The sequence below is a fragment of the Toxotes jaculatrix genome, chromosome 17 (assembly GCF_017976425.1).
Source record: "Toxotes jaculatrix isolate fToxJac2 chromosome 17, fToxJac2.pri, whole genome shotgun sequence".
Classification (NCBI taxonomy): Eukaryota; Metazoa; Chordata; class Actinopteri; family Toxotidae; genus Toxotes; species Toxotes jaculatrix.
The window spans coordinates 18,830,390-18,950,340 of NC_054410.1; the positions used below are offsets into that span (position 1 = coordinate 18,830,390).

The 119,951-nt window shown below is 40.5% G+C and overlaps 11 protein-coding genes and 1 pseudogene across 19 annotated transcripts; 4 read left to right on the forward strand and 8 right to left on the reverse strand.

The window, feature by feature from the left end:
- Nucleotides 1-14,340: 14,340 nt before the first annotated feature.
- On the reverse strand, nt 14,341-23,898 carry nrde2 (NRDE-2, necessary for RNA interference, domain containing). The gene is made up of 19 exons (XM_041061387.1): nt 23,818-23,898; nt 23,107-23,191; nt 22,494-22,697; nt 22,222-22,359; nt 21,770-22,038; nt 21,393-21,619; nt 20,600-20,824; nt 20,280-20,469; nt 19,859-19,992; nt 19,599-19,719; nt 19,256-19,428; nt 18,853-19,024; nt 18,514-18,734; nt 17,885-18,380; nt 17,188-17,594; nt 16,886-17,025; nt 16,498-16,639; nt 15,978-16,049; nt 14,341-15,820 (listed from the first exon to the last, which is right to left on the reverse strand). Exons 1-19 carry the CDS (start codon nt 23,891-23,893, stop codon nt 15,695-15,697), a joined length of 3,618 nt encoding a protein of 1,205 aa, XP_040917321.1. The 5' UTR covers nt 23,894-23,898; the 3' UTR covers nt 14,341-15,694.
- A 1,391-nt stretch (nt 23,899-25,289) lies between these two features.
- LOC121197000 (tubulin beta-4B chain) lies at nt 25,290-29,135 on the forward strand. The gene is made up of 7 exons (XM_041060300.1): nt 25,290-25,417; nt 25,629-25,737; nt 26,541-26,651; nt 26,905-27,149; nt 27,243-27,565; nt 27,674-28,018; nt 28,155-29,135. The coding sequence occupies exons 1-7, from the start codon at nt 25,361-25,363 to the stop codon at nt 28,300-28,302; spliced, it is 1,338 nt and encodes a 445-aa protein (XP_040916234.1). The 5' UTR covers nt 25,290-25,360; the 3' UTR covers nt 28,303-29,135.
- A 1,461-nt stretch (nt 29,136-30,596) lies between these two features.
- LOC121197634 lies at nt 30,597-31,234 on the reverse strand (annotated as a pseudogene).
- A 1,826-nt stretch (nt 31,235-33,060) lies between these two features.
- Nucleotides 33,061-52,312, reverse strand: si:ch211-266o15.1 (zinc finger MYM-type protein 4). Of its 5 annotated transcripts, none has more exons than XM_041060297.1 (29): nt 52,228-52,311; nt 50,009-50,594; nt 48,712-48,761; nt 48,452-48,622; nt 48,092-48,155; nt 47,655-47,851; nt 47,256-47,377; nt 46,679-46,913; nt 46,318-46,530; nt 46,008-46,158; nt 45,742-45,857; nt 45,262-45,624; nt 44,954-45,104; nt 44,557-44,732; nt 44,207-44,384; nt 44,000-44,113; nt 43,848-43,891; nt 43,457-43,595; nt 38,281-38,426; nt 38,047-38,164; nt 37,718-37,966; nt 37,483-37,559; nt 36,994-37,123; nt 36,716-36,873; nt 36,502-36,616; nt 36,120-36,377; nt 35,905-36,016; nt 35,747-35,815; nt 33,061-35,218 (listed from the first exon to the last, which is right to left on the reverse strand). In XM_041060297.1, exons 1-29 carry the CDS (start codon nt 52,264-52,266, stop codon nt 35,071-35,073), a joined length of 4,689 nt encoding a protein of 1,562 aa, XP_040916231.1. In that variant the 5' UTR covers nt 52,267-52,311; the 3' UTR covers nt 33,061-35,070. The 5 variants fall into 5 exon arrangements, with proteins under 5 accessions (XP_040916231.1, XP_040916230.1, XP_040916229.1 ...); XM_041060296.1 differs by having other exon boundaries at nt 46,318-46,533; XM_041060295.1 differs by having other exon boundaries at nt 36,502-36,873; nt 44,237-44,384; nt 46,318-46,533; nt 52,228-52,312.
- On the forward strand, nt 52,279-57,622 carry adprs (ADP-ribosylserine hydrolase). Of its 3 annotated transcripts, none has more exons than XM_041060304.1 (7): nt 52,279-52,417; nt 53,960-54,188; nt 54,774-54,870; nt 54,986-55,193; nt 56,147-56,334; nt 56,465-56,565; nt 56,769-57,622. In XM_041060304.1, exons 2-7 carry the CDS (start codon nt 54,002-54,004, stop codon nt 57,158-57,160), a joined length of 1,173 nt encoding a protein of 390 aa, XP_040916238.1. In that variant the 5' UTR covers nt 52,279-52,417; nt 53,960-54,001; the 3' UTR covers nt 57,161-57,622. The 3 variants fall into 3 exon arrangements, with proteins under 3 accessions (XP_040916238.1, XP_040916235.1, XP_040916237.1); XM_041060301.1 differs by having other exon boundaries at nt 52,308-52,417; nt 53,938-54,188; XM_041060303.1 differs by having other exon boundaries at nt 52,320-52,417; nt 53,955-54,188.
- A 63-nt stretch (nt 57,623-57,685) lies between these two features.
- LOC121196999 (b(0,+)-type amino acid transporter 1-like) lies at nt 57,686-62,520 on the reverse strand. Its single transcript, XM_041060299.1, has 6 exons — nt 61,601-62,520; nt 59,665-59,798; nt 59,296-59,425; nt 59,089-59,213; nt 58,900-58,987; nt 57,686-58,807 (listed from the first exon to the last, which is right to left on the reverse strand). The coding sequence occupies exons 1-6, from the start codon at nt 62,297-62,299 to the stop codon at nt 58,577-58,579; spliced, it is 1,407 nt and encodes a 468-aa protein (XP_040916233.1). The 5' UTR covers nt 62,300-62,520; the 3' UTR covers nt 57,686-58,576.
- LOC121197002 (b(0,+)-type amino acid transporter 1-like) lies at nt 60,191-61,433 on the reverse strand. The gene has a single exon (XM_041060305.1). The coding sequence runs from the start codon at nt 61,068-61,070 to the stop codon at nt 60,342-60,344; it is 729 nt and encodes a 242-aa protein (XP_040916239.1). The 5' UTR covers nt 61,071-61,433; the 3' UTR covers nt 60,191-60,341.
- A 2,068-nt stretch (nt 62,521-64,588) lies between the features above and the next one.
- utp25 (UTP25 small subunit processor component) lies at nt 64,589-70,912 on the reverse strand. Of its 2 annotated transcripts, XR_005896213.1 has the most exons (13): nt 70,778-70,912; nt 70,395-70,434; nt 70,058-70,247; nt 69,724-69,975; nt 69,451-69,539; nt 68,943-69,353; nt 67,983-68,199; nt 67,680-67,882; nt 67,282-67,464; nt 67,020-67,129; nt 66,514-66,759; nt 65,508-65,881; nt 64,589-64,987 (listed from the first exon to the last, which is right to left on the reverse strand). XR_005896213.1 is itself a non-coding variant. In XM_041060298.1 (12 exons), the coding sequence occupies exons 1-12, from the start codon at nt 70,876-70,878 to the stop codon at nt 65,626-65,628; spliced, it is 2,298 nt and encodes a 765-aa protein (XP_040916232.1). In that variant the 5' UTR covers nt 70,879-70,912; the 3' UTR covers nt 65,111-65,625. The 2 variants fall into 2 exon arrangements, 1 of the variants encoding a protein (XP_040916232.1); XM_041060298.1 differs by lacking the exon at nt 64,589-64,987 and having other exon boundaries at nt 65,111-65,881.
- A 4,082-nt stretch (nt 70,913-74,994) lies between these two features.
- On the forward strand, nt 74,995-77,087 carry LOC121197463 (transmembrane protein 151B-like). Its single transcript, XM_041061076.1, has 2 exons — nt 74,995-75,075; nt 75,678-77,087. Exons 1-2 carry the CDS (start codon nt 74,995-74,997, stop codon nt 77,085-77,087), a joined length of 1,491 nt encoding a protein of 496 aa, XP_040917010.1.
- A 3,456-nt stretch (nt 77,088-80,543) lies between these two features.
- mtres1 (mitochondrial transcription rescue factor 1) lies at nt 80,544-82,984 on the forward strand. Its single transcript, XM_041061300.1, has 4 exons — nt 80,544-80,607; nt 81,510-81,960; nt 82,111-82,183; nt 82,299-82,984. The coding sequence occupies exons 2-4, from the start codon at nt 81,530-81,532 to the stop codon at nt 82,479-82,481; spliced, it is 687 nt and encodes a 228-aa protein (XP_040917234.1). The 5' UTR covers nt 80,544-80,607; nt 81,510-81,529; the 3' UTR covers nt 82,482-82,984.
- A 140-nt stretch (nt 82,985-83,124) lies between these two features.
- On the reverse strand, nt 83,125-87,752 carry bend3 (BEN domain containing 3). 2 transcript variants are annotated; one of them, XM_041061298.1, is made up of 4 exons: nt 87,617-87,752; nt 86,482-86,536; nt 86,040-86,188; nt 83,126-85,896 (listed from the first exon to the last, which is right to left on the reverse strand). In XM_041061298.1, the coding sequence occupies exons 2-4, from the start codon at nt 86,531-86,533 to the stop codon at nt 83,665-83,667; spliced, it is 2,433 nt and encodes an 810-aa protein (XP_040917232.1). In that variant the 5' UTR covers nt 86,534-86,536; nt 87,617-87,752; the 3' UTR covers nt 83,126-83,664. The 2 variants fall into 2 exon arrangements, with proteins under 2 accessions (XP_040917233.1, XP_040917232.1); XM_041061299.1 differs by lacking the exon at nt 86,482-86,536 and having other exon boundaries at nt 83,125-85,896.
- Nucleotides 87,753-93,968: 6,216 nt separating this feature from the next.
- On the reverse strand, nt 93,969-118,555 carry pdss2 (prenyl (decaprenyl) diphosphate synthase, subunit 2). Its single transcript, XM_041061490.1, has 8 exons — nt 118,056-118,555; nt 112,324-112,458; nt 106,843-107,041; nt 101,721-101,795; nt 99,612-99,785; nt 97,388-97,519; nt 96,623-96,658; nt 93,969-94,397 (listed from the first exon to the last, which is right to left on the reverse strand). Exons 1-8 carry the CDS (start codon nt 118,301-118,303, stop codon nt 94,242-94,244), a joined length of 1,155 nt encoding a protein of 384 aa, XP_040917424.1. The 5' UTR covers nt 118,304-118,555; the 3' UTR covers nt 93,969-94,241.
- Between the last annotated feature and the right edge of the window lie 1,396 nt (nt 118,556-119,951).

Below are 119,951 nucleotides of genomic sequence, written 5' to 3' on the forward strand. Positions count from 1 at the left end.
CGTTTTTTATGACATTCTGAGGCCAAAAAAAATTTGGACTTTTTTTGCCCGAAAAAAACGCCATACTATACTATGACGTTTTTTATGACATTTTGAGGCCAAAAAAAATCTTGACTTTTTTTGCCCGAAAAAAAACGCCATACTATACTATGACGTTTTTTATGACATTTTGAGGCCAAAAAAAATTTGGACTTTTTTTGCCCGAAAAAAACGCCATACTATACTATGACGTTTTTTATGACATTTTGAGGCCAAAAAAATGTTGACTTATTTTTCCCGAAAAAAACGCCATACTATACTATGACGTTTTTTATGACATTTTGAGGCCAAAAAAAAAAGTTGACTTTTTTTGCCCGAAAAAAACGGCATACTATACTATGACGTTTTTTATGACATTCTGAGGCCAAAAAAAATTTGGACATTTTTTGCCCGAAAAAAACGCCATACTATACTATGACGTTTTTTATGACATTTTGAGGTAAAAAAAAATGTTGACTTTTTTTGCCCGAAAAAAACGCCATACTATACTATGACGTTTTTTATGACATTTTGAGGCCAAAAAAAAAAGTTTAATTTTTTTGCCCGAAAAAAACGCCATACTATACTATGACGTTTTTTATGACATTTTGAGGCCAAAAAAAATCTTGACTTTTTTTGCCCGAAAAAAAAACGCCATACTATACTATGACGTTTTTTATGACATTTTGAGGCCAAAAAAAATCTTGACTTTTTTTGCCCGAAAAAAAACGCCATACTATACTATGACGTTTTTTATGACATTTTGAGGCCAAAAAAAATTTGGACTTTTTTTGCCCGAAAAAAACGCCATACTATACTATGACGTTTTTTATGACATTTTGAGGCCAAAAAAATGTTGACTTATTTTTCCCGAAAAAAACGCCATACTATACTATGACGTTTTTTATGACATTTTGAGGCCAAAAAAAAAAGTTGAATTTTTTTGCCCGAAAAAAACGGCATACTATACTATGACGTTTTTTATGACATTCTGAGGCCAAAAAAAATTTGGACATTTTTTGCCCGAAAAAAAACGCCATACTATACTATGACGTTTTTTATGACATTTTGAGGTAAAAAAAAATGTTGACTTTTTTTGCCCGAAAAAAACGCCATACTATACTATGACGTTTTTTATGACATTTTGAGGCCAAAAAAAAAAGTTTAATTTTTTTGCCCGAAAAAAACGCCATACTATACTATGACGTTTTTTATGACATTTTGAGGCCAAAAAAAATCTTGACTTTTTTTGCCCGAAAAAAAAAACGCCATACTATACTATGACGTTTTTTATGACATTTTGAGGCCAAAAAAAAAAGTTGAATTTTTTTGCCCGAAAAAAACGCCATACTATACTATGACGTTTTTTATGACATTCTGAGGCCAAAAAAAATGTTGACTTTTTTTGCCCGAAAAAAACGCCATACTATACTATGACGTTTTTTATGACATTTTGAGGTAAAAAAAAATGTTGACTTTTTTTGCCCGAAAAAAACGCCATACTATACTATGACGTTTTTTATGACATTTTGAGGCCAAAAAAAAAAGTTTAATTTTTTTGCCCGAAAAAAACGCCATACTATACTATGACGTTTTTTATGACATTTTGAGGCCAAAAAAAATCTTGACTTTTTTTGCCCGAAAAAAAACGCCATACTATACTATGACGTTTTTTATGACATTTTGAGGCCAAAAAAAATGTTGACTTTTTTTGCCCGAAAAAAACGGCATACTATACTATGACGTTTTTTATGACATTTTGAGGTAAAAAAAAATGTTGACTTTTTTTGCCCGAAAAAAACGCCATACTATACTATGACGTTTTTTATGACATTTTGAGGCCAAAAAAAATCTTGACTTTTTTTGCCCGAAAAAAAACGCCATACTATACTATGACGTTTTTTATGACATTTTGAGGCCAAAAAAAATTTGGACTTTTTTTGCCCGAAAAAAACGCCATACTATACTATGACGTTTTTTATGACATTTTGAGGCCAAAAAAAATGTTGACTTTTTTTGCCCGAAAAAAACGGCATACTATACTATGACGTTTTTTATGACATTTTGAGGTAAAAAAAATGTTGACTTTTTTTGCCCGAAAAAAACGCCATACTATACTATGACGTTTTTTATGACATTTTGAGGCCAAAAAAAATCTTTACTTTTTTTGGCCGATTTTGACGCCATACTATACTATGACGTTTTTTATGACATTTTGAGGCCAAAAAAAAAAGTTGATTTTTTTTGCCCGAAAAAAACGCCATACTATACTATGACGTTTTTTATGACATTCTGAGGCCAAAAAAAATTTGGACTTTTTTTGCCCGAAAAAAACGCCATACTATACTATGACGTTTTTTATGACATTTTGAGGCCAAAAAAAATCTTGACTTTTTTTGCCCGAAAAAAAACGCCATACTATACTATGACGTTTTTTATGACATTTTGAGGCCAAAAAAAATTTGGACTTTTTTTGCCCGAAAAAAACGGCATACTATACTATGACGTTTTTTATGACATTTTGAGGTAAAAAAAAATGTTGACTTTTTTTGCCCGAAAAAAACGCCATACTATACTATGACGTTTTTTATGACATTTTGAGGCCAAAAAAAATCTTTACTTTTTTTGGCCGATTTTGACGCCATACTATACTATGACGTTTTTTATGACATTTTGAGGCCAAAAAAAAAAGTTGATTTTTTTTGCCCGAAAAAAACGCCATACTATACTATGACGTTTTTTATGACATTCTGAGGCCAAAAAAAATTTGGACTTTTTTTGCCCGAAAAAAACGCCATACTATACTATGACGTTTTTTATGACATTTTGAGGCCAAAAAAAATCTTGACTTTTTTTGCCCGAAAAAAAACGCCATACTATACTATGACGTTTTTTATGACATTTTGAGGCCAAAAAAAATTTGGACTTTTTTTGCCCGAAAAAAACGCCATACTATACTATGACGTTTTTTATGACATTTTGAGGCCAAAAAAATGTTGACTTTTTTTGCCCGAAAAAAACGCCATACTATACTATGACGTTTTTTATGACATTTTGAGGCCAAAAAAAAAAGTTGAATTTTTTTGCCCGAAAAAAACGGCATACTATACTATGACGTTTTTTATGACATTCTGAGGCCAAAAAAAATTTGGACATTTTTTGCCCGAAAAAAACGCCATACTATACTATGACGTTTTTTATGACATTTTGAGGTAAAAAAAAATGTTGACTTTTTTTGCCCGAAAAAAACGCCATACTATACTATGACGTTTTTTATGACATTTTGAGGCCAAAAAAAAAAGTTTAATTTTTTTGCCCGAAAAAAACGCCATACTATACTATGACGTTTTTTATGACATTTTGAGGCCAAAAAAAATCTTGACTTTTTTTGCCCGAAAAAAAAACGCCATACTATACTATGACGTTTTTTATGACATTTTGAGGCCAAAAAAAAAAGTTGAATTTTTTTGCCCGAAAAAAACGCCATACTATACTATGACGTTTTTTATGACATTCTGAGGCCAAAAAAAATGTTGACTTTTTTTGCCCGAAAAAAAGGCCATACTATACTATGACGTTTTTTATGACATTTTGAGGTAAAAAAAAATGTTGACTTTTTTTGCCCGAAAAAAACGCCATACTATACTATGACGTTTTTTATGACATTTTGAGGCCAAAAAAAAAAGTTTAATTTTTTTGCCCGAAAAAAACGCCATACTATACTATGACGTTTTTTATGACATTTTGAGGCCAAAAAAAATCTTGACTTTTTTTGCCCGAAAAAAAAACGCCATACTATACTATGACGTTTTTTATGACATTTTGAGGCCAAAAAAAAAAGTTGAATTTTTTTGCCCGAAAAAAACGCCATACTATACTATGACGTTTTTTATGACATTCTGAGGCCAAAAAAAATGTTGACTTTTTTTGCCCGAAAAAAAGGCCATACTATACTATGACGTTTTTTATGACATTTTGAGGTAAAAAAAAATGTTGACTTTTTTTGCCCGAAAAAAACGCCATACTATACTATGACGTTTTTTATGACATTTTGAGGCCAAAAAAAATCTTGACTTTTTTTGGCCGATTTTGACGCCATACTATACTATGACATTTTTTATGACTTTTTGAGGTCATACTAAAGTATGACTTTTTTTGCCCGAAAAAAACGCCATACTATACTATGACGTTTTTTATGACATTTTGAGGTCAAAAAAAGTGTTTTTTTTTTGCCCGAAAAAAACGCCATACTATACTATGACGTTTTTTATGACATTTTGAGGCCAAAAAAAAAAGTTGAATTTTTTTGCCCGAAAAAAACGGCATACTATACTATGACGTTTTTTAAGACATTCTGAGGCCAAAAAAAATTTGGACTTTTTTTGCCCGAAAAAAACGCCATACTATACTATGACGTTTTTTATGACATTTTGAGGCCAAAAAAAATTTGGACATTTTTTGCCCAAAAAAAACGCCATACTATACTATGACGTTTTTTATGACATTTTGAGGCCAAAAAAAATCTTGACTTTTTTTGGCCGATTTTGACGCCATACTATACTATGACATTTTTTATGACTTTTTGAGGTCATACTAAAGTATGACTTTTTTTGCCCGAAAAAAACGCCATACTATACTATGACGTTTTTTATGACATTTTGAGGTCAAAAAAAATGTTGACCTTTTTTGCCCGAAAAAAACGGCATACTACACTATGATGTTTTTTATGACATTTTGAGGCCAAAAAAAATTTGGACATTTTTTGCCCGAAAAAAACGCCATACTATACTATGACGTTTTTTATGACATTCTGAGGCCAAAAAAAATTTGGACTTTTTTTGCCCGAAAAAAACGCCATACTATACTATGACGTTTTTTATGACATTCTGAGGCCAAAAAAAATTTGGACATTTTTTTGCCCGAAAAAAACGCCATACTACACTATGACGTTTTTTATGACATTTTGAGGCCAAAAAAAATTTGGACATTTTTTGCCCAAAAAAAAACGCCATACTATACTATGACGTTTTTTATGACATTTTGAGGCCAAAAAAAATCTTTACTTTTTTTGGCCGATTTTGATGCCATACTATACTATGACGTTTTTTATGACATTTTGAGGTAAAAAAAAATTTGACTTTTTTTGCCCGAAAAAAACGCCATACTACACTATGATGTTTTTTATGACATTTTGAGGCCAAAAAAAATTTGGACATTTTTTGCCCGAAAAAAACGCCATACTATACTATGACGTTTTTTATGACATTCTGAGGCCAAAAAAAATTTGGACTTTTTTTGCCCGAAAAAAACGCCATACTATACTATGACGTTTTTTATGACATTCTGAGGCCAAAAAAAATTTGGACATTTTTTTGCCCGAAAAAAACGCCATACTACACTATGACGTTTTTTATGACATTTTGAGGCCAAAAAAAAAAGTTGATTTTTTTTACCCGAAAAAAACGCCATACTATACTATGACGTTTTTTATGACATTCTGAGGCCAAAAAAAATTTGGACTTTTTTTGCCCGAAAAAAACGCCATACTATACTATGACGTTTTTTATGACATTTTGAGGCCAAAAAAAAAAGTTGATTTTTTTTGCCCGAAAAAAACGCCATACTATACTATGACGTTTTTTATGACATTCTGAGGCCAAAAAAAATTTGGACATTTTTTGCCCGAAAAAAACGCCATACTATACTATGACGTTTTTTATGACATTTTGAGGCCAAAAAAAAAAGTTGAATTTTTTTGCCCCAAAAAAACGGCATACTATACTATGACGTTTTTTATGACATTCTGAGGCCAAAAAAAATGTGGACATTTTTTGCCCGAAAAAAACGCCATACTATACTATGACGTTTTTTATGACATTTTGAGGCCAAAAAAAAAAGTAGATTTTTTTGCCCGAAAAAAACGCCATACTATACTATGACGTTTTTTATGACATTTTGAGGCCAAAAAAAATCTTGACTTTTTTTGGCCGATTTTGACGCCATACTATACTATGACGTTTTTTATGACATTTTGAGGCCAAAAAAAATTTGGACTTTTTTTGCCCGAAAAAAACGCCATACTATACTATGACGTTTTTTATGACATTTTGAGGTAAAAAAAAATGTTGACTTTTTTTGCCCGAAAAAAACGCCATACTATACTATGACGTTTTTTATGACATTTTGAGGTCAAAAAAAATCTTGACTTTTTTTGGCCGATTTTGACGCCATACTATACTATGACGTTTTTTATGACATTTTGAGGCCAAAAAAAATTTGGACTTTTTTTGCCCGAAAAAAACGCCATACTATACTATGACGTTTTTTATGACATTCTGTCGTTTTTTATGACATTTTGAGGCCAAAAAAAATTTGGACTTTTTTTGCCCGAAAAAAACGCCATACTATACTATGACGTTTTTTATGACATTTTGAGGCCAAAAAAAATCTTGACTTTTTTTGCCCGAAAAAAAACGCCATACTATACTATGACGTTTTTTATGACATTTTGAGGCCAAAAAAAATTTGGACTTTTTTTGCCCAAAAAAAAACGCCATACTATACTATGACGTTTTTTATGACATTTTGAGGCCAAAAAAAATTTGGACTTTTTTTGGCCGAAAAAAACGCCATACTATACTATGACGTTTTTTATGACATTTTGAGGCCAAAAAAAATTTGGACTTTTTTTGGATGAAAAAAACGCCATACTATACTATGATGTTTTTTGTGACATTTTGAGGCCAAAAAAAATTTGGACTTTTTTTGGACGAAAAAAACGCCATACTATACTATGACGTTTTTTATGACATTTTGAGGCAAAAAAAATCTTGACTTTTTTTGCCCAAAAAAAACGCCATACTATACTATGACGTTTTTTATGACATTTTGAGGCCAAAAAAAATTTGGACTTTTTTTGCCCGAAAAAAACGCCATACTATACTATGACGTTTTTTATGACATTCTGTCGTTTTTTATGACATTTTGAGGCCAAAAAAAATTTGGACTTTTTTTGCCCGAAAAAAACGCCATACTATACTATGACGTTTTTTATGACATTTTGAGGCCAAAAAAAATCTTGACTTTTTTTGCCCGAAAAAAAACGCCATACTATACTATGACGTTTTTTATGACATTTTGAGGCCAAAAAAAATTTGGACTTTTTTTGCCCGAAAAAAACGCCATACTATACTATGACATTTTGAGGCCAAAAAAAATTTGGACATTTTTTGCCCGAAAAAAACGGCATACTATACTATGATGTTTTTTATGACATTTTGAGGTCAAAAAAAATCTTGACCTTTTTATCCCGAAAAAAAAAACGCCATACTATACTATGACGTTTTTTATGACATTTTGAGGCCAAAAAAAATTTGGACTTTTTTTGCCCGAAAAAAACGCCATACTATACTATGACGTTTTTTATGACATTTTGAGGCCAAAAAAAATTTGGACTTTTTTTGCCCGAAAAAAACGCCATACTATACTATGACGTTTTTTATGACATTTTGAGGTCAAAAAAAATCTTGACTTTTTTTGCCCGAAAAAAAGGCCATACTATACTATGACGTTTTTTATGACATTCTGAGGCCAAAAAAAAAAGTTTAATTTTTTTGCCCGAAAAAAACGGCATACTATACTATGACGTTTTTTATGACATTTTGAGGCCAAAAAAAATGTTGACATTTTTTGCCCGAAAAAAACACCATACTATACTATGACGTTTTTTATGACATTTTGAGGTAAAAAAAAATGTTGACTTTTTTTGCCCGAAAAAAACGCCATAATATACTATGACGTTTTTTATGACATTTTGAGGTAAAAAAAAATGTTGACTTTTTTTGCCCGAAAAAAACGGCATACTATACTATGACGTTTTTTATGACATTTTGAGGCCGAAAAAAAAGTGTTGACTTTTTTTGCCCGAAAAAAACGCCATACTATACTATGACGTTTTTTATGACATTTTGAGGCCAAAAAAAATGTTGACTTTTTTTGGATGAAAAAAACGCCATACTATACTATGACGTTTTTTATGACATTTTGAGGCCAAAAAAAATTTGGACTTTTTTTGCCCGAAAAAAACGCCATACTATACTATGACGTTTTTTATGACATTTTGAGGCAAAAAAAAAAAGTTGAATTTTTTTGCCCGAAAAAAACGCCATACTATACTATGACGTTTTTTATGACATTCTGAGGCCAAAAAAAAAATTTGGACTTTTTTTGCCCGAAAAAAACGCCATACTATACTATGACGTTTTTTATGACATTTTGAGGTCAAAAAAAATTTGGACTTTTTTTGCCCGAAAAAAACGCCATACTATACTATGACGTTTTTTATGACATTTTGAGGCCAAAAAAAATGTGGACATTTTTTGCCCGAAAAAAACGGCATACTATACTATGACGTTTTTTATGACATTTTGAGGCCAAAAAAAATGTTGACTTTTTTTGGCCGATTTTGACGCCATACTATACTATGACGTTTTTTATGACATTTTGAGGCCAAAAAAAAAAGTTGAATTTTTTTGCCCGAAAAAGACGGCATACTATACTATGACGTTTTTTATGACATTCTGAGGCCAAAAAAAATTTGGACTTTTTTTGCCTGAAAAAAACGCCATACTATACTATGACGTTTTTTATGACATTTTGAGGCCAAAAAAAATTTGGACATTTTTTGCCAGAAAAAAACGGCATACTATACTATGACGTTTTTTATGACATTCTGAGGCCAAAAAAAATGTGGACTTTTTTTGCCCGAAAAAAACGCCATACTATACTATGACGTTTTTTATGACATTTTCAGGCCAAAAAAAAAAGTTGAATTTTTTTGCCCGAAAAAAACGCCATACTATACTATGACGTTTTTTATGACATTTTAAGGCCAAAAAAAATTTGGACTTTTTTTGCCCGAAAAAAACGCCATACTATACTATGACGTTTTTTATGACATTTTGAGGCCAAAAAAAATTTGGCCTTTTTTTGCCCGAAAAAAACGCCATACTATACTATGACGTTTTTTATGACATTTTGAGGTAAAAAAAATCTTGACTTTTTTTGCCCGAAAAAAACGCCATACTATACTATGACGTTTTTTATGACATTTTGAGGTCAAAAAAAATCTTGACTTTTTTTGGCCGATTTTGACGCCATACTATACTATGACGTTTTTTATGACATTTTGAGGCCAAAAAAAATTTGGACTTTTTTTGCCCGAAAAAAACGCCATACTATACTATGACGTTTTTTATGACATTCTGTCGTTTTTTATGACATTTTCAGGCCAAAAAAAATTTGGACTTTTTTTGCCCGAAAAAAACGCCATACTATACTATGACGTTTTTTATGACATTTTGAGGCCAAAAAAAATCTTGACTTTTTTTGCCCGAAAAAAAACGCCATACTATACTATGACGTTTTTTATGACATTTTGAGGCCAAAAAAAATTTGGACTTTTTTTGCCCGAAAAAAACGCCATACTATACTATGACATTTTGAGGCCAAAAAAAATTTGGACATTTTTTGCCCGAAAAAAAACGGCATACTATACTATGATGTTTTTTATGACATTTTGAGGTCAAAAAAAATCTTGACCTTTTTATCCCGAAAAAAAACGCCATACTATACTATGACGTTTTTTATGACATTTTGAGGCCAAAAAAAATTTTGACTTTTTTTGCCCGAAAAAAACGCCATACTATACTATGACGTTTTTTATGACATTTTGAGGCCAAAAAAAATTTGGACTTTTTTTGCCCGAAAAAAACGCCATACTATACTATGACGTTTTTTATGACATTTTGAGGTAAAAAAAAATGTTGACTTTTTTTGCCCGAAAAAAACGCCATACTATACTATGACGTTTTTTATGACATTTTGAGGTCAAAAAAAATCTTGACTTTTTTTGGCCGATTTTGACGCCATACTATACTATGACGTTTTTTATGACATTTTGAGGCCAAAAAAAATTTGGACTTTTTTTGCCCGAAAAAAACGCCATACTATACTATGACGTTTTTTATGACATTCTGTCGTTTTTTATGACATTTTGAGGCCAAAAAAAATTTGGACTTTTTTTGCCCGAAAAAAACGCCATACTATACTATGACGTTTTTTATGACATTTTGAGGCCAAAAAAAATCTTGACTTTTTTTGCCCGAAAAAAAACGCCATACTATACTATGACGTTTTTTATGACATTTTGAGGCCAAAAAAAATTTGGACTTTTTTTGCCCGAAAAAAACGCCATACTATACTATGACATTTTGAGGCCAAAAAAAATTTGGCCTTTTTTTGCCCGAAAAAAACGCCATACTATACTATGACGTTTTTTATGACATTTTGAGGTAAAAAAAAATGTTGACTTTTTTTGCCCGAAAAAAACGCCATACTATACTATGACGTTTTTTATGACATTTTGAGGTCAAAAAAAATCTTGACTTTTTTTGGCCGATTTTGACGCCATACTATACTATGACGTTTTTTATGACATTTTGAGGCCAAAAAAAATTTGGACTTTTTTTGCCCGAAAAAAACGCCATACTATACTATGACGTTTTTTATGACATTCTGTCGTTTTTTATGACATTTTGAGGCCAAAAAAAATTTGGACTTTTTTTGCCCGAAAAAAACGCCATACTATACTATGACGTTTTTTATGACATTTTGAGGCCAAAAAAAATCTTGACTTTTTTTGCCCGAAAAAAAACGCCATACTATACTATGACGTTTTTTATGACATTTTGAGGCCAAAAAAAATTTGGACTTTTTTTGCCCGAAAAAAACGCCATACTATACTATGACATTTTGAGGCCAAAAAAAATTTGGACATTTTTTGCCCGAAAAAAAACGGCATACTATACTATGATGTTTTTTATGACATTTTGAGGTCAAAAAAAATCTTGACCTTTTTATCCCGAAAAAAAAACGCCATACTATACTATGACGTTTTTTATGACATTTTGAGGCCAAAAAAAATGTTGACTTTTTTTGCCCGAAAAAAACGCCATACTATACTATGACGTTTTTTATGACATTTTGAGGCCAAAAAAAATTTGGACTTTTTTTGCCCGAAAAAAACGCCATACTATACTATGACGTTTTTTATGACATTTTGAGGTAAAAAAAAATGTTGACTTTTTTTGCCCGAAAAAAACGCCATACTATACTATGACGTTTTTTATGACATTTTGAGGTCAAAAAAAATCTTGACTTTTTTTGGCCGATTTTGACGCCATACTATACTATGACGTTTTTTATGACATTTTGAGGCCAAAAAAAATTTGGACTTTTTTTGCCCGAAAAAAACGCCATACTATACTATGACGTTTTTTATGACATTCTGTCGTTTTTTATGACATTTTGAGGCCAAAAAAAATTTGGACTTTTTTTGCCCGAAAAAAAACGCCATACTATACTATGACGTTTTTTATGACATTTTGAGGCCAAAAAAAATCTTGACTTTTTTTGCCCGAAAAAAAAACGCCATACTATACTATGACGTTTTTTATGACATTTTGAGGCCAAAAAAAATTTGGACTTTTTTTGCCCGAAAAAAACGCCATACTATACTATGACATTTTGAGGCCAAAAAAAATTTGGACATTTTTTGCCCGAAAAAAAACGGCATACTATACTATGATGTTTTTTATGACATTTTGAGGTAAAAAAAAATCTTGACCTTTTTATCCCGAAAAAAAACGCCATACTATACTATGACGTTTTTTATGACATTTTGAGGCCAAAAAAAATTTTGACTTTTTTTGCCCGAAAAAAACGCCATACTATACTATGACGTTTTTTATGACATTTTGAGGCCAAAAAAAATTTGGACTTTTTTTGCCCGAAAAAAACGCCATACTATACTATGACGTTTTTTATGACATTTTGAGGTCAAAAAAAATCTTGACTTTTTTTGCTCGAAAAAAACGCCATACTATACTATGACGTTTTTTATGACATTTTGAGGCCAAAAAAAATTTGGACTTTTTTTGCCCGAAAAAAACGCCATACTATACTATGACGTTTTTTATGACATTTTGAGGCCAAAAAAAATGTGGACTTTTTTTGCCCAAAAAAAACGCCATACTATACTATGACGTTTTTTATGACATTTTGAGGCAAAAAAAATGTTGACTTTTTTTCACCAAAAAAAACGCCATACTATACTATGACGTTTTTTATGACATTTTGAGGCCAAAAAAAATTTGGACTTTTTTTGGCCGAAAAAAACGCCATACTATACTATGACGTTTTTTATGACATTTTGAGGCCAAAAAAAATTTGGACTTTTTTTGGATGAAAAAAACGCCATACTATACTATGATGTTTTTTGTGACATTTTGAGGCCAAAAAAAATTTGGACTTTTTTTGGACGAAAAAAACGCCATACTATACTATGACGTTTTTTATGACATTTTGAGGCAAAAAAAATCTTGACTTTTTTTGCCCAAAAAAAACGCCATACTATACTATGACGTTTTTTATGACATTTTGAGGCCAAAAAAAATTTGGACTTTTTTTGCCCGAAAAAAACGCCATACTATACTATGACGTTTTTTATGACATTCTGTCGTTTTTTATGACATTTTGAGGCCAAAAAAAATTTGGACTTTTTTTGCCCGAAAAAAAACGCCATACTATACTATGACGTTTTTTATGACATTTTGAGGCCAAAAAAAATCTTGACTTTTTTTGCCCGAAAAAAAACGCCATACTATACTATGACGTTTTTTATGACATTTTGAGGCCAAAAAAAATTTGGACTTTTTTTGCCCGAAAAAAACGCCATACTATACTATGACATTTTGAGGCCAAAAAAAATTTGGACATTTTTTGCCCGAAAAAAACGGCATACTATACTATGATGTTTTTTATGACATTTTGAGGTCAAAAAAAATCTTGACCTTTTTATCCCGAAAAAAAAAACGCCATACTATACTATGACGTTTTTTATGACATTTTGAGGCCAAAAAAAATTTGGACTTTTTTTGCCCGAAAAAAACGCCATACTATACTATGACGTTTTTTATGACATTTTGAGGCCAAAAAAAATTTGGACTTTTTTTGCCCGAAAAAAACGCCATACTATACTATGACGTTTTTTATGACATTTTGAGGTCAAAAAAAATCTTGACTTTTTTTGCCCGAAAAAAACGCCATACTATACTATGACGTTTTTTATGACATTTTGAGGCCAAAAAAAAATTTGGACTTTTTTTGCCCGAAAAAAACGCCATACTATACTATGACGTTTTTTATGACATTTTGAGGCCAAAAAAAATGTGGACTTTTTTTGCCCAAAAAAAACGCCATACTATACTATGACGTTTTTTATGACATTTTGAGGCAAAAAAAATGTTGACTGTTTTTCACCAAAAAAAACGCCATACTATACTATGACGTTTTTTATGACATTTTGAGGCCAAAAAAAATTTGGACTTTTTTTGGCCGAAAAAAACGCCATACTATACTATGACGTTTTTTATGACATTTTGAGGCCAAAAAAAATTTGGACTTTTTTTGGATGAAAAAAACGCCATACTATACTATGATGTTTTTTGTGACATTTTGAGGCCAAAAAAAATTTGGACTTTTTTTGGACGAAAAAAACGCCATACTATACTATGACGTTTTTTATGACATTTTGAGGCAAAAAAAATCTTGACTTTTTTTGCCCAAAAAAAACGCCATACTATACTATGACGTTTTTTATGACATTTTGAGGCCAAAAAAAATGTTGACTTTTTTTGGCCGAAAAAAACGCCATACTATACTATGACGTTTTTTATGACTTTTTGAAGTCATACTAAAGTATGACTTTTTTTGGCCGATTTTGATGCCATACTATACTATGACATTTTTTATGACTTTTTGAGGTCATCCTAAAGTATGACTTTTTTTGGCCGATTTTGATGCCATACTATACTATGACATTTTTTATGACTTTTTTTGGCCGATTTTGATGTCATACTATACTATGACGTTTTTTGGCACTGTCTGAGGTCAGACTAAAGTGTGACTTTTTTTGGCCGATTTTGATGCCTTACTATACAATGATTTTTTTTCCATATTTTTTGGCCATACTAATGTATAACTTTTTTTGGCCAATTTTGAAACCTTACTATACTATGACATTTTTATGACATTTTGAGGCCATACTATTTACTATCAACAAAAATGTAAAAATATGTACAAAATGAATTACTAATGTATTTTTTATGTATATATGTTTATTATATAAATATACCTTCATTTAGTCCACATAAAAAATAAATTATAAAAAATACAAAAACAATTATTTACAATTCAACTTTTAAAATTATTAAACTTTCAGCTTTTTTCTTTTAAACAAATTTTAAACAATTCACAGGTGCCTGTGCAGTTTGTTTGTGGAAATTCTACATGGAAATTCGACTCTACACTCTGCCTTTGTATTATCAATATAATTGAAATGGTTCCAGATTTTGCTTCTTTTCCTGGTTTCACTCATTTTCTTAACTATACCTTTCTAATGCATCAATGTTCTTTTCTTGTAGCCCCTGGCTCTCTATCTTTCTGCCCCTCCTGCTCTCCTGTTCATGTGCTACTGCTGCTGCGAGTGTAACTACTGCCCCTCCCCCCTCTACTCAGTGCAAACACAGGCCACAAACACATTTTGATCAATCACGCTTGAGGAAAAAAGAGAAGATGAAAAAAAAAAAAACGGCTCCCAATCAGGAGCCGGCTCCTGTCGTTCACTTCAAAGAGCCGGCTCTAAGAGCCGTTTCATTCGTGACCAACACATCACTACTGTGCAGTGTGTGTGTATGTGTGTTGTGGGTAATAAGATGTATGGAGGAGGCAGGTAAAAACTTGCAGGTGTTTCACAGGTGTGTTTTCAAATACAGCCCCGAGCCTCAGAGGGTGTATACGAGTAAAAAAAACAAGCAAAAATATGGAAACCGTGGATATACAGGACAATAAAATGAGGCAGGACTCTTTGAGAAGTAATTCTTCGAAACAATAGGATTAAAAAACGTTTCAAAAAAAAAATTTCAGCTCTTACAGATCTTACAAATAGCACCAAGTGGAAAGAGACAACTTTATAAACTTGATCATTTGTTGAGATTGATCATTCATTATCACCAGGAGACTCTTAAAGCCAGGTGTGCCCAAAGTTATAGCTTTTAAATAAACTGCATTTGAACACTCACACTTTAAATTTGATTGTTGGATTTGATCATGATCACCACTCTGTTATATACCAAAGCTGCATCATTTAATTTGTGTTGAAACAAACCCTAAATCTCAGTGTACATGCAGTTTAAATTTATATGCATAAACAAATCTACAGCACACACACCAAATAACTGAGAATCGTATTTATTGATAATGTCAGGTAATAAAACAGTTCTATTTGCTGAGAAAATAAAGCATTTTCTGACATTATGTACAAAGGATGGCTCCTTGTCCATCTTCAGATGAGATCACTACAACTTCACGGTTCAGTACAGCAGCTTTCCGTATAGGCATCTGAGTTTGCATGTGTGTCTGCTATTCTTGCCATCAAGTGTGCCAATATACGGGTTAGCATGTTGCCAGTAAAGCAAACTCAACGCAAGCTCTTGAATGAAGTGTGTGTGTGTGTGTGTGTGTGTGTGTGTGTGTGTGTGTGTGTGTGTGTGTGTGTTCAGTCTTCCAGCAGTATATCCAGTTCCTCTAAAGGCAGTCTGAGTCTGAGTTCTTTCTCCGTCATCAGATCTGCAAACTCCTGCAGACGCTCAGGGAACAGCTGTACCCCATCCATGTACAAACCCTGATCACACACACACGTTTGCATAAATGCAAATTTACATTTATACACACCCACACAGACAAAGAGAAAGAGAAGTTTTTTGTACAAACAATTCAAAAATGAAGTAGAAAGGGATCAGCTGCTCATACAAAATATCACCTTTCTGTCTGTGTCTCACCTTGGCCCAGGGAATATTCTGTAGGGCCTTGTAAAAGATCCCTGTGGCTTTATCCACCTTCCCTTCTGACACCTACAAAAACACACAACATACATACAAGAAAGACATAAGACTTTACTGATGGTCAATATTTGTGCATCCAAATGTGCAAATTACACAAAGTAAGTCTGTATAGGCTGGCCTTACTGTGTGTGTTAGTTCTTATACTTCTATCTCCAAGTCAATATTTGGAAAATGAGGAAAAAATAGGTCACACACTAAGGTCAGAGATTAACAAGCTGAATGACACAGAGAACAAAATGGGATCATAAGGGAACAGCACGTGTTATATGATTTCTGAAAGTATTCTAAAAACATAAAATAATAATAATTTCTTTTGTCTTATTTAAGTGGATAACTGACAGAGATGATTGGGCCTGTACTCATTTTCACTTTGTATCACTGGTCTGTGATGAAAAAAGAGTTCAAGTCAGTGGAGCGTCAGTGTGTGTAAGTTTGTGCATGGTGTTTGCCATCTTACCAGGAAGTGCATGTACATTCTCCAAAGTAAAGGACAGTGAGCACCCATCTCTGTTGCTATAGCGCGTTCAAACAGTCCACGGATACGGTTGCTGAGGCCATTCTCTGGTAGGATGGGCAAGGAGCTGTCATGGCAACAAGACCTACAGAGACAACATTTTGTTTTCACAAGTGACTCAAATACTTTGTTTTTATACTTAATGGTGGGTTATGTGTTTTTGAAAGAAAATATTTGGGAAAATGTTCTTTGCTTATCATCCAAAGAGAAAGAAAGATAAAACCATGATCACAGCATCTTGACTGCATTTTTAAAATCATTTATTCCCATGACATGAGTAACATGAGTGCAGGAAAACCCCACAGCTACCCATCATCCTTTCTGTTTTTACCTCTGAGCAGCGTCCACCAGCTGCTTCCTTTGTTGTTCAGCAACAATGGCAAAGAGGCGTGGCACCACACTGCTGCTGTCCCTGGTTACAGAGTGGAAAAACCGACGCGCCCTGCCAGCACTATGGTAACGGTTCTCCAGCTGAAAACAGATCACATGAGGGTCATCACACCAAAAACAAACAGGAGCAGATGAGAAAAACACATCTAGAGAAGAAGCAAGAAGCTACTACCGAAGCTCTTTCTGAATGGCCTGATGAATAAAAAATGAGCTTTGGTAATTTATAAGCAGACCGCAGCTTACCTGTACATATATGCTCCAGAGAGGGGTGCTGCTGGGCCAGGATGAAAGGGCAGAGGTCAGCATTTGTCTCAGTGTTGCCAGTGGAAACACACTGATGCTGTTGTGGTACCTCAGCAAGGCTGCCTGCTGCACTGCTAATACTTGACACTCAGAAGATAACTTATTAACATAGTGCCTGCTGGAATCAGCTGCAGAGTTTCTAGCATCAATGCTGGTGAGGTTGGCTTCTGCATTACTGTTAAACTGCTTGTCAAGTGTTAGTGTGCAATGCAGCTCCTCCATCCTTTCTCTGGCCTGGCTGTAGACAGCGTTAGCTGCTTGGATGCCCACTGTGAGGTACTGGAACAGAGCGTAGCAGCCTACCAGACCACTCAGCCTCAGCTTCTCTCCCAGCAGGTCATCTTGACCTGGTGGTGGAATAATGAGATTAGAAATTAATCAAATTAAGAAATATTAATTCCACTAATATAGTATAGTTTGATTATAAATGACTTGTTGAAGGACAATGCCAGTGTTACTCTATGTTTCAGAGCACTCGTAAATAACGTACTTCACATTACTACCAGCCATTTCCCGCAGCCTTCCACAGTGTTTTGGGTAACTGACATAAAATAAAGCCAATAAAATGCTGCACTACATGCAAGGATAATATTTACAAAACTGTCCTACTTGACAAATAGTTCTTGAGGAAGTGAACCTTTTCTGTTGGTCTGAAGGTTGTTGGGGACTTGGTCCAGTGCTGACAAGCTGGCTGTCAGAGCCTGTTCATAAGACTTCCTGGCTTTCAGGATAGATACTGGAGAGAAGGACTGGGAGGATGAAGAAGACGACGTGGTGCTTCCTTCTGCTACTCTGGTTAGTATCAACACAGCCGGGGAGGTGGTTACATCAGTTAGTCCCCCTCCTTGGGCCCCTGCTCCATCCTCCACCTCCAGCTGGGACCACAGGTGGCACAACTCACAGAGGGTGGGGCTGCTCAATCCTTTGGATCCCCCTATCGCTGTGGCTGTGGAGAAGACTTTGCGAGCTTCATCCAGGTTGCCCAGCATCCACTCCAGGTGGGCGTATTCCCGCCACAGCACCAATGACGAGCGGTTGTCGGGTTCTTTGAGCAGCCGCTTGGCAACCCGCTTGCTGCTCTTGCCTTGAGAACGGAGACGCTTTTTGTTGCCACTGCGCAAACAGCGCAAGACCTGGCACATACACAAATACAAATAAATAAATTAGTGCAAAGGTCAGACACTTTTCTGACCTGAAAACAAGTTGATCTAAAACCTTTTCTTTCAATTTTATTAGAAATTTAGAGTCAGAGAAATCGATTTTCACCTTGAGTTTCTCGTACTGCATCCAGCTGAGTGACAGAACGGCTCGATGGTGGGGAAGGAGGTTGGGCAAGACCATATTGAACACATTGGTGACAAACTTCTCGCCCTGCTTTCCGAGCCCTACCCGCTTCCTGGTTCCTTGAAGAGTGGTCATATGACCTACAGAGGTAACCCAGGGGTCCAGTTGGTCGTGGGAGGTCAGAGGACGCCGGAGATCATTACCTAGGATGTGACATGGCACCAGATTTGTCACGACCTCCATCTCAGTGATATGCTTCAAACTGATTGTTATATTTTAAAAAACAGTCTGTATTATTCTTACAAATGGTGTCATTTTTACCCTGAGTGAGAAAAGAAAGGTTCTCCAGCAGCAGGCTGGGCTGACAGGGGGCAGGAGAGAGTACAGAGTCGACAGGCAGCCCCAGGAATGACAGGAAATGGAGAAGGAGACGAAGCTGGAGCTCTGGTGAGGACAGGCAAATTAGGGATGGTCCGATTTCATCAAATAACACCTAGAATTGGAAAGAGAGAGAGAGAGACAAACAGGTCAAAGAAACTGGACACACTTAACAAATGAGGCTTAAATTTAACAAATGCCAAACATGCTAGACATGGACAGAGATGCTTTAAATCACCACAGGTGTGAAGTGTATCTCTAACGGCAGTGAGACTATTGGATCGTACAAAAGCTTTCCATCCATCCTTCTGTCTGTCTGTGTGTCTGAGTGTCCAGCGGTATGTACCTGTCTGTCTGGATCCTCACAGTCCTCTTCTGATTGGCCCTTTGCCTTGTCAGGCCTCCAGGGCAACCAGTGAGCTGTTTCACGAGATGACTCCACATCCAGCCAGATTGTCCCTCTGGGCTGACTCCGATCCTTCACCTCCTCCTCGTCCTCTTCCTCCTCCTCTTCGTCATCTGTGAACACACACACACAAACACGACACTCTAGTTGTTTTCATGGTTCAGATCCCTTTAGGGATTATTTACACCAACTCTCAGTAAAATCTGCATTAAAGCCAAGCTTACTTTGCAGTTAAGGACCTCTGTGTGTGTGTGTGTGTGTGTGTGTGTATTTTGCATTTTACCTGCATTGGGTTGTAGCCATCCCCCACGCTCTTGTTGGAGCATCCAGGCTTTCCAACCTCTGGCCCCCAACTCCCCAACACGTGCCTCCCCACTGTCCCAAAACGGCTCAAAGAATTCCACCTGCAAAAACACACACACACACATTAAGGGAAAATTTACTCATTTTAGGAAATAAACATATTCCTTTTTTGGAGCTAGATGAGAAGATCTATGTGACTTTTATATCCGTCTGTTTAAAGTTTGATGCAAACAAACAAACCTGCTGCTTGGTGGACAGATGTCGGACACTGTCAGGTTTGTAGAAAGTAAAATCAATCATGGCCTGAAACAGAGAAATCGCCTTCTCTGAGTGACCAGACTGACGCAGAAAATGACACTGTTGGGTGAAGATATCTGGACAGAAACAGACAAAATGACAGCAACATTATATACGCACTGAGCACATGATGCCTCGTATTGTAAAACAAATGAGAATATGACGTATCGAAAGGACAAATGTCAAGTGTGTATGTGTACATATGTAGGCAGAGTTTTTCCTTGTTATGACAGAAGCAGGGAAAAAACTGGACCGACTTGTAAACTCTACTCAGGAAAGCTCAGTATGTAACTGTTATCTATTAATCAGCCCTGTCAGAGACGAGAAACCTAAACAAGTAAAGGCTAAAGAAAATCTCTGTTACCTAGCATGTCCTCCTCAATCCCTGGCAGGGCCGGATGAGAGACCATGCTTCCGTCCCGCACAGAGCTGAGTGTGCTTAGACACTTCCCATAGGCAGAGTTGACCTTTGACACAGTGAAGTTGCTAAAGTAGCTCTGCATGAAGAGCAGGTACTCCCTCAACAAGGGAGCACTGTTTGGGTGGAGGAACACCTGAGGTACAACGGATAAAATACGAGTTAGCATCGTTAGAATGACAACAAGTTTTCATCTACAGAAATACTCATGGTTTACACACAAGAGCACTGAGTCAGATGGAAACACATAAGGACTGTAGACTGACCAGTTTCTTCCATTCTTTAGCCAGAACTGACGGTTCCCAGAGTTCTTGGCAGATCCTGAGCCTCTCCAGCTGCAGAGCTATGCAGCTGGGGTTGGTGTCCACAGCACGCTCCGCGATACTCAGCTTTTTCTCCAAGACTGCTCGGTAGGTAGATTTACGACGCTCAGCTGAATCGCTGCCCTGTTGCTCCTCTTCACCTCCAAACTCTGTTGAACTCAGCTCATCCTAGAGAGGAAGAGAGGAGATGAGAAAATGTAGAAGCAATGTATTTAAGTAATGCTGCATAGAAATAACCTGAGAAATAACTTTGTTGTTGAAAAGCAATAAACAGAGATCAGAAGAACTATTAGTTCACTGATTATTAAAGACTGAATAACAACAAAGCCAGTGGCTTCAACATTGATTATGCAGAAGAGTGCACTGTTAAAGAGAATCTGAAAACTTTCATGTGATTTCACACCCGCCATGTATGACAGTCTCCAATTCTACAGTATAAACATAAGTTAGTCTGCAGTAAAATTTCATCTTAACTTTGACTGTCTATAAATAACATTCTGCTGCTGTATACGTTCATTACAGTAGCACACCAAATGTGCATAAAAGGCACTATTTGTTCCTGTTTGAGAAAAAGTTGTTATAAACCAACTGTTTTAGGAAATGACTGATTAAATGACGATATACTGTATATCCCTGAGCTATTTTTAGGTTTAGGTCTTCAGTAGAAGTTAATGGTCTCATGGCTGGGTGTCACAGATAGGGTGACAACTTGTGACAAAAAGTAGAGTCTTCATACCTGGTATCGTATGAATTTTATCCACAGCTGTGTGTCTGCTGGCTGTTCTCTGAGCTGCCTGTTAAACTCCTCAGTCCTCCTGGTCATAAGCATGGCGCTCTGTCCTGTCTGTATGTCCTGCTTCTGCTGCTCTGTCTGGCCCGGCTGTCCCTTCCCCTGCACCCAGAGGGCCGTGGAGGAGTCATACACACCGAGCGGATTTACTGATGATGTCTGCTCTCTGTTACCTGGATAGACACAATGAGGGTTTGAAGTTAATTAGTATTTGTATTAAGTCTTAATATAAAATTGCGGTGTTGTGGTCAGCTGACAAATTCCATTGTATAATGAACGGCCATTATATTGATTCTCAAAATCAAGTCTGCTAAATCTCTTACCTGTCTCTCCTCCTTTGTTCTCCCCCTCATCATCCCCCAGAGGGAGGAAGGAGGTGGAGCTGATGACATCACTACAATCAGGACTCCTTAGTAATGTAGGAACAGCGGACTCTGACCTCAGCAGCTGGCGACTAAGTGTAGAGAAGTATCTGTCTGCTGCTTTCTTCTTGTCCCCACCTTTCTGTTTCTTATTTGACTCTGACTCCTCCCAGCTGACTCCCTGTCTGCGAGAGTCCAGACCCAACGATGAGCTGCCTTTCCTCTTATACCTGGAACAAACATGGTTTCAAAACTGTAATTCCAGTTCATTTTTCTTGAGAAGAGCCCTTCCCATTCTGAACAGTGGTGTATTAATCAGCACCGAGACCGAAGCAAATTTTAAAAATCCTAGGACACAGATGTCACAGCACTATACACATGGCATAGAGTGTATGTTTTTGTGTGTGCATTACCTTGCTACATCTCCTCTGTACAGGGACTTATATGTCCAGTTGGCTGGGTCTGGTTTACAGTCCACACAGAATGGATGCTCTGTTGGCGACTGGAGATCATCCAACCAGGAGAAACGACTTGCTAATGGAGCCTGTGATCTGCAAAGATGGATGCACACAAAATCCGACCAAACACACACCAACCATAAATACACATCAGGTGTAAGCCTGTGCTATGGTGTACAAACTTAAGAGTGTAAGCATCTGTGATGTGAACGTGTGTGTGTCTATACCTATCTTCCTCTTGTTCCCTTTTGAGATCACTGGGGTAGATGGTTTCAGAGTCAGAGCCACTGCTATCTGAACACCTCCCACTCTTCTTTTTGTGTTTTTTCTTCTTTTTCTTCTTCTTTTCACTCTTCCTTTTCTTCTTTTTGATTGGCACATTGTCCTCTTCTTCTTTCTCCTCCTCTGCAGAGCTCACCTCTCTGCCTACTCTTGAGGATTATAAGGTTAATTCAGCATGAACAGGTGTTAGAACACATCAAAACCTTACACCTGCGTCATGCAGAAATGAAATAAGATTCATTTTACTACTTTCCAACACAGTATCTTGAGCACTTGTTGCTAAAAAAAAGTGACAGAATCATGAGCTTTATTTAGCAAATTTCTTCAGTTATAGATTTATCCATGGTGAAGAAAAACATGCAAATAAGAGCAATAAGAACATAGAAACAAGAAAAGGCACATGAAGAAATAATAGCAATGGCTTTTATATGAAAAACAGTTTTAAGAACAAATTTAAAAGACACAATAAACTACAATGTTGTGTACTTGACCACACAAGGTAAAATTCTCAGTATTGCGTCTGCAAATAGAAACTAGCTTTTTCTTTTTGATCTTTACCTTGACTCCTTCTCCCCTAAAAAACGACTGTGAAGAGAGAGGGCATCCTTGGTCTGAAAACTCTTATTGGTCAGCCAGTCTAATTCTAAAAGGACAGAGTGGACAAAGAAAAGAGTGTTACAAAGTAATCAGGAGGGCTGAGGGGTCATGACGGTAATTATCATCACAGTCTAAAGTAGCCACAAGCCAAGCTCAGATAAATCAGATGGTACAGACATGATAGTTCTGCTGCATGTGGAGGGGTCAGAGTCAGGCCTCTGCAAAGACTTGCCTGCACTGCACCAGAGGAACAAACCTAAATAATATTAGGATCAGGTCTTCATGAAGCTGAATAGCAAGATTTCTCTATGTTCCACGTAAAGGTCGTACTCCAAACATGATCAAAACCAGAATGAGACTCAAAGACACGATTGTAGCATAAATGTAAACACACTTCTTGACTAACTGCAAGAAAGATGACACTAACATCAGATACGAGGCAAACAAATAGTCAGACTCAATGGCTTTCTGAAGAAACCGTGTAGCTGAGGGTAAAATTTCTGTTCAGAAAGTCAGCTAACGCTAAAGTCTTCAAACCCAGGCAGACGTGGAGACAGCTAATGCAAGCTAGCATGTGGTTCAACAGCTTTATCTTCTCTATGTAGCGACAAAACAGTATTAAGGCGAAAAACAGTTAATATTGAAACGTGTGCTACACGAAGTCGTGATCACCTTTAGACGAATCTTCAACTTTATCACTCGCCGTTTCTCCAAACGCTGGAAACAGAGCCATGACGGTTTGTCGCATGTAAATAGTCGCAGGGACGTGACGTCACTGCACAGCCGGCTTATTAAAATAAAACGGCCACTTTAGTCAGATTTTACTAATCATCATCAGCAGTAAGCACAATTCAAATCTGTCTGTTACAGATGTCATGATGTATTTCAAACGTAAGTCTCCAAAGATAATGTTATTTGAAATGTTTTGATCTCGATGGGTACATTTTCATTCACATGCCAGTGTTAATGTCTCCCTAAAAACTTTGCATATTTGTTAAACCAAAAACAGTGTCTACAAAATTAAGTGTAATATAGTTTGTGACTAATTTAATGGATGAATTTGGAAACTATGGAGATTTTTTTTATACCTGAGTATAACAAGAAATTCGCAAAACGCAATTCCAGTTCCCCCAAGAGGAGTTGCTCAACAGGCTTTGCTGCAATGGTACTGTGTCACCTCTGAGGCCACTCTGTTTGGAGATGTTAAATACTAAGCAGTATGTAGGACTGCAGAATAAATCTTCTTACAGTTTGAATTAGTTTAGGATCTCTGACTATCTAGTAAGTTCTGGCTTCAGTCTAAAGGTATTATGCTACGCCCAGTGAACCCAGACCATTGTCAGTTAAAGCCCGAATATTTGTGGAGGACAAACACTTTGAATTTCTTTTAAGAGCACCTGAACAGACCGAAGGATTAACTGAAAAACTACTAGGAAAATCCCTCGACTGCATGAGGTGACGCCTTTGTGCGTCAGGTGACTTGAGTCTTTTATAACGCTCTCTAGCTCCCTCTTGTGGCACAGGACGCTACATCAATAATTAATTCATTCTTCCATGGGCTGCAGGATTAGTTAAAACAGCTTACATGTCACAGTGAGACAAGTAAGCTGAAATCACAAGAAACTGTGGGGAAAGTAAAGTTATAAGTGTCTTTGGCTAAGTTATAAGAGTCTGTTCGGAATACGTGTTTAATGCGAGAAAGTGTTGGGGATATTGTTACCACGATAATTACCTATCACTTCAGTGTTAGAGTTAAGATAGAATATCTGCTATTACCTTTCTTATTTAGAGCAACAGGGTGGCTCATATATCAGAGACCAATGCCTAAGTGAAAATCATTGCAGGATTTCTTGTTGTTGGGTTTCCACTGTAACACAAACGTTGCAGACGCACACGCGTGCACGTGCACGAGAGCAGAAAGTGTTTGGGGTTTTGTCTCTGCAGAAACGCAAGCTGTGTATTACATTCTATTTTGTGTTACCAAGACAACGGAGCTCCCAGAGCACTATCCAATCAGAACTCAAAACCAAGTTTTCCGGACCAATCGGATGCCCGGTGATTTTTGACTGACGTTTAGTTGCTCCAATTGCGTTCATCGGTCGTCTGTAGTTGGCAAAGCTCCTGCCTTCTCAGGTTAGTCCGTTGCTGGAGTGCAAGAGCGGTGACAACTCTGTTAGTTTCAGTCGTTGTTCAGAAGTTTTAAATTTCGACCACTATGAGGGAGATCGTACACCTGCAGGCAGGCCAGTGTGGAAACCAAATCGGAGCAAAGGTTCGAGAAAACGTCGCTCTCTCGTTTGAAAGTGACTCACTTAAAAGGAGCTTGAATGTTAAATTTGGTTTGGGCGGGCTGCTAAATTAGCTTACTTAGCGACAGAGCTAATGATAGCCTGAGTGTCCACACCACAGTTAGTCGCTAGGATAAGTCATGCTAGCTAATCAGCTAATTTAATCGTTGTCCTTTGTTCTTTCTTTGATTCTAGTTCTGGGAGGTGATAAGTGACGAACATGGCATCGACCCCTCCGGGACGTACCATGGGGACAGCGACCTGCAGCTGGAGCGAATCAACGTGTATTACAACGAAGCAACAGGTTAACTTCACTTTGTTGCAGAGTTAGATTATCTAATTTCTAAGGGGAGCCAAGGTAATTCAATACCACACAGCAGGGCTGTTAGTACCGCAGCCCTCCAGCAGGAGGTCCTTGTTCCGCTAGAAGCCACTAGAAATAAGTCTTGAATCCAGTGGGTCCTTCTTGACTCACCTTCCTAGTTACTGTCGCCCCGTTTCTATGATACAACAGATCAACAAACCTCCAACTAAGGAAATTATCTAATTATGACAACTTTAACTTTAACTTATCATGCTATTTTAAGACCCTATGTAAACAACTTATCTTAAGACTTTAACTGTTTTTTTTTTTTTATCAGCGAATATATAACAGATGAAGGTATAAGGAATTATAATAAAAAATATATAAACAGGTTTCTGACCCATAGTCAAATTGGAAATGGTTCATAAACCACTTGAGTAATGGATTTTTGATCTTTATTAGTTTGTTACTCTACTTGTATCTGCTTTTAACACACTTTGCTGTCTTGATTTACTATTCAGATTTTATAAGTGATTTATAATTGATGTAAAACTGGAAATATAATGTTAAAACAGCTTAACCCCAGCTCAGATCAGACTTTTAGTTCATTCAATTTGTTATTTCACTGACTGTAAAATCACTGTTAGTCTAATTTTTTTCTGGCTTTGTTTGGTCAGCATTTCAAAAGGAAAAGTATTTAATGAATATTAACATAATGATAGAGAAAAGCAAGCAGCTCTTTGCTGAAGTAATTGTTTCTGTCTCCTGTAATCTCCTGCTTGAGCCTGTGCTTTCATCCCCAGGTGGCAAGTATGTCCCTCGTGCAGTGCTGGTGGACTTGGAGCCAGGAACCATGGACTCTGTGAGGTCCGGTCCATTTGGCCAGGTCTTTAGACCAGACAACTTCGTCTTTGGTGAGAATTAAAGTGAAAAAAAAATCATCTGGATTTTAATTTTGAATTTTGTGATTAGGTACTTACTTTAAAACTGGAAATGAGTAGTTTGGAGTAGTAAAGAAACCAGTCATATTCAATGTATACACTACTCATTGCAAGTAAATTGTGTTTTACTTCGCAAATATGATTAAGTCGGATTTTAAATAGAATAGGATCAGGAAGGTTTTGATACCAGAGATCTGATTCAGGTCTGTATTTGCATGCAACACAGGCCAGAGTGGAGCAGGCAATAACTGGGCTAAAGGTCATTACACTGAGGGAGCTGAGCTGGTGGACTCAGTCCTGGATGTGGTGAGGAAGGAGGCAGAGAGCTGCGACTGCCTCCAGGGCTTCCAGCTCACACACTCCCTGGGGGGAGGCACTGGCTCTGGCATGGGCACTCTACTCATCAGCAAAATCCGGGAGGAGTATCCAGACCGCATCATGAACACTTTCAGCGTGGTGCCCTCACCCAAGGTACACATAATCCATTAAAGTGGTTTAAAATGAAATGTTTGACCCTCCACCTGTTTCCTCTTTGCTTTAATGCTGTTTCCCTTCATTCTCCAGGTGTCAGACACAGTGGTGGAGCCATACAACGCCACCCTGTCTGTCCACCAGCTGGTCGAGAACACGGATGAGACCTACTGCATTGATAATGAGGCCCTGTATGACATCTGCTTCCGCACGCTGAAACTCACCACGCCCACCTACGGCGACCTCAACCACCTTGTCTCAGCCACCATGAGCGGGGTGACCACCTGTCTTCGCTTCCCCGGCCAGCTCAATGCTGATCTGAGGAAACTGGCTGTCAACATGGTGCCCTTCCCCAGGCTGCACTTCTTCATGCCAGGCTTTGCCCCCCTGACCAGCAGGGGCAGCCAGCAGTACAGGTAGAGAGGCAGGAGCCTGCGTTTGTGTTTAGAGTCAGTATAAGACCTGCAAGTTATATTTGAATGTGTTCAAAATAGTTTGTAATTGAGTTATCTGTCTTTTTCTAGGGCATTGACAGTTCCTGAGCTCACCCAGCAGATGTTCGATGCCAAGAACATGATGGCTGCTTGCGACCCACGCCACGGGCGCTACCTTACAGTCGCCGCCATCTTCCGAGGTCGCATGTCCATGAAGGAGGTGGACGAGCAGATGCTTAATGTTCAGAACAAGAACAGCAGCTACTTTGTGGAATGGATCCCCAACAATGTCAAGACCGCTGTCTGTGACATTCCTCCCCGTGGCCTCAAGATGGCCGCCACTTTCATTGGCAACAGCACGGCCATTCAGGAGCTGTTCAAACGCATCTCGGAGCAGTTCACCGCCATGTTCCGCCGCAAGGCCTTCCTCCACTGGTGAGTGAGAGAAGACTGATATCACAACAGTTGGGAGAAGTTTGTGTATTTCTGCTGGCTTGATCTTATCCTTACCTAAAATGATGCCTGTGAAAATGGCTGTGAATAAATATTTACTTTACTTTCCTTGTTTCAGGTACACGGGCGAGGGCATGGACGAAATGGAGTTCACAGAGGCTGAGAGCAACATGAACGACCTGGTGTCCGAGTACCAGCAGTACCAGGACGCCACCGCTGAGGAAGAGGGCGAGTTTGAGGAGGAGGGCGAAGAGGACATGGCCTAGAAACCTACCATGACCTTTTTTCTTACTATGCAAGAGTTTAGGGCTGGGCAATATGGCTCCAAATCACTGTTGATTATTGATCATTGGTTTAAAATCAGTCACTTGAAAAGTGAAAGTTGTTAAATGATAACATTCAAATATTGTCCAGCCTTAATAGGAGAGCAAAGGATTTCACCAGCCTTGGTTTTTAAATGTTGTCTGTTCTGTTGTCATTTTTCTCACTGTGTTCAGTCCTTTCCTTTTTTTCCCCGTATTTCTTCATTCCTGTTTTTATTCTGAATGTTTTCAACCTCCACTTTCTTCTCTGTTTAGAGGGTATCACAGAAATGTTTCTCAGCCATGAGTGGCAAACATGCAACTCTCAGCATCAGTCATCATATATTCACATGGAAAATCAAAAACTTGGGACATAATGTTAAAATTGAAAGGAGCTGCTGTAAAATCAAACAGTGAACGGTTAATGTTCAGGATCAGTCTGACTCCTGCTATCACAGCTCTGTCCATTCATAGCAGTCTCCTACTGAATGTTTTGTCCACTCAGCAGTGAAGCGGCCTAAACGATCACCCTCTGTTAAATTCTTTATTTTTCAAGCTGCAGGTTTAAAATATATTTCTGATGAAAGATAAAGTAACACTGGCCAGTTCAAGGCACATTTAGCTGAATCTGACTCTTAAATCGTTTCATTTATTGAAAATACACTAAAAGACTGAAAGGTATAAATAGTGTCAGGTATTGGCCACTGTCACTGTGCTTGGTTTGCAATGTAACTGACAAAGTTTTAGATGGATTTTAATAAAGATTTTTTGGAATTGGTGCTAATTGGTGTGGATTACTGCTGCTTTTGTCTGCTTCATGACCGAGTTTAGCATTCCCATTACAGATGTGTCAGTTATTTATCATGTATTCATAATGTTTTATCAGCTGTAATTTCTGTGTTTTATGAACTGTTACTTTAAGGTGTAGATCAATAAGGGGATTTTCATTTTGATGCCAGTCAGCAGGTTGTAGAGGATACAGCAGGTCAGTCTAAGTGAAAAATAAAATACAGAAAAATGTCAGTGGACTTCAGTGACAGTGCTGCTTAAAAAAATGATGAACATTCATCATGCAATCAAGAGTCCCTGTCCAATCACTGCTGTTTGACTCATTCAGTCACAGTCAACAAAAATTGGTTCATGGTATGGATGGGTAAACACAGCAGTGGCAGACTCTTGCAAGACTCACATAGAAAACTGGTTATTTTAATGTTAAACTACTGCCAACAGATTCCAAAAGCCCAAATAAGCCCAAGGTGTGGCGACTATTCTTATAAATATTGAGAGAGATACACAATGATAATATCCATATCATATCTCTTTATGTAAAATCAGATGTGGAGGCCTGTTGTGTGAAGTTTTTTTCTCCCTCACAGCAAAGGAAGTTATGTGGTAGAACAGGCAGCAGATCTGATAACGTCCAACATCCTTAACCACCAACTCTGACTTCATCAGACTAACTTTCCTTTAATCCTTATCTTCCTTTAACCAAACAAGCTCACTATGTCTGTTCACATTATTTTTTTATGTTAAGTGTTTAGTGTTAGCACGACATTTACAGTATGTTTAAAGAAAGTGGCATCCAAATCTTTGAAAATCATTGGTCCACATATTACATATTACCTGTGCTGACATAGTCATCACGTAGTCAGTTCACTGTTAACTGCAACAGAAGGAAAAGAATCATGAGTATTTGAATGGCAGATAACAGACTGATCTCATTATGATATAAAACTTTCTGTTCCTATTCCCTTTGTTCTCATACAGGCAGAAATGATAAAGGAAAGATACGTACCTTTTATACTTGATTTGTGGGAATTTGCTTTATCGTGTCACCTGAATGTGGACACTGCTCGGAGCTTAAATTTGTTTTCTGTTTCCTGCAGGTTAGTGAATGGAGAGAACATCATCTGATCACATCAGTGAACTGATACTGAACCACTGGAAACCTATACAAGGGAGAAATAAGTCAGAAAAATCTTACTACCACTACTACTATGATCAAAACTATAAATTATCGTTCTTTTTGACAGGTTTATCCTCAGCCCTCATGAAGAGTTTATAGTTCATGATTTTTAACTTAAGCTTTCTTTTGTAAACAAGGATACATTTTTCTTTTTCATTTTTGAAAGACATATTTCTGGTCAAAGAAAAAAAAAATATGATAAAACATCCAAAGGTAAAGCCAAACATTTAAATACATTTACTGATAATACTCAGTCACGAACAAAAGCACATATGATCATCATTTAACACTTTTATAAAAACTCTGAATGCACATTGGTACAACAGCAACATGTAGTTTCTGAGTGTTCGGGTTTGTCCTTTGTGCTGTTGTGTGTCTCTGTGCTGCTGCTGCCCTCTGTGTGAGAACAGAAGCTCCTCCAGGCTCCTCTTGATCGTCTGCTCTCTCTCAGCCTCCTCAGCACATGGAGCTTCGGCTGCCTGGATGTGGAGCCTCCCGTCTGGATCCAGGTAGCAGGTGACGTCTCCAGGGTTCAGGCCCTCAGGCAGATCAAACTCCCTTGTGAACTCCTGGCGTCTGTAAAAGCAGCAGTCTTTCTCGTCCTCCTGCTTCTTCTCTGTCTTCCCGCTGACTCTCAGTTTCCTGCCCTCCTGTCTGACAGACAGCTCCTCTGGGGAAAAGCCTTGAGTGTCCAGGGTCAGGCCAAAGTGCTCTCCCGCTTTGTGGGGCTGGTGGGAGACTGGCTGTTTGGAAATGCTCCGTCTCTTCCAGGATCTTGTGTTGAAGTTTGTCCATCAGGTCCAGACTGCTGCACAGCTCCTGTAGGTTTCTCTGCAGTGGATCCTGCTGGTAGAGCAGAGGTTTGACCTCTGGCCACAGACTGTGTAGACGCCAGCGGAGGTCAGACAGGAGTCCTTGAGCACACAGCATCTTCAGTGTGTGTGTTTAGTGTTGAGTCCTCTTGTTGAGAGGTGAAATAAAGTGTGTGTTCTCTTCTGTGTTGGTTGTGTTGCTTTCTGTTTGAGCAGTGGGACCGTCCCAGCTTTTGTTTTCTAACTGGAGAAGCACCAGTGTCTCCAGGAACTTTCCTGCCATCACCACAACTCTCCACTGAGAGGAGCTGTTTCTCAGGTTGTCATTAGTTCACTGTGAGACTCGGGTTCATGCTTCATTTAACCAAACCTACAGTTTAAATTAAGTTTACAGATAAATATGAGACATTTTTCATGTGATTTGTTCTGGCCAAATCCATCATCTGTTTTGTTTGTTTTTTTTAATTGCTGAAATTTACTTTGATTTGTGGACTCCTGATAGCTCTGATAGCCTTTATCCAACCAAGGACAGTAAAATCAGTATTTAATCCACAGTCATCGACGGCAACCTACAAAATGATCATTCCTATTCAGTCAATTTTAGAAAATTCACACACACACAGCAGAGAAAAGACACAAAAAGGACTTTAACAAAAAGAGACTCAAAAATATTAAACTTTACACATTTTATAAATCAATGTTTCAAAACTGCACAAACTTCAGTTACTCTCTCAACATCACATTTCATTTCCATCATGCTTTGAACATAAATCCTCTGCCTTGCAACCAAGGAAAAGAAGGAATAAGAGGAAGTTTGAATACTTAATGGCAATACAGCATTTTGTGCATGTCCATAAAACATCAGACTGTCTTTGGGTATCGTCTTACTGAACAATCTTTTAACGACAGGCGTCTCAGACAGCAGCGATGATATTCAGACAGTGATATTTGTTTTGCACCAGCAGCAGTGATGGTGTGTTACAGTGTGTTGTTCAAAGAAATTCACCAACATTTCCACAACCTTTTGTCTGGGTAATGCTAATGGCTTAGCATCAGTCAGGACTGTGAACGCTTGAATGTTAGCATGGAGCACTGGAGAGATGTCAGGCTGGTGGGATTTGTAGTGTTTAGAACTCATTTACACTGAAACATTGATTTTATATCGAATGTGAACATGAGGTAAAAGTAAAGGCACATTCGCCTCCATGGCAAAATATACAACATGACAAATGAATATTTATTATCACAAAAACAACAGAACAAATGATGATATATTTTGTGAAATCTCAGTAACGTACTGAACGTCTTAGATATTTCATTTTCTGGCCAACCAGCAGAATTCTGACATTTTAGGATTTTTGTTTAAAAAAAAAAAAATCCAGGATACAAATATTCTATGAAATGGCAATCATCAATGTATCATGGATATTATAGTACGTATAGGCATAAATGTTCAGTATATCTACACCACGTTCCAAATTATTATGCAAATGATATTTTTCTATGATTTTTCTAAATAGTCGATGCAAATGACAGTCAGCATAATTTAGGACCCCTTACTTGATAGCAGCTTCACAATTCTTGCATCCATTGAACTTGTGAGTTTTTGGGGAGTTTCTGCTTGAATTTCTTTGCAGGATGTCAGAATAGTCTCCCAGAACTGCTGTTTGGATGTGAACTGCCTCCCACCCTCATAGATATTTTGCTTAAGGATGCTCCAAAGGTTCTTAATAGGGTTGAGGTCAGGGGAGGATGGGGGCCACACCATGAGTTTCTCTCCTTTTATGCCCATAGCAGCCAATGATGCAGAGGTATTCCTTGCAGCATGAGATGGTGCATTGTCATGCATGAAGATGATTTTGTTACAGAAAGCACGGTTCTTCTTTTTGTACCATGGAATAAAGTGGTCAGTCAGAAACACCTTCAGGGACCCTAAAGGGGCCGACCAGCTCTCTCCCCATGATTCCGGCCCAAAACATGACTCCGCCACCTCTTTGCTGATGTGGCAGCCTTGTTGGGACATGCTGGCCATCCACCAACCATCCACTACTCCATCCATCTGGACCATCCAGGGTTGCACGGCACTCATCAGTGAACAAGACTGTTTGAAAATTAGTCTTCTTGTCCTGCACTGCACGAACCCGTGTGTGCTCTGAATCAGCCACAAATCTCTTAACATTACCATGATCACGCTTAAGTTTTCATGAAATATCCAAGGTTTTCATACCTTGTCCAAGACATTCAACTACTTCACGCTTTTCAGCAGCAGAGAGATCCTTTTTCTTTCCCATATTGCTTGAAAACGTTGGTCTGCTTAATAATGTGGAACATCCTTCTTCAGTAGTTTTTCCTTTAATTGGGCTCACCTGGCAAACTAATTATCACAGGTGTCTGAGATTGAGCTCTGTGATCCAAAGAGCCCTGAGACATAATACCATCCAAGAGTTTAATTGAAAAACAAAAAAAAATAATCTTTATGACACTTAAATACAATTTGCATAATAATTTGGAACGCAGTATAGACATGTTTGTGTTAGCAAAGTGTCTCACAATGTTTTTGGGTTTATCTCACAATGTTTTGTCTATGTAGTGAGTCACCAGGCCTGCTTGTGTACCAAAGCAGGCCTGGTACACAAGCTTTCTTTAAGAAGTTGCTTTCTTTAAGGTCTACAGAAAAACAAAACCGATAGCCACTGCTCACACAGTGGTAAACATGTTAGGCACATCGTCATAATACGTTTTAATACAGATCATTAGTTAGGAAACCTCATGGGTTTGGGTTAGGAAAAGTACTTTGCCAGTACTTTGAGTTGTCTGCTGCTTTTTCAAATCTCCAGACTCAGTTTCCTTGAATTAGGGAACAAATGCAAATGGAAAACTAAAAGCAAAACAAAAAGAGGGAATAATGTCCCACAGGAGAAAACAATGGCACTGTTATGAAGACAGAGACATAAAAGGGAATGAAGGAGGACATACATACAGGTGTATATGTACATTACTGCCAGAGGGAATGAGTGGATTGGAGGAAACGCTGCAGAGAAAAAAAGAACCTACAGAGTGAAAGACGGCTGGAGGAAGGAAATAAGGCCACATAGGATGAAAAATATAAAAGGGGGGCGACATAATAACAGATAACTAATTGAAAATGAAACAAAAGATGAGAGGCACTGAGAGTCTCATTTCAAAAAGGGTTACACTGATAAGATATCGAGTTGACGATAGATTAGATTACATATCGGCTTTTAATCAAATGTCAGATGTCAGCCAGTCAATGCCATCCACCTCTAATGTGATTCATCTGATGCTGATTTTTCACATTACCTATTTAATCTTTCATTTATTAATACTACCATGGATGTCTGTGAGAAGTGCTTCAGCTATAATAGAGACATTTTTACTAGGTTTTATGCAGCAACGCATGAATATGTCACAGGACTGAAAAACAAAACCTGCTCAAAGTGTCACTCTTTTAGGATTCTGTGTTTTTTTCATCCTTATAAACTTGATACTAGTAAAAACTCTCCATGTAAGTGAGTGTTGATGCAGAAAGGGGTAACAACAGCCCTGGTTACTGATAGTAGATCAGCCCACAACATGTGATAACAACATGCGTTAATAGGGTACTCATTAACACTCCCTTTTCCATGTTCGACAGTATCAGATGTTTGTAAACTCATTGTGCATGTATGTGAGGAGGAGATGGCCACTGAGGTAACTAAATACAATCATCCCACAGCCCCAGTTCTTTAAAACTGTCTGTCTTTGTGACAGAGTATCATCTCATCATACCTCTGTTTGCTCTGTCAGGATCCATACACCGACTCCCCGTTTTCACAGACCTGTCCGCCTCAGTCTGGAATGACTGATGGGTGCATGTGCAATCTGAATTCACGGTGAAGTGAAGAGAGCGATTCTGATGAAGAGAGGATCGTGGGTAGGCAGACAGGCTTTGTATCACTGCAAGCTGTTATCATCAGTGGTGGCCGAGGACTGGTGCTGGGCTGCTTCCTGTTCCTGCTGAACCTCTCTGACAGCCAGGATGCGTGTGAGCATGCTCTGAAGAGTGGTTCCCTCTAACGGCTGAGAGGTGTACCAGTGTGAACTGTTAATGTCAGAAATGTGAACAGAAAGAGTCAGAAACATCAACACTTCCTCTACTTTACAGAGCCAGAATAAAGAGATGCATGTGTGCAAACTATTTGAATATTCATAAGTTTATTACCACTATGTCATGTTTCCTCTTCTGAGAAGGTTGAGGTGGTGAACAGGCTCAACTACAGTATCACTGGTGAATCTTTCTTTCTGTTGTAACCTTACCAGCACCATTTATATGGACAAACAGTGGGAATCTAAGGCATCATGCATGTAGTTACATGAGAAGATACTGATATTGAACATCAGCTACGGCCTTTTTACTCAGAGCCAAATAAATAAACATAAATAAATTCCTGTTCCTGCTTACAACATTTGATATGTACTAAACTTACAGATTAGTTCACTCCACAGACACACTGTCTCTAACTCACTTTGTTTCTTAAAGGTTTCAAAGTAAAGCCCTGGTGATAAGTGACACACTTAAGAAGGAACAAGCAGACATCAGTGGGTTTCTTTAATGTTAGAGGACACTGACCTGTGTGTGTGCACATTCTGTTCAGGCTGGAGGTAAAACACATCCGTTCTCTTCTTCACTGACTCTGGGCTGTTGGAGAGCAAGAGGACAGAGAAGATGTTTGTTTAGTCTTCTTCACTGGAGTAATGGTGTCAGTCTGCCAGTAACCCGTGTCTCACCATCTAGAGAGGTAGAACTCATAGAGTCTGACAGGACAGTGAAGAGGGTTGGTGACATTTGCTTGCATCTCCATGTCTCCGTCTTTCTCCGCCTGCCTTTTTCTGGGTCGCTCTGGAGACAACAGCACATACCAAAACTCAGTTAGTCAGTATTTCCAAACATCTGCTTCTGATTCAAGAAATAGCGTGGAGCGGTTTCATCGCATGCCACCCACCTGTGTCTTCCCGGCCGGTCGTGGCAGAGCTGCTTCTCTGGTACTGGAGGTAGTGGACTTTGCCGGCTCGGCTGCAGGCTTTGGAGCGTCGAGTGAAGTTGACAAAGGAGAGACTTTGGTGTTGCGCCAGGGTCGTGAAGCGGAATTTTTTGGTGCAGAAGAAGAGCAGCGTGTTGAGCAACACTATGGGTGAGTAGGCGCCCAGCTGCTTACACTCCCACAGGTAGGACTCTTCAACACGAGAGGAAACAACGCTGCCTGCAGGGGGAAAGAGGAAGCAGGGGAAAATACTGTATCTGGCTCTTCAGCTGTTAACTGCTTAATGTAAACACACAGGAAAACCGCCTATCATAACGGGTGGAGACTGTGTGAATGATCATACCATTAGGTAGTAATTTAGGCTTCCAGAGTCGCAGCATCCCTGTGATCTCACTTGCAAACTGACTGTAGAGCTCGTCAGTAAAGATGTTCTCTATGCGGCCCTTCATGAAGAGATACTGTCCAAAGAGAGGGACACAGAAGAGGATGAGTGGGTCACAAAGAGAAACACAGTCACAAAAAATCAAGATGGAAACCAGTGACACGTTTGTGTGGACCTGTTGTATCCCCAGACAGAGGTAGAAGATGCTGTCCGGGCTGTAGGTTTCTCCATTGGGCCGTCTCACTTCTCTGATGAAGCGAGACAGAGCAAAGCTCAGCTCAGCAGAGTCACATTGAAGGATGTCTTCTTTAATATCCACGAGATTAGCTACAGCTGGAGAGAATGTAAAATACAGCTACTATAGAATAAAACGGTTTACAGTAGAACCAATCAGTAGATGAAAAGACATCGACAGAATATAAAACTAAAATAGTAAAGAGAACTGAGGCTCACATTCTCGTGGCTGTTTGTTGCGTTGTTGGACCCAGCTCTTCCAGGCTTTAACCCCATACAGGTGGTTCAGTTTGGAGGGGGGCGGAGTCACCACTGCACTGCGGTCCAGTGAAGCAGTCCGCCTTCGACCCTGCATAAACAGGAATGCAATGAGTGATGATGACTGAAAGGACTGAAATGTTGACCGAGAGCAGCAAACTGCACTTTCTGGGAAATACTGGGCGTATTTGTAAACTTTTTGTTTCCATGAATATGTGTAACATTGAAGACTGTTATAAAATCTGAGGTACAAGCTGGTACTCTCTGTTAAAAAGGTTTCTGGAACACAGTAACTTCCACTGTCAGCAGCCAGCGGTTCCTACAGCAGTTGAATGCACCACATCGCAACAGCAGGAGTCAGAATCACAGAGCAGCCTGCATGAAAACTTGTCTGTCTGCAAATCAGAAGGTCTTTAAAATCAAAAACTGATCAGATTAATCTGAGTTTACCCGTTTCCGGCCGGAGAAACTTTCTCTGGGTCTCTTTACCCCTCGCTGTGGAGCAGATGACTTCTGACCCAATGATTCTGAAGAAACACACAAAACACCTTTGATTGACAGCTGCGGAGAAAACATTCCATCTATGCTTGGTCTTTATCCGTGTTATCAGTGTTTTTGGGTGATTTTTTTGGGGGGCTTTCAAGTTAGCAACTAAAGTATCATTTTACATTTTATGACATCTCACCACATGGGAAGTCAGTCTCCAAGTCCATCAATGGAGAGGAGGGAGGCTGATCCTCGGCACTGGTGGTAGGTGGGTCGTTTGTCGTCGTGCTCCCTGGCTGAGCATCAAGTTGGGGATCAGCAGACTCTGTGCTCCCCTCTAAACTTGTAGTAAAAGGCAGGTTGGCTTGTTTTTGAGTATCCTCATCTTCACGGATTATGGGAGCGACCACTTGTGGCTTAATGTCTCCACTATCAGAAGTACTCTGGTCTGAGGCAGACACACACAGAATGTCAGAGGCTTTACAGAACTTAAATCAGGACAAAAATCCACCTCTCCCAAACCCTCACCTGCACTGGAAACAGGCCCATCATTCTGTTTTTCTTCCTTCACAGCCGAAGGCTCTGATTGGACAGCTGCATCTCTCGTGTCCTTCTTCTGTGGTGGTACTACCATGGGTACAGGAACCTGGAAAAAAATGGGAGGAAAGACTTCACTTTTCATTTGCTGCTGCAATGATTTAATACAAGGTCTTTGAATCATTCAAATTTCACAGAACGTGAATGTAATGTTATGGGACGTACAGGCATGGGCATAGCCAATGGAACAGGAGTGTGCTGGGAGTACATGTTCATAGGCACTGGAATGAAGACCGGTATTGGGACTGGTACCATCACCACCTTCACATTCTCCTCTCCTGCTGAGGACGTAGAGACGGACAGAGACAGAGCTGGAAGAGGGAGAGAAATGAGAAGAGGAGAGAATAAGAGGAAGAAGAAAGAAGAGAGACCAGGCTGCCCAGGTTATTTTGATACAAATTATTATACAAAATTAAGGAAACATTTACCATGGACCCCTAAGCTCTTTATTAACATCTCATCATGAATGAAGTTAAAATTACACAACACGATTATTTGGGAGAAATTGGAAGAACCAGCTGCAGATTTCCATATTTATACTAATAACTGTATTTTAAAGAATGAACATATGCAGCTGGAATCATCGCCTGAGGTTAACATCTTTATTTTTCTTTCACAACATAAAGATTTCTTCCATTTCCAACATTAAACTGATCTCATCACCTGCTGCTGACTTTCTAAACACCACGACACATCCACCAGTGGGTTAATAACTCATCACAGACCTGGACAGGGTCTGCTGACATGTACAGTTTACATATGAGGGGTTGGTGTTAGATCCACAGGCTTGGGAGCAGATTCTAGGGGAAGTAAAGTCTTTGTCCCTGTTGATATATTTCCCCCTTACCTTAACCGGAACCTAACCTCCACCCAAACCGCTTTGAGACTGTGAACCATTTTCAAGGCAGCTGCTTCACAGTGCATCAGAGAACATTGCTCCCCCATCACTGGTCCCTCCTTTCTGCCTCATCGTGTAGTTTCCTTTTATGAAATGAGTCATTTGTTTAAAATACACTTGGTAACTGTAAAACCCAATTCATATGAAGGCTCCTGTTACATCTTAAAATAACAGAAGCCTTCAGAGACATGGAGAAGTTTATGGTTAATATTTTTGGGTCAGTAAATAAAACACTTGCTAATTTAGAACAGACTGAAAGTTTGACAGTGTCAGTACATGTTAGCAGTTTTACATCAACAATCCTCATTGACTTGTTTCTTACCTTTAAACAACACTGACATATGAACCTTACACTCATTACTATCTACTGATTCTGTGCTTGGGTACAATTTCAGAAATAATTTGTCCCATTTACAGTTTTTTTCCTCAAAGTAAATTTATTAAGATATTTTTTTTCCATTTAAGAAAACAAAAACAATGTGTTGACAATTTAAAAACAAACAAAAAACAGAAACAACAATCTGACATGTCAGTTCAACCATATCTGATAAAACAATGTAAAAAAAAAAAAGAAACATGCAATTACAGAAGTAACAAAAAAATACAACAGACAATAGGTTGTAAAAAAAAAAAAAAAAAAAAAAAAAAACAACAACGGAAAAAAAGTAAAAATCAAAGATGTAATGCAGGGCTGGAATCAACTCATGTTCAACTCAAATGTCAACCAAGCCAGAGGTGACTTGTTCTGTCAGCAGATGGATGAACTGAAGCCAGCCTTGGTTCACATGACTGCATCAATAGTGAGGTACAACAGGGAATTTAACCAGAAACTTTCATACTTCACACATTCACATTAAAACTGAAAATATAGTGTAACAGGGCAAATAAGTCGACTGAACATCCGTTTTTTTTTTTTCACTCAAACATTTCAAGTGATTGCAGATTAGAGCCATTTATATAGGACAGTGACTGTGTGTGGGGCACCAGGCCAAGACTGACGGACTGGCCAGGAACTTTTTTTTTTTTTTTTTTTTTTAAACCAGATTTATTGGTTTATCTGAACCTACACATCTCTTTCTCGTAGTTTATCAGGCCATCCACTGGTAATTATGGCAGTAACACTGCACTGGAACTAGGATTTCCCTCAAAAAAAAACCCTGCAGACATCATGTTCGTTCCAAACTACTTTAAACACCTTAGTATTTTCCACATTATGTCATGTCAATCAAATATAATCAAATTCATCTGTGTAAAATTCAAATAATCAAACACATTAGTTTCAATATGATGTTTTTTTTTCATCAAACTGCTGCTGTACTGGCGATACCATGTCAACCTATTTTACTCAGTAATAATAAGGCTTTCTCTTGCCATTGGAGCTGCTATTGTTGTGGGCATTTGCTCATTCCGCCACATTGATCTAATCATTTGTTTTTTTAATGACAGCTTACATTATGATGAACCTGGAACTAATTGGATTTTTTAAAACACATTAGCTTCCTGGCATTTGCTATTTGTTTAGGAGCCATTTCCTAAAAATATTAGAAACTATTTTTCTAAATTGTGTTTGGTTTTTTTTTTTTAACCAATTATGGACCATAAAAACTGTTTATATGCTAAGTTTGGTGAAACAAATTCTGTGGGTTATATCTGGGTGAGCAGCTAGGCACACCTGACCTTAATAAACCAGGTCCCAGACTATCTGACAGGCGTTGTTATGCAGTGAAAATAGACAATGAATAACTTGCCTGTAACCTGAAGCAATATCACATCATTGGACATGTGGCATTGCAGAATATACCTGTGTTTGCCTTTAAAGCCAATTTCCTGAGCCAATTTCCACAACCTAAACAAATCACTTGGACGTTAGATTCATGAGTTTTAGGACACTTGACAAATGTACCTCAGTTGGAATCAGCTTTAATGGCATTTTCATGTATTTTGACACAATTTAATCAATGAGGTAAAACTTAGCTTTCCTTATATATTACAGTACTGTCTGTAGGTCAGTGAAACACGAGGAAGTATTTCAATCTTGTCTCGGCTGTAAAGCCACCAGTCTGTCCATCCCCATACAAAATAAATACCCTTAATGGGAAGAGCTTACAAGAGTTTATGGTTTGCAGAATGCATCATAAATACTGCTATAAAACGCCCCTTTAGGTGTATAATTTCACGGCACTACCAGTTTGCAAATACACATTCATGTAACGACTGTAAACAAATGGTTATTCTGCCTTTGCTGTCATTTAAGTTTTGGGTTAAACTTAAGCAGACAACGACAAAAAAAGCAAAGTTAAGGTCACTAAAGTAGTGTAGGTGTGAACATAACCAGTAAACCCTGTAGCTTGTTTATCTTTGTCCAGAGTGAGGGCAGAGGACAACTTCTCGTCAGCAGATCAGGAGGCTGTGGAGAGAAAAACTCGGGTGACACACTCGACCCTCTTAAGAAGTCAGTTGAATTTACTTGAAAAAAGCACATCAACTTCGACAGATCATGTCAATAGATAACTGTTGTTCTGACTGAAATATCATTAACATAGTTGCAGTTATCTCAGTTTACACACTGTACACAAAGGAAAGTTTTAATACTGTTACCAGCTGTGGTATAAACAACAACTTTTTTTTTTTTTTTTTTTACTATTTGATTCTGAACTTTTAGAGGATAACTGAGCTTTCGGTGTCACTCAGAAGGCTCACCTTGTGCTTCCAGTTCAGGAGCTGTTTTGTAGATCAGTCTGGTGTGGTAGAGTTCAAAACATGGCACAGGACAGAGGCTGGGCTCTCCTGAACACGTCTTACAGTAATACGAAGTTTTTCTTCTCGCTGTGCCGCTCATCTGCTCACAGTCCTTCATTTCAGAGTGCTCCTCCTCTTTTCTCCCCCCATCCTTCTCATCTGGTACGTTTTCTTCGGTTTCCTTCTCTGGCTCCTCCACCTTCTGCTTCTTCCTCTCCTCCTCTTCTTCTTCTTCCTCCTCCGCCCTCTTCCTCTTGTGTTGTGAGCAGACCTTGCAGTCAGAGTCAATCTCCCTCTTGCCCAGGAAATGCCGTCCGGTTAGGCGCGCCGGCACGCCTTTACACGGCTGAGTATCTCCCTGAGGTTTCGGTGACGGTGACGGTGCTGGAGATGTGGATGCTTCAGTGGATGGTTGCGAGGGGCTATCTAGCAGAGCTGGTGCAATTATTGAAACAGCTAGTTGTGAGCAACAAATAACTGAATGAACCAAAAAAAATGAACGAATGAAATAGATGCTGTGTTGCGTTGTGACACTCTACATATAAATCCTTTTAAAGGTTTTTTAATATTGTCTTAATGCCTTTAAATGATGGTCTTCAGTAAAGCACTTTGTTAGCTTGTTGTTAGCCTTACAAAAGGACACACCAGCCTGGAGGAGAACGGCCACTTTGATCAGAGCTACTAAAACCAGGTATTATATTATTATTGTCAATATTTGTTGTGGGAAATAGTGATGACTGATGCATAACTCATGCTAATTATTCTGCAGTGAAATAGCAATTTCAGTTTCTTAAACCATTTTTTCATGATTAAAATGTAGGTGTTTCCTTCAGAATTATATTTTTGTCTTGACAGAAAAGCCTGATATTTGTTTACTAATTATAAGATCAATATTAGCCCAGTATGTCACATAATATCAAAGTTCATGCAAGCTCAGTATTATATTCCACAATGAAGAGAAGGAGATTTTTTTTTCGAGAGATTTTTCCACACATAAAGCAGAACTGAAGAGTCAGCAGAGTTGATATCGTGTTAATGGTTGTGGTAGAAAAAGCAGACAGTTTTAAAATACTTAATACTAAAAAGGATGTTTCAAGTGTTTTTATGAAAAGTGTTCAGTAAGTTCACCTGGTTTACAGGATTTACATACAGTGGCTTCAGAAAGTACTCAGAGCCTCTGCTGTGACACTTCAAATTATGGCCAGCTGCATCCTGTTTGCTTCAATTATCCTCGAGATTTGTCTAGGACCTGACTGGAGTCCACCTGTGGCAAATTAAATTGACTGAACATAGTTCAGAAAACCACACACCTGTGTATATAAGGTCCCACAATTCCCACTGTATGTCAGGATAAAAACTAAGCCATGAAATCCACGGAGATAGTTAGACCTCTGTGATAAAATTGTGTTGAGACTTAGATCAGAACAAGGGTATGAAACCATTCCTGAAGCTAAATGAGTGCTAAAGACACTCAGTCCACACAGACATCTAATCTGACAGAGCTTTTGACAGAGGATTTGTTTAAAACTAAACTACAATACCATCACATGTGCAGAAACTGAAGGGGTTTGAACATCCTGTAGTGTATATTACTGTCAGGATGCTGCTGGACAGTGTGAAGCTCAGCTTGTGTAAGTGCTGAGCAGATGTGTGTGAACGAGGTGCAATGAAGCTTAACAACCAGGTGAAGTTGTGTGAAGTTACCTGCTGATTCAGTGGAAGGTGTGGGCAGCTGGCACATGCTTTCTTGGTCCATAGTGAAGGGTCGACACAGAACCGACTTGTTCTTCATTTGCCGTCGACGGGACACAGGCACACGCATGGCATCAGTCTGAGTACTGGCCTGGACACAGACATTAAAAATAAAGCAACAAAAATAAACAAAGAAGATTTCATCTGATTCTTAACCATAAATACTGTTTGGTGCAGAGGACAGTTTATTTCTGACCACGTCTCTAATTAGGTGATCAGAAAAATACTCATATTGTCTTGTCCACAGTTAAACATAATTGAGTCAAGATCTAGAGTTATATGTACACTCTAACATGAAACACACACACACACACACACACACACACACACACAGAGTACATACATGGTCAAGGTTCTTGCCATCAACGTTGGAGGTTGGAAGTGCTCCTGCAAAAGAGAAGGAAAAATAGAACAGCTCTGCATTAAACCCCTCTGTGAGAAATCAGAGATGCACTAAAATAAAACACTGACCCAGAACTATGTGTATGTACTAACCAGTCAGAGCAGTATCTGCTGACACACTGGGCTGAGTGGCAGAGCCACTGGCCAGTGAGACGACATCAGCTATGACAGGATTCATCTTTGAGGAGTGGTGGGGCTGGGCTGGAGCTAGAAGAAGAGAGACAGGAATGATAACTTTAACATCGATGGTTGACACAAACGCGGCTCGGCGTCATTTAACACTAATGCGACACAATTTACCATATGGTGTCTGTGGCGCTGTTCCAGTACCGTTACTGCTGGTGTGTGGGCTTGTTTCAAAATGCTGGTAGCAGTACTGTAGAAGGCAGGGCAGGTTGCAGAAGTTACGGACTGAGCCCAAACACTGCAGCTTCTCCGTCATGTAGCCCTGTTTCCTACAACTGTCACATCTCCCCATCTGGACAGGAGAAGGGAAGAAAAGACAAGGTGGACACAGAGAAGACGGAGGAAGAAATTATAGATAAACAAAGAAACACAACCACAATGAACACATACAGTGGGAGCTCAGATGCTCCTTTTGGTTCAGTGTCATACAATGTACAGTGTACTGCGACATTCCAAGTCCTTACTCCATAGTAGAGTACAGTGTACTGGGACATGCAGTGGGGTCTACAGAACTCCTCAATCCTGCCTCCATAGTGGCTGTGCAGCATCTTTTGGCCGATGCCAGAGCAGTATGTGCAGGGACGCCAGGGATGATCCTTGTTACGAGAGGTCAAGTCATGTTTGAAGAGCAGCTTACAGCCTGGGACACAGGACGGGTGGGATATACTATTATTTAAATTACGGTGCTATAAACATACATTTCAGCCCAAATAATCCATAATTTAATCATTTAGAACTATGTTGATTATCAAAAGGTCGGAGCTGCTGACTAACTCATTTTATACTTTAATATACAACTCTCAGGCTGCAACTCTTGACCACTGAGTCACTGAGAAATACCTGAACATAATATATACTCACTTTCACTGCAGAAGACCAGGTCCTGTTGGTTGTAGCTGATGATGTCAAATGCGACCTTCTCCTGTTTACAGGACTCACACAGCGCCAGGATATTTTTCTGGGTTTTATACAGTTCACAGCAGATCTTACTGCAGAACATAGAAATACGGCCCTGCAGGAAAAACATGATCATTAGTATTATAACCTCCACAGTTAGTTGATGAGTGTTACACTCAGGTCACCCTTGGCAGCTATAAAGAGGTTAGAGTTAAGTATGTGTATATACTGTGTGTCTCTATATTCACATACTTGTGATCTGTGCTCCTTACTTGCTGACTGAATAGCAGCGGCTTGGTGCTGAACTGTTTGCTGCACTGGTGACAGGTCAGTTTGGAGGCGTCACTGAGCCCACCCTCTGTTGGTTTCAGGGGTTGACCAGTGGGAGCTCTGGCCTGGACTTGCCCTGGGACAGAGGGAGAGGACATGGCTGGGTAGGGAGGCACCAGTGGGGGCACTGAGGTATGACTGGGATGATGGCCCGGGTAGGGGACTGAAGACGAGTTCTCCTGAGGGATGGGAGGGACTGAGCTGGCTCCGGCAGAGGGCCCTGGTTTGGGTGCATCTCTGATGGAGGGGTCCCTGAGAGAGGAGGTTCCATTGGTCAGGTCTGGCTGAGAGGGGTGACCGGACTTCTATAAAGACATGGAGGAAAAATAACAGCAATGTCAAATCTATGAGAAGACAAGGTTTAAAGCCACACATTTCCCATAAACAATTTATGTCAGATTAGATAAAACTGGTGTCTTTACCCTGTATATAGAGACACAGTCATAGGAGCAGAAGTTACGAATAGTCCCGTCCACCATGGCCAGATGGTACTGAGGAACAGCTGACACCTTGCACAGGCAGCATGGAAATGGAGTACCTAACAGAGAAGGGTAACATAGACCAACACACACACACAAAAAAACACCCCATTAAAAAACAGTTCAAGGTTGTTAAAGTATGTGAACATGCGTTCATGTGTGTTGAAGAATAATTAATTGTGAGTGCGTGTCTCTGCGGTGTGTCCTACCAGTGAGAGTATGTCGGGGGGGTCGGCTCTGCTCCACACAAGCAGGTGAACAATAAAGTTGAACTTTGCCCCTTTGGTCTCGTTCCATGATGGTGGAGGACACTACCGCGATTTTGTGACAGTAGGCACACTCGACCATCTTCCTGCAGGTCTGTACAAAGACACAGTACTGTTGTCTGAAAATACATGATTTCTGGGTGCTGAAGCTAAAACTGAGTTATTTGTAACAGGCCATCTGAAGCCACTAACATGCCAAACGAGATTATTATAACATTTTTCTTTTTTTTTTTTTTTTTTTACAAAGACATACCTGTTTGTAGGTGCCTATGCAGGTAGGACCACAAAAGTTGAGCTGAGATCTTTCGATCGTGAGCGTCTGACAGGAGCCTGAGTTGCTGTTACAGTAAAGTCCACAGCCCTCGCAGCAGTTCATGGCTAACTGACGCATCTTGCGCCATGTTACAAAACAGGCATCACTGCAGAGTCTGTGCAGGCGGCCTTGATGGGTGACCTCATGTTCAATCTGCTGTGGAGACGATCCCAATTAAACACAAGGACAAGAAAGAGAATAAAATGAAGAAAAGTAAAGATGCAGAGTACCCGACTTGGCTTCTCAGCCTTTCTGACCAAATCTCTCTTTACTGTAAAGCTTAGCCCTTTGCGACTCTTACCCTATTGGTGACTCTGCAGACACTGCAAATGGGTTTTTCAGCCTGTCGCTCCACTGGTTTCTCAGGTGGCTTCTCAGGCTTCCTCTCCTGTCGTTTGTCGGTCCATTTGTCAGGAACCTTGTCAGTAAGTTTCTTCTTGTGTCTAAAGACAGAAAGACAGAACTGGCCACAAAAGTGCATGTAGGTGCTGTCGTCTGCTGGAATCGTGATCATGTCTCTGGGCTGAAGGATCTCCCTGCAAAGAGAAGAAAGAAAAGGAACAAATACAGTGGTCAGAAAATATATACAGGATGATGATGGCAGGTCAGGAGTTCTAGCAAACAAGCAGCCCAAGAGGGAAAAGGTTAAATCTTCAATTCCAGTCTGGCATCACTTTTCCCTTTTCCAGAAACTATTTATATTTTAAGTCAAACTAAGAGTTATAGGTTTATCTGTCCACAACACGATTATTTTCATGTGGTAAATAAACGCACCTTTTATAAGCCAAGTACCAGTATACAGTAGCTGTATTAGCCCATACCTAAATGAAACCCGGACATGAAGCTCATACTGATGTCAGATCGAAACAAAGATGTACCTGTTGCACTGAAAACAGGATTTGTTCTTGGCTGGAGGCAGATGCCCGGTCAGGCAGACCGTGGAGCAGAAGAGCTGCGTCGAACCTTTTCTTTGGAACGCTGTTTGGCCTTTCAGCAGAACCTGAAATCATTTACAGAACCAAAACTGTATCACTGCCCAAAGTCCTGACACATTAGAATTTCTGTTCATCATGTTATTCATTATAGCTGATCAATAGACTACTTATAATCCTTCTCTGTCAATGTTCCATGTTAATAACAATACATAAAACATGAGTGTTTTGTATTATATAAAATTTCAACTTCTGATATGAATAATCACAGTTTTTCTTCAATACTATGCACATCCATGCAGCTGGGTCTTATGATTTGCACACAGCAGCAGAGTAATAATGTACCTTAGAGCATCCACTGCAGCGAACACTGCCAGGACCAGGAGGCTGAGGTGGACGTGGGGGCACTAGTGCCAGAGCTTGCAGTGCACTCGGGATTGGAGCTGGTGGTCTGACGGGAAGGGGAGCCATAGCTTGTAGGACAGCACCTCTACCTGGGATAAAAATGGCTGCTGGAGGGGGGGCTGGGACTGCCGCAGGCACTTGAGTGGATGAGGGGAGAAAGGTTAGTAAAGACAAGAAATTTAAACTTGTTTTTCCTGCTATGATTTGTCAAAACGTCTAAAGGTCTGCTGCTTAAATGTGGCCATTATCGGTGCCTATAAAATCAATAAGGGCGTTTCATCCCAGCAACCCAGTATGATCAATGCAAAACAACAGCTGCAGCATAAAAAGAGAGAAAAACATGTCACGGTGAAAGAAACACAAACTTATCAACTCACCAGTAGGGGGGACAAAGGTGTTTGTTCCTCCTACAGAGTAGACAGAGCTGATTCTCAGCTCCTCCTGAAATGATCAAACAAAAGAAATCTGATTTTGTTTAACTGCTTCACTATTCCTTGCCCCACCTATGAAAGACCGCAGTGTTGCAGGTCATGTTTAAAAGATAAAAGTGACTGATTTAATGTGCCTGATTTTTTCATTAACAATCAGCACGCAGTATGGGTGAGTATGGTTAGCAGCTTCAGTCTAAATATATTGTTATTCACTGCCTGAATCTTATTTGTTCACACAAAATAAATAATTAATAACAAAAAGTAAACAGCAGATGCATACTGATAACATCCTCTCCCTACACCAACCTCCTGATGCTCCAGTTCCTCTTTGATCTGTCTGATGGAGCTCTGAGGCAGTAACGCAGCGTCGTAGCCCTCATCAATGGGCTCCTCTTTAATATTGATACTGGGAGACACTGGAGGATTACTGGGAGACACTGGAGGATTACTGTCCTCCACAGGAGCTGCTTCTGACCTCTGAAATAATAAGAATATTCATGATGAATCACTGATGATTCAAATACGATTTTAAAAGCAGTTACTTGACAGTCTCTGCAAATCCCCACCTCTCCCTGCTGGCTGTCTTCTGTCTCCTCTGCCTGGTTCACGCCTCCATCTGACAGAAAGGGTGAAAAGAAAATGTTCCATTAAAAACAATAGACACTTAAACAAAGAGCTTACAAGTACACACGCTCTGTCCAGGACAATATAAACGCCAGGAAATAATGCACAATGAACACACTGTTGCATACAAATTCAGGACACACTTGAAACTATTTTTTCCAAAGCAGTTTACCCTGCTTCTCTTTGATTTCTTTAGAAAAACAGTCGTAGTGTTTTTAACTTGTGTTGTGTTGAAAAGTTATTCAGTTCTCATGTATATGTGCCTCAAAGAACTGTGTTGCCTAAGATCCTTTACGTTCCACTTCACAAATCACAAAAACACTCGTTAAATTAAGACAAAATATAAGAAAATAGAAAGACAAACTAAACAAACAAGGCTACCACTGCCACAGTATGATACTCTTAAACAGTCTAATTATATCCTGAGAAAACAAATTCAATCCGATACAAAGTTGGTTCTGTAAAACTTTTGCTTTGTTTTGCAAGGAAAAAGTCAGGGTGGAAAAGGACAAGGAGAAATCCCATTAAATGGATAAAATAACTGATTCATTAAGCAAAACGGTTCCCTCTCTCTCAACAATTTTTTGCCACTGCACATTCAACAAACTCTTATCATTTGGTTGGTGATAAAGCCCAGCTAGAGGCACTGGTACCACACACTGTACAAGCTACAGGTGATGACTGGCTACAGTGGCTTTAAGAGCCAGTGCACTTATTCAGTACATACTCCCATAGAGTTGACAGACTGACAGGAGACAGATTGGTCAAAACTGAAGCAACTAACTTTGAGTTTCAACGATGGGTCAAGCCCCCAAATACTGGATCCTGCATTCCCATAATGCAACTCAATAGTATCTGTCAGTAGACACTCCCTGCCTGGTAAATGCTTATTTCTCTGAAATCCTACACCCCCTGTTTGTTACACAGGCTTTCTAGTAAAAATGTGCAAATCCATCTGGGCCATTTGCTCAGACTTCAACAACCTCCCCCCACAGTCACAGAGGACATTATACAACTCTCGACAGGATAAACAGTACTCTCAGTGATGAATTAACTGAACTTGATGTGTAAAATTGGTGGACTGTCCCTTAATGAAAGCTCAAAACCAATTGTCTTGGGAGGTCAGGGCGCTATTAAGACATTGAGATACAATGCAGTGGACGTGCACTTGCAATATGACACTGATGACCAATCTTGTCCTTTAAAACTGTCTATATTCCCATGTGCATGCAGCCTTACCTCGGCTGTTGTCTGGTGTGTGGTCCTGGGAGGAGTGGGAGGTGTTAGCAGACGCAATGCTTCCTTCCCTCTCTCGCTCCTCCTCCTCCCCTCTGGGCTCACCGGCAAAGGGGTCGTCTCGACTTATGTTGTTCTCCTCTCCTGCTTGTTTTCTTTTTCTGTTTCCCTTGCCCACATTGACATCCTCCAGGGATCCCACTGGCAGGGCAAAGTGCCAGTCTTCATCATCTTCTTCTGGCCCGTACGAAGGAAGCCCATCCAGTGCGTCATCAAAGGCTGCCCCTCCACTTCCTCCTCCTCCTTCATTGGTTCTCATGGTAAATGAAGAGTGGTGACCAGAGGAAGGGGAGGAAATGCGAGGAAAGGATGACTCTCCTATCCCCTCATCCATCTTTTCTTCCTGTCTGCTGCCATTGCTATCTTCTTCTTCTACCTGTTGGTGTTCCTCTTGTCCTGAAGTTTCATCTACTCCTTTTGTCTCATCCTGACCTCCACTCCTGGAGGAGGTGGCAGAGCCCCTGGAGGAGTCAGCGAAGTCTCCCAGCCCCATCACTTCGTCAAAGACTCTGGACAAGCGCTCGTCATGCTGTAGGAGAGGGTAGAGGTAAATTAAAAAGGTTTTTCATGGAGCAAACATGTCAACTTCTAGGCATGATTCACTTTATTCCTCTACACACGATTATGAAACTCCAGTCCTATCTAAACCTTTACCAGTTTCACTTTCTATAGCTCTATTGTTTCCGCACAAACAGAGCAAACTGTTAAAAAAAAGCACATTCTCAAGACTTCAAATCTTTCCTTATAACATCCAAGATAAAATATGTATGGATGTATATTTCTTTTGAAAATGAACCACGAACCACCACCAATATCACATTAGGCAACAGTGCAACAGTGTTAAAATCTTTGTCACTAACTTGACCCTGAACTGTACATTGTGAGGGCTGTTTGTACAACTGTGTGTGCACGAGGCACTGAAACATACAAATGAATGTATCTGTGGTTATGGTGTAATCTCAGCAGTTATATTTAGACCTTTATATTTATCCTGCCGTGGCGGAAAATGAACAAACGAAACTAATAACATTAATAATGGCTTTCCTCCATTTAAGTGAGTCAACTGAACAGAATACAGTCATTATTAATGGTTCTATTCACAACCATGCTTTTCTTGCTATGACATGTCAAAATGCCTGGAGTGAATGCTTTTGGTATAACTACTGCACACACTGCAGCTCTGTCTTCATCCACAACAGACTTGGCTGTTGTAAATACATCTGACCAGCAGGTGCCCCCGCTGTACACAGTCTGCCTCCAGCAACAAACCCATTTTCACTAGACTGGCGAGAAAGCCAACTTTCCCCATCACCTTGACACAGTAACATAAGTAACAGTACAAGAACGCAACAGTAACAGCATTAAGCATTGTAATCACCAAGGTCTACTGTCAGTACTGAGATGGGAAAACATAATTTTGGCTCTCTGTGTGATGACAAATTCTTGCTCACATCTTAGTGTTTGGGTTAACATGAGGGACAACTCCCACCTTCACTGAATATAACCTTTTCGTGTCAGCATTTTAGGGAACTATGTATACAAGCCTTTATTATCAGTGTCTTGATATTATAGATAATAATGACTACAGGCCTCGTGCTGTCCAAACAGTTATATGCAGGGGGCATCCCACCAAACTCCATTTAAAATTTGGCAATATATCGTGTTCTGGCATGTTTGTAGTTTTACACAGACAAAACAACCAAACCATCAGCTCAGCCATTGTAATAGCTGCTGGAGATTGGAAGTAAAATAGCATTTAAATGATTCGTGTGTCTTAATCAAATCTGCACTTTTTATTGTTCGTAGCAGCCCTCCGCGATGCAACGGCTGTGTGTAACCAGCAATCAGCTCCAACACAAAGTTACAGTGCTGCATAAATACAGGCTCTTGGGATTAAAAAGACATGTGCCATATATGTTCATCTGCTCATTATCAAATTGTCAGTCTGTTAAATGGAGCTTGGCGTAGCGGCATGCATCAGCGCTGAATAGCAGAAAGCTACAGGGTTGTAAGCTAGCTAGCTAACGTTAGCCTAAATATGCACCTCTCGACCGGAAGCTATTCCACAACAACTAAGTGTCATATTGTGCAGCTAGCTCAGCAAATGAATTTGCTTGCCGTCTGCCAGTTGCTGTAGTGAGTACCGTGTGTGTATTTCTTACCTTTAACCGTTTAATTCTAAAGTCCTCAGAGTCCGCCATGTTTTAATTATGCTGCAGACGCCGCGCTTCTCGTGCTCCTCAACACCCACCCACCTCTGAGGGTTATGGGTTGTGTATGCAAGCAGCAGCTAGCAACAAAAATGATGCGCCCGTAACATCAACGAAGAGACAAGCTAGACGGCTAACGCTGGTAAGTTAACTATACAAAAACTGTAAGCACAAGGCACTGTCTAATGTTTTCTGATATACTGTCTTAACATATGAAACAACTTTCCATGTAAACCAGTTAGTAAATACAAAGACGACGACGACGAAGAAGAAACATTTTGGTGGGGAAGGTACAGCATTACCGTATTTTTTAATGGGTTTTCTTCATCTTTTACTCATGACTTCTCAACGACTGCAGCTTGCTCCTGTTAAAATGATATGTATTGTACAAGCGCGGTCTACTGTCGTAAATGAGGTTGATGGGAAAAAATGTACCGTGCTCGTGTTACTACGGTAATTCCAGCTCAGCATGACCGTGAAAAAATGAATTTATTTTAAGATGATAAATGACAGACATCTGTTTTATGGTTGCACTATGGTTTACTCAGCAATCAAAATCCATATCCTCCTTATTCTTTTCCCACAGGTGGGCAAACGTTTTTTTCAATTAACACTGCAGATAACTGATAGCTCAAAACTAAACTGTATAAAAACCTGGCCTTTCCCTGTAAACACTTTAGGTCTAGAAAAAAAGTGATTTGTTTCCTTCATCATTAAATGCCCACAATGTCCTGTATGTGTATTCCCCTGAACATATATACACAGGACACTGTGTATTGCTGACAGTAATATGTCAAGTTGCATAAAAAGATGTCTGTAAAATGCCACCTTCAAAATGCCATATCTGTCACATTGTATGCCAAAACATAGACCTAAATACGTTCAATTTAGGGTAGATGTGATCTGATTATTCAGATAATGGTTAAGGATTACAGATATTTTGGATTAGAAAAGGCCTGAAGTTACATGCATTCCTTTATTGTTGACTGGTAAACAATCTACCACCTTATGGTCTGACTATTAGTTCTGTGCAATTTAAGCAAACTGCATTAGCACAATTAAGAGTAAGACCACAGAGGGAGAAGACAACGTCCTGTTTCACTAATTTGCATCAGTTATATTTTAATTACTGTTAAATCAAAATTCACTAGTAAGATATCTCCCCATCCTTTCAGGGTCAGAGCTCCTGTCCAATAGAGGGCGATGTGAACAAATGCACGGTTGTACCGTAAACCTGAAGGTATCCGCGCAAACTACAGAAGAACAGCGAGAATAATGAGCTCTGCGATTAAAAAACAGCTAAAACGTGGACATGCAATTCATCCACTGAGGTCCCTTCAAATCTTTAACAACTAGGCTTAAAAGGCTTGATAATGACCGTGTTTCAGAAAGTTGGGTCGCATTTATTATGTGTACTTCGGTATCCAGCGCATTTCTGTATATAGAAATAGTGAAACCAGAACAGTGTGCACTATGTCTGTTAATGAAAGGCCGATCTATGTATTTGTATTTATATGTGGGACGACCCGAACCTTTGATTGGGGTCAAACAGGCATCAAAACGTTTTCAGGAAGCGGTGGAAAGGCGCAGTGGAGTCGACGTTTGTTGTTGTTGTTGTTGGTGTTGTTGTCACTCGCCCTGTATCCCCTTCCTGTCTGATAGTCTGGTCCGCGGACCAGCGCAGTGTTTTCTCGGTGTAGGTTGAAGTCTCTTAACCGGCGAATGAATGGCAATGACGGCAGCGAGAGCGGTGGCAGCGGGGGGCCCGGCGTCTTTGTCCCGGTTCAGGGGAGCGCTGGTCGCGGCTGTGCTGGGCGACTGTGTCGGCGGAGAGTTTGAAGGAGCAGAGGAGGTTCCCATGGAGAGTGTGCTGCAGCACCTGGGCGGCCTGGACGACGAGACTAAAGGAAACGGTTAGTGAAAGCATGGGATTTCACAAGAGTGAAATGAAACATAGGAAGAGATATATTAGTCTTCACTCATTGCAAGATGTCCTGCAGAGGAGCTAGGAAAGTATAAAACTAGTTATACAACAGGACTGTGAATACAGTACAAACCTATAATTACTCAGATACCTGATACTGAACTACATCAACAGTCTCAGTAAATTTAGTTCACTATAATTTACTGCATCTTATCAAAATAGAGGGAAATGCCTACCAGTAGAGTGGAAAACCCAAAGTGACCTAAAGTATTCAGTTACTGGGAAAACCAGCTGTATTTCAACATTTGGTACTTGATGGATGATAAAAGGGAATAGATTAGATTATTAAAACTGGAAATTATTATTTTTTTAATTTTATAGAGTAATAATTTCAGCTCTAATTCTGCACTATGAAGTTTGCAGCTGCAGTTTATGTAGTTGAACATATTATATTAATTATATTTAATTTATAAACAGTCCTGAAATAGTAATAAAGGTGATATGTGAGATACAAGATGTTTTTGTGTGTAATGCATTGTTTATATATGTCTGTTTGTGTGTATCTGTGTGTTAGCCATTCTTGAGTACAGTGATGACACAGCGATGGCACGTTGTGTGGTCCATTCTCTACTCACCCGTGCTGGCTTTGATGAGCGGGACATGGCTCGCAGGTATACCACTGGACACTGCTGACCTGTATGTGTGTTGTTGCAAGGGCTCGTGGAGTAAATTGAGGGCAGGACTCACGAACACACAAACTGAAGCTCAGGTATCTCACCCTTCCAGGTTTGCAAAGGAGTACAGTTCATCCCCTGGTCGTGGTTATGGTGCTGGCGTGATCCAGGTGCTGAAGAAGCTGTCCTCCCCCCAGCTCAGTGACGTGTACCAGCCAGCCAGGGACCAGTTTAATGGTCGGGGCTCCTTTGGGAATGGGGGGGCCATGAGGGCGGCTCCCTTCGCTCTGGCTTTCCCTGACGTAGCTGATGTGAAAAGGGTGAGCAGAGGGCTTCTTTGTGGACTCAAACCATATTTTAGATGCCCTCAGTGTCCATCATCCATCTCTACTTCCATCACAGTTATTTTACAGCCTGCCATAGTTTTGCTCTTGTATTGCTCTGTACACTGTGAGGCAGATAAAAAAACAACAACGAAAAAACGAAACGAAAAGAATGCAAGTCAACTCAGGGTCTTTACTCATCGACTTTAAGGGACAATCCTATAAATCTCCTGGCAGCCAAACTGCAACAACCACTCTACACAAAGAAGCATCAGGAAACACTTGTGTTGTTACAGGGCTCAGTCACAAGGTCAGACTCTATTGTTTGAGAGGATAGATCTGTTGGTTGTTAAATATAAGCTGCTGTGACACCAGAGGTGTGACCAAGTTAACTCTGAGTCCTAACTGGACTCTTGACACACAAATCTCAAGTGAAGTCTTGAGTCTATGCACCAGGTCAAGTCAGAAGGCATTTACTAACTTCAGTTCATTTCATGAAATTAAAAGCTTGTAAGCTTTTGAGTTTAATATTGTTTCAATGATAGTCTCTGCTATAAAATACTTAAGTGAATGATTGAGAAGAGCCAGCTCAGTCTAAAAATATTTTACTAGCTGCCAATATGCTCACATACTTAGCAGTGTTAATATGCAACACGGAGACTGTGACATATGATACTGTGGTTAGCTTACCACAAGGTCAAGGGTTTTATTGTGGTTCTTCTGTGTTTGTCTTTTGTTAGCTAACAACCAAATGTTCACTCCTGCATAAAACAGGACAAAACAGTGTTTATTTAAGTATTGGGCAATAAACCACACTCATTTTCAAAGTTTACTGTCAAAGTTCCTCTAAATTATGAATCGCAGTCAGACTCACAGGTCTGCCTGGAAGATGCTCTGACTTGGCAGTGCAGAGTTGGTCTAATTTCTCTCTCTTTTTCTTTCCTGTCCAGTTTGCCCGTCTGGGTGCCATGCTTACCCACTCCTGCTCTTTGGGTTATAATGGAGCAGTGCTGCAGGCGTTAGCTGTGCACCTCTCCCTGCAGGGGGCGCTAGACTTACCCCAGCAGTTCATCAGCAGGCTAATCACAGAGATGGAGGAAGTGGAGGGCGATGAGGCGGCACGCAAAGATGCCAGAATGTGAGTACAACAAGCCTTTGTGTATCTATGTATCTATCAGAAATGTCCAACTCAGGCCGTGATACTAATGTGTCAATGTTAATTTACCGTCTTAGTCAGTATAAGTGTTTAACATGTTGTGTTCATACAGTCTGAAGGAAGCAGAGAAGCCATTCTGTGAGCGCCTCCACAGAGTCAGAGACCTGATGGACAGGAGCAAGGTCAGCATAGAGGAGGTCATCTCTGAACTGGGTCAGTATCTGTTTCAGTTTATTTCTGTTTCACTTTTCATCTAGCTTTGCACCTGTTGTCCATCCCTCCTTTACCGTCTTTTCTCATACTTCTGCACTTAGGCTGATAATGGTGCAAAATTCTAATATTGTAAAACTGTTGTTTACAGCAGTATGTATTTCAATCTTCAAGTCTTAACAGTCTGTACCTGTCTGTCTTTCCAGGTAATGGCATTGCGGCGCTCCACTCAGTCCCCACTGCCATCTTCTGTGTCCTCCACTGCCTGCAGCCACGGGAATGCCTTCCAGAGAACTACGGTGGCCTGGAGAGGACAATCGCGTACAGCCTGGCCCTGGGAGGAGACACGGACACCATAGCCTGCATGGCTGGGGCCATCGCCGGGGCCCACTACGGTATCAAGGCCATTCCACAGTCCTGGATAAAGTGCTGTGAGGGGGCGGAGGACGCGGACATGAATGCAGAGCGGCTTCACATGCTGTACCACCAGTCGTCAAAGGGGAGTGGGAGTGGGACAGGGGAGCAGAGCTGTGGGGTCACATCTGAAAACAAGTCAAACACATCTAATGGTACAGAGAAGAAAAATGATGCAGAGTGATGCTTCAGATGGATTTTGACTAAAGGACTTTCACACACAGACACATGTTAAACATACACAAGAGACACTTTGACATTTTCTGTTTCAGATTTTTTTGGTTTGAAAAACCTCTTTTTGTCCAGCAGGTATTGAGAGCTGCAAGCTTACCGGTATGTGGAAAAACTAACATCTCCCAAGAAACAGAACATTAAATCAGAACAAAGAAAACTGTAAAAAGTTGCATCCTTATTTTGAAAATGTGACACTTCTGGGTTACAAACTGAACAAGCTACTTTGAATCCCGGTCATATAGAAATATGGTCTGCATATGCATACACAGCGTATTATACACAACCACCGTTCCCCCTCTCTCCTGTTTTGTGTTGAACAATCTTTTGTCATGTGACAGTTGCACTATGAACTGGCCATGTTTTGTTTTATCCCTTTGGTGGACAATAATTTAATAAACTTTTTTTAAATTCACATGATCTGTATGAGTGTTTACTTTGAATCTAAAAAAAAAACCATTTGTTTCAGTAAGGTCAGTTCCATCTAGATAACTTATTATCAATCTTGTAGTCCAGTTAAGACATAACAAAATATACTGCACATAATTTGAAATGCCAAATACTGAATATGGCAAGAAATGGGGGACTGCCAGTAAGCCAGAAAAGAATCTGCAGTCAAGCAAAGCAGTGCTGGGAGCTAAATGCTAACATTAGCATACTAAGATGCTTACAGCAGCAATGCTAGCATGCATGTCTTTTGGAGAGCCTTTTGGGTTCGTCCTCTGGGAAACATGGAAGCCTACACAACCTTTCAAGCCACCCATCAGTTGTTGAACCACAGTCTGGACCAAAGTGGTGCACTGACATACTGAGAACAATAATAAGCCATGCTTTCTTCTCATGTTCTGTTTCTGAAGAACAGCTGCTAATTCCTAAAGTTGTTGAAATCACAAGTTACAAATACTGTAGTTCTTTAGAAAGGTTGCTGCAGTTTATGTCTTATGCACCTGGAAGAGCTGCTATGTTGTGACAAATGTATGATCTGGAACATTTCGCAAATGAACATTTATAATAAACTGAAATAGAGACAAAAACTTGCACAGGCAAACTTTGTAAACATTTTCTTCACATGCTATCTAATTTGACTAAGAATCAAAAGTCAGCAAAATAAATACTAAGTGCACACGTGCAAATAGGCAATACATGCCAGGAAATCTAAAGAAAATTATGAATGCTTTTTGGAGCTAATTTTACAAGCAGATTACAGTTTGCAGCACTATCCTGTAGATTTTAAAATCTGTGTGTTCACAGTAGCAGAGAGAATGGGAGATTGGTTACACAGTAAGTGGTGGCTGAATGCAACATGCAGTATTTGAGTGTCATAGCTTAAACAGGCGAATTTAAAAAGCAGATGAATAACAACTGGAAATCACAGGTTTTTCTCGGCTGGGGCGACTTCTAAGAACAGCTGCAGGAACACTGTTAACTTGGTCAACAGGCCTGGGCAGAGCTTGTAATGGATGAAGGGTATGTAGACTATGATTCCACTGAAGATAAATAAAGTCACATAGAGATATTCAATCTGAGGATTGTCAATGATGGGTGCCAGCACAAGGAATACTGCTGCAATGAGGACCAGGATGGGGAAAATGATGGGAACCTGGGAGACAGGGGAAGAGACAAACATGATAACAAGCTGTGATTTTCATGCAGGGTTAAAAAAAAATAGAGAAAAATGTGTGTGACACTGACCTTGTATGGCCTCGGGAGTTCTGGCTTCTTGATCTTGAGATAGAGGAGTCCAGACAGGGTGATGGCATAGAAAAACCAGGCAGTGAAACTGACAACAGCAATGAAGAAAAATGTCAGACAAACACAAACAGGTTGCATGTTTTTTTTTTTCTAAAGAAATAAAAGAAGAAATGCAGACCCAGCCTTCACCTGAAGAAGTTGACGATACTCTGAAAGTCTCCAGGGATCAGAACCACCAGAGAGATGAGAGTGGTGAAGATCAGAGCTGGGGATGGAGTCAGTCTGCGGACGTGAGCCATGGCCAGAATATCTGGCTACAAAACAAACACGACTCTGTGACAACAAACCTTATACTAAACAATCTAACATTTTTTCATAACATGAAGAGATTCTCACCATGTGTCCTTCCCTGGCTGCAACAAAGCACACACGGCCGCCGCTGAAGAAGGTCCCGTTCAGTGAACCAAAAGCTGACAGTGCTGCAGCCACGGACATGATCCACCCCCAGCTTCCTAACACCTTATTCCTGTGGGAAAAAGTGGAAGTTCTCACAAAACCTGCAACAGCTTCCACTCCGACTTTCAAAAGAAGCCTGCTATAAGTAGAACAAGTGTCAGGGGGGCTTGGTAACATTATTCTGATTTTTTTTTTTCAGTTTAAAGGGCTATTAGTGATTTCTAAAAAAGCCTCTTTCATAATTAGTTATTTTAACCTCAGAAACAACACATCTACCACAATCTGTGACATTAACATGTGCTGCCTTACCCCCATGTAACTGCTACGGCGCTGGAGGACATGAGCTCTTTGGGCGTCATTACAGTCAGGTAGCTCACGTTCACCAGCAGATACAAGCCAGTCACCAGAGAAATGGCTATCACAACCGCCCTCGGAAGATTGACCTGAGACAGAAAGACAACAGTTTTTAGTCGTAATACTGATGCTGAGATCTGGTTCAAAAAGGATTTCGGTAGAAGTTTGGAGTCCAGTGTTGAATGAAATGGTCAAAAAGTCTGAGTGTGACCTTCAGCATGCAGTGCTGCAAACATTTAGAGCTGAACCATGATTACAGATAGATTTGAAAACGTGGATTGTGGATATAAAGAAGAACAATCAAAATGCATCACCTGTGTATCGACTCATCACAGAGGATGGTACATAGAGGAAATTATGCATGAGGCTCTTCAAATGATTTAAAGCAGTGTGACTTGATAATACAATGTTCCCTTGAATATGACAATGATTCATACAAAGAATAAATCAACAACCAATCTCAAAACTGAATATTCAGGATCTGTCAGCTAAGAAGTAAATGTTTTATACACAAGAATTTACCATCGATCCTTGAATCAAGACACCAGCTGTCTTGAGGGACTGCTGCATTTTTAATAAATACACAATGCTACTATTTGCTCACTTAAGCACACAATGCACAATCCAGCTCCTCACAGTCTCACCTCTGGTCTTTTCAGCTCCTCAGTGACATAGTTCAAGTTGTACCATCCAGCATAAGACCAGAGTCCTTGATAAAAAGCCATCCCTAGAGTGCTCACAGAGTACTGAGTCCCTTTAAATGCGTTCTCAACTTTCAGATTTTCCACAATGACAGTGCTGCTCTGTATGAGTGCCACTATCCCTCCAATTACTATGAAGGCCAGTGCCAGCACTTTGGCCACCAAGAAGACCACCTGGATTCTGACAGCGATGCGGACATTCATGATGTTGACTATGGCAACAACCAGAATGCTCACAGCAGCAGCACACTTCACTACTAGCTGTGGAGGATGACAGTCGGTGTAAAAGGGTGCTGTGGCATACTCTGCAACACTAAGTGCCATTGCTGCTATGCCGAACGGCTTCACAACCAAGATAAAAGTGATGGCTGCAAAGAAAGCAGGAAATGAACCACAGATCCTCAGTATGTAGATGAAGTCCCCACCAGATTCTGAAATGACTGTCCCGAGCTCAGTGTACGACAGCGCTGCAAACATTGCCACAACTCCTGAGAGAGCCCAGATCACCAGACTTGCTCCAGGGCTTCCCACATAGGCCAGCACAAACTGTGGGGACATGAATATACCTGATCCAATCATTGTCCCCGAAACTAGTGCTATGCCGCCAATCAACCCAATTTCCCGTTTCATTTTCAGGGCTCCAGGTTCTTTCTCTGCCATGGCCACTCAGATCAGAGAGCACAAATTCAAGGCACTGTAGCTGTTATTCACCCTTACAGAGCAAACACCCAGACAAAGGAATAATCACGCAGCAGAGGAATATAAGCTGCACATATCAGAAATGTCTTGCAAAACAGTAACAGCTCATGGGACAGTAAAAACAATTCCCGGTAGGCTACTTGAATTTAATATTAACTCGGTTGTTGTTATAAATCACTGTATATCAACCTCTTGACTCAAAGTTCTCATCTTAACTTATCAGGCAATCGCTTATCTGGATATGATCATTCTGCTGTCAGACAACAGCAGCAGCTCTGTTGTGTTCTAACCTTGGCACTTGCACTCATTGTGTAATTTACTGTTTATTTAGCTTTGGTTATTTGTGTGAAATATAAACACAATGAGTGATTACTCAACAAGATCAATGAACAGTGAACGACAAGTATACAGTCTCTCTGTTTAGTATTTGCCAACAGCATATTTGTATTTTTCTTGTGAAACTGATGGAAAGTAAACTTTGAAACTCTTACTTCTGGATGCTTCAGCTCTTCAGTTAAATAATTCAGAGTGTTCCAGCCATCATAGGACCACAAGCCCTGATAGAAAGCAATACCAATGGAGTTGATGCCAACGTTTGTTCCCTCAAAGGAGTTGTCAAAGTTCTGCGTGTTGCCCTGGAAAAGCATCACAACACCTCCAAGTGCGATCACTGCCAGCGCCAGCACTTTGACTACCATGGAAACCACCTGGATGGTGGTGGACAAGCGGACGCTCAGACAGTTAACTATGGCCAGCAACATGATACCTCCCGCAGCCACGCACTTCACCACCAGTTGTGGAGGGGTGCAGCCACTGTAAAATGGGGCCACAACATATTCAGCAAAACTCAGGGCAATTCCTGTGGCACTGGCAGGCCGCATGACGATGATGAAGCTGAAGACAAACATGAAAGCCACCACTCTCCCTGCTGTCCGCAGCATGTAGATATACTCCGCTCCAGACTCTGGTATGACTGTGCCCAGTTCAGAATAACAGAGCCCCCCCAGCATGGCTATCAACCCACAGCAAGCCCATACAATAAGGCTAGCACCGGGGCTGCCAATAGTGGACAGCACATACTGGGGGGATATGAAGATCCCAGATCCTATCATGGTTCCAGCAATGAATGACACAGCTCCTATAATCCCCACTTCCCTCTTCAGATTGAGCTTCTCTCTGTCACTCTCCATTGTTTGAGAGCTGCTGCTTCCTCAAAGGCGTTCGCAGTGGACACTGGAGATGCACAGAAGAAGCTATAGTTATAGCTATACTATGTTGGGTAATGTTAGAGCCGTGTCCACGGTAGGAGGTGAAGTCACCCTTCAACAGCCACTAAACCAAGGTGTGGCGAGGCTGTTTGTCCTTGACTGCGCTCATTACTTCCAGCTGCATTCTATTCGTTAACAGTCACCTTTTCTACAGCAAATGAAATGATATTGATGTGTGTGTGTCTGAATCAGTGGCAGGAACATCTTTAGGAATGTGTGTAAATGAGTGGGAGGAGTTTGTCTAAAAAAATGTTTTTCAATGAGTTTGTTATTGTTTGTTCTGAAGTTACTGCTCAGCCACTGAGATTTTTCTGTTTGTCTGTAAAGTATTAACAAGACAGGGGCAAACGGAGGTTAAGCTGATTTCACTTCTCATTGCCCTGTTGTTTAGAAAAGATCTGTCAACTGAGATGACATGTTCTGCAACTGCCTCTTTCTTTAAGGCACACAATGCTCCACCTCCCCATTTAAATGTGGAGTTTGTGCTCTCATTTTATAGGGGGAAAGGTACGACAAATAACATTTCTCTAAAACAGACTGAATGAATGAATGAATAAATAAATAAATAAATACATCTAACATATATTTCTTCTAAATCTATCTCTGCATGCTTCTCCTTGTATTATTCAACCCTTAGTCCAAAATAAGGACAGATGGGATCAGATGACTGAACAAGACAAGTGTATAGAGAATGGATGGATTCATTTTGTTCCCTATTTATTCCTATACCCATTCATTTCTGATTTTCAGCAACAACATGTAATGAATGGGGCTGAGGTAACTCCAAAAAATGATGGACGCATGGTTCCAGTCTCCTGGCTTTACTTAAGAACCATCATCAGAGGCAGTTTGGTGTCAGGGAACCACAGCACATAAATACCACTTGTGCCAGCTGACGATGTCAGAGGCCTCCTCAGCTTGTTGATATGAGTTTTTCTATCTTACAAACAGAGGAAGCCTGTGACATCAGTCTAATTGACGCCATCAGTGGACATACCTGGTATTTATTACCTGTGGTTTCCTGACCCCAAACTGCTCCTGATGATGGCTTTTGCCACTGTAATTTATGGAGCAACTTTACTCTTGTAAGTTTGGGACACTTGCATGAAAAAGTCAAACTCCTTCTGAAAGCCAAGCTCCTCATGCTATCTCCAGAGTGAACCCAACCAGGAAAATGCGAATGTGATGTGACTTCTTGTTGTTAAAATGGAAATAGGTCTTTCTCTGGTTCTGCAAGGACCAGCCAGGAAGTAGCAATGACCACCTAAAAGACAGTTGTAAGCCACAGCTGTAAGCCATCTCCAAGTCCACAAGACAGATGTAGATTGGATGGATAAACTCCCATGATCTCTCAACTAATCGTGCAAGAATAAAGATCTGGTTTACTGATACATGGCACATGACACATGGACTGCTTATTGGCCCTACGCAATAATTCCTTCAGTGCAACACTTACTTACTTCAGGACGTTTCAACTCTTCAGTCACATAATTCAGATTGTTCCAGCCATCATAGGACCACAGTCCCTGGTAGAAAGCAATACCAATTGGATTGATGCCCACATTTGTGTTCTTAAAAGAGTCCTCAAAGCTTTCAGTGTGCCCTTTGATAAGCATCACCACGCCTCCAATTATAATAACTGCCAGGGCCAGGACCTTGGCCACCATAAAAAACACTTGGACTGACATTGAAAACCGAACGTTGAGGCAGTTCACAGAGGCTAGTGTTAGAATTGCAGCTGCAGCCACGCACTTCACCAGCAGCTCTGGAGGGGGGCAGTCTGAGTAGAAAGGAGCCACAACATACTGAGCGAAACTCAGCGCGATGCCAGCGACACCAGCAGGTCTCACAAATAACACGGAGCTGAAGATCAACATGAAGGCGACGACTGAACCAGAAGTCCTGAGGATGTAGATGTACTCTCCCCCTGATTCTTTTATGACAGTGCCCAGCTCAGCGTAGCAGGAAGAGGCCAGTATCACCAGTAAACCACAGCATGCCCACACCACCAAGCTGGCCCCGGGGCTGCCGATGGTGTAGAGCACTGTCTGCGGGGACATGAAGATCCCAGATCCAATCATTGTCCCTCCGATGAGGGACACGGCTCCCACCAGGCCTACTTCCCGCTTCAGGTTGAGCTTCTGTGTCTTGTCGTCCATAATCACAGCTGTTACAGACCATCTGCTGTTTGACTCCTTTACTACAGGAGAAAACTCTGTGGCCAAAGTCACTCTTGCAGCAACTCAGGGAGTTAATAATTATGTGGGTTGGTCATACAAATGAGTATTTACTGGAGGCCGTTTTGCTTTATCCCTTATCTTTTTTAAGGGGATCCTATGAGCACTGTGACGGCCTCATATCTTTATTTGGCTCTTCTGGTTGGCTGTGTTCCCTTATTTTGTTTCAGGAGGTCAGAGGTTAGAGCTGAAGCCCTGTCAGAGAAGCAGAACACCTGAGAAAACTGGTGTCCGAAATCTATAAATCATCCACATTCACGCATTCACACATCACCTACCTGGTCACGGACGTGTATTTTGGTATTTCACTCATACAAATAAAACTACAGACTATGTGTGGTTTCCCTCCTTTGTCACACACTTCTGAATCAGGCTGTGAAAACAACAAGAGTCAGATTATTTGGCAGATCATTCACATTAGAAGTACTACTTTCAATTCTCCTGCCTTAAAATTCCTAAAATGCTTTACCAGAAAACAAATGCAACAAATCTTTGATTCATTTCAAACAATTTTATATTGGGTACAAACAACCATAAAAACTATTAGCACTTTCAGGACAGGTGTTGCTATAAACACAAATGCTTATAAAATAAAGAGCATGAAATCGTTTGGATTATAAATGAAGATAATATATTTATACTGTATGCTGAATCTGGAAACAACCTGTGAGTGATGTTTTTACAACATCTTATCACAGTGATCAGCTACAACCTGATTTACAACCCACAGCAGTGTTTTATGATCTCGTTACTCTGTGGCTCGATGCCTCTGGACGACTTCCAGCTACAAGACGTCAAACAATACACGTTTTGTGGTTTGAGCTTCAGGTTTCTGATCTCAAACCAGGTGTTTTGCTACATGCCGTGTAACATGGCAATCGATTCACACCGACCTTCAGTGAGCAGGTTCATCCCTGTGTAATGGCTCAGATCCTGGTGAGACCTTATATGTACAGTTGATATCTGCCATGGTTTTAGTCCAGTGGTCCCTCTTTTATCTATCCAGCTCCATCAGGAGGTTTTATCTTCCCCGCCTGTAACAAAGAGGTGCACGGTCTTGTTTGAGTGCAGCATCTGTCCGGCTCTCTGGGCTCCGCTGATGGCAGCCAGTTTGTGTGCATCGTAGCGGGAGTAGATGGCAGTGCAGGTCCAGCTGGCTGCTTCACCCTGACCACCTGCCGCCAGCATGTTGCACACCTCGCTATAGAAGTGGGGGAAGGTGGGCAATCCATAAAATATCAGGTTCTGGATCCCTTTGATGGTGTACCTGAATAAAAGAAGTCAAAGATCAGGGTTTCTACCGGGCTCACCGAGTTAAGACTTTTAAAGACCTTTAAATACCACACAGAATAAAAAGTGTGTACAGCAACAGCCTGCAATCTGATACAAAAATATTTTATAACTATCACAGTTTTGTAAATTAAATTAAGATTTAGATTTTTTTAATACTTTGAGGTAAGTAGAAAAGTAGGTTTACACTCATGTTTGAGTAGACTAATTAAAAATACATCACTCTCAAGGACGAGCTGATTAAAGTCCTTGGCTCTTCACGTGATCACGAGTGAAGTGAGAGGTCTAACTTTTGAACTCTGTAAAAGAGATCACATCTGTTTACTACACCTGTTATCGCAGCTGATTGTGTTAGCTCTTAAAAACGTAATAAAGATTACTCTCTTTAAACCCTTCACTATTGATGGTGTGGGAGTGAATCCAGATCAAATACGGCACCAGAATTCAGTGTGCCCAGTTTGGTCCCCTTGAACAGTCAGTGTCTTTCAGCAGCACAACACTCCCTCTACCTGCTACAGGAGAGATTTACTAGCTGCCAGGCCTTCATTAATCGCTGGGTGAAAACCCAGAACCCAACACACGTCTGCAGGAGCATTAAGAAGGACTGACCTCTTGTAGAAATGGAAGCGTTCGGTAAAGAGCAGGAACTGTTTCTCCCCTTTCTGGAAGAAATGCCTGGCTCGAGACACCTCGGATTTGCTGGAATACTCGCAGATGCTGGCAAAGTTTATCTCCTCTTTCTTCATGTAGTTGCGCAATCGGACATAGTCGAAATAAGAGGGGATGTAGATCAGAGTGTGGGACATAACTGAGTCCCTGTACTGAGGCAGCACTTTATCTACAAAGAAGTGAAACCTATGGGTGGGATGGGAAACACACATGGATGAGGGTGATACACATGTCTGTCAGTGGTTTCACACTCTTCTACTGATCTACAGGAGGAGGTAATGCATCATTAAAGGCAGGGAAGTAGAAGACATTTAACTATTAAATACAGATCTAAGCAATACTTTATTCTCTGTTTGTTTACAACAAAACTTCACATGGCCCCTTTAGATGCATGTCTATCTTACAGAGTGAACACGTTCAGAAGTCTGGCTGTGGGAGGATCTCACCTTGAATCGTGGTCTATGAAGCTGTCAGAGGAGAACATCTGAAACACATGAGGCAGCTGAACCAACACCTGGCAGATGGAGCCTGTTTTTGGTATGTTCTTAGTAGAAATCTGAAATTAAAAAAAAAAAAAGATCCCAACATCAAATGACACTGAGGAGCCTTTCTTTAACAAAATACAAATAGAAATTAACAGCCAGTGACTTTGTTTTCACTCTCTATCTGCACTCAGTCTTCAGTCCTGGGGGGTATAAAGTGGAGTACCTGTCCACGGTAGTTGGCACAGTGTTTGGTAAGGATGTTGTTGATCTGTGGCTCCTGGATGGAGCTGAACACCAGCGTCTGCCTGTAGTGTCTGGCCCAGTTGTTCAGGTTCCACATCCTCACCCTGGAGAAGTCCACCCCATGGGAGTCCAGTGGCTGCAGGTTCATGTGCTTCATCACATGCTGGTGGGGGCCGAAGACATGATGTTTTATTAGAAATCCAATATGAAGACAATCCTCCACATTAGTAATTCATTAATCTGAAATAATCTCTCAAAGCTCCATCAATAAATGCTGAATGTTAACATATTTTGATTTATCACACAGTTGTTGGACAGCAGATGGAGATGGCTCCATCTGCAGTAATATGCCCTTTTGAATCTGTTCAGTCTTCCTACCAGGACATGCTCCCAGTTCTGCATGAGGAAGACATCCGCCTGGTCCACCACCAGCAGCTCGATGGAGGAGAGGAAGTCAAAGTCTCTCTTACTTTCTCCTTCAGCTCCCAGCACTGTGCGCAGGCCCAGGGGAGATGCAATGATGATGTCTGACGAGTAGAAGGGGGAATACAGACGCATACTGCTCCTCACAATGGAGATACCTGGTGCAGAGAGAGGACAACAACAGGTCCTCAGACCAACAAAAAACACTTAGGAGGTTCTCTAAAAGTGGGACAGCTTCTCTTTTTCTCCCAACTGTACCTATCCTGAAGTGATCATCAACATTGCCTGTGAAGACAGCGCTGTAATCATCTGGTCTCTTCAGATTAGGCGGCTGGTCATCCGCCTCTTCCCCAAACTCTTCCTTGAACCTCTTCTTGTTGTTGACCACAATCTTCTTGCCTTTGGTCTCCAGCAGGCTGATGAACGTCTGGACGACTCTCAGAGCTCCGCCTCGGAACGGCATGAGAATCAGCACCTGATACATCCATAAGCGTTATTACAACAAAGCAGCTGAGCAGAAGAGATCAAATATTGAGCTTTGAACATTTGATCAGTGATGAAGGGGGACAGCATTCATGCACCCAACTACATAAATAATCCAGTAACCCATACTGCTGCCGACACTCAAAATTAAAATCAAACATAATGCAATGAGTGAGTTACTCTCAGATCATTCCTGCACTTCATAAAACACAACCATAACTTCTCTTCAGGGTGAGATGTGATTTTGTTACTTACAAAAAAGCAGTGTGACTTGCAAGCAGCAGATAAAACTAACGATTTTCCAGTTTTTACTTGGTCAACTGAATTTATTTTCTAACAAAGACATTTTAATGCTAAAACAATGTTTCCATTAAATCTTAAGTTGTGCAATATGTAAATATCTAAACAGCAATGCATCTGAGGCACAGGATCCCTGAGCAGAATCATGAACATATTCACCGGAAGTCATATGTGTTAAAGTCTGATCCAGCCTGAGAACTGTGGGCAAAATTGCTTTACATAAACATATACAAAGAAGTGAAGACCCCTTCACTTTTTGCACACTGTACTGTGCTACATTCAATAACACACAATGACAAAGTGAAAACATGGTTTTAACACGAGAACTCAAAAAAGTGCACTTCAGTGGAGGCAGACTACTTATAGATGTTTAAAAATGTTAAATGAAGCTCTAAGGCTCTAAGAAGCCAAATGTAATGCAAACAATTGTTTTACCTTGGGTCGAGTCAGACCTTGGTCTCTGGGTTCATCCTGTGGTGCTGCTCCAGGTTTAGCCTGAATTTTCTGCTCCCTTAGCTGGGCGTTGTGAGCCAGGACCTGGGAGTTGGCCTTCAGTACATGGTTGAGAACATGGACGCAGTATGCACTGCGCACCTGAGGGCCCTTATTCAGAGGACACATCTCTGAGTAGTATAGGTCCTTGTAGGAGCCCATGAGGGCCAGCAGCTCTAGCTGGAGAGGGCTTATTTCTTCAGCCACCCCCTTAGGATCAGAGCTCTGGTTTAGATCCTTCCAGCGGGACTCCAAGAGTTTGTGGAAAACTGGGGGGCTTGTGTCTTTCTGAGGGCCAATGTGTCCAAACTTCTCCAGGGGACTGGTACAGAGCAGAGTGCCCAATTTTGGCCACTAAATAAAGGAAAGGCATAGACAGAAGCTGTAGTTAGTATACATTTTAATGATAAAAGCTCACAGGAGATTTCATTAAAAATGATGTAGTAAATACCCTGATCTGAGTCTTGTCTTTGCTGCCAGATGTTATTCTCTGCACATCCTCCTCATCAAGCTCCGTGTCCAAATGCTGTAAAAACATGTCTGCGAAGAGAAAATAAAAACAGTACAACGTGCTACCGTCAGCTCATATTCTCTGAAATTCAGTGAGAAGTTTAAAAAAATACATCTTTTAAATTTTCAAGTTACCAAACATTCAGTGTGTTGTATTTGGTAAAACCAACAGAAAACTTTTATTTTGAAGAGAAATAATTCCCTCCCCTCTTACCCTTGCTGTCTTCATGCTCTGCAGTGCCTTCAGAGTCCTCCTGATCTCCTTCACCCATAAAGTTGGTCTCCAGACAGAACTGAGACTCATGCTCCTTATCTATGAACTCTTCATTTCCTTTCTCCTTTTCCTCCTCCTCCTCCTCCCCTTCTACTGCCTCACTCCGAGCTTCATCTGCATCTGTAACTCCCTCCTCTCCCCCTTCGTCTTCATCACCATCTTCGCTGTCATCTCCCACTCCGTCGCTGTCCTCTACAATAAAAAGCACAATGGTATTCAGTCAAATGTAAATATAGTCTCAACAGGATGTTCAAGTGTTCTGGAAATAACTCACCTTCACCAAGAAGCTCTTCTTCTTCTTCCTCTTCATCATCAGAGCTTTCCTCCTCCTCACTCTGGTCGTTGCCACCATGTTGGCTGAGAGTTGAAAGAAGTTTCTGGTAGGCTGTTTTCTGCTCTGGTTCATCATCCTCTTCTTCTTCCAGCTCATCAGGCTCAGCTTCAGATTGTTCAGGGCTTGCTGGCTGTAACAGAGGTAACAGAGCACCTTTCACTTTGCATTATCGTAATACTGGTACAGTTCAAATATTTATAAAGAAAACTGTCTATCAATGAATGAACAGTCCAGAATTGTATAAACTGGGATTCATGACTTGTACAGTACTACTCACCAGTTCCACTATTTCAGTTCTTTCAGGTTTCTCATTGACACTGTGAAAAAAACACAAGGGGATATAAAACTATACAGACAACAAAGCTGCTGAATGGTTCTACAATATGTAAGTAAACTTTTATTTTATGCTACTGATAGTCTTGTAGTCTTTCTGCTTCTAGCCATTTTGCTAATTAGCTTAAGTTAAATACCACGTTAGGTATTCATTAACATTATATTAACAATGTTAGCTTGTTGTTCTTTACAAATAACTATAGCTAACATTGTCACCTGTATGTGGCTTAACTGTGCCACAGCCGCCTGAGAGTATCTTAGCTAGTCGGCTAACACAGAGGCTTAATTGCTCCTTTAACACGGGCCGGAGGTTGTTGTGCTACTTACACATCGTGAAATGGATGCTCCTCTCCAAACTCCTTCAAGTGTTTCTTTTGCTTCTTGGATAAATTTGTGAAAAGTTGCTTGTTCTGCCTCCTCTTCCCCATGTTGACACTGCGCTGCCACACGTGTGTCTCTCCGGCTTCGTTGGTGGTTGTCGCGGATCAGGGACACTGTGTTTCTGCCATCTACAGGAGCGGAGGGGAACTACAGCTTTACAGATTTCCATTCAGAGTTGGTGACATGAGACATGACAATATTTGCTTGATCTTTGTGTTCCATCATTCTAAAGAAATGAGATAAAACAATTAATATGAAATCATATCATTAAAATTCAGAAAACCATAGTAAACGATGGTACACCTTAAAGGTAAATACAGAGTACAGAGTAGTTGTTTTTGGACGTCCAATTCTTTGTGTGCTAAGTAATCATGCGTTTGAATAAACCCACTTTTTTCCTCTGTAAATTTGTTGTAAAAATATAAAATAAACTTTAATACTGAGGAAGAAAAGCAGAACACGTTCTCTATCTTCACTGTGATGCAAGTCAGGTCTGATATCTGTTGGGGCCCCTGGCTTAAAACCAACAATAAATCTTTGAACAATGGATTTGTCAGGATAAGTGATGAGAGAAAATAAAAGCTCCTGATCATTGTTCTCCTAACGGATTGTGCCAATTTAATGGACTTCTTGATTTCACTCCTGATTTGATGTCCACATAGCCCCACTGTAATCACACATTAGGTTACTGAGTAAACCCTTTGACCATTTCTCAGAATGCAACATCAGTGCAATTTTTAACGAGAAAAACTAGATTTATAACCTTTCTAGGTAACATACTCTCTAAAGCAAGTTGGTAAACATTTGATAAATTAGTGCTCTCAAGACTACTTCAGGGTCAGATGAGGGTACTGGAGGGTGCAGCAAAGGGCACAAAGGTTATCTGTGGTGCTTTGAGGGTAAATGTTCAGTCAGTGTAGCAGACCATATCCTGAGTGTCTGTCTCCTAAACACCAGGCACCACGTCTGTAGTCTATCAGATGTTTGAAAGCGAACCTTGATCAATTATTGAACATGGTAATATCAATTTACTGTTTGCCTGTTTTAGCTGTTACCATGGCAGAAGCTCATCTATTGTTAACCATGTAGGTGTCTGGTTTTTGTACTCGGGGTATTTTCAGCTCCTTTTGACGCGTCAATGAGGATTTTATTGTTTGATAATTGCATGCCACTATGGATTAGGCTGAAAGAGCGTGTCTGGCTTTTCTGAATGGGTTGTGAAACATGTATCTATTTTAATGGAGGGGCCAAAAGTGAAACAGGAGAAAGGAAAGGCTGTGAAAACAGTTCGGTTTAGAGTAGCATCTGCCAACAGCGGCCGGGTCTTGGCAGAGGTGTTCAAGGATGAAACGGCCTGGTGCGGCTCAGTGTTGGACTCAGTGGACTCTGACTGCACCAGCGCCCCAGAGGCAGAGCAGGGGAGCTCACCCCCCACCAGTGAGGCCAACAGCCACCTGAACGGTCTGGTGGTGGAAACTGCTGTGGACGAGAATGGCTGCGAACCCGATGACCTGCTTTTGTATGCCAGTGCCAAGAGAGAGATGCTATTCAGCAACAAACGCATCAATATCTGCAGCAAGAATGGGACCATACGAGGAGTGAGGAACAAAGTGAGCGCAGGCCAAGTGCTTTTCAATAACCTCTCCAACATGTACTCTGTAAGTAGCTCTGTATATATCTATAATCACATCATGTGCCACAAAACAATTCAAGGCTTCATCTTCCTGCATATGGCTGTCTTGGTTTTCACAGCCTTTGAGTTTTACTGTCTTTGTTTTTATAGGATTATAGTCCTCTGAAGATCGTTGACTCTGGCGAGGTGTTTAAGTTGTGACCTTTATTTTCTTTACCTTTAAGAGTTCCCTTCGTCATCAGAAAAGGAGACCCTGGGAGAAGGAGTAAACAGATTGGAAATAACAGTTTCACACGCTGTGATCAACAGGAAGAAACAGCCCTGCGGCTACAGATTGTCTTACAGTTTGTGTGTTTGCTCTACACCAGGACTCCTCACTCACAGTTACTGTAATTTACAAGCGTCTGGTTAAAAACCAACTCCTCCTATTACTTTAAAAGGAGCTTTACAGATGAACAATGGTCCAGTCTGTGCGAGATCTTTGATTCAGATTCATGGATAAAGAAACTGAGGCAGTGAAAAAACTCACAGTGATGTAGTTGTAAGTACATATGCACATCTTTTAACTATATATTTATACATTTGAACACATTTAAACCTCTCACATAGGTGTGAAACATCAGCAAACTGATATTATGTGTAAGAGTGTTTTATACATGCTATCAACTAAAATCATCAACACCAGGTAACCTAAACTAATCTGAAGAGATTTTTGTATTTTTTTTTCAAGACGTTGTCAGTGTAATTGTGACCCAGAATTTCATGTGTTTTTTTTTTTTTAATATTTGGTTGAGTCTCTTTTCTGGAATATTGCTGAATTATGTGAACATACATGTTTTTGTAAGCATTTTTAAAAGATGTTCATACTAGATTAGGTGTATGCTTCATATTATGTTTAATCAATAATTCCACTTGTAAATGCTGACTATATAGACCTTTGTTTTCAGAGGTAGTTATGTACTTCTCTTACCTTACAGTAGATTTAATGTTTGGTACACTGGTTTCTGGAAATAGTTGCTGCCTTGTTCATTACATTTATTAGGTATTTACAAATGTTTTAAAAACCTTTAACACATTACTAATGGAACTGCTGGTATTCATATTTAATTTCAACAGCTGTAAATCAGTAATGGAAATTGTGTAGTTTCTTTCTTCTCTCTTTGTTGGCTCCATAAAATACAGCAGCCCACAGACATTATCTCCAAGATGTGTTTATTCTCAGCTTACAACACAGCACACATACAAAGTGATGCACATGTAGATCATTGCTGTAATGAGGTTTACTCCGCTTCTACTCACCTGACCTGAAATTTGACACTTCTGACTGTGAGATCATTTCTGTTTTGGGGGTTTCATGAGTCTTCATTAAGGCCAGAGCACTTAAAAAGTAGACTGTGGTGTTGCTGTGTTATAAAAAAACTCAACAAAACTGATTGAGTCAGATTTAGTGTGGGTCAGTTCATTATGAAAGTTCAAGTTAAGTCGGTACTTAAATACAAATTTGAGATACTTGTTTTTATATTAACCTCAGTATTTGCATTTTATGTTATATAATGTTCCCACAAACTGTTTACATATTGTGGATTTTGTATTACATTTCCCTCCAGCTGCAGCAGCATTACAGTGATTCTTTTATTTTGTAAGGCTTAAAAGGGGAAATCCACCCCAAAATCAGAAAGACATTTCATTTCTTTAGTATTGGTTTTGATTGGGACACATATCAAAATTTAACAACTCACAGCCATGAGCTCTACATTCAAATAACATTCCTTTGCATGTAATAGTATTTATAAAAAAATCAATGAGCAGCCAGATTCAGTCATCAGCATGGATCACTGTTAATGGACTACCTCCAGAAGAGTCACCTGATCAACAACTGACGCTCTGATCTCCAGATTAGCAAAAGGGTTGTCTGTTTTTGTGCATATATAAATATATATGTTGACTTCACCGCCTCAAACTCAGATTGAGACCGACAATTAAAGACAGACAGTTTTAGGGTGGACTTTCCCTTTAAGTGACAGTTTTTATGCAACATCTCACCGTACACACCTGCCTCAGTCAGCACCATGGACAGCGACCCTGTCAGCCCTCCATAGCCAGCCCGTCACACGCTGAGGAGCGTACCGTGGTCCCTGGGGAGCAGGGCATGCTCATTTGGTAACGACGACCAGCTAATACAGCATAATCTACGATCATGTTACTGCGGCACTGACAGCTAAACCGTAGCGGGCAGGATGCAGGGTTTCCCATAGACTCACCACCGCTTTTTTTTGCATTTTCCAGCCAACGGAAAGATCAGCTTATTTTTTTTGGGGGGGGGGGGGGGGGTTTCGCCGATCAGCATGCCTCCGTCGACCTCCCTCGGGCTTTTCTTCTTGTGGAGTGCCTCCAAATGATAGCAGATATGTAAACGTACCGCCTGACAAGTAGCTCGTCTTGGTTGAGGGACGCCGCAGAGCAAGGTAGTGAAATCTCTTCCTCTTCCTACTCCACGCCCTGTCATTATTATCAATAGCTGCCCAGCACCATGTCCCCTCCAGCATCGGCGGCTGCGACGGCGAGTGAAAGCAGCACGACCACCGTTTTCGAGGAGGACACCAGAGAGGAGGTATTATTTTCTAACATCACCTAACCTCATTCGAGCAAATGCCTTTTGTTATTGCTCTGTTTGTCAGCTCCTGTCGCAGAGCGTTAATGAATCCATGTGCGTGGTGTGCAGGCTGTAACACACACTGCAGGTGCAATTATTTTCCAGGGGTTTGGGATTATTGGAAATTCTCCTTAGGTATAATTTGGGATGGGGGAGTTATGTTATCTTATAGCCTGCAGTGATACATTTACAGTAAAATGCAAGTACATGTTATTACTAATTATTCAACCAGTATCTTCACCTGTCTTTCATTTCTTATTTCCTGTAGTGGGCCTGTAGCTCAGTATCTCCTCTTTATATCTTTTTTTAAACCTGTCAAACAGCATAGCATAAAATATCCACAGAGCTGAAACCACTGTCCTGTTTCCCGCTGTCTGTGGACTGATTGTCTTGTGTTGGGTGCATGACCCATTCATTAATTTTAGTCCAAGTCTGTTAAAAATCCTGAGTGTGTGACAGATGTTACAGTGTGCCGTGTGGCATTTAAGTAGGTAATAAATTATATAATAACCGTCTTTATCACCTCCTCCTTTTGTTTTATTTGTGCTTTGATTCAATAGCAAAGACCTCTGAAGCAATCTCTGAGCAAGTCCCTATGTCGGGAGAGTTTCTGGAAATGCCTGCTCCTGTCCGTCCTCATGTACGGCTGCATGGGAGCCATGGTCTGGTGTCATGTCACCAAGGTGACCCGCCTCACCTTTGACAGTGCCTTCAAAGGGAAATCCATGATGTACCATGACACCCCCTGCTCTGATGGCTATATCTACATCCCTCTGGCCCTACTGGGCATGCTCTATTTAGTCTATCTTGTGGAGTGCTGGCACTGTCATGTGAAGAATGAGCTGCAGCACAAAGTGGATGTGGAGGGCATCTATGAGCGCATCCAGAGGATGCAACAAGCTAAACCCTGCATCTGGTGGAAGGCCATAAGCTACCACTATGTTCGGCGAACTCGGCAAGTCACACGCTACCGCAACGGAGACGCTTACACTAGCACCCAGGTTTACCATGAACGTGTCAACACCCATGTGGCAGAAGCTGAATTTGACTACAGTCACTGTGGTGTTAAAGATGTTTCCAAACAGCTGCTGGGATTGGAGAAGTCTGCTCTCACAAAGATGCGCTTCACCAAGTGCTTTAGCTTTGCCAACGTAGAGTCAGAGAACTCCTACCTTACACAGCGAGCAAGGTTTTTCACCGACAATGAGGGCCTTGATGACTACATGGAAGCCAGGGAGGGCATGCACCTGAAAAACATTGACTTGAAGGAGTATGTCCTGGTGCTGTCTGACCCAGAGCACCACCCCTGGTATCTGTCCCACTATGTCTTCTGGTTTGCCTCATTCCTCACGTTCTCCTGGCCTCTCAGAGTCTTCACAGAGTATCGTACTGCATATGTCCACTATCGTGTAGAGAAGCTGTTTGGGCATGATTACCTCCCCGTGACTCCATGTGACGATCGGCCATATTGGCGCCGTATCCCTCGTGTTAACACCATTGACAGTACTGAACTGGAATGGCACATTCGATCCAACCAGCAGCTGGTTCCCAGTTACTCAGAGGCTGGCCTGATGGACCTGGCCCAGTGCCCGTCCAGCTTCAGTGGGATCCGTCAGAATTGTGAGCGCTGCCATAGAGCCATCAGCTGCTCCTCCGTGTTCTCCAGGAGCGCCCTCAGTATCTGTACCGGGGCCAGCTCCCGCATCCCCTTCAGCGGCAGTCGGTTCTCCTTGGCCAGGCGCTATGGCTCCCAGCGCAGCTGCTTCTGGAGGAGCGGCAGTTTGGATGACCATGAGAGCCCCAGTGAAAACACCCGCTGTCTATCAGAGCGTCTCACCACAGATGATGAGGAACCCCCAGACTATGAGGATGCACTTTGCTACCCAGTGCTCATTGTCCACTGCAGCGAGAACTGCCACAACCACAGGTCGTTCCACAGACATGGCTCCTGTGTGGAGACTTCTCTATGACTATGCAGTCACTGACAAAACACAGTGGCATTTCTGTAGCATACAAAGACTTTGGACATCAGACACAGAGTGTGCGAACAAGTCTTAATGTGAGATACACAGATTCGTGTTGTATTGCCATACTATCTGAAACAAATGTCTGAATCCTGAATGTGTGACTCACCAAAGCAATAACAGTGATTAGTGAGTGGAGAACAAAGCAACAATGGTATGTGAAACCACCAGGGCACGCGCACACACACACACACACAGAAAAAATATATCTGTCTGGCTTCCTATGAAAACCAAGCAAGGACTGTTACACTGTACATCATTGCCATAGCTTCTAAGATCTTGTATGTTCAGTTCATATGAAACTGAAACTGAAACTGAAGCTGCAGTTACCTCATAAGACCTTTACAGAGGCCACGGAACAGATGGACAGGTTTAAAACATCTCATCCATTCACTGAGATCTCAGCAACACAAACACACCAGAAATGACAGAGAAAGCTCAGATCAGATAAAGCTGGAGCTGCTTTTTATAATTTTATCATGAACAGAATCATGAAGCGTTTCTACATGTTTAACTTTCTTCCAATTACAGCAATAGTCGCGAAACGTAACGCCATCTTCGCAAGAGAAAAGGTAAAAGGAGGCATACAAATCAAATGCAGTGGGTTGGGCTTATGCGCAAGTGGAAACCTCCAAAAGAGACAAATGAGCTCTTGGATATGCTCACTCATTGTTATACTAATGTGATTTTTAAAAAAAAAAATCATTACTTACGTTGTGATGAAGTGTTGTAATTTACTTTTTGGTGTACCTGCTGGTTTTTATTTTTGTTTGTTATCAACAATGCCTCATCCATTTCTTCTTCAGTTTGAGACTTTCTATATTTCCCAGAATGCCTTTTGACAACTGCAGATAACAGCTATAGGCTGATTTTCAGCTGTGGGTTTTATGTGTTGGTGGTATGTGACATAAAGATAGTAAAAAGAGAGTGACGACTGTTCTAATTGAGAATAATTCAGACTTGTGCCCCTGACTCAGAACAAACCTGTCTTGAGGCTGCTTTGCATTCTGGTCTACTGTGGCGACTGTGGGATGGAGAGTTCGGTATGATTGTTACACTTCTTTTGCAGTGGATTTCTCCCTGTTTGACTGTCGACTGTTGGTGCTAAATGGCAGCTGTAGAGAGAAACATCCCTGTCTTTTGGATGTTGATGGACTAACACCTAATCATGATGTTTACAGTTGATGCTTTTGACACAATTTCAACCACAAACCTCCGCTGTAGATGTTGGAATTATCGCAGTGTGATGACACATTGCCACAGCTTGGGAGTCTGCAAGGAAACAGGAAACAACGAAAAAGGATCAGAGGGGCTTTTTAATGATGTTAAGGTGTTTCAGGGAGGATTTCTGCTTTAACGTTTGATTAATTTGTGTCGACTGACCCAGAAACGGGAAAAATGCTGGAGCGCTAAAACTGTCTAGTCCTATGAGCCTTTACCATGACAAACTAAAACACAGTATGAAAATCCATCAACCATGATCAATTAAGCAAGTACATCAGTGTTTCTAACATTTTTGTCTTAAATTTGACTTTCTTGCTGCCTACTGCCACGACAAAACCTGCCTGCGACTGTGGTACAAACACACAAACATGGCATTACATTAATCTCACAATCGGACAAGACATGGGCAAGTTTACACAGAATCTGCAATACATTTGATCAGGTGGATATTAGTCACTACCATTAACATCTGTCAAACAGCAAAACAGTGTGAATTTAGCCTCATAAAGATCATAAGGTCAATAAATTCATGCTCAAATTTGCATGATTTCCTTCTGCTAAGACAATGTGTTGAAACATACCTGAATGTAAACCACCAGCATATATGATATACTGTAGTTATGTCCATTATGTGTCCATAGTAAAAGGAACAATGCTCCATTTTTTTAATATGTACAACACTGATTTCACTGTCCAGTGTATACTGAGTGTGCTCAGAGAGTCAAAAAAGCATGACATACTCCAACATGTGACCATGTTTCCTAAAGACTTTGGGTGATGACATTAGAGTTATCTGGAGCATCCCTGACTCTTTCTGAATAGAGTTTACTGGCAGTATATGCAAGGATGTTTACACATGGACATCATACAAACTTTATAATACTGACTTTTTTTTTTGTAACAGGAACATATTGTATGCATCCTAGCAAATGACACCTTGTTCTTATATTCTTTTCAATAATGTAGTGACACCAGTATTATGCACTTGAAGTGACACTATAGACATTATGAATTGTAGTGAAGCTGAATGTTGATGTAAATTCCCTTAAAGTAATAAAGAATTAAATATTATATTGACAAGTACATAACTGCTCAGACATAAACCAATACACGACCACTTAAAGCTTCTTGTAAAATGTTAAAAATGTTCTTGTTGTCATTATAATCGAATGGGCTGTATAAATAACTTGATTAACTTTTCAAATATGTATTCAAATTTATCTCATGCTGGATTAATAAAAGTTGCAATAAATGTCTGGGGCAAACCCATGTATATTTAAAAACTGTGTCTGGCTTGGATCCTCAAACTCACTGGGAAAGTCTGGATCGGGAGAACGTGTACTGAGGAGCTGCTTAATGGACACTGATGGGCCTTTTTCACTGACTTTTTGACATGTCACAGCAGGAAAAGCAGAGGTGTGAATAATAAAATTAATGATAGCTGAATTCCATTTAGCCGCTTCGGTTTCAGGGACCTGGTATTGTGCGTGCTGGCTCACAGTCACACTGTCATGGCTCACTGGGACTTTTAAACAGAACAGAGCCATTGTTAATGTTAATGGTGACACCTGTGCTTTTCCCACTGTGACAACCCAAAATGTGTGCTGTGGAAAAAGGCCTACAAAAAACAGAATGTGTTTAAATGCTGTGTACTTTTCCTGTTATAGTAAGAGCTGAAATATATATATGTATATGTATATAGATAGATATAGATATAGATATACTTTAAATTAAACTTTCTGCTACATTTTATTTTTCCTTCTGATGAGACTTACTTTGCATTCCTTTTTAAAACTACATGACTGAATAATATATTGAAAATATCAATTAAAATATCTTCAAATGTTTGAAAATCCCATGATGATCATTGTGTAAATCTTTTACACAGTGGCACACACTCAAAACATTAATAAACAGGTGCACTCATTCAGCAAAGAATGAGATTACCCATTTACCTTTATAATGACAAGCATTAAAGTCAATTCTAGTCCTTCAATTTATAACTCACATCCAAACTGTGTGTGTTTACACTAGCATGTCAGCTTGGATTGGCTGACTTATTATAGCAGACTGAGTGGGCATTTTGCAAGATCTGCCACTGAGTCATGACATCGGCCTGACTGTCTGTGCTGTTCTCCTCCAGTGCGGCAGGTGGCAGCACATTTGCATCTGCTGGCACACAAGTAAGCAGCCAGAGGAGGCGACTCAGTACAGTAACAAGCAGTAAAAGGTTATTCCATAGGTGAGTGGACTGCCACTTAATAATTTCACATGAAGACCTCCATATTTAACATTTAGCAACTTGAAACTGTCTAAACAGGGGTTGTTGGTTAGCAAGCACGTGGTGGGTTGTACGGGTCCATGAGCATACAGAAGAAAAGTAAAGCTAGCTAGCTGCAACTGCTTCGGCTCGGTGTCAGCTTCAGCCTGAAAAACATCAACCTCGGTCAATCACAGACAGCCAATATATGAAATTATGGCGAAGAACTACACAAACAGCAGCTAATATCAGAAGACAAAAGAGAATGTGCTACAAGTGGGATAACGCTACCTTCAATAAATGTTTGATGTCTGTTGGTGTCAAGCATATAGGCATAAAAACATCACTTCCGACATCAAAAAACTTAACATAAATAGTGAAGCTAATGTTTGTGCATTTCATATTATCATTGTTTTGTAGAGTAATTATTGCAAAAGTCTTAAATGTAAACTTTATTACAACATAACTGATAAAACCTGAGGCTAGAAATAAAATGAGGCTTTTATTCTGAAGGTACACCTCGCCTGTGTTGGCTAGTGCTGCAGACTTTATGATCCAAATAATCTGACTTTTCAGTTGATAGAGAAACGTAAAATTTATCTAATTAGATAGCACGATAGGTAGTGGGGAAACTATTGGATAGAACGGAAAATTATGTAAAAGCAAACGGAAAATAGTGAACATTACAGTTCATTCTTAATCTTGGAAAAAGCAGTGGACAAGTCATTTTAAGAGGCAATTTACAACATAGGCTCCTCAGTCAGTGATTGTTAAGCCTGTTTACCCGAGTATACCACGATAACTTTTTAAAATTAAATCAGTTTATTAAATTTGTCACAGGGAGCTCACTAATTTTGCTTCCAAATCTCCAAATGTTTTTCTAGTGACTGGGCGGAGCGTCAGCATGCAGAATTTGGTGGTGCAGGCTCTTGCCATGAGGCAGCTAGGGAGGCTGAACCCCCGCCACCTGCTGGCTGCTGGATATGCACTGAGGCACACAGAATGGTGTCCTAGGACCATCCATACACGCCAGCTGTGGGGCTGCTCGGCATTCCGTGCACATGGCTTTCACAGGCTGGCTTTCCACAGCAGAGACCCTGTCAGGAGTTGGTCTGTTCATCATCTGAGGTTCAAAAGCAGCAAGAAGAAAGGTGCTGCTAGGAGAGCACAGGAGGAGGAGGAAGACGAGAAAGAGAAAGACCCAGAGGACAGTGATTATGAAGATGAGCTGGATGAGGACCCAAATCAACCAAAGGACTATAAAGATGTGGAAAAACATGTGCCATCTTTCCGGTATGATAGCATCATGAAAGCTGGCCTGGACATATCCCGCAAGTAAGTCAGTGCATGTGCACTTCTGTCTACTGTACAGATCTATCCTTTATAGCTGATTTATTGTATGACCAATATCAGCTGTAACTTGTAAACAGCAAAGCCCCCTTTCATCCCATAACTGAGTAAAGTGTTTCCTTTGTTCTGTTATAGTAAAATTGAAGATGCCTTCTACAACCACAAGCTCAGGCTAAATGGGCAGAAACTCATCAAGAAAAGTAAAGCGGTGAGTGATGCGTGATTACAAATAACATATTCTTGCCCTTAATTATCACATTTACAATCTTTCTTATTGGGCCTTTAATTCATTTGATGTCACTCATATTTTGTTCTGCATTCAGGTGAAAGTTGGGGACACCTTGGACATAGTACTGTCGGAGAGCCAGGAAGGAAACACTGTTACCCTAATGAGAGTCATCATCAGAGAGGTTTTGGGTGAAACCACTACAACAGAAAAGTACAAAGTTGTCCTAAGACGCTGGAAATGTATGCAGCTTTCCAAGGATGAAGCCTTTAAGCCATGAACTTGAACAGGACAGTACTGACTGTAATACCAAGGCCCAGTGAGGACAACAGTGCCGAGAAATGCTATCAAACGACTGGCAATTTGAGTGGTCTCCAACAAGTTGGATCTAGAATTGATTATGATGGGATAATATAAAGATGAACAGTTCTCAGTAGCTGTAGACAATAAGCAGTTGGTTGAGAGAAAGGTTTTGTATGTTTACTTTTTCCCCACTATACTGTGCAACTCCCCTAGTAAATGTGCACTTTGAAGTTTGGAAATTTGAAAATTATGTCATGATGAGTGTTCATCTGACTCTGTAACTTAGGTATGTTGTCCTTTTACTTCATTTTCCCATTTTTTTTTAAATCAAAGTAAAAACAGAAAATGGAAAGTAGAACCAATGCTCATGTTACATAGCACAAAGGTTATTCACGCACTGCTACACTGAAGTTGGGAAATGTTCAGGATTCAGGAAACAGGACACCTTTCCCTCCCTGGGTGTGTGGTAAATAAACATATGCATCAACTAAATGTCTAAATTTATATCTCAGTTATTCAAAGTTGATCAATATTTTGACACCATTAAACCACAGTGATTGTCCCATATGTCCTAATTAGACACCTCAACAGGAAATTTAAAGCTATTATGTAAAACGGTCCAATCGCGTGTCATATTTATAACTGATTTTATTAGAAAGAGGTTATCATGATCCATTGTCATGTTAAATCGTCTTTATAATATAAACTTCTATAAGAAGGCTTAACATAAGCACATTATTATTAAAACAGTGGTGGCACAATGCTACATCAGTAACTGCAATGGAAATATATCACATCATTGTGAATCATTTCTATCCATAGAGCAAATGTGTGACCTATGCTAGTAGCTACTATCATTGTTATTGTTTTTAAGGCTACAACATCAACAAAGTATGTTAGATAAGCTAGGACAGTTTTGGCTTATAAATAGAAGCAGTTTTAAGTCTTAATCCAACAATAATAAGACTACATAAACTACAACATCTACTGCTGTAGTCCAAAGGTAAAATATGACTAAGAATAGTACTGAAGAAACTCAAAACAGCTTGGCTTCATCCTACATAGGACAGCTTGTAAAAGTTCAACAACGCAGTTTCAGCTTATATACTGTGCAATTATTTTAATGACAAAAAGTGTTGCCTAACTGCAAAGTACTGTAACTAGGATACAATGCTTGACCTCTTGGCCTTCTTAAGAATGTCACACTTCTTGCGATTAGGGCGCCGGCAGCGTTCGTCAATGCTTGGCACACATTCATAGTGCCACACCTCCTCCATCTTATCCACAGGATACACCGCTTCCACATAATGACGGATCAATCTGAGGCGCACGGGGTCGAGCTGCTTCTTGTTGCAGGCGCCCGAATGGTTGTACTGCAGCCGCAGGTTCTCCTGGGTGAAGAGCTCAGGGAAGAGGCGCACCAGCAGGCGGGCAGCAAAGTTCCCAACAGAGAGACTCTGCTGGACAATTTCCCGTACCTCGGTATCTGAGAGCAGGTAGACAGACGGTACAGGGAAGTCAGGTTTGGATACAGTCAGTTCATCCAGGGGAATTTTGCAAAAGTCTTTGCTGCTTTTCTCAGGAGGTAAAGAGGGGATATCTGGATCCTCTCTTATATTATCTGGATTGAGCTGGTTCAGGTGGCAAAGAAAGTCCTGCTCTGAGTCTTGACCATACACTTTGCGCTGCTGCAGGTAGGATCGCCTCTGCTCTGTGTCACGTCTCCTACACCTCTCATCGAGTTTTCCCACAAATTCTAACATCCACACTCTATCGTTATTGGCCCGAGGGTAGACTAACTGCACATAATGACGGATCAGGTTTACACGAACAGGGTCCAGCTGCTTTTTCCCTAGAGAACCACTGCAGTTGTACTGCTTTCTTGTGTTCTCGTGGGTGAAGAGCTCAGGGAACATAAGCACCAGCAGCCGAGAGGCAAAGTTCCCAATGGACAAGCTACATTCATAGTTGTTCTTTAGCTGTTCCCTGGACAAGAGGTACTCCTGGGGGACAGAAAAGTCAGGTAGAGGAATCTCCAGATTGTCAAAATCCACGGGTGTAAGCAGTGACTTTTTGGATTTGCGACTGGGCCTTTCATAATCGCCCATCTCTGGAACCTTAATAATAGAAACATCTTCGGGAAGGCTGGCCAAGTCGTAGCTCTCATCGTTGATATTGTCAGGTTCGCTCCCGTTGCCATTGCTGTGAGGACCCTCGAGTGCATCCTCCATATGCTGAATGCACACCTGGAGCCAGCTGTCCTCAGGCACATCAGGAAAATTTGCTTCCATATACTTCCTTATTATTTCCATCTTGTCAGAGTCCAGAATTAGCTGCCCCACACTACTGAAACTGCTGGAGCCTTCAGGCATTTTCCCCTCTTCAAACACCTCGGGGAAAAGACGGTGCATAAGAAAAATAATTAAGTCCTCAGGGGAGGAGAACTCATCTAGCTCCTCTGTGGCTTGTGTACTGAAAGCAAGGTCTGACACAGCCAGGCTGCTTTGCTGGTTATGCAGAGCAATATGCTCCTCCTGACCCTGCTCATTAATGAAATGGTAGGTTTGAGGATGCTCAGCTTTTATCCCAGCACCTGTGATTGTCTGCTTCCTGAGCAGCCGAGCACTCTCCATGTCCCTCTGCGCCCAGAAGCGATTAAAGAAGTCATTAATTTGAAGGAGACATTCTTCCTGCCAGACGCTGTTGTTCTTGACCGAAGGGTAGCATACCTCAACATAGTTACGGATCAGCTGCAGATGCAGCGACTCCAGCGTTCTCTTGCTTGCCATGCATTCATGGGAGCACTCCCTGGCTTTGAATAGCTCTGGGAAGAGATGCACCAGCAGCCGGCATCCAAGCTCCCCAGCGCTGGATGTCTGCTCCATCAGCTGGTTCAATTCGTCACTTGTTAGTAGATATTCAGGGGGAGGCTGGAACTCTGTCACCATCTCAGCTGGTTTGATCTGCTTTTTTATCCGCATGACTTCAAGGGTTAACAAGTCCACTTTACTATGCAGTTGTGTCATGCTTGAATTGAGGGTATTGAGAATGAAAAACATTTTCTCAATCAGTGGATAGAGGCTAGAGTTAGTTGTCGAAGCTTGGCCTAAACCGTCCGTAATGGGGAGGCTCTCCACTTGGCCATTTTCCTCTGGACTCTGGAGCTTGGATGACAGGATGCTGCTGTAGTTGAGCTGGTTTCCGGCACCATGCGTGGCCTGCTGCTCCAGACTTGGTGTGTTCCTCTTCTCCGAGATCCTGTGGGAGATGCTGAAGAGGGGCTTTCTGTAGGAAACTCTGGATTTCTCCTGGACGCAATCCCTCTTCTCTCCAGTTGTGGTGAGGCAAAGAGGCTCATGTCCGCTGCTCTCATCTATCAAGTGCCTCTTCATCTAGACAGAGGGAAAAAAATAACATTCAAAACATATATATACTGCACGAGACACCTTAACATACACAACAAACAGGATATGCAGATTGTCCCTGTTGTATTTTTATTTTCTACGGTAGATAACACGGTTTGAGGTTAGCTTACCTCACCAGAGACTCTGGCTCTCTTGCTGCTGGTGGACTGATCTGTATCAGGGCCCATCTCTGCAGACGTCCGTTTACCAGTCTCAGCGGATTGCTGGCATATAGCATAGTCCTCTGTCTCCTCCTTAACATCCTGGACATCCCTGTGTTCTGCAAATGATGAGAAATTCATGTTTTCTGTGTTGTACGACTTCTGCTCTTCATATGATCAGATTGTTTCTTTTCCACCTCACGTGTTGACCCACAGATATTTCACCTAAAAAATCAACAGGTTTATGGTTTTTAAACCTGAACACGAAGATTTAATGTCAAACTTCTAATAGTTCCGCACTGAAATAAATGGACCTAGCTATGCTATACGCCAACAGTTTTTTAATTATTACATGAGCTACAGGGAAATTTTCTGCTGTTGCAGATGCAAAGATAAAGGTTGCAGAACTTGCCTTTCTCAAGCATTGCTTCATCTGAAACTTCCCCATGCTCAGAGAAATTCATAGCCTAGAAAAACAGGTCACAAACACAAAGTTACTGAAAAACTGTGTGTAATAAACATCAATAAGCAAACATACGTAATGTGACATAAAAGTAACTGATAATAATAATGACAATGAATTAAATGAATCATTGAAATAAATTTTGACAGCAAAAATGAACCAGTTCCAGCGTCTCGAATGTGTGTTTTCTTAGTCTTGCGTCATAGTTGTGTGAATATCTTTGGGGTTTGGACTGTTGGTTTAACAAAAGAAGATATTCACAAGACATAGGGACGCATGTCTTGTGAATATCTTCACAAGACATGCGTCTTTTCTTTTTCACTACTTTGCTAACATTTTATAGACTAAATACTTGATCAGATATTTGAGAAAATAATCAATACATTTCAATAATGAAAATAATCTTTAGTTTCAACCCTTGGTGACAGACATTTCACAAACAGGATTAAATTCTACCAAGAAAAGAAAACACAGTCAAGTTAAAATGGTTAAAATGGATCTGGATCTGGTTAAAATTATGAAAATACACTTGCTGGACCTCAAACATTTCAGTGAACATGTAAACATGCAGTGGCTGTGTGCTGCAGCTATGACACTCGGCATGTGATCAGCCGCAGCCAAACACATTAACTGCTAACAGCCTGAGCAGATTAAACTCAAATAAAACGAGCTGTAATATCGACTCATTTTCTCCTACAAAGAAAAAGTAGGCACATTGTTTTGGTGGAGACTGTAGTGCATGCCACCGTACACTGAGTTGCCTCCTAGCTCTCCTCCAGCCTTTATTAACCAGCTACTTCCTCATTCTTCCGCCCATGAACCCTTGAACCATAACACAAGACAAACCAGCAGGGCGCACGTAACTCTTGACAAAGCTCCGTCAGAAACTTACCATTTTAACCACACTGCGGGTCATTATGGGTCTCAACACACGGCGTTTCTCTAATAGTGCAACATTTTGTTTGTGAATTTTAATGACGCGGCAATGTTTGCGTGGACGAGCCCCCCCTCCTCCTCCTCCTCCTGCTGCTCTGACTCTTGGTAAATTAACGGTAAACGCGCGTGACCGGCGGTTTGAGCTCACCTTTACGAGTCCATGCGATCCCTCGGGACTGTTAACGACGTGTTGGACATATCCGCGGCCTGTCACGGTGCTTCGTTTGCAGGGAACTGTTGTTCTTCTTGTTGATATTTTTTTTTTCTCGCTCGGCTCCTGTGCTTTCTCGCGTGACGTGACACGGCGCGCGCCTGCTGTGTCACTTCCGCACAGCTGTGGAGAGAGGCAAGGTAAAATAAACCAAACTGCTAGTATAGGTGCGCTACCGTTTAAATGGAGCGACGTTACTGTTTAACTCATATTATTATATACACACGACAGCACCAACATTTTTTAATTCAAGACTTATACTTGTAAAAGTGTATGTTTTTTTTTAACAGAGTTGCCCTGAATAGCTGGTTAGATATTTTCTTAAACTTTGGGTCCTCAGTACTGATCAGGGGGTTTGTTGGCACGATTGGCAACATTAAATAAAATAAGACATGCTATTATAAGAAATATGATGTTGTAACTTGCTCTGTGCTGTGGTGTCATTATAATAGTTACAACTGTTCCTCTCGAATACTGTACTGTGCTAACTCATTTTAAGAGTTACTACTGTGTAGTTTACAGAGTGGTGTTGATCAAGCCCATAAATAGTCATTATTCGACATTAGCATACTACGACAACCTGCACATGCAAATATTGTTAAAAATATTGTTTTATATAATGCCTATGTATAAATGTATTTCTATAAATGTTGATGTCACAGCCCCATCAGCCTGACTTTTTCCAATGTCTGCGATTGTAAAACTTGTTTAATTAATCAAAAAGAGAAGCAGGCAGGAGTGATACCTCTTGTTTGCAGAGAATCTCTGTCCATCCTGAACCATGTGTCCAACATTATTTGGGCAACATCGCCCTCAAGTGGAAAGAGTCTGCAACAATATGAGAATGAGCTCTGATCCTACCTCTGTAACTCTGATATAATGTAGAGTGTCTGTCACTCTTGCGCTTTTAGGCTGTGGGTGAATCAGGAGGATATCAACAGTTTAAGTGGCACAGACTTATATTAGACCATGAAGAACAATTTAAGAAGATCCTTTTATTGATAATGACTTGGCAAAGACTGTGATATGTGTAAAACACATTACTGCAATTCTCAAACCACAGTGTTCTTGTAAATTACATTATAGATTAGAATTAATTATCAATTTTCATGCTGATGAGTATTTTATATTGTGTTTTTGATGCTGCATCAGATGTTGACTTTCGCCTCCAAATATACCTGGGGACTGAGTTTTACCGACACCTCTGTCATCCTGCATGCAACTCTTTATTAATCGAGGTAATGATCTTTAAATTCTGTTGTACAACAGATTGAGACACAATTTGTATGAGTACCATGTTCAGTAAAACTTTACTCCTCTATCTACAAAAAACTTTGTATATATTCCTTAATGCTCAAAGTCAGTCAGTCAGTTGTGTGTGCACCATGGACTGTGGTGTGCATAAAAAACCCTGATGTTAGGGATTTTTGCTGTTCACTCAAATTAATCACTCAGCATTAATCACAGAGTTATTATGACAGCCCAAATTCAAAGATTATGGAGTCAAAACTTCAAAAAAATGAATTGCTGTGAAATATTTTAGAAAAGGCTACCATATGAAGCTTTACCATATTGTTGCAATCAGAGAAGTTTTGATTTTGTAAAGGGCACCATTGTTTAATGGTAACCCAGCTGGTTAGTTGAGCAGGTAAACTGGTTTGGACTGATGAACCGAGATTTCAGTCAGTCAGAGGTGAACAGGAAACCTCACAGCACCATGATTCCATCTTAATCTTTGGCTATTTCATGCACAGAAGCACCCAGTGTTCTGTCCCCAGCCACAAATATGTCGATACAGAGATGATATAACAAGACAATGTGTGGCTGGTGGGGTTCTCATTATTCGACTAATGAGCTGTCTCCATGGCAGTCTGATCTGTCAGCCAATGAAGCGAGCCGGCCCTGTGCAGGGGGAAGCATGGCCCAGGGTCAGTCAGGCGACGACTTACGACGAGGGGCCAGTGTGCAGCACTTAACACCGGGAAGAGCTCGTTAAAGTGTCATTTTTGGCCAATATGCTCGTCTGTGTTGAGGAGGCCAATCAGCCATACTGTTCCCATCTCAGGAGAATGACTTTCATCCATCACTGTCAGCCATATGATGATATTAGCAGGTGTTTACTGATAGGCCATAGAGAAGAAGACAAATGGAGATTCTAATATCTCTCCACACTCATTCTCTCACTCATTTTACATACAGGCTTATTCCTAATAGGGTCACAGGGGCCGCAGGGAAGGGAGGTAGGGAAACACCATGACCAAAGTAGACAATGTCCATACAGACATGTGTTGTGTCCAAACTTTGTATTCACACAAAAATTGTATGAAAAAACCGATTGTTTTTGGCATGTTTGGGTGTCCGTGAATATGATTACATTCTTCATATAAAAGCTAGATACTGAATGATGGAGTTTCTTGGCAATGTGGATGACACTACTCCTGAGTTATTCAGTTTCTTCCTCTGTGGGAGGAACATCACACCAAACTACATTTAAAAGATCATTTTAAACAGTTTTTCTGTAGTAGTAGGTACACACTTCTCAGAACATGACTTTGACACATTTTACAACTGGTTTGGAGTGGCTCTTCAGTTTGGCAAACAAACCGCGAAATTCAGCAGCCAGTGAGCAGTAATAAGCAGGGACATCTGAAAGAAAATGAAAACGTAGCAGTGCTTCAACCAGTGCTTGTTGTTTTGTACCACCTTCTAAAAATAAAATGTTAATAAATAATAATTACTTTTTTATTCATAAATAAAATAAATAAATAATGTCCTTAAAGTCTTTTAAAGGGTTTAAAGGGTTTTTACAATAATCCATCCGATACACATTTGTCAGTGTTACGAGCTGTTAATAAATGGATTGTGTCTGAGATTCTCTGCAAAGGGGCACAGATTGTACTCATCAGTTTCAGTTTACTCATCAAGAAGAGCACAGCTCAATCTGTGGAAACATTTGTATTATATGTTTTGTGGATCTGGAGGGAGTTTTCCAAAGTTTGAAATAATAACCCTAATGTGGTCATTGGGGTTGTCAAAGCTTTGGCTCAACACTTAAACTTTGTGTGTGTGTGTGGGGGGGGGGGGGGGGGGGCAGAGTTTCCTGTACCATTCAGCTGTTAGGTGGGTCAGTCTGCTGTAAAAGAATGCCATTAGTTTGTGTGAAGAGTCATGATGGTATGCCCCAGAACCTTTTTTTTTATCCTAAAAAGGAAAAAAAAACTTTAGAAACACAGAATACTGTTATTTTTTGGTTAACTTTTCAGGATGTCATCACAAAAACTGACTCAAAAGATTTGTCATTATTTGAACCGGAGCTGCTGTTTTCGTAGGTTTTAAGAAGACTGACAGTTGCTCTGTCCCCAGCATCCACACTGGTTTTTGCAAGTGTGTGTGTCTGTGTATGTAATGGAATCTGTTGGACTGTGCTGACCGACTCTCTCCACTGGACCCTGCTGTAATTACACCACTCATCGTCTGGGCCGGGCACACTAGGGCCGCTGTTACCCACTTCATGTTTTGCATGTAAACTTATAGTCTTGCCAACTCTTGCTTTCATGATACCCAAGACTCTCAAGCTGGAAAATGTAAGCAAACAGAGAGTCAGGTTTCTGCTGTGCAGGATATAAAACTGTCAAACCTCACTCCTTCCTCATCCTGCTCTTTATTTGGGCTCGGTTGGAGATATCAGAAAGATTCATGCTGGCAGTAGCTATCTTGTCAAGGAAGAAAAAAGGCTCCGATTTCTGTTCAGCATTAAACATTTAGCTTTACCACTGAAAGAACTATGTTTTCCTCTTGAAGTTCAAAACCAAAAAAACCAACAAAAAAACAAAAAAACACCAAAACACATCCCATCAAATCCTCTTCTGCAGTGCCTGGCTGATTTCTACTGGGGGCATCTATGCAACAGTTTCATTGCTTGGACCAGACCTCATTTCTTGAAAAAGTTTTGTTTAGTAACTATATTTGTCATTCTGGCAGTGCCCCAGCCTTCTTCTCTGTTTGGTCCTTTTAACTTTCCATGTAACTTTCCTCATGTCTCCTCACAGCAAGGATAAATATTTCATGAAGAGCCTGAGGCTTTCCCTGGCACATGCTGTACCCAGGAAGCCTAAGCAGCGGAAACCAAACAGTAGAGGAAGTGGACGTACAACCCAGCAACAGACAGGAGCTTGTTTTTGAAATAGTTCACTCCACATCACCTCCTCTTGCACTTCAACCCCACTTGGCTCTTTTATGTCCTATCATCTCCCCTTCCCTCTCACCCACACCCTTCGCTTTGTTCCTCACCCACTCTCACCCTCTGAGTCCCCTTCTCCACCACTACTGCTCTGCGCCATGCTTTCAAAAAAATGTTACTAGCTGTAGTATCTGATCAGATAATTATCAGTGACATGTAAACAAGAGACTTGAAAAAAAAAAGCTTCACTCCCAGAGAACAGCAGTGGGTAATCTCTGTTTTTTTTCCCCCCCTAACAAGCTCACATTTTTCAAGCTATGAATCACTGTTTTACAGAAAAGACGGGACTAAAATTAGATTTAAATGGTGCAACTTGGATGCAACTTAGACTGCAAAGTTGTGTTGGAGTTTGTCTTTGGTTAAACAAGCCGAATAGTCTACAGCCCACAGGCTCTGTGTGGCTGCAGTTGCTCACATTGGCATGCTAACATGCTCACAAAGATGGTGTCAACATGCTGATTCCCAGCAGGTATAATGTTTACCATGTAACATTTGCTAATTAGCACTAAGTGCAGCTGAGGCTGATGGGAATGTCATTAGTTTTGCAGCTGCTTCTAAACCAAAGTATTGGACAAACGAAACTCAGGGATTACGAATGTTTATGCTGAGGGAGGCATGAATGTCTACACCAAATTTCATGCCAATCTTTTCAATAATTGCAGAGACATTTAATTCAAAACCGCAAATGTTAACCTCATCCTCTGCAGATGATGGATGTGAAAATTCATGGCAATCCATCAAATACTCTGTCAGACCGACAGATGCTGCCATCCTTAAAAACCATGGATTACGTTTGTGTCGTCATGCAGGATATTCAAGATCGTTTCAGTGTCATTATGAGCACACATTTCATCTTTGACCTGCAACAGATAGCACAAAAGATGCACCCTAAAGACTATCACAACCAAAGGAGCCTCTTCACACAATTCTTATTGTTATTACATGATTCATTATTTTCTATTTTGTAACGTTATTGACAGGATTAACTCCTAAACTGCTTCTCTATTTGAGGGATATTTAACCATTCCTTGCATCTGGATGATTCTAACTCTAGCACCATCCTTCTCGCAAATTCAAAGTCTTAAAGTGAGTTCTGACATGGTACCAACATGTGCTGCTGTCCTCTTGAACTACAGAGAAGCCTCTTTGTTAGCAGTGTACCCTCGCTCCTCTTTTCTTCCCCCCTGTCTTGTCTCCTGTGCTCTGTCCTTCAGGTGTGGCCATGATGTGACAGACAGCTGCCAGCGGTGGCCTGGTTTCACACCTTGGCTGTCCCCCCCCTCCCCACCCTCCACAGACAGCAGCCTGGGAAACCACAGGCCACCAGGCTGGCGCCAGCCTGTACGGCTTAGAGCAGGGCAGCCGGCCCAATCAATACCTCTGCATTTCCTGTCCATTTGCTCAGGTCTCTTCATTAATAATTACTGCTTGGCGGAGCTTCAATGCGCTTGCTGGCCGGGCCAAGGGGAGAGGCTGTGTGACCTTTCCCCGCCCCTGGGTTGACTTGGATCACATACACAGGCATATAGACAGACATAATAAGGCAACATAGGTGACATTGCTCCTGACTCGTGCCATTTCCCCCTCTGTAGCGAGAGTATCATGCCAAACTCATTAAAAAAAAATAATTGTATTTGCAACTGTGATTATCAGCAGAGGTACATACTTGGCAGAACATGACTTTGAGACATTTTTACAACTGGTTTGGAGCTGCTCTTTGATTTGGCAAACACAAGTACATCCAGCAGCTATGATTTCAGCATCATCTGAGGTGTGCAGTAATGAGCAGGGTGAATCGATTCTAAAAAAAAAAATTAAATAAATAAATTACATTTTCTTAGAATAAGTGCTGCTTAGTGCATCATTTGCCGTTCATGGTACATTTTCCAGGTGACAATAACAATTCTTCAAAACATCTTAAATTACGTTCTGCCTGGTATGTGCCTTTGCTGATAAGCAAGGTAACAATAAAGTGCCAGGTTTTAAAATGCAGCTTGGTGTGATATTTTCTCCACACAGGAGAGGAAGGGTATGTATCACAGGCAACATAACGTCAGACATGATGCTGAAGTAATGTGTTTTTATTTCCTTTCTTTATTTTTTTTAATGATGACCATTTATGGATATAACCATTGCATTTCTGATGCACACTGTCATCCACAACAGAGCACAACACTTCATCCAGACATGAGCCAGCACCCGGCTCAAATGAAGTTCATTTGTCTCTAAAGTGTCGTCCTGTTGCCTGTGCAGACAAAGACACTCCAGGCTGCACGTTTAGAAACAGCACTGAGTGTGTGTGTGTGTATGTATGTGTCCAGGTCAAAATTTGGTGATGGCGGAGGCGATGTTCTCCAAGGCGGATCGAGCCTCGGAGGAGGGGAAAGCCTGGATGGCCTCCAGAGCCTTGTTGCCATGGTAACAGCATAAGTCCACCGCTGAGCTCATGCCTTTCCCTGACTTAACTGCTGCCAAAAGCTGTTGAAGGATGAAAACACACATTACTTTGTCATGTTTGTGTCACTCCTGTTACTATCCAGCTGTCAACACAACAAACTGTTAAGAGCCAGAGAAAGTTAGCTCACTCTTTGATTGTACAGGGATAAAGCATTTATTTTAATGACAGGAAACCCATTGTATAACACAATTGTGTATGTATTTGCACACTGCCCCTGGTGCCACTGGAGGCAGCTCAACACGTTTAAGTACGGGGTAAAAAATTCAGACTAATCACTGTGAGTTATGTAAAAAAAAAAAAATTTTTAAACGGCAATGAGAAGGGAAATGCCCTGAATTCTATGTCTCTGCAGGTTCTACTCATGTGCTGAATTTGTGAAGGGTTTCCATTCCAATATGGTTTTTACTATTATATTATGTTTAAAAGGATACTGAATCTCAATAGGACTACTTCATTCATTTGAAGACAGTCTGTGCATCTGTGCAAACAGCCCAGGACTTATGCACACAACATATACAATTCATGTATTTGAGTTTACAGACAGTGTGAATTTTGGCGACCCCATCTGCCTTTCTGCTGGTGTGTTGGGACATCTTTTTGCTGTGGGCGTTTTACCTCATAAATTCTGGAGGTGGAAAGCCCCGTAGGCCTTCCGTCTTTAAAAAAAAAAAAAAAAAAAAAAGCTGCAGGTGACGAACTCGGCATCACCCTGGCTGCTTGCTTAATTTAGAAACAATACTTTTTCACATTCATTTCACACTATCTTGTCTGCCAACCTTATTTTGTTCTGTATTAATTTCATGTTCCCTCATGTCTTAATATCCCACACTCTCCATCATTTGCATGTTAGGTAACCTCATAAGTTTGTCACACTGTTCTTCTCCTGCTTCCCTTCACACAGCACATCCTTTCTTATGCTTTCTGATCTCATCAGTATTCTGCTGCTGTACTCAAAGTGTAACATATTTCAATAAAAAAATAAATAATTTAAAATAATTTGTAGAAAACAGAAATGCTACTTCACAGAGTTGTGTGTCTTTCTCTTAGGAACATCTATAGAAACACAACACTAACATGGTAAATGTGAATTAACCAGCTCACTGCTGCTGTTAACACTCGTCACTTTGATGCTCAGTAAACATGCAAACTCTTGAGCCAACCTAGCCTGTTAGCCGGTCTGGTAGGTAGCATGTGCGGCCTCTGCCAAAAGCAGAGGTGAGACATTATGTCTGTGCACTGTTTATCTATAGCAGCAGCTGCTTTCTTTTTCAGAATTACTCTGCCATTTCTGTGTTTTTAAAGGATTTAATTCTAATTTATTTATCACCAAACACTCAAATTTAAATTTGTGATTGGTCATAATGTCTCGCTGCGTGGGTGAAGCTGCTGGAGGACAGTGGCTGACCTCAGGAAAAAGTGTGACTTCTTTCACGTGGTCAGATTTTCTAACATTAGACTGAATGCAAAGCAGTACAGAGGAGGAGGTCTTGTAAACTCTTATGGTTATTTATCAGTTAATAAAGATGTTAATGAGATGAAAGCACGTGTTAAATCATGTGGATGCCAGAAATGTGCACAAAGTTCCGCTTCTCATTATGCATTCCTATCTTTGTGCTGAATCAAAGCAAAGTTTTACGCTCGAGGCCCCAAGGTCTTTCTTTTTCCTCCCCAAAATTTCATCCCTCCCTCTGTCCTGCTCTCAGCTTTCCTCCTCGTGTCCCCTCTTCTCTCCCTCCCTTCAAACTTCTCCCCGCGTCCCCTTTTCGGCAGGTCTGCTGAAGGAGATTCTCTCACAATGCCACTGTCTCAGAGCCTCAGTGTCTCCTCCACAAATAGGCCTCGGTAACTAATCCTTCCTGCTCTGGTTTCAGACGGGACCAGATAACCCCCCCTCCAACACCATCAGACCCCTCCTCTGTAGCTTCAGTCTCTTCTTGCACCCCTATCGGTCCCCTTCTTCCCTCACACATTGACTTTGGAAAGCTCGTTTCTCAACTTTGATATAGGTTACAGTGAAAAGACATCCTGTTTCTCTTTGATGCCTCTGTCAGGTGCAGTGCCACTGAGTAAACAGGTGAAAACACTGAAATACAACAAAGAGAAACATAACACAATGTAACACAAGGGGAACAGAGGCTGCTGCAAGGAATAAGAGCACAGTATCTGTGTAACACTGTGAATTAAAGAGTTTATAGCTCACTGAGGCAGATCCTATATAGAGAAATTCATAAAGCTGTGGCCTCACCTTTGAGTAATCCAGCTGGTTTCTCAGTGTTTTTGCCTTGTTAAGAAAAGAAAAGAAAAGAAAAGAGAGAGTGATTATCAGCTAAATTACCCAAATCTCCACGGTTACCTGAATATCATGCTCAACAAAATTTAAAAAGGTGAAGTTTGATGAAATGAAAAACTTTTGAAGAAAAGCTTTAAAACCTCTGTACATAATCTTTATTTGACAAAAGCTCAGCTTATCCGAAATAAATCTAGATCCCCTCCAGCTACTTTGATCCTCACATGCGTACAATGTGTTAATTACTCAAATCCTATAACAGGCATTTTCAGTGTAAGGAGACTGTAGTAAATATTTACACTGCTGTTCTCTTTACCTGCCTATCAGTGTGTTGTCTAATCCTAATTAACTGGAAAAATCCCAAAACCTCATTCTCATACCAGATGACTGAAACATGTCATGTTTCATTAAAGAGAAAGTCAAGTTTACCATAAGAAGAAAATCTATTAATTGTAGGAAAACCTTTAGTGGTTTTATTATTTTAGTTTTTAAATGTGTTGTTGTGGCCTGTTGGTGATTTAAGAAAGAGATTTATTTTTTTTTAAATTATTAAAAAGTATTCTTATTCTACTTCACCTCTAAGCAGACTGTTATGACTTCATCTAGCACATCCGTTAATTTCATGTACGTAGCATAACCTGGATTCCTAGTGACTGACTGACATTTAAAAAAACTAAATAAATCTGGCTGCTGCAGTGGCGTCATGCACCGTGCGTCCTGTACCTGCTGCAGCTGCTGCTGCCATCTCTCCTGGCCGACCATCTGACGGTGGAAAACTACAGGGGCGGCGCTCAAACTGAACGACGCTGGCTCTCCCACACTGCTCTTCAAAAACGGCTGCAGGTCAGAGTTCAGCTACAGAAGGGAGAGAACATTTGTCAATGGGGCGTCAAATCAGGCTGAGATTGTAATTTCTAACTTCCTGGCACCAATTAAACCAAGCCAGTTGTGAAAACGGCGGCGCCTACATCGTGCCTACCTACACTCTGAGTGACCCTGTTAATGAGCGGCGTGGTGAACAGTGTGCTGAAAGACACGGCAGGCCTGATGAGGATGGTTCTCCTTCAAAGACCTCATTTCTGCTTCCTCCCATGCTGAGATTCCCTGTAGCCACTGAGGCCTGCAGACAGGCAGCTACAGGGAGCCGCAGCAGGAGAGGACGTACTAATACAGCACTGTGAGTGGGATCATTATGAATGACTTTTAGACTAGCACCAATAAAATACTGCTGAAAACATGTGAACCTTGAAAAATGTTTAATTTAATCTGCATTAACATTACGTACTAATGGCATTTTAGCTTTGTGCTAATCAGCCTTTTGTCCTGATTTCACATTTTTACACTTTATATTTGTCTCTAATGTGAGAATAATAAGACATTTAGGATAAAAGGCAGGTTAGAATCAAAAAACTGCTTCATCTACAAAGGAACGACTATATTTCAAAAATCTTTTGGGCAAATATATCACCCTGTCCTCTTTCAAAATGATTTTTATATCATATAAGCTTGTGGTGTGAAGCCCTCCATCAAAAGACAAACTAATATTGTTAAACTAAAATAAGTCCAATTACCCAGCGATGCAAAAGAGGAAAGGAAGTTCAGACACTGCTGTTTCCTGTAGATCAGTGGAGCATGCAGCCAATCAGCAGCCTGTCAGATTTACTCCTTTGCTCTGATTTAACTTGATCAGTTAAAAAACAAAAAAGTAAAATAGAGAAACAGTATGGTGGTTCAGGACAAATACTATATTAAAGCCCCTGAAAACTTGGTTTCAAATCTTAAGTATTTCTGTGTAAGTTTAAATATTCATGATGATGATTCAGGAAGCTTAAGTGACTGAGAGCGGAAATATTTTATAATAACAAAGAATCAAAATGACGATGTGAACACATTGTGGCAGTGTGAAATGGGTCGATCATAGTGATGGACCTACCTAGGTGATGAATAATCACCTGAATCTGCAGCTCCCCTCGGCTTTATAGAGCTTTATAGTGACTTTTAGCTCATTATTTAGCTGACCAGCTGCAACCTTACTGTTTTGGTTCATTGTCGCTGCTCTCACAGCATCGTTTATGGCCGCAGCAGGCAGCTGTTTTCAGAGAAACAGCCTCTAAAACCCCACTATACACTACCCGCTAAGCACCAAACAGCAGACAGACACAGTTAAGATGCCATTATGCTTCCTCATCATACCTTTCCAGCATCGAACGAGGAGGGGCCCTTACTGAAATGGTCTGACTGTAACTTTCCAAAAACTGACAACCCGACATTCGCACGCACTCACTCTGTGATTGGGCAGCTGTGCAGAGCTGTGGAGACAGGCTTTGAATTTCTCTCTCTCGCAGCCATTTTTTAATTTATGATGCAATTATTTGTGGCAGTTTTCATGTGTACAACTGAGTGTAATCCTATGGAAGTCTTCCTGGAGAGACTGTCAGAAAATGTGAGCTGATATCTCCATTTTTAATTATTTATTGCTTTAATTATTAATATTGTGCCCACTTGTGTAACACTAAAAATCTCAGCTAATTTGTGTCATCAGAACAGTGAAAGGGTGGTTTAATCAAACATCCTCACAACCGCTATTAAACTTTGATGTAAACGTTGCTAAACTCTGATTGGCAACGTTTGCCCAATTGATCCCGCCCACTCCAAACGAGTGAGACAAGCAAGGAAATAAACAGAAATATAGACATTTCTCATGTAAAATAACAAAAACTTCCAAACTTAGACAGAAAAAACTGTGTTCTTGTAGAACTCCATCACTCACAGTGAGAAGCTAATTGAGAAAACAGGTTTCCAGGGCCTTTAAACCCAGACATTCAACAGTGATTATCTCAGAGAATAGCCCACTGTTGTGGCACTTGACCCCTACTGATTGATCCTCCAAAAACCACCTTCGCTGATATTTGGTGCCTGGTGGGTGGGACACTCAGATCAGACTTACCTTGTGGCCTAGTGATAGGTGCTTGCCATACTTGTAGGCCAGTCTCTGGGACTCACTGTCGTGTTGGGCCAGCTCCATCGCAGCTTGACAGCTCTTGGCTAGCAGCGCCCCGTGGGACAGGAACGCCTGCTCCTCCCAAGTCGCCACGTTGACGCCATCGGTGAGACTATTCTCCTAAAGAGCAAATAGTGGCAGAGACACCGCAGGCCTGAGCTCTCACTGCTTCTACTGTACGACTTCAAAGTTCCCACAGAGCACCCCACAACCTCTCAATCAAAACAAACCCTCCTCCTCTGTGATTTTATTTTTCAGTATGTAATTGGATGTGCACCAGAGAGTAACAGCAATTTAACACAGTATTCCCCACAAGTGCTCCAGTTATTTGGAACAGAGGGAAGCTGGGAGAGAGACGCACAAGCAGGACAGGAAAAACACTCTTATAGCTGTGCAAACACTTTGAATATTATTTTATGTCCAGCATTAAGTTCAACATAAAATGTTACGAACACTGCAGGTATAACAAAGTTAAATAGACCATCTCTGGACTAATGTAGGTACTGCTGGAATTGGGTGCAAGTCTAGATGATAGACAAAACACTCTCCTGAAAAATGAATTACTGTAGAACCTAAAGCTATGCCAAATTAAGGGAAACTCTTGCTCACCTGGCAGCACTGTGGTCAATTTGAATTCAGAAAGACACTCATCTTGATTCATTATTTATCAGAATATCTTTTGTTCCTTTTTCTCATTAATAATCAGAAACTCGGGTCCAAGTCAGAACCATTCACAAAGCTGTATTTAACTCCTGTGATGTTCACAGCTGGAGCCAACTTCCTGATCTAAAAAACACCAAAACTTCAGCAACTCTGAAACTTTGTTTTTCTGTAGCTTTCAAATTAATTCCACAACACTTATTCCTATACTTATTCCCTTCACTTCTTAAAGGATAAATCCCACAAAAAGTCAATATGTCAACAATGGCTTTTAGCTCCAAGTCCATTTGTTCCCACTGAAGATGTAAATCCTTAAAAACTGGTTACAAATATATAATGTCATTCCTGAAAGAACTTCAGGAATTTCCTAAAAAAGCAGGGCACTGTAGCTTTAAGCAAATGTTACTCTAACAGGAGGAAATAGCATATTTGTTGGGGACTATTTTCAGAGGCGGATTAATCCACATTTGGTCCATTAGTGTGTGTTACCAGCAGCAGGAAAGTGGGATTTAGTCCAAATAAAAGTATGTGTGATAACTGTGATGAAGGAACATGGCACCCACTGCTACAGTAGTTCACTGACAGAGTGGTTTTTCTCTGTACTTTTAAAATACTGAGGGGACGCTGAGGCCTCGGTAGCGCTGCTTTAGGTGTGTTTTTTGGTCTGTGTCAGACTCATCTTCGCAAACGTCTCCTGATTTTATCTGTGCAAAGCATTTTAGGACCCGCGTATCACTGCAGCAGCTGTTGATGCAGACTTGGCTCAGACTAAAGTCCATGTTTGTGCATCTGTGATTTTGGTTCAGTATCTCTTGTAATCATTCTGACTTTTTTGTTGTAAAATTTAAAGAGTTACTTGTCAAAGGAGATCAGGATTATGACTATAATAAAAACGGTTGGAGAACAGTAACCTTTTTATTTGGGGTACATTATTTTTGGGCTTGTGTGCAAAAACGGTGGTGTCTGGTAACAGGTTAATAGCTTTTGGGTAACAATGAAGCTCTATGGCACAGAGGGATAAGCTACATCAGGCTTTGGATGCATAGACTTGTTAGATGGATCCATTCATTGTTGGCTTTGGTCTTTTCAGCAAAAATATTCAATATCACCAGTCTTTTCTACATTTCTGTGTTTTGAATTTATCTTGCAATTCCTTTATGTATATGTATCAGTATGTAAAGCATTCAGAACTGCCCCTATGTCTTAAATGGCCAGCCAATCATATTCTTTTATTGTATTCCAGTGTGCTCCAACAAAGGTCTTTTTTCTGGTTTTTTTTTTTTTTTAATTATGTAATTGATGTAATAAATGACATCCTCTTATCCTCTTATCTGTTTTTGTCAATCTGTCAACCTGCATCAAAGTAGATTTATAAAGGGAGAACACATACTTTACCTCAGTATTGTTGGAATTCTCATAGTAGATTCCTTGAACTAAATCACCGATGGCACTTGAGATCAGTTCAACAACCTGTTAAATATGGAAAAAGAGAGAGGAAAAAAAAGCATCACACATCTGGGCTAAAATTTAAATCTGGACCTCAGAGTCACACATTTACACGCCATCCTCTGTTAAACTGAAAAAAGGGACAAAACTAAACAATATATCATTAATAACCCAAAAGCGGTGCCACATGCCTCATTTCTATGAAGCAGGACACAAGTAGACAAACTTTCAGCCAAGTGAATATCCAGTGTTGATCACATGTTGAACCAAAAACTTCAAGTGTGATTTACTCAGCAGTCAACATGTCCATCAACAGCCTCCTGACCTTGTGCTGAAGCGACCTTGGGGGCAGTGAATCGCTAACGTGTTCCCTCATTATATATCACTCTGGCTAACACCACTGATTAAAATGTAAATGTAAATGAGGTCGATCAAAACCGACACGCTACCCAGTTCATCCGTGACATTCGTAATTTAAAAAAAAGCACAATTTCCCCTGATTGAAGCATGAGTAAACAGCGATCGCATCCGAACAGCTGGTTTGGTGAATAAATCTGAGGTGAGACGAGGACTGGAAACCAGACGAACTGCTGCAAATTCAGCTGCTCATTATCGGGCCATAGGGGAGCTCCTGTTGATTTCATGACGCAGGTCCATACTTTGTATTCAGAGAGAAGTCCAGCTGAGAGGGCAAGATCAGGTGTCTGTCCGGTCTGAGGAGGTGAAATGGAGCTAAAAGGCAGATGGTGAAATGAAATAAGGTGTCCAGAGAGCAGAGGGGCTAATGAGGTTTAGGAGTGATGATCTGACTTCAGGGCCTTCTTGCTTCTCCTTTTCTTCTAACTGATAAATTATTTAATGATTTATTTCACTTTGGACATTTGTATGTGGAAAATTAGTATATTCATCTGTTGATACTTACAGCTTTTCCACAAGGTGGGAGAAGTGGCACAGTAATAGAAGAAATGGGAAAGGGAGAAATGGGCTTCGAGTCTTTAAGCACAATCACTATTATGTGATCAGGCCATTGACTCTGTGTAGTAAGTTAATAAATATAAAAATGCTGCTTTTTGGAAACTGAGTTCAGAGAATATTTAACTTTCTACCTTGAACAGTATTTAAAAGGCAGTTACAAGTTACGATGTGGAGGCCTGAGTTTTGTTTTAGACTGCAGTTGCCCATTTCCTCTTACAGGGGGCATGCATGACTACATTTTTGGTTACAGAGACACAACCGGCCCCTCGTCAACCACCAGATGAGAGGCTGCCTCTTCTCAAATCTTTATTTAAAGTCTTGATTTAATGAATGAGCGAAAATCTGGAGCTGATCCCTCCGTCCTACGTTCACACGCCGAACAGCCTGGGCTGAGGAGTCAAGGCCACGCCTGTACAGTTCAGATGAATGAGGTTAAATTTAGAGCTCCTTCAGCTCATCCCAGACATCCTTGGTTCATCAGAAAAGTCTGGTGACGCTGGCTGCTCCGTCAGCCTCGCAGTGCCCTTTGGGTAACTGAATCCACCGGGGGAAAATATTGAGGAAACCCGAGCTTCGCCCACAGACCTGGAAGGACAATGTGCCTACAGTATTACCAGATGTGGTGTCTCTGCCTGGCCTGCCTTGGGAAGTGGGGGCCAGTGGGGGTCTTTTTTTGGAAAGTATCAGATAAGCTCCCCCCCTGCCTCCCCCATACTCCATTCCCAAATCCAGCCAGATCGTGTTTTGCCGACAGGTCTGCGAGGGGGAAGAAACCGGAGCTCCACGGTGAGATTACTTTACAGTTTATACAAGTAGCAGCATAGGTTTCCTCTCAAGGCCACGACACATAATCTCCATCGCTCTCACTGCTTTAAAAGAAAAAAAAAAGGCTGGTTTATGAGAAAAACTTCGAAAGCAAGAAAGAAAAGAGAGACAATCTACTGTTTAGCAGAATGTCAGTTTACAATATCAGAATCAAGCTGCACTGTTTCACATACTTTGAAGCTGTTACAGCACTATAAATAACAGACAATTAGCAGATTTTAATGAGTGAAAATGAAATCTTTTACAGCCTTTATTGTCTTTGCCTAGGGCTAATTCTGAGTTAATATATATTTGTATGGCCTTTTTTTTAATTCAAAGAAGCTGAACCAGGTTGGATGCAGTTTTTAAAGGGGAACTCCAGTGATTTTACACATATAGTTGTACACAGCACACGGAGTATATTTCAGCCCGAGAAACAACACTATAAAGGTCTTCTGTGGCTCTGGAGGAGCTATGAAAAAATATTTATTGAAAAAAAATTTGTCTCTTCAGTTTCTGCACTGAGACGTGACTTTAAGTGACAGGGAATGCCCATGCCGACACCCTTTTCGGCTCACTTTTTATCACTTGCCTCATTGTCTAATGACCGAGCTTTCTACAAAGTGTGACTGAATGTATTCAAAAGAATTTTCCTGCAAACGGGACTGATGTAACCATCAACTCCACTGAAATTAACTTGGAAAAGTAATCATGAAAAAAAAGAAAGTCATCAACTCAAGGTCCACTAATTTGCTCTGGAGCTTTTGACCATATCACTCTGTGCCTTTATCAACAGATGGAGTTTTTTTGGAAGTCATGGAGCTGTAGGTGTTCTCAGCTCCTCTGTGATGGGCACTTCCTGTTAGCTTTGCTAACAAAGCTGATGTTATACAGTTGAAAGCTCCTAAACAAGTGAATAAATGGACCTCAAGTCAAGGTTGTTCTGTCAACTGCTATTTCAGAGCTTCAGACACTGTTGTGTTTGCCATCATATGAACATTTTATAAAATCATATTTCCAAGGTCTTAATGTTTCTTGAAGTAAAATCACATTCACATATTGTTTCACTGTTTTCCCATCTGCACCAAAGAAAAAATAACTGTAGCATAAATTACTGTTACTGTAGCATTACTGAGGTTCAATTACAAATCACAGCCAAAAGTCAACATGGGCTCAGAGTTAAAAGGTGAAGTGAACAGGGTTTTGATAACCTATAATCCTACCAGTTTACATACTTTGGTCAAAACAAATTTCATTCCAGTAATGTTAGCTATGCATAATGGATTTGTCAGTACTGTTAACAATGATCTAATTTACCACCTGCTCATACCAGTGAAGAGGGCTTTAAAAAAAAACACAGCTGAATATGAGCATCAGTGCAGACTGTGGTTTGCCCTCTCTTCATTTTGTTTTGCTAACCTTTTCAAACATGAGTGACTGCTGAATATCAGATGTCTATCTCCTTATTACCCTTAAAAACGTCCACTCTGGGGACGTTTCCTGTGGTTGCCTCAGATTACATTCATACCTCTAATAAATAGCATTGCAGATTTGTGTGAAAAAAAAACAAAAAACAAGACTAATAGTTTCGAGCATTGCTGTGCAGTAATTTGGTACCACCTGAGTTTGAATGGCATTGTTTTCACCTTGAAAAAGAACCAAACCAGAGGAACAGATGCTCCAAAACTTGATTCAGCCAATGCCAACTTGCTTGGCGTGAATGCATAGTTAATGTTATTAAATCATAATTAGCTCAAGTCATCAGCAGATCTGCCATCATTTCATTCTCAGCGTGGTTTTTCTCCATCTTCCAGGGAAACAACAGTATCACTTCCATTACTGTAATTTGTAGCTTAGCCACAGAGTGACAATTATCTCTCATGGTACTGTTGCAGTAACAAATCCTACTGAAAGCCAATTAGCACTGTAAAGGAAATGCCACACCTTTAGAACTATCTTTAATTTATAAAGGACATGTTGGATCCTATAACTCCTGCTATGTTTCTTACACAGGACGCACCATGGGTGCCACTTACATCACATATTTGGGAGGGCATCTCCTGGCTGCCATAGGGCAGACATAAACCCAGACTGTGTGCGCTGAATAAGAAGCAGCAGGGAAGGCGATAAGGGCTGGTCCAGCTGATGGCACATTTGGGGGGGGGGCGGTTATTTTGATCCACTTAGGCAACCGCATTTTAACAGAACAGCGTGGTGACAGCATCTGTCAGCAAGGGGTTACCGGGCTACGTAGTAGATATGATCTGTGGTGCACTTACAAGACCACCACACCCCACACACGTCCAAAACTGAAAACTCAATAAGAAGGATTCCCATGGTGTACATGTCAATGGTGTCGCCTGACCACATTATCCAACGCACGAAACAGACTGTACGCCATCAAACGAAGGAGCCCGTGTGTAACTGACTGAGGGACCTGATATGAGATTTTGTGGCTTATACTCATACAAATACTGCAGTAAACACCCAGTGTATGACAGGAGTGGTGTGTTTTTATTACCAGTTTGAAGCAAACTAAGGAAGAACTGGGTAGTGGGTTAGTTAGCCGTAATTTTCACCATGAATGAAGATACAAAGCAAAGAGCGCCACCTCCAGTAACTCCAGCTAACACAACCCTAGAAGATGGCTTCCCCACTTTTAATCCCACCTCTGATTGGTCAGTTGTTTCTTTAATCAGTAACAATCAGTCATTGATGGGCATAAAACCAGACCTCTTCGAATTGCTGTGCAAATCTAAGATGTTTGATGGTGATTCAGAGGTCTGGAATCATGACAATCATGTTAATCATCCTGCCACCCCTCAGATTTATCCTGCAGCCCCCTTTGGGGTCCTGACCACCAGGCTGGGAATCAATAGGATACACTCTATTACTGAAAAGGGGCGTTTGGGATGTGAAGAGCACATCTAATGCACACTTAACATTAGTAATTCAGACAAAATAAAAACATGAGGATATTTCAGATTATAACTCCGCTGTCGTCTGCACCGCAGGTATTGCGCTGTGGATACAAGAAGGTAAAAAAAACTCTCAAAATCCATAATATTTCATACTCTCCAGGATCAGTATATATTCACAGCAGTAGTGGGATGTTGAGTTTGGATGTGGTGTAAGCGAGAGAAAAGATGTAGTGATGAAGAGCAACACTGATATGTGAGGCTGTGAGGGCCGCTGGGAGCCCATATTAAGACAGCAGTGTTTCTCATTAATATCACTGATGTCAGGTCAGATATTTCTCGGGAGTAGAGTGCGTTAGTGACAGACAGTGTACCTTAGTGTTATTCAGCTGGGCCAGTCCGGTACAAGCGTTTGCTAGCAGGAAGTCGCCGCTCAGGACAGCCATCTTATTCCCAAACTGCATGTCCTTCAGCGGGCCGTCTGAAACCGTCCACTCCTTCAGATTGACTATCCCACGATGCACCAGGAACGCGGTGTGGATCAACTCTGTGATTTCTGCCAGATTCCTCTGGCTATGAAAGAGAAAAAAAATAAACAAAAGGATAAATTTTTAAATCACAGCTTTTTTTGTCTACAGCTTTTAGGAAAGGCGTCACTGAGGCTTGACAGTTAGAGAGCTTTTTGACAGAAACCTTTTCATTGTCTTTATGCTGGTGATATCTGCAGGTTTGCCAAGTTTGAAAACTCATTCACGGCATCATATGCAGGTGTGTTGACCAAAAAGGATTCGATCAGAACAAAGGATTTATGTGTTTTCGTTTCGTCTGTCAAGCAAAAAGTAAAAACATCTATTTAGTCAACAAAAGTACAATATTCAAATGCTGGGTTCTTGTTTTTCATTTGACTAAAATATACAACACTGCTCCAAACAAAGACTGTTGGCATCATCACAGTTGAAAACGCTATCTGAAACATTTACGGCCTAGACAACTTAAAGAAGAAATTACTGTGTATTTAAAAAAAAAAAAAGAGATTTCTCCATAGCAATTTTGCTTCAAAACCTTCCAAGTCAAAATCAGCACACTGGAGGGCAGAAACCAGCAGATATGTCAGGCATTTTGCCACACAGCGTGTCAGGGGTTGTGTTAAAAAAAGAAATTAAACTTATCATTAGCAAATAACAGCCATTCTTGATTATGAGAGAAAAGACATAAAAGTGGTCTTTGAATAGAGCCTTTCAGAGCAGCCTTAGGGAGGATATAATCAAATGTTGATTCAGTCATTGGTGGGGGATAATTAGGCCCCTCTCCATATGGAAGGAGCTCGCCACGCTGCGACAGGAGGGATCCATCCAGACAGGGTTGGGTGCGCTGATAGCCACTTACAACCTTCTTTCAGCCACTATGAGAACCTGATGAGCCGGTTGTCTGCCTTGCGCTCCAACCCCTCGCTATACACACACTCACACATTCACACACACGTATCATGTAGCCAGGTAATTGCTGTGTTCGACGTCGGCGTGGAAAAGATGTGATTAAAATTCAATAATGTCATCTATGTCGCCTCTCAATCACATTCATTGTCTGGTTGGTTTCTGTGCTTGGTGACGCAGAGCAACAACACCGTCACCCCGAATGAGAGTTAATAAGTTCGGGGTTTAAATAAGAGGAAATTAACAGGTTGACAGTCGCGTGTTCTCAAGGTGCATCGGAGTGATGGCTCCGCTCGACGGGTTTCAAGAGGAGAACTCATTGTTACAACACGGGGAGATGATAAAAAGCCATGGCTGATTTTGGGTCATAAAATAACATATAACAAAATTTACTCCAAGTCCAAGGCCTTACAGTGACCGAGCCAAAAACAGCACAACGTGACTGAGATAAATATACATCTACTCATTGTTCATATCAAGACTCCACTGTGATGATCTATCAAGGTGAATATCACTGTTGCTTAAAGTCTCATAAGTCAAACAGGAGCATTTACTTCATGATCAGCTTCTATGTAATATCCAATAAATGTTTAATAGAGCTCGTCTCACTGTGCTCACTGACACTGGGGTAAAAGCAGCTTTGATGTGCAGATATAATCCCTGATATACAATAGTTAAAGATAAATACATATACATCAATTATGTCCTTCAGGCTGAGATATTGAACAAAACAGTGAAAAATCTTTCAGCATCTCCAGTGTACAGATTTGTTTCTTTCCTTAGTTTTACATCATTGAAAATGAACATGTTTGTGTTTTGAACTGTTGCTTGGGAAAAACAAACCATCTGATGACGTCATATTGCACTGTGGAAACTTGTGATTGTGTGATTTTTTCAGTATTTATTGATATTTCATAGACAAAATAATTATCAAGAATAATTGTACGTTGCAGCTTTACATAAATGCTTGTTTAAGCATAAAGATAGAGCCTAATCTAAGCTGAGGGTAGATTGATATATAATTACAGACAATAGCCTTGAGACATTTAGATACGATCTGATGGAGTTTCTTCACTGACCACAGTCTCTAAATGTCACTTTATTATTTTTTATTTCAGAGTAGGACTGAAAAGTATAGATACCAACCTTTATCCACTAGCCCTCTGCTGTATCCACCAAATTAAATAAAAGACAAATCAAGATCCCGATTTGTCAAGGTAAAAGAATGTGATAATGTAAAAACTGTATAAAAATCAAACAATACCATAATGCAGTCTTGGTTATTGATCTGAAACCCCACAATGGCCTTATTCAACCAGAGAGATTAAAAGGAATAAATAGTTAGAATTTAATAGGTTTGGCTTCAGTGTCCTTTTAGTGTCCCATGATGGTCAAGATGTGTAAGACACCCACCTTGACAGGAATAAACTAATATGAGGATATAACACACAACCCTTGGATTTACTTTTAAATCATGAATTAAAAGTACTGAACAACTGCACAAAGTACCAGCCTCCAAAACCCCAAATCAATCGACCCCCGTGTGCACACACTTCCCAAAGCTGTGCCTCTAATGTAGTACTCCCGATCAGCAGCAGTGGAGCTTGGGGAGGAAAAAGGGGGACAAGGGGGCCGGTGTATAAATAGCTTTGGTGCCCAGTTGCATAGCAACCGATGCCATCTTGCTGAGGTGTAACGCCCCTCACCACGCCCCTTGTCCTGACTGTTCTGTTCCATTTTCCTCCCTCTGCAGTCTGCCTCGCCATCAAATACAGCCTTGCAGATCTGAGTGCGTCCCTGTGTGTGCTTTAAAGAGGTGGCCTGTCCATCAGACGGCCTGCGTGATGGTGATGTGTTCGGTGCCATGGCTTTCATTTGTCACAAGAAATTAAGAGGTGTGGTGGGCACAAGTTGGACTATCTGCGAGTGTCTGTGTTTCTATCTATCTATCTATCTATCTATCTATCTATCTATCTATCTATCTATCTATCTATCTATCTATCATGGCGGTGCTTTCGTGAATCATCAGTGTCAGGCAGCAGAGTGGGAAATGTTTTACAAATGCTGCCTGTCAGGAGGGAGGAGACCATCCCCCGGAGGTTTCAATCACCCCCCAAACCCGCCCCACCCCGTCTCCCTCCATCCTTCCATCTCACCATCAGCAGAGGTGCTAATGAGCCCAGGAGAGGTGGGGGGAGTGCCAGGGGGGGAGAGAGAGAGAGCAAGATAGTGCAAATGAGGTGATCAAGTCATGCTGTGTGTGTGTGTGTGTGTGTGTTTAGGTTTTGGACTATCCATCACACATGAGTGAGGGAATGCTGCATGTTGGATTCAGTGATCCAGCGTCACTGCGATGTGAGCGGCAGGTCGTGACATGAGGTGAGTGTGCAGTAACTCGTCCTGTTGTGAGACACAACCTGCCGACACGTCTCGACCTCACAGCTTGAACAGAACCAACAGAACAAGACTCAAGCGCTTCCATGACGCCTGGTTTATCCCAATTAGTTCTAATATTAGGATGTTTCTGCACAGACACGGCTCCACTACACACATGTGCCTTGTGCCAGTTAGCAGTAAGAAAGAAGCCTTTCAGGCACCCAGCGCACAGCCACGCCAAACACAGCAGTCACTTCTGGAAACCACTTGGCACACACCCACATCCCTGTTCTGAGCTGCATGCTGGTAGTCGATGTGTGCGAGGCAGCCAGAGAGGAACCTGAGGCTGCTACCTGAAGCATTTAACAGCAGCACATTAATGCCACATTTAACACGTTACATTTAGATATACATATTTGAAGCAATCAATCAACATTGTAGTTTGTCACTGAAATTTCACACAGCAAATTTCTTTAATTCATGTTAAACATTTCTGAAGAGTCTGCACCCACACTAGCTGCTCTGTGAGGCTGTGATGCTCATTGCAAAGAACCCTATACTGTTAGATGGATAAAAACTGAGAGCCACAATTTGTTCTTTGAATTTGATCTTTAGAGGTCCTGGTAAAGTAAATTTGCCAGAGAGCAGTGTCAGACGAGAAAAGAGTCATCGCACGCTCATCATTGTTCAGGTCCTGTGCTCCTGCTGTGAAATATGTATTCACAGATATATATTTTTTAAATCTGAAAATACAGTATTTGGTTTTTAATGATGAATCTCGGTTTTCGCATGAGAGGTGAATTTATTTATTTATCATCTCTAATAAGTTCAGCATGTTAGCATGTCAGCATCTACAAACATTTAACTAATTAGCACTGAACAAAAAGTACAGCTGAAGCTGATGGGAATGACTTTAGTTTTACAGGTATTTGGTTATAAACCAAAGTACTGAAAAATCTAAATTCTGACCTGATAATCACACTATATAAAAAGTCAGGGAATCACTGATGTCATTAGGGTTCATCCTCTGGGGAACATGAACGTCTTTAGTTTTTTTGGGGGGGGGCATTTCTCAGTCTAATACGTTTTCTTATTACACAGTTGTTTGGCAATCTGAATACACACCAGCAACTGGGGGGTGGTCACAAAGGGAGCTGATGAAAGGACTTTTTGAAAGAGTTTTCCAATTAGCCACAATCTCAATATAACCCAATAAAATTAAAATCCCACCTTGTAACTGTGGCTGTATTGCCCCCATACTCCATCATACATCACAGGATGATGTAGTGCATCATTTACAGGAATTGATATGGACAATAACCACAAAGGACAAGATAGAATTACCTGACACAAGGATTTTATTTCACTATTTATCCTTCAGCAGCCATGTAACAGGGACAAAAGTGGCATCACCTTTCTTGGTCTGCTTGCCAGGCACATTTATGGCTCTACAATGCATTGATACACATGTTTTACTGCCCACTGTTTGCTCCAAAGCAGCACATACATGAGAATCTGTGGAAGGCAGAAAGATTGCCTGCTAATGTGTGGTTACAGATATGAACTATTATCTGTGGATTTGAATTACCAGCTTGGGTTTAATTTAACCAAAGAAGTCGCTTGGTGTAAACCAGCTGCGGTATGATAAGGGCATAATTCCTAAGATGACACTCTATGACTGTGATTAAAGTTGGAAGACACCATTTAACATTTAAGAAAATCCTCAAGGGCATAATGACTTTTATACAATGTTTTGCCGATTAGCTCCCTGGTTACCACAAAAGCAATAGCAACCAATTACATTTTTCACAGTTAGCCATGCTTCAGGGAATTTCCTGCATAGGAGGAAGATTCATCAGTGCATCCTGCTGTTCTCACTGATGATACTTTGATGGATCTTTAATGATGATCTTACCAATAATAAGCAATGATTTAGTACAATTATAAAGTCCCTCACTTGTCCTGTAATTCAACCTAATGAAAATGGATTGGGGGTTCAGTTTGCCTGAGCCCCCAACCCAGGATCAGTTATTTCAGGTGATTTACCTGGGATAGATGCCGCTGACCATGTCCTGAGCCAGGAGGTCAGATGCTGTGTGGCTCGGCCCCGCGGCTTTCGAGATGAGCAGGACAATCACGCCCCTCATCTGAAGGTTGTTCCTGTTGTCGTAGACAAACCCTCTGCAAGGAAACAACATGAGAAGACAAAAGATCAATTAGACATTTATCAAAAGCTTGGAATTGGAATTTCTCTGACACAGACACCAAGTATTTATGTTTTTTTAGTTTGTAACAACACACAGTACAGTATAGAGTCCCACTTTTTCAGAACAGCAAAGGATTTTTAATATGGGGCCACACGTAGCATTTCTGTTTCCAGAATCTTTCCCTAGACCCTGCTGTCTTCTGTCTTCTTATTTAGGTAGAGTATAATGGATTTATCAGATCTATTTTGCTAGAAATAGCTGCTCGCTATGGCTGAAAACCAGGCCACTATGAGAACTGTGAGACTGAACCAAAAAATTACATTGAGGGATGTACAACCAAAAGAATGAGCTGAATGACACTAAAATGCTCTGCAGAGCTGAGAGAAGCTACACGTCACTACGAACACGTCTCCTTCACATAACACACACTCATTTAACATATTGTTAATATTGCACAGGATAATTTCAAAAACCTTTGTGAGCTATGAAAGGGCCTACACACTATTTGCTGTAGAGTGGCAGCTTAGTCTTGTACACTGATTGATTGACCAGTTCCATTCTGTTGAATGAAGATCTGCATCAATAATGACACAAAACAACACAAAATTGTCCTGGAAATAGTAGTTACAAAATCTGAATGGATTGTTAAGCTTAGAATATATTGTACAGAATAAAAAATAAATAAATAACAGGAATATAATTGATCAGTTTTGCTGCAGGACTGTATTTTTTCCTTTGGGTTTTTTTTTTTTTTTTGGGCAGCAGGTCTCCCGCCCCCTAGCCAACAACCTTTTGACACATTCACAGAAACACACACAAAGACACACAGTGCGCAGTGGTAGCTGCCTGCATGGTGGGCAGATTAAATATCTTTTTACTCTCTCTGGGGAGCGGTTAGACAGAGCACCTCTAATCCTGTCCCTATGGGAGCCCCTTGTGCCATGAATCACGCTCTCGTTAGGGGCTCCGAGGCAGACAAGCGGCCACGCCCCCCTCCGCTCGATGCCCAGACACCGGTCTCACCACCCCACCACCAACCCCAAGCCCCCACTTCCACCCCCACCTTCTCTGACCCACCCCTGCACCACAGGGGGAGGTAGAGGAACCCGAGACAGAGTGGATGTGAGAGATAGAGCATGAAGAGAGGGAGGGGACAGAGAGAGATGGAGGGAAGAGAGGCCAGACAGAAATGCGAGAAAAGATGACAGAAGAAATACGTGAGTGATTCACACTGTTCTGGAGCTGAAAGGGAGAATATGCACATGCCCTGAAGCTTTGTTCCTTCCCAAAAAAACCCCAAAAACCTATCACATAAAACACTTCATGATACGTTCCAAAAGATTTAGGATGCAGCTGGCATTATGTAGCTAGTGAGATGTATTTATGGTCACTCAAAATTTTTACTCATTTGGAAAATAGTGGCCATTCTGGCACACTGATGAACACAGCAGCATGGCCTGCTGAACAGAAAACGGCTATAGAGCAAAAATTATGAAGCTGCTCTCCTCTTGGGGAGTCCGGGTAAGCCAGTGGCCTGAGGGTGGCAGATGATTAATATTTATGTCACTATCCACACCAGCATACATCAATCAATCACAACCGCCCTCCTGCACAGGGGTGGGGCAAGGATGATGTGGAAAAAGAGAGATAGTGAGGGCTACAGAGAGGGGGAGAGGGAGCAGAAAGAGAGAAATGGGCTGCTGTCATTTTAAAGGGTTGTGAACAGGTCACCACGCCTTCAGCTCTGCAATCGCAGCGCAGGAATTCAGGAACTTTGGCAGACGTAAGCAGGGGCTGGAATTAATGTATGCAAATATATGACCTCACGTGTGTGGTGTCATATTGATCCTCTGTGTTTTTTCCTTAGAAATGAATGAATGAATGAGTGAATGAATGTGCCCAACGTGGCTGCACTTTTGTTGCAACACATTCACCTCTATGTGCAGGGCAGATACCTGGACTTTATAGATTAAGACGATGATCTGTTCAGAAAAATGACCAAAAGTTTGTTCCATTTTCCAGGATCTGATTCTCACACTTCTAAAAAGAAATTAATCGGCAGGTATTTTGATAATCGAATGACGTCACTTATTAAGCAAAAGATGCCAAAGATTTGCTGGTTCCAGCCTCTTAAATGTGAGAAACTACTGCCTTTCTTTGTCCTACATGACAGTAAACTGAATATCTTTGGGTTTTGAACTATTGGCCTGACAAAAGAAGACATCTGAAGACGTCACCATGGATCCTGGGAAACTCTACACATTATTCTTCACTGTTTTCTTACACATTAGTGACAAAGTGATTAATGTATTAATAGAGAATATAATGGGCTGATGAATCGATCATGACCCTTTGCTATGAGACAGTTGATTACAAACCATTTGTCTTGCCAAACAATAATTAATATAATACCAATTTTAACGATTTGTTTTATAGATCATAAGGGTACATACAATATTTTAAGAGATCCTAACAATTTGAATTCTGCAGTAACAACAAAGTCAGTGAAATTCATTATACTTATTTATATCCCTGTAACACTATGATTGGAAGTTTTACTGATACTGATAATAATCAAGAGGTTCTTCTAGAAGAAGAGTAATTAATATTTATTTTGAACTCTTCTGAAGACATTTCAGAAAGTTTTAGAGAGATACTTAACGGAGATAGGTTATAGTATACAGCTAAAGAATATGACACTTTATTTATTGATTTTTATATATTTATTTCGTATTTGCAGCCTGTGTCTCATTGTCAATTTTGTCATGTTTCGATATCTTTTCTTGAATAGTTATATAATTCTCCCTTTTTTAAACCTGTGAAATCTGATTGTTGTAAATTAGTTTTCTTAATGAAGCAACATTTGAATCACAATCTGATATTTAATTGCAAATATGTAACATTCAGGAAAACAACTTCAGCTTTGACCTCAAGTTTTCATGAGCTTTAAATCAAGTCATCACAGAAGGAAGAAGACACAATGTTATTGTGCAGATATGTCTTTAAATATATCTTTAAATTTCAATATTCACTCAAGTCTACACTGTAGCTGAAGCAGGCAGATTTATTGTGCATCAGTTAAAGTCTGATCTTATTAGTCACTATATTGATCAAGGTACTGAAGGTCAAAGGTGAGACAGCAAAAACAGGTGAGAAAAGGCAGGAAGCAGCAGTAGAACTGAATTCTTGTCTGAGCCCAACTCTCAAGGACTGTCCTTAAAGCAAGTAAAGTTTCTTCTCCCGGGCCGCAGTCCCCTCGCTGTAACTCCAGACTTTGGGCCAAAGTTAGCTGAGCTGCAGTTTTTGAGAATGAAAGGAAAGGAAAAACCGAAACCTAACTCCACGAGGGTCTGCCTGTCTGCTGTTGTGGATATTTTTATCTGCCGCGCGTCTAAGGCGGAGACACAGTGGGAAATACGAACCAGCCAACCCAAGCTGACAGTGAGGAGTCAGACTGTCAAGAGGTCTGCTTCCCCCCTCGCCACCCCCGCCCCCTGCTACAACACCCAAATGGATTGTCATATCAGATTTAGGTGTATAGGTTATTACACCCTTGGGCTCCTGTTTCCAACACGCCCGTCTGCATGGCGGGATTGAGTTTGAGGACTCTCTCTTCTTGTTCTCTGCGCTCGGTTCTCTGAGTCCCTGATTTCTTTTCACAAAACACAACAAGGATAAGGCAACTCCTACGATAAGGCGACTGGATAATATTCGGAAGACGGGACCTGTTTTAGCTCCTCCTTCATCAATACTCAACTGTGGCTTTGCAGTTGCATAACACATCAGCTCCTTTAGCGTTGTACAAACATACTGTAACTAAATATAACAAATATATGCCTGCTATGCCACAGTGTAGGAACTGAGTCATCTAATCATGTTGATTTATAGCCTCATAGAGGAGACTGTGACATAATCTTTTGCCCTGGTCTGCAACAACAATCAATATACAGTTTTCCTTAAATCACAACATTTACTTTACATCGACCACACTGGGAATGGCTGTACAAGTATTACAGAGCTCCATTTGCATAATCTAAGCAGAAGCTCAGGTTTGAACAGCCTGTCATGACTCTGGTTGATTTTTTTTTCCTCTGAAAGTGAAGAGTAATGAAAGAAAAATTCAATTCATGACTTTTTTTCCCCCTTACTTTAAGCAGCTTTTAGACCAAATTCAGTGCAAAAATGCTCTTGAAATTTCCCCCAAAGCACTCTCCCTGTTAGTGTGTATGTAGTCTGATTCACGTATTGTATATTATCTGTTAAACTGTTATCAGTTTTACTTTGTTTCTGTCCAGAGGGAGTCTTCCATTGCTTCCATCCATGCTTGTTGCTCTGGCACACTTTTCTTGGCTCTTGTACCTGGCAAGCTTGTTGCTTACTGAAGTAGCTACGGTTGATATCATGTGATATGTTGCTACTTCTCATCATAGCAGGTCACACAGCGCGGCTTAAAGTATTTACATGATATTCTGAGGTGTTTATGTTTATCATTCATATGGGATAGTAACTTTTTTCTTCACATCTAACAGCCAAATGTTTTCCTCTGACTTGTGTCAGACACACACAGAGTGCAGCATTGACACATCAGTTTCTGAAATAACATGAAAATGAAGATTTAGAAAGCAGCAGGCTTTACACATCCAGTGAATGTAGTGAAGAGTTAAAACAGTTTTTTTTTTTTTTTTTTTAGAAGTCTTGCACTTTCCCCTTTGAATGAAAAACACCAAATGCTTTCAAATCCCCTGACTCAGCACTGAAGTGATGCCATCAGATCAATTCAGTGAAGCTACACCTGTCTCTCACTACTGCCTCAGCTCCATGATGCTGCCGGTGCTGTCTAAGAGTTGTGTTATGCAATCATGAAGCGTGCTGACATGACAGTGTCCAGAAACATGGTTCCAAAGGTAAAATATCATAATTTATGATAGACATATACAACAATGGCTGGGTGTGAGTCTCATGAATGGCTGTGACGAAAGAAAGACGTCCACCTTGATGATAAAAAACATCCATCTGTGCAACATTCTCCTCGGCAACATGCTCCTCAGCATGTTATACACATCTAATTAAACTTGAGATGGTAATTACAAGAATATTACAATCTGATAAATCACAAAAGAGACACCAATGACTCACAAAAAACTTGTATTGATTATTCACAACTGTTGTATACCCACATGCCTACGGAGTGATGAAAGGGGATACTATGAGTGTTTCTGGAGGCGGAGTCAAGTCTGTTTGTGTGTGGGTCTTGTAAACACCAACAACCAATGAGCCAAATGATCTGCTGGGTTTTGTTTGTACTAACTAGAATTAATAATGTAATCGTCTGTGAAAATTTCTCATAAGTAAAAATGATGAGTCCATGAGAGACACAAACCGAGTGATTTAGATAATAACCTGATTCTCCTTTAAACAATCTCATTATCCCTCTTCGAAGATTTGCTGAAAGACAGATTCGTGTTATTTTACCAGATTTCTGAATGTAGTTTGGTTTGGTGTTGACTCCTCGGAGGAGAGAGCCCAGAGTAGGACCTACAGATTACAGCAGTGTCACTTCAGCAGCGTTACCTTGCAGTGCTGAGTAAAGGGTGCTGAGTCCCGACCAGCTTCCTGACGTGCATGGCAACATTACTGAGTTCATCACTGAGGAGGCAGCGCAGACTCATGAAGGAGGTTGGATATCCGACGATCTTCTCTGCATCGGAGACAACTTTACTCCAGTTTGAGGGTCCTGAACTGGAGAAGAGACTCAGCGTCCTTTGTCCTCGGCTGGACAAAGCCCTGCGGGACAGTCGTGACCATATAGTTTGAAGCATTTTTTCCTCTAACTGTAATGAGTTGTTTTCTAGTTGGAGACAGTTGCCTGAAGTGCCATTCAGGCACTTGATAACATCTTAAAACTGTATCACCGGATTCGATCGCTAACTTTGTGACATGTTCTTAAACAATGCAACATCCGTCTTATTTATTTAGAAAACAACAACTATCATTTACTATCCTAACAGACCCAACATACTGTTTGTTTGATAATGGCTAGCTATGTTTCACAACACACGACCTGACACTGCGAGCCGCCATCTTTAAATACGTAATACGTTACGTCGTAAAACGTAACGACGTCCGATGCCAGATTCCGATACGCCCCGTCTCTGAAGAACACTTCCGGGCAAACTCCGTCGAAAATAATCAGTTTTACGGTTTTTTTTTTGTATTGGTTTTTTTGTCAGTGTTCCACCTTATTAGAACAGAATATGACATAATTTATATTTTTTAGTTTCCAGTGCGTCATTCAGCAGGTATAAGAATTACGAAGCATCACGTTAATTTAGTCAAATTTAAACCTTTATAGCTGATTCACACCTAGTCACTGACCCCTATTATAAATATTAATTAACAATGTGATTGTGGAAATAACAAGTGTGTCAGTTATTTTTTCCATTAGAAGTCTCTGAAGTTGTGAAGCCATAAAACATTTACTCATCACCAACAGCCATGTACCACCCACCATGGTCCAGTACCTGGTACCTGTAGCTACCTCAGATCTTTACTACTAAGTGCAATTAGATGTATATTATGAACATATTTTAAATGCTGGTAACATTTTCCCTGTGAATTACCAAGATTTGGCCAGAATTACCTATAAACCAGTAAACAAGGGTTGTGTTTGAATCAGTTTAGACCATTAAATATATCTTTTGTTTATTTAAAAAGGTAATCACTGAACTCTGTGTGACAGCAAAACTAATGTGCTGATTGCCTATACCTTTGGATTGCTTTGGCTTAAAAAGGAAACTGTAAGTTAATATGATACTGCAGTGATGTGCAGCGATGGACTGTACATATTACTATTAAACTGATCATATTTTGGGGCTGTAAAAAGATTTCTATTGAATTGTTAGAACAGTTAATACATTAAGAGGTACACTTAATAAGCTTAAGTTAACAAAATGCAAATGTACAAAAATATCAATTAACCTCCAGCACAGGATTAAACAGTGGCACCAGTCGTTCACAGTAGCTACAGCTGGGTAATATGAAGACCCAAATGCTTTCCTTCTGCTGTGTGTTTATCGTGTGTATGTTTGCAAAGCAGCTGAATGAGGGCAGCACTGATCTGTGATTTTCATGCTGATGTGTTAATCATGTTTGATCATTAGAGTACATCACTTATCATTAGATCATTAGGGAACGTCACTAATATATTACCACTGCTTTTGTCAAATAAGTGCAAATTATTGGGATCGCTGCATGTTAGATTACTGTAACTCAAGAACATGCTGAGATTTTACCTCAATGTGGCCAAATACTTTTGGAAAAAAACTGTCTTTAGTCCTGTCCGTTATGTGTTTGGATCATGCCAAATGTCAGATAACAAAACCATACCTGTAAATGCCATGTACTTCCAAGTTTACGCTGAGGCAAAGGAGTATTTGGATACAAGGTAAAAAAACAAACAAAACCTGA

Excerpts from the sequence above, each read along its gene's own strand:
- nrde2 (XM_041061387.1), bottom strand. The coding sequence starts at position 23,893 with ATGCGACAAACCGTCATGGCTCTGTTTCCAGCGTTTGGAGAAACGGCG. Across the intron at positions 19,993-20,279 it reads GATTGAGGAGGACATGCTAG|ATATCTTCACCCAACAGTGT; the intron begins GTAACAGAGATT and ends GTTTCTGTCCAG. Across the intron at positions 18,735-18,852 it reads CCTTTCTTTTCTCACTCAGG|GTAATGATCTCCGGCGTCCT; the intron begins GTAAAAATGACA and ends GTCACATCCTAG.
- LOC121197000 (XM_041060300.1), top strand. The coding sequence starts at position 25,361 with ATGAGGGAGATCGTACACCTGCAGGCAGGCCAGTGTGGAAACCAAATC. Across the intron at positions 25,738-26,540 it reads GTATTACAACGAAGCAACAG|GTGGCAAGTATGTCCCTCGT; the intron begins GTTAACTTCACT and ends TTTCATCCCCAG. Across the intron at positions 27,150-27,242 it reads GCGTGGTGCCCTCACCCAAG|GTGTCAGACACAGTGGTGGA; the intron begins GTACACATAATC and ends TTCATTCTCCAG.
- si:ch211-266o15.1 (XM_041060293.1), bottom strand. The coding sequence starts at position 52,266 with ATGGCGGACTCTGAGGACTTTAGAATTAAACGGTTAAAG. Across the intron at positions 47,852-48,091 it reads CACCTTTGTCCCCCCTACTG|TGCCTGCGGCAGTCCCAGCC; the intron begins GTGAGTTGATAA and ends CATCCACTCAAG. Across the intron at positions 38,165-38,280 it reads CATTGGCTATGCCCATGCCT|GTTCCTGTACCCATGGTAGT; the intron begins GTACGTCCCATA and ends ATTTTTTTCCAG.
- adprs (XM_041060304.1), top strand. The coding sequence starts at position 54,002 with ATGGCAATGACGGCAGCGAGAGCGGTGGCAGCGGGGGGCCCGGCGTCT. Across the intron at positions 54,189-54,773 it reads CGACGAGACTAAAGGAAACG|CCATTCTTGAGTACAGTGAT; the intron begins GTTAGTGAAAGC and ends TCTGTGTGTTAG. Across the intron at positions 55,194-56,146 it reads ACGTAGCTGATGTGAAAAGG|TTTGCCCGTCTGGGTGCCAT; the intron begins GTGAGCAGAGGG and ends TTTCCTGTCCAG.
- LOC121197002 (XM_041060305.1), bottom strand. The coding sequence starts at position 61,070 with ATGGCAGAGAAAGAACCTGGAGCCCTGAAAATGAAACGGGAAATTGGG.
- LOC121196999 (XM_041060299.1), bottom strand. The coding sequence starts at position 62,299 with ATGGAGAGTGACAGAGAGAAGCTCAATCTGAAGAGGGAAGTGGGGATT. Across the intron at positions 59,426-59,664 it reads GCCGTAGCAGTTACATGGGG|GAATAAGGTGTTAGGAAGCT; the intron begins GTAAGGCAGCAC and ends TTTTTCCCACAG. Across the intron at positions 58,988-59,088 it reads AGTATCGTCAACTTCTTCAG|TTTCACTGCCTGGTTTTTCT; the intron begins GTGAAGGCTGGG and ends TGCTGTTGTCAG.
- utp25 (XM_041060298.1), bottom strand. The coding sequence starts at position 70,878 with ATGGGGAAGAGGAGGCAGAACAAGCAACTTTTCACAAATTTATCCAAG. Across the intron at positions 69,976-70,057 it reads AGAAGAGCTTCTTGGTGAAG|AGGACAGCGACGGAGTGGGA; the intron begins GTGAGTTATTTC and ends TTTTTATTGTAG. Across the intron at positions 69,540-69,723 it reads AGAGCATGAAGACAGCAAGG|ACATGTTTTTACAGCATTTG; the intron begins GTAAGAGGGGAG and ends TTCTCTTCGCAG.
- LOC121197463 (XM_041061076.1), top strand. The coding sequence starts at position 74,995 with ATGTCCCCTCCAGCATCGGCGGCTGCGACGGCGAGTGAAAGCAGCACG. Across the intron at positions 75,076-75,677 it reads AGGAGGACACCAGAGAGGAG|CAAAGACCTCTGAAGCAATC; the intron begins GTATTATTTTCT and ends TTGATTCAATAG.
- mtres1 (XM_041061300.1), top strand. The coding sequence starts at position 81,530 with ATGCAGAATTTGGTGGTGCAGGCTCTTGCCATGAGGCAGCTAGGGAGG. Across the intron at positions 81,961-82,110 it reads GGCCTGGACATATCCCGCAA|TAAAATTGAAGATGCCTTCT; the intron begins GTAAGTCAGTGC and ends GTTCTGTTATAG. Across the intron at positions 82,184-82,298 it reads TCATCAAGAAAAGTAAAGCG|GTGAAAGTTGGGGACACCTT; the intron begins GTGAGTGATGCG and ends TTCTGCATTCAG.
- bend3 (XM_041061298.1), bottom strand. The coding sequence starts at position 86,533 with ATGAATTTCTCTGAGCATGGGGAAGTTTCAGATGAAGCAATGCTTGAG. Across the intron at positions 86,189-86,481 it reads TGAAGCAATGCTTGAGAAAG|AACACAGGGATGTCCAGGAT; the intron begins GCAAGTTCTGCA and ends CATCATTTGCAG. Across the intron at positions 85,897-86,039 it reads GAGCCAGAGTCTCTGGTGAG|ATGAAGAGGCACTTGATAGA; the intron begins GTAAGCTAACCT and ends CCCTCTGTCTAG.
- pdss2 (XM_041061490.1), bottom strand. The coding sequence starts at position 118,303 with ATGCTTCAAACTATATGGTCACGACTGTCCCGCAGGGCTTTGTCCAGC. Across the intron at positions 107,042-112,323 it reads GTCAGCGGCATCTATCCCAG|CCAGAGGAATCTGGCAGAAA; the intron begins GTAAATCACCTG and ends TCTCTTTCATAG. Across the intron at positions 101,796-106,842 it reads CCCAGCTGAATAACACTAAG|GTTGTTGAACTGATCTCAAG; the intron begins GTACACTGTCTG and ends CATATTTAACAG.